Genomic DNA, 113,885 nt, shown 5'->3' with positions numbered 1-113,885 from the left:
GGCTGGATGTGGCCCAAGGCTATTTAAAACGTTGCTGGTTGTTTTTTCATTGGAATTAAGAGCTAAATAATAAAATAAAAAAATACTGTACATTAACAAAATATGCAAAGTTTCAAAAGTTTTACAAAAAGGCAGCGTCCTTAAAATATAATTATATTAATTCCAGGAATTAGGAGTGACTTTTATTTTTCAACATTATAATGGTAAAAGAGTACTTAAAATGTTTTTTTTCAGTAGCGTGCAAATGAAACCCTGGCTTTTCGAGGGTTTAGGGGGAGCGGGTAGCACTATTCCCATTTGTCGAGATATGTTCATTTTGGGTCTCATTAATTCATTCATAGTAATTTTTGTTTGTTTTATATTTGAATTGTGTTCGCACTAATTTAGAATTTAATAAGTTTTTTACTTTTCTTTGAAAATGTAATTTTTGAAAAAAATTGTTGGTACTTGTTAAATATCGCGACCCCACTTCAGAATTTTGACGTGATCTGAGAAAAACCGTTTTGTCTGTCTGCACTAGGTTATAATTAGCTTAGTATCATTGAAAAAAACTGCGATGTAGGTATATTTTTATTAAAAATTTAATATATAGAGTTATCGTTAGGGGTTAGGTATTTAACATAATGTGTTCGGCGGCCTGCTTTCCATAATTTTCTGTTGTAGTTTCCATAATTTTGTTGATAAAGTATTATATTTTCATCAAATTTTATTTTATTTCATTAGGATTAACCTAACTTCACTTCTTGGGTGGGGTCAGGATATCTAACAAGTACCAAGTTGCTTTGTTAAAAGTTAATTTTAGGAACAGTTATGACGTTTTCTAAGGTTTTTCTGCTTAAGAAATAAAATATTTGATTGCAATTGAGTTTTGGCAAAATTTGAGTATTCAATCAAAATGTTCGATAAACCGTAGATTTGTGTAATAGTTTTTGTAATTATTTTCACTATAAATTTTTGGGCTGATTGAGAGAGAGCATTTCATCATGTGGATTGAATTTCTGCTTAATATTTGCTTTTCTGCAATAGATGACTTTGAATACGCACTTTATCTTTTCACCATTTATTGAAAGAATGCTTATATACCCTTTTGAAAACGTGCCTGCATACAATTTTCTTGTTTAATTGAAACTCCTCCTAAGCCCTCCCTAAAAGTTTAAGCTCAATGCCCCTCGCATTATTATTTATAGTAACTGTAGCGGTAGTATTAATAGTATGAACATAATCGCTTTTGATTAGTTCAAAATCACCTCTAACTTATCCTTAAAGTTATAACTTATTAATATAATTTATTCTTCAGATAGTGCTTTGTTACCTTTTTGAAAGTCCACATGCTAATTTTTTTTATTGATTTATTTCAACATCCACCTAAATATTCCTTAAAAGCTTCACCTTAATGCCCATAGCTTGCGCAGTCGCAATATTTGTAGCAGCATTAGTAGAAGTATGTGCATAACACCTTTGCTTTCTTCAACATCCCCTTCAACACACATTGAAAGTTTCAGCTTCATACAGTCAACCATTCCTGAAGCATTTCTGATACATTTGCTTGACAACCTGTGTGGGCATAGTGTGTTTCGACATAGTTCCATAAAGTTTCTATACATAGCCAAAATTTTTCGCCTTAATATCTTTAGTTTTAATAGCAGTAGTAGTAGTGGCAACAGTAGAATTAATTTTAGGAGCCTTAGCTTTAGTGGCAGTAGTAGTAATAGAAGTAGTAATAATAGTGGTAGTAGTAGTAGTATGAGTAGAAGCAGCAGCATTAGGATGCAAATATTTTCTTTTGGTCCGTTCAACATCCCTTAGAACAAGCCCTGTTATTTTCAACTTCAAATACCAAACTGTTCCTAAGATATTGCTGTTACACCCTTTTGACAACTTTCATACAGGCGGCGTATTGCGATTCACATCACCTTCCCTCTCAAAATTCCTTGAAAATTTCAACTTCATAGCCTTAGGCGTAGTTGTAATAGTAGTCACAGTAGTAGGATTGATATTACTAGTAATAGTATTGAATAGCGGTAGCACTACTAGCATTAGTAGTATTAGCATATTGCCTTTTGGTCAGTAGGACATCCTTTTAATCGAGTCCTGGAAGTTTCAACTTAATAAAATTAACCATTGCTATGACATTTCTTATATGCTCTTTTCATGATCTGTATATTCATATACTTCTTGAAATATTCATCTCACTGCTTTAAACCTTACAAGTAGTTGCAATAGAAGCAGTAGTAGTAGTAGTAAATGTAGCAGCAACAGTAGTATTACCAGTTATGCGCACATATTGCCTTTTGGTGAGACGAGCTTCCTCTTTAAGCATTCTCTGAAAGTTAAAACATAATTCCCAAATGAGTTCTAGAGACATTTTTTTTACAGTGTCTTTGAAACTGTCTTTTGGCACATAACGTCTTTTGGTTTAGTTTGAATTTCCATTCAATATTGCAAATGGAGTATTGTGGTAGTAGTAGCGGTGGTAGTTGTAGTAGTATTGGTAACATGCATAGACTGCCTTTTAGATCATATTCCTTATTATTTCCTGAATTTTCTAAGTTAATATCACAGTTTATATAATTATCCAGTATGATCATTCCCTATCTCACCCATTATAAAAACCCGGACCGGCGTGCGAGTGCTCCAGAGAACGTAGAAACATAAGCGGCATCAGATCTTTTCACGGGTAGACAAGTCAGACGCGAAACAATCGGAAACAAGTGGAAACCCGCTATTACGAATAATGCACTTTGTAACCAAGTCAGACGCGAAACAATCGGAAACAAGTGGAAACCCACTAACACACTGATCCATAACTGCACGAAGAAGTGGGAGGAGCTTTTTGTTCGCACCGAGAACGAAGACCAGAAATGATCTGCGATAAGCTTACTGGATAATTATATAAACTGTGGTTAATATGCTCAGTTATTCCTGTGTTTCAGCCTTATGACAATCTGTATGCACATAACATGTTTTGATTTAGTTCAAAACTCTCCTCAACATTCTCTGAAAGGCTCACCTGAATGCCCTCCGTCTTATTATACAGCAAAGTTCAAACATGCATACCGTTCTCAATAATATATATTATGCGTGAACAATGAACGAATTGCCTAACTTATAGCCCTTGTCCTGAGGACTGCGGGAAGATAGACAACCCCAAAGATTATTACTGGACCTTTTAACAAGGCTGAACAAAATATATCTTTTAAAATTTCGACCTGATATGTTTTGGAGAATGATAGGCTGCGGGGGGGCTGATTGCCCTCCATTCAGTTTTGACTCTTAAAAAGGGCACTAAAACTTCCGACTTCCAATCAAATGAGCTCCATCCGATCCAAAGTTTATACGACCACCTGTTCCATAAAAATCCTTAAATACCCAGGGCATAACTTACAACCCTTGCCCATGGGCTCTGGGGGATTGTTTCCACTCTAAAGACATTGTTATATTTTTTAGACTAATGGTAACAAAAGGACTATCTCACAATTTCAATTGAATGCGTCTCGGGAAAAGAGGATTTCAGAGAGGGGGGGTGGCTTTTTGCTCTCCATCATATTAGGACCTTAAAAGGGAACTAGAACTACCCCAAAGGCCTTCTGTCAACCCCAAAGGGCTTGTTGTAAGATAATTGGACTGTTTTTGAACAAATGGCTATCTCAAAATTTCTATCGGATGCATTTGTGGAAATTACGATGTGGGGGGACGGTTGGCCCCCGATCACTTTGACTCATAAAAAGGACACTAGAAGTTATAATTTCCAATCAAATGAGCCCCCTCTGAATTTTCTACGACCACGCTTCCAATATAAACCTTATATAACTTCGAGGCATAACTTATATCCCTTGCGCCGAGGGCTGTGGGGGGAGGGACTTGTCATCCTCTAATGTACTATTTCCAGACCTTTCAATAGCGCTGAACAAAATGGACGAAATCTCAAAATTTTGATTAGATGTGTTTTGGGAATTGATGGGCGTGGAGAGGCGTGTTGCCCTCCACTCGCAAACTAAGACTAGAATATAAGAAGCTACTGTGATGACAGCCGCGGTCAAAAATGCCTCTGAAGCATGGGCGCTACGAAAAGCGGGTAAAGATTTGCTAGATGTTTTTCAGAGAAATTACCTACGGATTGTTCTGAGTACCCGGCTGACTGACTGTATCATAGGCAGCGCGCTAGCGCTGCCTAAGTCAAGAACGATGTGGGAACAATGTGTTTTTTTTCTTCTACCAGGCACTTCTTATCGAAGGATTCTTTTTAGAAACTTTGAGCAGGACTCATTCAATGACACATTGGAATGGCTAGTACATATTTTAATAGTCGAAAGTGATTGGACGGCAAATAGCCCCCCCCCCCGCACACCCGTCATTTCCCACAATACGTCTAATCAAAAATTTCAGATAGCCATTTTGTTCAGCGTAGTTGATTTCCAGATAGAAAATATGTTTTTGAGAAGGACACCCCCACAATCCTCGGGGCAAGGGTTTTAATTTATGCCATGAGGACATATAAGAACACTGTTGGCACAATGTACTATGTATTATTTTTTTCCTTTAGAGCAGGGCACTTCATATGTAGGGGATCGTCGTAGAAATTTCAAAAGGGGCTCATTCGATTGGAAATTGAGAGTTCGAGTGCCCTATTTAATAGTCGAAAGTTGTTGGAGGGCAACTAGCCACCCCCCCCCCACGCCCCTCATTCCCCCAAACACATCCAATCAAAATTTTGAGATAGCCATTTTGTTCAGCTTAGTTGATTTCCAGATAGAAAATGTTCTGAGGAGGGCACTCCCCCACAACCCTCAGGGCAAGGGTTTTAAGTTATGCTCTGGGGGCATTTAAGGTTTTTATAGAAGGCGTTGTCGTAAACTTCAAAACAGGCTCATTTGATTGGAAAATCGAAGGGCTAGTACCCTTTTTAATAGTCGTAAGTGATTGGAGAGCAACTAGCCCCCCCCCCCCCCACGACCATCATTCCCTTAAACATATCCAATCAAAATTTTGAAATAGCCATTATGTTCAGCGTAGTTGAATTCCAGGTAGAGTATATGTTTTGAGGAGGTCACTCCCCCACAACCCTCAGGGCAAGGGTTTTAAGTTATGCTCTGGGGCCATATAAGGTTTTTATAGAAGGCGATGTCGTTGAAACTTCAAAACAGGCTCATTTGATTGGAAACTCAAAGGGCTAGTGCTCTGGGGGCATATAAGGTTTTTATAGAAGAAGTTGCCGTAAAAACTTCAAAAAAGGCTCATTCAATTGGAAATTCAAAGGGCTAGTGCCCTTTTTAATAGTCGAAAGTGATTGGAGGGCAACTAGCCCCCCCCACACCCATCATTCCCCCAAACACATCCAATCAAAATTTTGAGATAGCCATTCTCTTCAGCGTAGTTGATTTCCAAATAGAAAATACGTTTTGAGGAGGGCACTCCCCCACAACACTCAGGGCAAGGGTTTTAAGTTATGCTCTGGGGGCATATAAGGTTTTTATAAAAAGGCGATGTCGTTGAAACTTCAAAACAGGCTCATTTGATTGGAAATTCAAAGGGCTAGTACCCTCTTTAATAGTCAAAAGTGGTTGGAGGACAACTAGCCCCCCCAACGCCAACCATTCCCCCAAACATCCAATCAAAATTTTGAGATAGCCATTTTGTTTAGCGTAGTTGATTTCCAGATAGAAAATGTATTTTGAGGAGGACACTCCCCCAAAACACTCAGGGCAAGGGTTTTAAGTTATGCTCTGGGGAAATATAAGGTTTTTATAGAAGGTGTTGTCGTTGAAACTTCAAAACAGGCTCATTTGATTGGAAACTCAAAGGGCTAGTACCCTTTTAAATAGTCCTAAGTGATTGGAGGGCAACTGGCCCCCCCACGCCCATCATTCCCTTAAACATATCCAATCAAAATTTTGAGATAGCCATTATGTTCAGCGTAGTTGAATTCCAGATAGAAGATATGTTTTGAGGAGGACACTCCCCCACAAACCTCAGGGCAAGGGTTTTAATCGATGCCTTGGGGGCATGTAAGGTTTTTATAGAAGGCGTTGTCGTAAAAACATCAAAAAAGGCTCATTCGATTGGAAATTCAAAGGACTAGTGCCCTTTTTAATAGTCGAAAGTGATTGGAGGGCAACTAGCCCCCCCCCCCCCCCCCCGCCCATCATTCCCCCAAACACATCCAATCAAAATTTTGAGATAGCCATTTTGTTCAACGTAGTTGATTTCCAAATAGAAAATACTTTTTTGAGGAGGGCATCCCCCCACAACCCTCAGGGCAAGGGTTTTAAGTTATGCTCTAGGGGCATATAAGGTTTTTATAGAAGGCGTTGTCTTTGAAACTTCAAAACAGGCTCATTTGATTGGAAACTCAAAGGGCTAGTGCCCTTTTTAATAGTCGGAAGTGATTGGAGGGCAACTAGCCCCCCCCCACGCCCATCATTCCCCTAAACATATCCAATCAAAATTTTGAGATAGCTATTTTGTTCAGCGTAGTTGAATTCCAGATAGAAAATAAGTTTTGAGGAGGACACTCCTCCAAAACCCACAGGACAAGGGTTTTAATCGATGCCCTGGGGGCATATAAGGTTTTTATAGAAGACGTGGCCGTAACAAACTTCAAAAAAGGATCATTCGATTGAAAAGTCGAAGGGATAGTACCCTTTTTAATAGCTGAAAGTGGCTTGAGGGCAACTAGCCCCCTCCCCCAGGCCCCTCAGTTCCCACAATGCCACCAAAAAAAAGTGTGAGATAACCATTTTGTTCAGCGTAGTTGATTTCCAAATAGAAAATACGTTTTGAGGAGGGCACTCCCCCACAACCCTCAGGGCAAGGGTTTTAAGTTATGCTCTGGGGGCATATAAGGTTTTTATAGAAGGCGATGTCGTTGAAACTTCAAAACAGGCTCATTTGATTGGAAACTCAAAGGGCTAGTGCCCTTTTTAATAGTCAAAAGTGGTTGGAGGGCAACAAACCTCCCCCCACGCCCATCATTCCCCCAAACACATCCAATCAAAATTTTGAGATAGCCATTTTGTTCAGCGTAGTTGATTTCCAGATAGAAAATATATTTTGAGGAGGGCACTCCCCCACAATCCTCAGGGCAAGGGTTTTAAGTTATGCTCTGGGGGCATATAAGGTTTTTATAAAAGGCGTTGTCGTTGAAACTTCAAAACAGGCTCATTTGATTGGAAACTCGAAGGGCTAGTACCCTTTTAAATAGTCGTAAGTGATTGGAGGGCAACTGGCCCCCCCACGCCCATCATTCCCTTAAACATATCCAATCAAAATTTTGAGATAGCCATTATGTTCAGCGTAGTTGAATTTCACATAGAAGATATGTTTTGAGGAGGACACTCCCCCACAACCCTCAGGGCAAGGGTTTTAATCGATGCCCTGGGGGCATGTAAGGTTTTTATAGAAGGCGTTGTCGTAAAAACTTCAAAAAAGGCTCATTCGATTGGAAATTCAAATGGCTAGTGTCCTTTTTAATAGTCGAAAGTGATTGGAGGGCAACTAGCCCCCCCCCCACGCCCCTCATTTCCCCACACACATCCAATCAAAATTTTGAGATGGCCATTTTGTTCAATGTAGTTGATTTCCAAATAGACAATAGGTTTTTGAGGAGGGCACTCCCCCACAATCCACAGGGCAAGGATTTTAAGTTATGCTCTAGGGGCATATAAGGTTTTTATAGAAGGCGTTGTCGTTGAAACTTCAAAACAGGCTCATTTGATTGGAAATTCAAAGGGCTAGTGCCCTTTTTAATAGTTGAAAGTGATTGGAGGGCCACTAGCCACCCCCCCCCCCCCCCACGCCCATCATTCCCCCAAACATATCCAATCAAAATTTTGAGATAGCTATTTTGTTCAGCGTAGTTGAATTCCAGATAGAAAATAAGTTTTGAGGAGGACACTCCTCCAAAACCCACAGGACAGGGGTTTTAATCGATGCCCTGGGGGCAAATAAAGTTTTTATAGAAGGCTTTGCCGTACAAACTTCAAAAAAGGCTCATTCGATTGGAAATTCAAAGGGCTAGTGCACTTTTTAATAATCGAAAGTGATTGGAGGGCAACTAGGCCCCCCCACGCCCATCATTTCCCCAAACACATCCAATCAAAATTTTGAGATAGCCATTTTGTTCAGCGTAGTTGATTTCCAGATAGAAAATATGTTTTTGAGGAGGACACTCCCCCACAACCCACAGGGCAAGGATTTTAAGTTATGCTCTAGGGGCATATAAGGTTTTTATAGAAGGCGTTGTCGTTGAAACTTCAAAACAGGCTCATTTGATTGGAAACTCAAAGGGCTAGTGCCCTTTTTAATCGTCGGAAGTGATTGGAGGGCAACTAGCCACCCCCCCCCCCCCACGCCCATCATTCCCCTAAACATATCCAATCAAAATTTTGAGATAGCTATTTTGTTCAGCGTAGTTGAATTCCAGATAGAAAATAAGTTTTGAGGAGGACACTCCTCCAAAACCCACAGGACAGGGGTTTTAATCGATGCCCTGGGGGCAAATAAAGTTTTTATAGAAGGCTTTGCCGTACAAACTTCAAAAAAGGCTCATTCGATTGGAAATTCAAAGGGCTTGAGCCCTTTTTAATAATCGAAAGTGATTGGAGGGCAACTAGCCCCCCCCCCACGCCCATCATTCCTCCAAACACATCCAATCGAAATTTTGAGATGGCCATTTTGTTCAATGTAGTTGATTTCCAAATAGAAAATACGTTTTTGAGGAGGACACTCCCCCACAATCCACAGGGCAAGGATTTTAAGTTATGCTCTAGGGGCATATAAGGTTTTTATAGAAGGCGTTGTCGTTGAAACTTCAAAACAGGCTCATTTGATTGGAAACTCAAAGGGCTAGTGCCCTTTTTAATAGTCGGAAGTGATTGGAGGGCAACTAGCCACCCCCCCCCCCACGCCCATCATTCCCCTAAACATATCCAATCAAAATTTTGAGATAGCTATTTTGTTCAGCGTAGTTGAATTCCAGATAGAAAATAAGTTTTGAGGAGGACACTCCTCCAAAACCCACAGGACAGGGGTTTTAATCGATGCCCTGGGGGCAAATAAAGTTTTTATAGAAGGCTTTGCCGTACAAACTTCAAAAAAGGCTCATTCGATTGGAAATTCAAATGGATTGTGCCCTTTTTAATAATCGAAATTGATTGGTGGGCAACTAGCCCCCCCCCCCCCCACGGCCATCATTTCCCCAAACACATCCAATCAAAATTTTGAGATAGCTATTTTGTTCAGCGTAGTTGATTTCCAAGTAGAAAAAATGTTTTTGAGGAGTACACTCCCCCACAATCCTTTGGATAAGGGTTTTAAGTTATGCCTTGAGGGCATATAAGAACGATGTTGGCACAATGTACTATTTATTACTTTTTCCTTTAGAGCTGGGCACTTCATATGGAAAGGGTCATCGTAGAAACTTCAAAAGGGGCTCGTTCGATTCGAAATTGAGAGTTCTAGTGCCCTTTTAATAGTCGAAGGTGATTGGAGGGTGACTAGCCCCCCCCCCTAACGCCCATCATTCCTCCAATCATATCCAATCAAAATTTTGAGATAGCCATTTTGTTCAGCGTAGTTGATTTTCAGATAGAAAATATGTTTTTGAGGAGGACACTCCCCTCAACCCTCAGGGCAAGGGTTTTGAGTTATGCCCTGGGGGAAAATAAGGTTTTTATAGAAGGCGTTGTCGTAGAAACTTCAAAAAAGGCTCATTAGATTGGAAATTCAAAGGGCTAGGGCCCTTTTTAATAGTTGAAAGTGATTGGAGGGCAACTAGGCCCCCCCACGCCCATCATATCCCCAAACACATCCAATCAAAATTTTGAGATAGCCATTTTGTTAAGCGTGGTTGATTTCAAGATAGAAAATATGTTTTTGAGGAGGAAACTCCCCCTCAACCCTCAGGGCAAGGGTTTTGAGTTATGCCCTGGGGGCATATAAGGTTTTTATAGAAGGCGTTGTCGTAGAAACTTCAAAAAAGGCTCATTAGATTGGAAATTCAAAGGGATAGTGCCCTTTTTAATAGTTGAAAGTGATTGGAGGGCAAATAGCCACCCTTTCACGCCCACTTTTTCCCCAAACACATCCAATTAACATTTTTAGATAGCCATTTTGTTCAACGTAGTTGATAGTTTTGAAATTAGGTGTTTAACGATGACACCCCTATCCCCCCCGGCCCTCGGTGCAAGGGTTGTAAGTTATGCCTGGGGGCATATAAGGTTCTTATACAAAGCGTTGTCGTAAAAGCTTCAAAAAGGGCTCATTCGATTGGAAATTGAAAGGGCTATTGTCCTTTTTAATTGTCGAAAGTATTCGAAGGGAGAATCCCCCTCCCACGCCCATTATTTCCCCAAACACTTCCGATCGACATTTTGATATGGTTATTTTGTTCAGCGTAGTTGAAAGGTCTGGAAATTATTTCTTTGACGATGACAATACTCCCCCAATAGCCCTCAGGACAAGGGTCGTAATTTATACCCTTGGGGCATATAAGATTTTTATAGAAAGTTGTGTCGTAGAAGCTTCAAAAAGGGCTCATTTCATTAGAAATTAAGAAGACTAGTGCCTCTTTTATTAGTAGAAAGTGATCAAAGGGCAAATGTCCCCCCCCACGCCCACAGTTTCCCCAAATACTTCCAATCAAAATTTTGAGATAGCCGTTTTGTTCAGCGTATCAGAACGGTCTGGAAATTATGTTTTTGAGGATAACAAAACCCCCCACCCTCAGCGTAAGGGCTGTAAGTTATGTCCTGGGGACATCTAAGGATTTATAGAAAGCATGGTCATATAAAATTCGGAGGGGCTCATTGGATTTGTAATCAGACGCTCTAGTGTTCTTTTTAAGAGTCGGTGATTGGAGGGGAGCAACCCCCCCCCCCCCACACACACACCCGTCGTATTGTCCCGAAATGTATCTAATAGAAATTTTGAGATAGCTATTCTATTCAAAATGATCTAACTATCATATAACAAGGCCTTTGGGGTTGAAACAATCCCCCGAGATTAGGGGCAAGGGTTGTAAGTTATGTCCAGGGGGTATTTAAGGTTTTAATGAAAGGGATGGTTGTTTAACTTTTGAAGAGGCTCAGTCTCTCTCCCTGAAAAAGACTATGTCAATATAAAACAAACAGATATTAATTAAAAAAAAAAAAAAACTTAAAAATTGCACCGCAACTTTCAGTTTCCAAACGAATGGTCCCCGTCCCAAGTTTTTACAATCACCCCTCTCGTATATAACAGAAAAAAAACGAAAGGAAGGAATTAATAATACATTGATGACACATGGTTCGCTACAGCGTTGCCTGTGAAAACGTGTTTTCTATTATTCAACGATTTGGCTACGGAGTCCTGTTTCTGGCACCAATTTGGCCAGAAGGGTGTAAATACAAAATCGCTTTGCTGTCTTATCGGCTTGAAACTCACTGAATCACAGGATTCTAACAGATTAAACAATAAGGAAACGAGGCTAATAGGACTTGCTGGCTTGAAATTGTACAGAAGTTAATGAGCCACATTACAAATTATAAGGATCGCCTTAAATATTTTTAGAAAAACTATCTTTAAACTCTCATTGAAATGTTCCTATCCTTTAGCACTTGTGTGTCGTCCTATTAAGTTTTAGTTCAATTTGCTCATCAGATGAATTTTATTTAATACAAGTCAAAACGTATTAGAGTAACCTACATTTAAAATAATAATTATTTAAAGGCAGATTTTATTTTGATTTAAGTAAACACATAAGAATTACGTCAATTAATTTTGAATTAAGTAAACACATATTTTCGAGTAGCCTAGGAACATTATTCTTTTGCCACTTAAAAAGGGGAAATGGAAGAAAACATAATAAAATTAAAAAAATGCACAAACACTTGTGAAGAGCTAAAGTTGACATAATATGAAAACGTACCAAGTTAAGCAATTCTTTCCGCCGTCCACACCAAAAAAGTAAGGGCTACATTTAAGAGTGGAAGCTGGGGCTACTATCTAAAAGGAAAGATGCCCAATGCCATCTAGCGTTTAGCATGGGATTACTGACATGGAATTGTATTGGATTTAATGAACCAAATTATAAATTCAGAAAAAAAAGTATTTTTAAAAGCTTGTTGAAATCTTCACATACCAAAGCACTTGAATTTATCTTCTTATTAAGTTTTAGATAAATTAGCTCTTTAAATAAATTGTATTTAATACGAAACAAAACTTCCTAGAGAAAAATATATTTAAAACTGTAATTATTTAAGGCGCATTTTATTCCGAATTAAGTAAAATTATAAGCGCCTTTTGACACTTGAGCGTTTGGTGTTTTTTGGTATCTTTTCAAGATTCATAGCTGTGTTTTTTTGAAGAGACTGGAATTAGTGATTTAATTCCTTCCAAGTCCTGGGGGAAGGGAGGGCAAAGTTTGAGCCATTTTTCCCAAATCAAGGGGAAAAGATAGAGAAAGCTGAAATGTGAGCCATATAGTAAAAAAGAAGTGATGATGTACTAAAGAAAACTGACCCGTTTTTGTGGATGCTTGAATTATGCAGGCTTATCTTGGTTTGACAATATTTTTGGAGAAAATAAATTTCAGATGGAGGGGGGACGGGCAAGTTGGGGTCTGGGGGACGGAGGTCTGTGAGAGGCAGTTGTCCCCCCCCCCTGCTCATAGCAAATCATGCCCCTGACTGGGACCAAAAAATTACTACTACGTTATTTTTGCCTCATTTTTACCCTGAAAAACTAGCAACAAACACCAAGCGCTAGATGGCAATATTGATGTTTTTATCCATGCTAGCGTCAGTTTCCACTCTTGTAGATTATACTCTATGCTTAAAATAACAATGGCCTATCTTAGCCGTCCGCCCTAAGCAATTCATCCTGTGTTGCTGCACTATCAGTTTTTGGATATTGAACTTCAAATTCCTCCCACAATTACTCAATTTGTTAGAAAACTTTGCCAAAAATTTTACTAATACTTGTGCTTCAGGGAAGCAACAAAATATGGTTAGCGAATTTTTCTAACAAATCGTGTAATTGTTGGAAGTACCATATTCAAATATTGATAATGCAGCAACGCAATATGAAGTTTCCATGTTATAAATTTTGATATATTGTCCATGACTACAAACATCTTCAGACATAGGCTAGCATAAAGGCTGTACTGATTTTCATGCCTTTTTTCCCTTCCCAACTATCAAGTTTCTGGAATTTGGAAACTCTTGTTTCCTTGTGCTAACAGAAACTTAATAAATAAAATTGTTAGTTAACAACTGAACGGCAAAAAAAAATCTGAAATTACATAAACCACAATTTTGAGAACCGTGAAAAATAAACATAATCGAAAACAAGCAGAAAAAATAACTCAACTACAAGCCATTTAAATAATTTCTCATAACAGTTCGCATTCAGAAACAGGGAAAGAGAATTTAAGTGCTGGACAAACGCAACTGAATTCAGCGCATATTTTTCTACTTCCATGTCCAAATGGCACGATAAAAAACAGCGCCGATTTAGCGGGAATTTTCAAAAACAGAGATCATGGATACTGGTCAACTTAACCAAACCTAACTTTCCTTTTTTCTCTTCAAAGAAAGAAAAAAAAGGCAAATCTGGAACTCATTCCTGTGATTGGTTACATGGATGCCATTTTTCAAGAAAATAGTGATTATGCAGAAAATATCAGCGTGGTTTGTCTAAAAAACACCAAAAAATAAAAAAAATTTCTGCCGAATATTTCAACATTCTCTACATAATTCTGCGGGGATTTAGCAAATCGGCGCGGATTTTGGCTTTATATATCCAGTACTTAAGATGAACGGACTACACAAGTTTAAAAGAGGAGTCATTTATATCTATGGATATATTAAATATTTATATTGGTAGTCAATACTAGTAATTTCTCCTTAGCAGGCTTGGAGGCTCGATTTCGTCTTTATTTTTTACGTCAAGATTTTCAACAGCCTATAAAATTAATGAAACAAGTCTACCATGCTCATTGATTATCGAACATATTAGAAAAAAAAGAAGAAAAACGAAGCTGAAAACAAAATGCAGAAGAAGCAGAAAAAAAGAATTGGCACCTTGGGATTTAGCACGTGACGCCTGTGAGCGGTAAGGGTATTGCCAGCTTCTGGACTAAGAGTTTTACACACTTGTTCATTTTAAGGCCAGAACATGATATGAATCTTATGTTTTGGCAAATTTGAAATCGTCAGTCCCTGAACTTATGTTAAACGGAACTTGTGTTTTCGTTTATCATGACACTCGATCTTCTATAGATATTAATAATATATAGAGATTAATAACCTGCTGTTTCGACCCGGTCGATGTATTCTGTGATTCACAGGGGGATTATCAATTGTAAACATAGTGATCCAAATATAAAAAAATATTAGTGATATATCTCCATTTAAGAGTGTGTAATTAAAGAAATATTTTTTATTAAAAATGATTTTTTTTATGTTTTGAGAGGAGGGAGGGGTAAATAAATAAATTAGTGATTATGGTCTCTCGGAATTGAATAGAACAGCAACTCTGATGAAATCGTTTGTTATGCTGGTCTGAGATATTAGGAATTTTTTTTTTTGTCACCCCCTCGAGAAGTTTTTACTTCTTGGGATTGTTGTTAAACTATAGCGGTTGCTTGTTTGTCATAATAAATTTCTCTCTCTGAGAAATTTATAAAATTATAATTTAAATTTAATTTTCTCTTCATAATTTAAATTTCTCTCTCAGGAGATTATAAAATCATAAAGTGGAAGATCCAGAAACAATGCATTTCCTAACTACATAAATCAAAATCATTTGCTGATGTTATTATCAGTGATTGTCATGGCTGTAAAATTGTCATTGTCAAAATCAAAACCGTGTCAAGATCATATCTGATGTTATTATCCAAATCAGTCATGGCTGAGAAATTGTCATTGTCAAAATCAAAACCATGTCAAAATCGTTGCTGATCTTATTATCAAAATCATTGTAATGGCTGTGAAATTATCATTGCCAAAATCAAAATTGTGTCAAAATAATTGCTGATTTCAAATCAGTAACATCTATTAAATTTAAAGTTTCGAATAAAAAGTTACTAGTAAGAAAAAGTTTGTATAATTGAAAATTATAAATTATATTTATATTATAAATTATATATTATATAATATATAAATATATATTATTATATATATAATTATATATATAATTATATATATAATTCCCCTCAAATATATATATATATATATATAATTCCCCTCAAATATATAATATATATATAATTCCCCTCAAATATATATAATTATATATTATAAATTATATAATTTATAAATTATATGAAAAGTAAGAAAAAATTTGTAAAATTTGTACAAAAATAAGCAGCACCGTAAACCCACCACGAATGAAAGAATAAAATTTAAAGTGGTTAGAAATTAAAGTGGACAATGAAATCCAACTTAAAACGAACTTAATTTCTGCAAATCTGAGTTGCACTGCCACCTCTTGTACAAAATTGAGGGGAGGGTCCTTAAAAAAGAATGCGATGTTGATGAAAAAAGAGGGGAGGATCCATAGAAAAGAATTCAATCTTATTGAAAACTATCTCCTCAATTTCAGAAGAACCTTAAAAAGGGAGGTTTCAGCCCTCTTGTTTACAAAAATACAAAATGTTGGGCCTATTTTTATTGAGAAAGGTAGTCACAAATAACAGGTTCAACAAATCTTTTTCAAAAGTTGAAAATGGTGGGTCAAAAAAAAAGTTCGAAACTCTCTATGTTCCTACTTTCTATTTCTATTACTTTCTAACACTTTTTCTTTAATCTCAAATACTGTCTCATTTGAACTCTTTTTAATTCAAATACTTTCTTTATCTTTCTAATACTTCTCTTTAATTACAAAGAGAATCACGAAATCCGCTAGAAAGCTTCTAGAAATCCACTAGAAAGATTCTTTGACAGTTTATCTTACGAGTCCCTATAGTGGTCTTTATAACCCCTGACCTCGTATAACCCCTACAGTGATAATTTGTAACGAGGTATTAACCTACAAATTACTATTATTTTATTATTATCTAATTCGTAGTAATTGCTTCACGTAACGATTCAAGTCACAACGGTGTTTAAGTGTACCAATTCTTCTTTTCAATGGGCTTCTTCTTCTTCTTCTGTTAAATTTGGTGTGAAATGTTTTGCCGATTTTGATCTAATAAGCTACTCAATTTGCAATAAAATTAATTGAACGCCAAAACTATTTGATGTTATATAAGATGAAATCGAGTCCCGTAGCTCTTCGTTTGTTTGACTTAAATTCAACATATCGTTTATAATTCAAACAATGACGTAAGCATTAAAGAAAAAATGATTCAAAATAATATATGTATCAATTAAGAAAACTGAACAAAATCACACTAAATAAAAAGAAGAAAATGGTATTGAAACTTGACTTTTGGGCTAATTTCATCATCTGGTTTTAAAATTCGAATTTGGTGATCACAATTTTTCAAAATACGTAATGTCAATCGTCGACAAGTATGAAAATATGTTCTGACTAAGCGAATTTTGAAATGATTTGGCTGAAGGATAAATCGCACTAAATGAAATGGCACTAAATACAAATAAAAAATTGTACTGAAATACGACTATTGGGCAAATTTCATCATTTGGTTTCAATATTCGGATTTGGCGACCGAAAATTTTCAAAATCCGAAATGCTACGCCGAAGCAGAAATTTATCATAATTATAAATTGACGAAACTGAGCAAAATCAAACGAAAAAAAAGTAGACACTTGTAGACAAATATGATGCCATATGCTGACCGGGCGAATGTTTGAAAGAATTTGGCAGCAAGATTAGAATCTAACAAGCATATAACATATAAATCAGTCAAATTTGGCATCAAATTTTAGTAAAAATAGAGCTTGACCATATTTATCAATTGAAGAAACTGAGGAAAGCCACATTAAATAAAAAAAAAGGCGTAGGCCTACTGAAAATCAACTTTTGAGTTAATTGCATCACTTTTTTTTTTAACTCGAACTCGGCGATCAAAAATTTTCGAAATCCGTAAAGGCAGTTTTAGACAATATCAAACTATATTCTGACCGGACGAATTTTTAAAAGAAGAAGATTTGACAAGCAAATAGCATATAAATAAGCCCAATCTGGTACTAAGAGTATGCAATTTTGACCACATTTAACAATTGAACAAATTGAACAAAATCATATTTAACAAATAAAATAGTGCCAAAAGTCGGATTTTGGGTTAATTTCCCCTTTTTTTTCGAACTCCGATTTGGCGATCAAAATTTTTTAAATCCTTAATGGCAATTGTAAACAAATAGGAAACGGTGTTATAAGCAGGCGATTTTTTGAAAGAACTAGGTTGCAAGATTAAAATTAGACTCCAACGTATAAAATAGATCATCCGAATCTGGCGCTAACTGTATCAAATTTCAATAGAAATGACGCCAAAATAGAACTTGACCTACAAAAGAGATTACTCTTTGCTGCATAGGGTGCCACTAGGAAGAAGATTCTAATATTCCAATTCATCACAGATCACGATCCTCGCGTGAATACGTCGTATATACCATAAATTAACTTTTCATAAGAGTAACCGAATTTTAGCACGCTTGAATTGGTCAAAAATATAAAATAATAGATTAAAGAAGCAACTTTTTTTCATAAACACATTACTTTAAAGACGAGTAAAATCTTGAACCATACGGAAAAGCAGTTGGCCTTTACCCACTAAAAGATTTAGGGGGTAGATCCAAAGAATGTGGGTAACTTACAATATTAGAAACTGGTGCTAGTATCAACAGGAAAACTATCAACGCCATCTAACATGTAACAACATTTGGTATTTTTTCAAGCTATATAACCTTTTTTTTGTCAGGTACTGACATCAGATACTTTTTACTATCTTAACTTTACTAAGTACACTGTTTAAAATAACTATTCTTATTATTAAAATGACAAGAATAAAAATTATCGCCAAACCCTAGATGCCGTTAATAGTTTGTTTTGTTTTTTTTGGCTAGCGCGTGTTTCCACTCTTATAAGTTACCCCTACTCTTTGGGGTAAATCATTAGAATTTTCCAGCATCAAAATGGCATGTCGTGCCCTCTGTAGGTAGTTTCTGATATCAGTATCAGCTTCTGATACTCTACTTAGCCGATGAGACACAAATATCAGCTTTACCCCTCTTCAGTTTCATTCTTTGAAACTTCAAACCGGGTTATATTCCCAAATTAGTTTTCATCCAAAATATTTGATTTTTTTTTTTTTTTTTACAGGATAATTGTGAGGATTTGAATGTTTGAACAGTTAGACTATCAAAATCTTTTTGATGATGCTATAAAGAAGTCTTGTCACAAAAAATCGGGCATTTGCAAGATATGCCATTTCCATCGCAACTATTCTGGTAAAGCGTGTTTTTAACGTTCTTTTTAACCTACGCCATTTTTATGTCAGAATTCTATCTAATAAGCCCAATTTCAATCAAGATATTTTTTATATAGAGCTTCAAAAAACTGCGAAGAAGATTATTTCAGGTGAAGGATCTTTCAGGTTCAATCCTAAGTGAATAGTTATGTTTACAAAAGGCCAAAAAAAATTCCATTTTTTAGCTTCTTTTCAACATTTTCCATGAGAAAATGCACAAGCATTTCTTAGATTATAAGCAAAAATTGAATTTTTTTTTGATTTGTACCATTTGACCTAATTTAAAAATGACTTCCAATAAGCCCCTTAATTAAATTCCATGAAGTTGCTACACATGACATCTGGAAGTGATGACCATTATACGGTTTGACATTTTCTCAAAAAGTACAACAGTAGAGATCTAAATTTACAATTTAAAAAAAAAAAAAAAGATTCATTTGTATTGCAACTGGCGAAAGTAACTTTTATATTTCCCCTGTGAAAACCAGAAGTTAAAATTTTCCGCTACAGATACTATAGAGCCATCTATTTAATATTTAGAAAAAAAAATTAGCTCCTGATGAATTCGTTTTGACATGACTAATTTTAATTCATTGGCTATGAATTAAAATAAGAATAAATAATTATTATCTATACGAATTTTTATACAAATTTATTGTACTTTGTAAATCTAAAATCAGCTAAACTACCCCTAACTCTTGGGGTAAAGCTTAGATGGCAAATCCAGTCTTTGATGAACATTCATACAGTCAATTCCTTTCTTTGATAATTATAATCTCACCCAGGAAATATATGGCACTATAATATTTTTGAAATTGTCTAACTGTTCAACTTTAAATAGCTACAACCAACAATACAGCCTATTTAAATTTATTTTTACTACTGACACCCAATGAAAAACATTCTCTTGGAAATACAATGGTTTTCATTGGCTGTTATTGCAATAAGCCATATTGAACGCGGGATAAATCAATATAAGACAATTTTACCAACAAAATGATATAATAAAAATAATAGAGTAAACAATAATAATAATACCCGAAGAGTAAAACCAACAGAAGAGGCTGAAAATGAAAGTGACTGAGACGACCTCTCATAGAAGAGCTGTTGTTTAGATTTGGGGAATTATTAGGCCTCAAAGAGACTTTTTGCGCAAACCAGAGGCGTAATTTGCTATGGGACAGGGGAGCAACTACCACCTCCGGATCCAAGTTTCCTGTGGTGCTGCGTTTTAAAATTTCGACGTAAGATGAACATATTGCCATTATTCGACAACTGAGATTCAACATATCTATTGACTGAATTATATTTTATTTTTGTATTTTTTTTTTGCTTGATGAATGAATAGGTCTCAAACTAAAGAATCCAGTTATATAGGCATCTAGGCCGTTCGATGCAATTTAAAGTTATAGGCTTGTCGCAAAATTGGCTTGTTCTACAGACAACACAAGCCCTGAATTAATACTGAAGCCGAATATTTGACATTAAGTTTCCCAATCAATCCTATTTGGCAGTGTATCGGCTGGTTGCAATCCCGGATGGCTGGATCACACATATACCTAGGAATGTTTGGGAGAAAAGAAGGGGGGTGGCATTAATAATAAAAATTGGGGTGAGGGGTAAAAAGCCAATTTTATTCGTTAAATTAAATAAGAAATGCCCAGAAGTTCAAGAAAAGAAAGAATTTGGGGGGGGGGGGCTGGATACGTCTCGAGGCTGGATGCCAATAGAAGTTGGAATAGGATTTTCCAGGCACCTGGATTTTCGATTTTTATATGACAGTTTATTTTATTGCTAAGTCAACTGCAGTAATTCTAAAGGCAATATGTTACGCAATATTATTTTTTCAGAAGAGTATACTAAAAAATTCGTTAAGTTTTTTTTAGAATAATTAGTGATAACTAGTTAGAATATTCAATTTTTTTAAGATGCTCAAAATATAGCAGAGGTGATTTTGGTATTAAAACCCCCAGTTTAAATCTCATTGAGGTTAGGAGGAAAGGAGAAATATCACAGCTTAGAAGAAAACGGGCTCTTAGAAGAAAACGGGCTTAGAAGGTATTTAGAAGAAATACCTTGACGTAAATACGCTCTAAGATTATATGGCTATACATTACGTTTGACAAAATAAAATAAAATATATAATCAAAATAAAAAACAAACAAGAAAACGAGGGTTGTTTTCAGCCAGGAGACACAAAGGAGCGAAAAGACAAAAGCAGATATTTCGGTAAGAGCCTCTGCCACGCGATACTCAGTGCTAAAAAAAATAACCTTTTGAAGTGAACCGTAAGCACCATGAACCGTGAGCAGAAGAAGCATAGTGTTTCTTCTGCTCTGTTACAGTTCCCTTCAGAAATTTAGTTTTTTTTCTGCCAAGTCGAGGACGGTTTGGCGGAGATCCTTGCCGAAATGTCTACTTTTGCTTTTCGTTCCTTTGTGTCAACTAGCCGAAAATAACCCTCATTTTTTTGGTTGTTTTTTAATTATATATTCTCTTTTTTGTCAAACGTCTAAACATCTTGAGAATACACTAAGGCACGGCAAAATAGACTAAACCAATCTTTCAAGGTCTCTCAATTCAAGGTATTCAAGATAACCTAACAAGGAAAGGAGAAATAAAACATTTTTTAAAAAACTCAAAATATCTTGAGAATACAATGAGGCACGGCAAAACAGATTAGACCAATCGATCCAGGTTGTTCTGTTTAAGATGAATTATAAACCCCGATTAAACAGAAGAATGTCGCATCACCAAAGCTGGAATGTGAGTTACGCTACATTCGAGCTTTCATTTGAGCCATAACTGAATTTTCTATATTTTCTATAAACGTTCACTATTCCTTCCCGTCCAAGTCAGGGTTCATTTACATATAATTTCCCTATAAATCTGAGCGCAACATGAAATACAAATATTCCCCTATGCAACGTGTGATTTTGTTCAATTAGGAGTATCCATCTAATTATCATCCATGGGAGTTGCTAGTAAATGCTCAATTTCGACCACTGCTGTTCCCTTATTGAGACTTTTGATTATAAATTCTTCCCATGTATCCCCTTCAATTGGGACTTTCCTATAGGCCGTATATTGAAAGCAAGCCGTTTTTTCGGTGTACAAAACTGAGAAACCAAGGAGTCCAAAAGCTAGCTGCCAATTTTCAATCATTTTAGAGCTTTTTAAAGAAGGGTTAAAAGAACAGGGACAAACAACAAAAACAATTCCCTCGTTTTTGACTAGTTTTGAGACTTTTTCGACACATTCTTTCCGCAGAAGCTTACTAGGAACAAAATCAAGGAATAAAGAGCATACAATAACATCAAAAGACTCTTTTGGCAATTTTTTAACAGCATTGTCTTCAATTAGCAGTTCATCACCTATTTCAACTGTAATAAAATCACACTTCTTCACAGATACATCACCAGGGCCAATATCAATAGCCAGTACGTCGAAGAAAGGCACATTGGCAAGCGGGTTATAACACGACCCAACATCGAGGCAGTTGAGATTTCTCTCCATTTTGGGAAGAGGTTCGTACAAGAAAGCACTCTCGGCAACATTATTTATTATGGCTAACAAATCTTGGCGTTCAGACAGTCTCACTTGTTCGATTGTGTCGAAGTACATTTTTGTTTTCTGAATAATCCATACGTGGCGATCACTCGCTGGTTCAACCCCCTTCGGCCAGTGGATTATGGCAAGTTCTTTCATCGACTCGGCATATTCCTGGAATGAAGGAGAGTTGGAAAAAGCATTATCAGGGTTGAAGAAATTTATTTAACCGACAGAAAAATGAAAATAAAATAAACACGTTTCCTTTTGATGCACTGGTATGTTAAGTACGCTTCATATTTATTTTTTCTTGATTTTGTTTATTTTTTTAAGTTATTTTTGAAACAATTAAGAAAATTTCACATTCGAATAGACATTCCAATGTATATTCGTAGAGCGACTTGTTTTTGATTGACAAAAGAATGTAGAAACAAACTGTTTTTCATTTTGAAAGAATTTTGATTAAATAATAGTATGCATTCAATTTTTTTTCTAAAACTGAATTTGAATCTGGTTCCAGCCCCCTTAGGCCAGTAGATTATGGCAAGTTCGTTCATTGGCTCAACATATTCCTGGAATGTATGTAAGTTCAAAACTACGTTCAGGATAAAAAAAATTTGTATAACCATTCGGCTAATTCTTTTTTTAAAGTAAATATGCTTCCTATTAATGCAATCGTATGAAAAATACGCTTCGTATTTATTTTGCCTTAATTTTATTTATTTAAAAAAAAATTCAATTTGTTTTAAAAAAAATTGAAAATTTCACTTTCTAACAGATATCCCACAGAAATTCGTAGAGTGACTTGTTTTCGCCTGACAATAGAAATTCAGAAAAAATCTGTTTCTCCTTTCGAAAGAATTTTTATTAAACAATTGTAAGCATTCAAAAACTCTTGTTTTTCTAAAACCGGTTTAGAATCTGGTTTCAACCCATGTTCAGCCAATGGCTATGTTAAGTTCTTTGATTGACTCAGCGTATTCCTAGAACCAACGAAAGTTAAAAAAATACGGTACTTATTTAGAATCCGGTAGTCAAGCGAGAAGTGAAGTTTCGTTAATGCTAATAAAATAAAACAAAATAGGATGAAAATATAATTGTTCAGAAACAAATTTAGGCTATGTATTTGCACATTAGGGGTGGGATGGGGGTAAAGCATGGCATATATTAAATACGTAACCTAACCTAACATATGTACCTTTTTTTGTCCTTTCAACCCCAAAAAACTAAAGTTTAAACGTTTGTCACGGAGTGAGCAATAACTCACAAGGCAGCGAAAACCCGTTTTTATAAGGGATCTTTAAAATTTCAAAGCGCTCTTTCTCGCGTGACTACCGGATTATAAATAAGTACCAAAAATACTTGTAGGGTAAAAAAATTTGTCTGGCCATCCGGCAAATCTTATGCTTCCTTTTGATGCGCTGACATGTAGAATCCGCTTCCTAATTTATGTTGCCATAATTTGCATTTATTCTTCAAAAAAATCATTTTTTTTCAAGCTACCTTTAGAAGTAATTCGGAACATTTCCCTTTCAAGCAGGCATCCCCAGAGAAAATCATAGAGCGAGATCTTTTCGCTTGATAAAAACAGGTAGAAAACAATTGTTTAAAATTTCAAAAGAATTTCAATTTAAAAGTTGTAGGCTAAGCTTTCTGTTAAAGCTTTCCAGACATGCATTCAAAATTTTCTTTTTTTTTAAAAGCTGGTTTTAGAAAGAATTCCTAAAAGTCCGCTTTCGAAACAAACGCACCAGCAAAAATTCTTGGAGCGGCGTCACTTGCTCATTCTCTATTGACAAATAAACTTAGTTCAAGGTGTGAACTTAGTTTAACTGGCATGAGGCACGAACAGCTTCAACTCTAATCTGATGCAAATTAAGTTTTAGTCTGGAAAAAATTTCAAACCATCGAAAAATGAGTAAATAAAAATATATAGAATATTCATTTATACACAATAATTTGTATTGTTCCCCAATGTGAGAAGTATTTTCCTAAATGTCCAGTTAAAATAAAATCATTTGTACATATATATAGTGCACGCCTATCAAAATTGATCTGAATTTCTCACCTGAATTTTGCTATCTACGAATTTTAATACACATTTCTACTCTTAGATTTCTCACGCTCGAGTCTCGACATCCAATGCAACGAATGAGAATATTACCTTTAAGCTTCATATACTGAAGTGAACAAATGTTCGTACTGACAATGTGACTAGACCGGAAATTATTGATTTTTTTCACGGGGAAAGATAAATTGCTCTGAAAATGAGCCACTTGTAGATTTTTCAAAGACGTAAAGCAAACGTAATATTTTTAGGTCGCAAACCAAACAGGAACTTTTAGTATAAAACCTAAAAATTACGAACGTAATGTCCGGGGTAATCCTGTCCAACCTTATGTTCACACCAGGGCCGTATCCAGGACTTTTTTCGGGGGGGGGGGGAGGTGGGGGTACAAAAAAAATCAAAAAACACATAAAAGATTTGTTTGTATTTATTAGTGTTACGTTTTTATGAGTCGGACAAACCTTTCGGGGGGGGGGGGGGTTCAAACTTCCTCCCCTCCTGGATACGACCTTGGTGCATACAGAGCACAAATATGCAGAAAACCGCTGCGGATTGGGTTTTGTGGAGGAAAGTATGCGTCTTGCTGTTCATCCTTGCGGCTCTCTGCAAGACTTGCTCGTTGAAAAAATCCAACGCGTGCGGTTAAAACACTTGCGGGTTGCTGAAGAAAAGAACATGGAAGCAATTGAAAGGATCAATATAGCTGTTAAATTTAATCAAATAATATATGACAAAAGTCATCCTAAGCATAAAAGATCCAATTTAATTCAGAAGGCTTGGGAGGAGATCTCGAGAGAGACGAATTTCTAGTAAGGATGTGTTGAACAGTGCACTGAACTGTTTCAACAGCAAGCTATCCACCAAAGTCTGACCAAAGCTTACAATCCGCCGAAAGGAATGGGGGAGATATCTGTTTTACCATTCTATGTTTCGACCCTTTCTTTGACAAATACAACTCTTGATTTGATAATTTTGCTTTAATAGCCTAGGCTATGTAGGTATAGACAATGAATTGTAGCTGGGCAACAGTCAGGGGGAAGATGCAATCTCTTATGTCAGGGATCATGTAGACAAACTTGATTCAAAAAAGTGAATTTAGTGACTCAGATGCAGAAAGTGATCAACTGCAAAGATCCAGGTGAATTTTGAAAATTCTGGAATTTACAGATTCTGTAACTTGAAAAAATCTAATTTTGGTTTAGTTTTCGGCTCACACCGTATTCGGGGTCTCATTTCTTAAATTTTTTCCTGTTAAAAATCACTTCAAAAATTTACGGGCTGTGCCTCACTGACTTCATGGCAAATTTTGGACTGCTCTTTCCTTTTTTTTCCAGCTAATATACTTCGTTTGTTTCATAAATAGATCATATCTTGGTATAAAAAAAAAAAAATAATAATAATAATAAAAATAATAATATAAAAAAAAAACTCACAGCTCGAATACAACTGATTCAATGGAAACAAACTGTTTATTGTCTATTTTTTAGTTTGTCTTTTAACCTTGAGATATTTTTAGATCAGTTAAAAGCAAATATTTGAATTTTTTTTTAGCTTACTCTGTTTCTTCTTCTTCATAACATCAAAAGAATACCGAGTGTATGGTTGAATGGAATCGCCAGCATTTCTCAAATTTAAATTTTTTGCCTTTCTAATTTTTTTGATGTGAACAGATTCTGCGATTTCACCGCTGCGGTGATGCAGCGCGGAATACGCACCATGCCATGGGGAGGCAACTGCCCCCTCCAGACCCAGGTTTACCCCCCCCCCCAGACCTCATTTTGCCCCCCCGCTGGAATTTAGTTTCTGCAAAAAAATCTTGTCAAAACTAAAATAAGCCTTCATAATTCAAGCATCCAGAGAAACAGGTCAGTTTTCTTTAGTATCTGTTTGTCTCTATGGTAATATATGGCTCATTGTTCAGTTTTCACTATCAATTTCACTTGATTTGGGAAAATTGGATCCAGCTTTGCCCCCCCCCCCCTGAGGATTTTGACGAAATTATGCCACTCATGTAGATATGAGCAGTATATTTTATATTAGCTATTAAAAATCTGTTTAGATACATGCGATAACAATACGCTCACACCGATACGCGTGATATAAATACGCCCGATACCGATACAGTGTGCAGCCCTATCTCCAGGGACTATGTAGGGTCGTATATTTATATAAATATATAGTGTTCAAAGATATTTGAACTTTGAACTATGTTGAACAAAATGACTATATCATGAAAATGTAGGGAAGGAGAATACATTTCTATTCTTTGGGGGAGGGACAATGATAAAAATGTTGAGGTTGACCACATCTAAAGGGAACTTGCGGTAAAGGACCTAGAATAGGGCCTACTGAGAAGAAAACAGGTTAAGAAAAAATTCTTACTTGATTATATGGAGAATAATTGTAGCTAACATATTTTGACTGCATCTCCACTATACTTTACCCCTAACCCCGCTAACGTGCAAATATATAGCCCAAATTATGTATTTCCCCTGCATTCTGCCAATGCGTCTCTCCTGTTTTAACGAGTGTACCTGTAAATTGAATCGACTCTGACGAAAGAAGAACCGAAAAAACAAGAGTGTTAAGCATGTTTCCTTCAGAAGACCAATCACAAAATATTTGCCTTAAGTTTAGCGAAGAACATAAACTAGACTGGTATCCATTTTTCCCTTTTTTCCTCATTTATTTCTTAACTGTTGAGGTTCTTGAAAGTGCACCAACTACCAGAATAGGACTCAAGGAAGGTTGTTGAATGAGTGAAGACCAGTGTTTGCAAGGGACTTTCCACAAAGTAAGATGGTTGAGTTTTGGCTCCTAGCAGCCGACATAAAAACAACTACTGGTGCTTTTTGTTTTTCTCGTGTTTCAGGTGTTACGCATTACTTATTAATCTTGCCCTTTTCGAATGATTTGGTCCAGCGTGTTTTTAAAATTGTCAAAAATGTGAAGACGGACAAAATAAATAGTCTGGAAACTGTCACTCTCAGGTCAATAGTACGGGCTAAACTGGGCTTGAAATGAGCGAAGCTGGAAGCTTGGTCGTTGTTTCCTGACAAAAGTCTCCTTAAAAAAAAAAAAATTAAGAAACCAAAGCATAAGCTACAGCTGATGAATTTGAGGCCGATTTTTTATGATTTATGTCATTTTCCAGTGTTGAAGCACTAAGGACACCTTTAAAAAGGTTCTTCCTCGCAAGAGTAAGCCATTTTTATTTATTTTTTCGAATTTATTTTTCCAGTAACATTTACCCCTGTGCATTAAGGAGTCTTCTTTATAATATTGAGTGCACGTAAATATTGTTTTTATCTGATACATAACAAGTCTCCCTAGACTTTCCCTTCAGGTGGAGCAAACTAACGTCCCTGCCTCTGACCATACACTTCTACGTTTGAGAGGCTACTACAACTAAAAAAAGCAGAAAAAGATAATGTGCTGGTAAGCGATGAGGCATAGATAAACAATAAGAAACTCAAAGTCTCCTTTAACTAGCCCCTCTCTCCCCCCCCCCAAAAAAATCCCATGAGTTTCAACTCGATCCACGAGCCGTGAGACAAAACAGGGTAGACTTACAAGAAAAGTTTGGAACTCTGCCTAGGCCGTATGCAGGAGGGGGGGGGATACGAGATTTACCCCCTCCCCTCAAAAAAAATTTTTGTTCGAATCGTAGAAAAGTAACATAAATGCAGATTAACATAAAAACAGATTTTTGATGCGTTTTAGAAAGTTTTTCCCAACACCCGGAACAAAAATCCTGGATACGCCCTTGTTCTACTATCATATAGGAGACTTTCATAAATTACTATGGACATTATATAATCCATAAATAGCTAATGTAAAGAAAAAGAAGAAATAAATCGGTAATACTCAAGACCAGGGGACCATTTAAAGGGAACCCTAGAATTTCAAGAACTACTTTAAAACAACCACAAATACTTGCTTGTCTCATTTTTTAAGGCGCATTGTTTCACTTTACCTCCAACCCCTATTGAAGAAATATACAACCCACTTTATTACATTGTCATTATATGTTATGACATATATATGTAAATATAGTAGGCTGTATATTTATCCATGATTGAAGAGTGTCAGCTATCCGTTTTACATTTAAAAAGATCTTCCAGACTTAAACCTAATCCTCCATTGAACTCGTTGTGCTGCAACAATCGAATGTACTGTGAAAGCGCTGCAAGCGATACCTCCATGTGCACCAATAAGGGACAATGCAGAGGAAAGGATTGAAACCCTGACCTCAGCTTGTTGTACAACATAATTAGTATAGGTACATAAGAAGAAAAAGCTTGGCTCCTGACCAGAGAGCGAGGAGCATGCGTAGCTGTGTTGGCCTCAGGCGGCTTGGTGCTGCGGTGAGTTGTTAGTAGTAGTAGTAGTAGTACTTACCGATATCGTTGGTTTGTTTTTGACGTAGCTTAACCAGACCTCCCTGGAGCTCTTCGTCTTGGACTTGAATTTGAGCGTGCGATGCACTTTCTTGAGGACGTCTGTGCACTTCTGTTTCCCTTTGACTATCCCCAGCACGACTTTATCAGCTTTTTTTAAGTATTTCAATATCGTATCGGAAACAGAGCCTGAAACAGTAAATTAAGAATTAAAGCAACAGCAAATCATTTTCAAATGTGTGTTTCTTGATGTCCGCTAATATGGATGTCTACCTTTCCGTTTTCTACACGTTCGCTTTCTTCTGTCCGCGGGAGGGTCAGAAAAATTATTAAAGAGACGAATTTTTCTTAAGTCAAGCTTCTTCTAAATCCTTGGTCTGTTTATTTCGTATCTTGTGCATATTTTGCTTTTTTTTAGTCCACGGGCAACTGCTAGTTGTTTTCAAGAGTCCACTGTTTGTTTCTAAGTTTTCGTCAATTGCCCTTCGAAATGCTACTGATGTAAGAATTACCTCTACGCGATGCGTTCGTTCCGAGTTAAGTCCGGTATTTGCTACCAGCAGCGGCACGAGGTAGTCATTCGTTTGGGACTTTAAAAATTAAGTTTAATAGTGAATTGTAGACTTTTTTATTTATTATTATTATTGTTGATATATTTGTGGTGTATTTTAATTATTAAAATTATGTTTTGGACGGGATTGTTGGCTGAGGGTTAGCCTGTGATGGTCAGATTCATATCATTTTAAAGATGCGAGTGTTGCGGTTTGGTTTCTTGAATCGTCCTAAAGTTATTAGTGAAATATAGGCTACGGATTATTTTACGATTCATATGATTTTTTGGTTCTCCTTCTTCCCTGTTTTCTTGACCATGGTGCCTTTCGGAGGGCGGAGGTGTGGGGAGGGTGTATGTGCTTCTTTTGATAATTTATTGTTCAATAAAAGAACTCTGAACATCAAATATCAATCCTGAGTAGTCCTAAAGTTTAACAAGTTTTGGCACCCTCCTGATTGTCGCTTTTTGGCATTTTTCTATACTTTCATTGGGAAAAATGGGCGCTTGATAAAAAGACAATACTGCTCATTTATTGAGAGCTACAGAGAAAAGGCAACTGATCGACTGATCGACTTCAACGCGTGTCTGTTCTATCGCCATCTAACATGCCCCGTCATTTACCAATGCCACTGTAAAACCAAGTTTACTCACTGCATGAAGTAGCCGCAATGTCTGGAATGGAGTCGGGCCCGAAATACGATTATTTTCTATATAATAAGATTGAGAATCAGGATTTGACAAAAAAAAGGTTATAAAATTTCAATATTAGAAAAGGAAAACAAACAAGAAATGAAAAGTAACTGCTTTCTTTAGTGATACTGCAACAAACATAAGGGCATATCCTTACACGATTGTGGAGTATCAAGGGGAAACAGCCAAAAACCAACCAAATTAGAACCTTTAGCCTTTTTGGATACTCAGGATCAATAATCATTTCAAACAACAATCAGAATCAAACATGCCCCCCCCCCCACCAACACCTTACCAACAACAAAACTTATATAAAAATAGCGGACAACTTGCGCAACTTACAGACCTTACCCCAAGGGCTCCAGGGGGACATGTTATCCTAAGAGGCGTAGTTATTGGACCTTTCAACTATTTTGAAAAAAAGAGTTCTCAGAAATTTTGTTCTGAGGTCTTTGGGGGGATGGCATCTAAACGGCGTGGGAGGGGGCTAGCTGCCCTCCCATTATCGTTTACTTTTAAATAGGGCAGTAAATGTGTCAATCTCTAACCTATGGGGCTCCTTTCGAACTCCTTCCATATCAAGTGGCCTGATGAAAAAAAATCAATAGATAATTCATTGATAATAATTATTAATGCGTTGCAATAATGTAGTTCAACATTATCTTCAACATATCTTGAAAGTTTCACCTTAATACCCATTGTCCTGTTTAAAAAAAAAAAGGATTTTCTTTCTATTAACAAAACTTTTCCAATTGGATGAACCCCTTCCATAGTTTCTACATCAACTCCTTCCATACGAAGTGGCCTAGTGAAAATGATTAGTTATATGTTGAAGCAACAACATGAATGACATATCACTCTTTACTTAGTAATATTCAAGAAGCTAAAGTAAGAAAAGTCAGATTTAAATAAATGAAAAATTGTGTTAATAAGTGAAAAACGTGTTAATAAATGAAAATTTTTTTGTCAACTGTTATCAATATCTTGAGAACAGTTTGGGGTATTAAGTTGAAACTTTCAAGGAATATTGACGGGGAGGGTGAGCAATTGGATGTTGAGAATTATGACTTGAGGAAAAGGATAGAGCTAAATCAGAGCTAAATCAAAAGACACTATGCGTAGCTAATTTATTAGTCTTTATGGCTATTTTACACCCATTTTTAAAGACATCCCCAATTATTCTTTCTGTTGCTGCAAAAAAAATTGTTTTCCTATAAAACAAAAAAATTATTTTTCGCTTTTTCTGAACAAAAGCTAAAAACAATAAAACGAAACACTATTAAAAAAGAACGGCATTGAAATTTAAAGTCTGTTTTTCCTTCTTTAGTTCTTATATCAGAGTCGACACATATGCAGTTGACTAAGTAAAGAGTGTAGTGTCTCTCAAGCATTATTTGCTTTTCAGTCACTCTAAGAGGGCTGTAGACTATGTGTCCATTAGGAGAGGTTTGTCGTAGGAACTTGGGAAGGGGCTTATTTTATTGGAAATTAAAAGTTCTAGTAACATTTTCAAGGACTGAAAGTGAACGAGAGACATCCGTTACTTACTACTACTCCCCGGGTGTCCCCGTAACCCCAATGGCATAGGGTCACAATTTCAAAATAGTCATTTTTTCCGAATAGTTTAGACGTCCAACAAGTATGCCTCCATGGCTGGTTTTCACCCATGTAAGCCCAAGCCATAGATTCTCCAAATTGACCATTTTTCACAAATAGGTTTTGCAGTCGACAAGACATGCACGTCTGACATTCTCTCCCTAATTGGCGTAAAACTTTCAGAGATCGTTCTTTTGCCAACGGAAGCTCAAGTTCTTGCTGGGAAGCGGAGCATAAGAGGGCCCAAAACTAGCCCAAACCCCTTCTGTCTCTAATCAGTTTGAAACTTACACTCGTCCTGGATCCTGCAGACCTTAATGTAAAGAAAAACTATATATGGCCGTGAATTCCCCAATATTGAGCCCAGAAAAAAGGCCAAACTGTACTGTTTTCGAGCCGCTTCATTTTATATTGAATAAAAGAACAAGATTTTTCAACTGAAAATAAGAAGCAACATTAAAACTTAAAACGAACAGAAATTATTACGTATACGAGTGGGTTCACTCCCTCGTCAACACCTCGCTCTTTACGCTAAAGTTCAATCTTGTTCCAATTCTTTAAGAATGATCCCTGAATTACAAAGGCCGTTTAATTAGGATAAACAGCTCTTATGAAAAAACTAAAAAAAACTTTGGCATGAAGAGCGAAGTATTGACGAGGGGGCGAACCCTCTCATATACTAATAACTTCTGTTCGTTTTAATTTTTAATGTTGCTCCTTACTTTCAATTGAAAAAACTTGTTTTTTCTAATTTAATTTTTGATCGTTTTTTAAATAATGCCGGATATTCTTCATGGAAAATTTTCTTCCCCCATGAAAAATTCGTCCATGGAAAGGTGCTCCCACGTAACCCCCCCCCCCGACCCCCTCCCACCAGAAAAAATCCCCCTGAAAACATCTGTATACTTCCCAATAACCAATACTTGGCCTATATGTAAACAATGGGCAAAGGTTCACAACTTGCAGCCCTTCCTTCGGGGATTGTGGGGAATTAAGTCATCCTCAAAGACATAGTTATTAGATATTTCGACTATGCTAAACAAAATGGCTATCTCAAAATTTAGATCGGGTGACTTTGAGGAAAAAATGAGCGTGGGAGGGGCCCTAGTTACCCTCCAGCTTTTTGTCACTTAAAAAGCGTGCTAGAACTTTTAAATTCCGTTTGAATTAGCCCTCTCGCGATAAGCTAGGACCACTGGGTCAATACAATCACCCCTGAAAAAAAAAACGCATCCGTGATCTTTCTTCTGACCCAAATGAAGAATTGTGAAGAATTATAAGGCATGTAGAGAGGGACAAGAAAATATCAACGAAGACCAAAATTTTAAAAAAGAAATCAATTAATCACACATGAAATAGCTCCAATTTTTGTCTAATAGGCTTGCAACTTGCTTGGCTTCAAGGGTGGGCAAAACAGACATAGTAAAAGAAAAAACGGTAAAGAATGTGGCACTGTGTTTCACAGTTCCTAATTGCGCTGCTGGTCACTGTTTCTTCACCCTTCAGTCAGGAAGTGCAAAAGGACGTAAGAAGACCAAACCTTTTGAAAAAAAGGTTGTATCGACTAGTGACGCCATATGGGTTGTGCTAAATTTGGATTTCGTTTGAAAAACAACAACTATAGTTTATCATATAACACATTTAGAAGACAGCCAAGGACATATTTAGATTAGTTTAAAAACAATAATTACAGTATATCGCCATATAAACAAGGATGTTAATTCACGAAAACGTTGGAATGATAAAGATTTTTTTTCAACTTTTGTCTCAATGAAGATGCCAAAAAATATCTTTTCGAAAATCAAGGAGAGGAGGGCTAAAAAAACCCAGGGGGGGGGGCAATTGTCTTACTCCCTGGCGTCTCTCCATAAAAACTCGTATCAGAACCATTCAGAAGATACACACGGACAGCATAATACAGCAGTTTGCCTGTCTTCTGTATGTGTTTGATTGCTATATTTCGACTTGTTTTGAAAACAGCAATTACAGTTCATCAGATAGCCTCTTATCAAAAGATAGTCACGAACATAACACAATATAAAATTTTAGGAGGAGGGGGTCAAACCAGGTAGCCCTCCTCCCCTAGATACGGCCGTGTACTGAATCCCTGCTTTGCATGCAGCTTTTTAAGAACTATAGTTAAAAAAGAGACAAAATAAGAAATAGACAGCAGAATGGTAACTCACCCTTAGAAGTCGTTTGCAGTTTCTTCACCCGTTTTGAAACACCTCCTAATATGCTGCGCTTTAAACTCCGTCTCTTTGACCTAATATTTTCACTGATGGGGAGGTAAGGAGAATCATTTAAAAACACTCTACGTTCACAGCTTTCGTAACTTGGCGGGGATGATTTTGAGGTAAAAGAAGGAGAATGTGTTATTTCATCAAACTGATAGCTCCCATATCGAATTTCAGGATGACTGATAGCATCAGACTGTCTTTGATCAATGGTTTGTTCTCTAAAATTCGGGTGGAACCGAAAATCTTGATTTCTGACCTCTTCGTCGAAGTTGTTTGTCGAGGATAAATAATAAACTTGATCATAAAATGAATTGAAAATTTTCGTTTCTTGATGATTATTCTCCTTTACAAACGAATTTTGACTGTAAAACATGGATCTAGGTCCTGAGTCAAAGTTGTAGGTAGGTACTCGCTCATAAAAATATTGATTTAAATGAGGGCCGGACGTCGTAAAAATATTATTTGGCGAATGAAAGTTATCGGCCTGATAAAAATTTTGCTTTTCTTGACAATTGAACTCAGTCACAAAGGTACTTTGACTCTGAAACGTGAGTCTAGGGGTAAAGTTGAAATTTGAGTAAGTGGGATGTCGTTCGTAAGAACTTATATTGAAATTGGGGGTCGAATGGCTAAGCATTTCAGTCGGTGAATAAAAGTTTTCGGAACGAAACGGATTAAATTCCCAATTCTGGCCATTCCAGCTTTGTTGGCTGGGAAACTGGTTCAATGCGTAGGGCGTGTGTTGAGCGGGTGTGGAACGACTATGTGGGGTGTATTTAAAACATATCCCGTGGCGATAGTCATGCACGTCCCATAATGGACGTCTGTAATAGGGATCAAAGCTGTTTTGCCCACTTGAAGAGTAGAACATTCTAGATGTATCGGTGTGATGGTCAGAAGGTGATGCTGGCAGATGCTGAACGGGATACACGACATCTGGAGAGTTCAATACCTAGAAAGATATGAGAGACACTTAGTATTTGGTGTTCATGAAAAATCGGACTCTGTGTTCATTATGGCTTATTGTAATTACTTGACAACTAGCCGAGTCGTTGGCACAATAGACCTGAAATTCTGTGTCCGTAAGGGCAGGAGTTCAAGTCCTTGTGTTGCTGATTATTTGAGTTAGAATGGGGTTGTCGGTGTGACTCTGAAACATTAGCCAGAGTCGACCCAGCTCCAAATTGGTGCCTGAAGAAATTTAGGCGAAAACGCGGAAAGCTTCGGATGATTTGCACCCTACCGCGCACTGCACTCCTGGCCAAAAGCAGAGAATCAGTAGATCGGTACCTGCACTGCGCAGACAATTGGTCAGCATGTGAAAATGTTGTTGTTTGTTTTAATTAATTGAAACTAATTATTGCATAATCATATCTGTTATGCTATATTGAATGCCGTTTGGACAGAAAAATTAATTTTATGCGAATAATTTGAAAATTGGAAGAAATGGTAAAATCTATGCGACAAAGGCGTTCTAATTGTACCATAGTTATTAAATTTATTAACAAAGTTATTAACTTAAAAGCATTTAAGTTAAAGTGCAACTACATAGCACCTTTTAAAACAGGTTCTAGTAGGAAGATTTTTAACGTATTCTGATAACTAAATAAACCAAGATTTTTCTATCTGGAAGAACGAAATATAGCTTATTGAGTTCTGACACACAATAAGCAAATAATTGATTTAATAAATTTCAATAAGCACTAATGAACATAACTCAGAAATGGTAATTACCTACTGAACGTCAATAAAAATAATACTTGCAATGGACTTATTGAACATGGGGCTAGATGGCGTTTCTTACATTTTTCATAATCTTACAGGAGAGAGAAAATAAAGTTTTCTAGCTTGTGTGGTAAAGCTTTCTAATTTAGTTAATTATTAATTTAGTAAAAATATATAAGACGTAAATACGAATTTTAGAAATACCACTTTTTATTAAGATAAGGAACATATCCTGCCAAGTTCCTGTTTAACGGGAAATTGAGAAATTACCACTTCCTAGCTATTACGTGGGTTGGTTAAAGGAAGGTGTGGATGATAAAAATATATAAAAGATACATTTTATCGGAAGGGATAGACTGATACTAACTTTATGCCGGACTGACCTCTGGTCCGTTGTTTTTAGAAATACCTTGGAATCTTGTCGGATCATTGTAAGTGTCTGTATCTTATTATATATTATTGTAGTTTCTGAGACTTGTTGTCTGCTTGGGACAGCCAGTCCCAGTAGAATATCTATATCTGTAATTATTATATGTAAATTGAATAAAAGTATTGTATTTTAGACAACCTCTATACGATCTACCTTTAGCCCCTCGAACATACCCAGTCGGTACGCCTCATTAGTCCGGTCATAGCCTAAGGCACGCTACCAAAATTTAATTACCTTAGGGCCAGAGTTTATCTCCCCTATAAAGGGAGAATAAAGGCATCTACGACTACACCACTCAAATACCATAAAATACACTCTACAACACTTGTTTGAGAAGTTTCTTCGGTTAGCAGGACATTGTAGCGTTTTAACTGACTCAAATAAAAAACAAGTTTTTTTACAAATGAAAGTAAAGAGCAACATTACGACCAGACAAATAAATATAACCTTAAATATGAGGAGATTGCCTATCCTCAACCTCCCACTCCTTACAGCTTTAGCCTTAACTTGCACTTTGCTAAGAACTTATCAGAAAACAAAAAATAAAAGCAAGTTGAAAACAGTTTTTAGTGTTGTTGAAAAAAAATTATAACAAATAGACCTAATTGAACATTTAACTTTTCAAAACATGGTATTGCTTTTAGTGAGATTTAAGGGATAGCAGCCACCTGTAATTGAGTTACTTTTTGTTTGTTTTGAGTTTACTTTTTATTTTCATATAAGATAACGTGTTTTTCAAAGTTGGTGTCAACAATTAATCAACGGGCCAAGTTAAATCCAGGGAAGAGGTTCTCAAGCTTGTAATTCTCCCTTTTTAATTCTTTTATTTATTCCTTTTATTCTTTAATTTTTAATTCTTTATATATTCTTTATGTATTTAATATATATTCCCTAATTCTGACTTCACTTGACTGGGTCCTTTCTCTATATGAGTTGGGCTGTTTGGCTTTCCCAGTATACGGGGATATTGATTTTTTTTTTTTTTTTTTTTTTTTTTTTTTTTTTTTTTTTTTTTTAGTGGTTTAGTATTTCTCACAAAAGAACTAGTTTAGTATTTCTCACAAAAGGACTAGTTTAGTATTTCTCACAAAAGAACTAATCAAGTTTTTTTAAGCGATACTTTTCTCTCCAGAAATTGTAATTTCTTGTCAGTTCAAATTTGTCGCTCAGCCTTACTCATCCCGATTTTTAAAAGTTGAGGCTATTCTTTTTGCTAAAATGTGATTGGTTTGCAAAATTACATTGCACAACCTAACCAACTTTTTTTCTCACTGTAAAAAAAAAAATTGGTTTCCAACAAATGTTTTGCTCGAATTCAAACAAGTCAAAAAAATCCGATTTTTCTATTGGAATTCTGACTTGCTTATTGAATTCAAACAAGTAAAAAAAATCAATTTTTTTTTTGTTGAAATTGTAGTTTGCTGTTTGAATTCCAACAAATCATTGAAATTGTTAAGATTTATGTGCTTTTCAGTAGAAAAAAAAAATTTAATTTTCAACGTAAATAGGTTATTAATCCACATGGTTTGGACTTCAACAGTAGTTTGAAGTCTCTTGGATATCATTTTAAATTTGACTATAGAACCATTGAAAATAATATGGTCAGTATAAATTCAATTCAAATATTCGAATTATAGCAGAAAAAGGGGGATGCTAATTGAATTTTGATTTTTTGTTTTTTGTTTTTGTTTTTGTTTTTGCGATGAACGTCATTTTTGTAATGAGACCCAAAAAGCGTTTCAAAAAAAATCTTCCCTGGATTTGCCATAAATTTGCTGCTTACGCTGAATAACCAAGTAAGCAAATATATCAGAGGCAACTCTATAGCGACCTAAGGCAACGCTATAGCGACCTCACATTACACATACACCGGTGTCGACACAACCCCAAAGGGCCCGAGGGCAGGCGTTATAAGTTATGCCCTGGGGGTATATATGGTTCTTATGAAAGGAATGCTCGTATAAACTTTACAGAGAGTTCATTTGATTGGAAATTGAAAGTACTAGTCCATTTTTTAAGAGTAAAAAGATATCGGAGGGTAACCATTCGCCCAAGCCCTTTTTTCCCAAAAGCATCTGATAGAATTTTGAGATAGCCATGTTTTTTTTAATAGTTCAATGATCACATTACAAAAACTGCGGTGTCGAAACAACCCCAAAGGACCCGATGGCAGGCGTTGTAAGTTATGCTCTGGGGGTATATATGGTTCTTAAGAGAGAAATGTTCGTATAAACTTCAGAGAGGGTTCATTTGATTGAAAATTGAAAGTACTAGTTCACTATTTAAGAGTCAAAAGATATCGGAGGGTAACCAGCCCCCATGCCCTTTTTTCCCAAATGCATCCGATAGAATTTTGAGATAGCCATTTTGTTCAAATTAGTTCGAAGATCATATAACAAAAACTCCGGTGTCGAGTTTTATATAACAAAACTCCTGCTCGTATAAACGTCAAATAGGGCTCATTTTATTGGAAACTGAAAGTTATAGCTTACTTTTTAAAAGTCAAAAGAGATCGGAGGGCACCTAGCGCCCCCCTTCCCCTCTCACGCCAGTTTTTCCCTCAAACACATCTGATAAGAACGTTGAGATAGCCATTTTTTTTAAATAGTTCAAAGACCACATAACGAAAACTCCGAGGTCGACATAGCCCCCTCCAGTGCCCGAAGGCAGAAGTTGTAAGTTATGCCCTGGGGCAATATATGGTTCTTATGAAGGATACTCGTAAAAACTTCAGAGAGGGCTCATTTGATTTTAAATTGAAAGTTCTAGTTCAGTTTAAGAGAGTCAAAAGAGATTGGAGGGCAACTAGCCCCACCCCATGCCCCTTTTTCCCCAAATGCATGCAACAAAAATTTTGAGAGAGCCATTTTGTTAAAAAAAAATGTCACATAACAAAAACTCAGGTGCCGACAAAACCCCCCATTGTCCGGGGGCAGGTGTATACGGTTCTTATGGAAGGAATGCTCGTATGAACTCAGAGAGGGCTCATTTGATTGGAAATTGAAAGCTCTAGTTCACTTTTTAAGAGTCAACAGATATTGGAGGGTAACCAGCTCCCTCCCCCACACCCTTTTTTCCCAAACGCACCCGATAAAAATTTTGAGATAGCCATTTTGTTAAAAATAGTTCAATGATCACATAACAAAAATTCCGGTGTCGACACAACCCCCAAGGGCCCGGGGGAAGGCGTTGTAAGTTCCCTGGGGCATATTTGGTTCTTATGCAAGGAATGCTCGTATAAACTTCAGAGAGGGCTCATTTTATTGGAAATTAAAAGTTCTAGTTCACTTTTTAAGAGTCAAAAGATGCCGGAGGGTAAGCACCCCCACACCCTTTTTTCCCAAATGCATTCGATAAAAATTTTGAGATAGCCATTTTATTAAAAATAGTTCAAAGATGATCATATAACAAAAAGTCCGGTGTCGACACAACCCCCCAGGCCCAGGGGCAGGCGTTGTAAGTTATGCCCTCGGGCATATGAGGTTCTTATGGAAGGGATGCTCGTATAAACTTCAAAGAGGGCTCTTTTTACTGGAAATTGAAAGTTCTAGTTCATTTTTTAAGAGTCAAAAGTGATCGGAGGGCACCTAGCCCCCCCCCCCCGTCCACGCCCTTTTTCCTCAAACCCATCTGATAAGGATTTTTATATAGCCATTTTTTCAAAAATAGTTCAAAGAGCATATAACGAAAACTCCAAGGTCGACAGAGCCCCCGGGGCCCGAGGACAGGCGTTGTAAGTTATATCCTGAGGAATATATGGTGCTCATGAAAAGGATTCTCGTATAAACTTCAGAGAGGGCTCATTTGATGGGAAAATAAAAGTTCGATTTCACTTTTCAAGAGTCAAAAGAGATCGGAGGGCAACTAGCCCTCCCCCCACGCCTTCTTTTTCCAAACCCATCTGATGAAAATTTTTTAGATAAACATTTTTTTAAAAATAGTTCAAAGGTCAGATAAGAAAAACTCCGGTGTCAATATAACCCCCAGGGCCCGGGGGAAGGCGTTCTAAGTTATGCCCATAAGACATGTATGGTTCTCATGAGTAGTAACCGTCTAATGCATTCAGAACTTACATTCAAACTTACGCCTTAGGCATTTGCAGGTATATTTTCAACGAATTGGGGTTACTGACACAATTAACTGAATTTCTATTTCATGATATACAAGTTTTTTTTTAGGTTAAATCCGTCTCGGAAAAACCGGTGTATCTTTTTAGTTTTCTTTACAATTCATATTAGTAAGAGAATTGAATTCAAAGAGAATAGTTTTTATTTGCAAGGATATTAGTAGAGGTAAAAAATGAGTGGTGCATTTACATTATTGGAGATTATTGTTGGAGCTAACAACAGTGATGTAATTACTTCTTTAGTTTACGAGATTTGCGTATTTTTTGAGAAGAGGTATTAGCGTAAAGGTATTGCGATGGTTAAGAATGCCTCACGGGTAATTAAAGAATGAGGTGCTTACATCAGATACTTAATAGATTTGACGCTTACAAGAGAAATTGCTAGAGTAAAATATATTTGGTGTTGGTTATTTTTTGACCCACCGCTCCACCTGGTGAACCTGTTGCATAATTAATCTGGACCAGGATTATTATGTTTGGGCGTAGGGCTATCGCTGTCGTCTTTACATAGTCGGATGATATCTTATACTAGGTATTACTCATATCTCAGTTCCTCCTATAAATAAAAAAGGACTCGACTACAAACCGGCACTAAAAACGGCACTTTTGGTGCACTGTCTCAAGTGGAAAAGCTGGGGTTAGTGGACTACCAGCACTATTAGATTGACGTTTAATGGCTCATTCGAAAGATAATGCTCTTATATACGTTATTTTTATAATTTATACAATAAATTAAAAAAATACTTTTTATTTAAATTATTATTTATTTTAAAAAAAAAAAAAATGTTTTTTTAATTTAACTCAAGGAACGACGTCAAAACTTACACCCACAATAAATTAGACTTTATATGAAAGGGGGCTGCCCCCTCCACCCGGACTTGATATTGACGAAAACTTTTTTCATTGTTTAAAAAAAAGAGTCGTTTTTAAGGAAAAATTTTGCTTAAAAATAAAGGTGTGGTAGAGGGGAACACCCCTGGCATATACGGAATAATTACTGTTAGTTTTAAGTTTTAAAGTCGTTCCTCATTTTAATTTAAAAAAAAACTTGTTTTTCTTTATTTAATTTTTGAACGTTTTTGAATTAATGCGGATGGTATGGAAAAACGGTACTTGTTAAATATTCGGGTAAACATACGACTAAGAAACGCTTCACTATAAATAAGGCTATCGTGTTTTTCCGAACTTTCTAGGGCGGTGGAAACTATTTAGTTTAAATAATTCTAGGAGGAATTGAGTTTTGTGGCTCGTGTGGAAAAATGGTAGTTGTTAAATATTCGGGTAAACATACGACTAAGAAACGCTTCACTATAAATAAGGCTATCGTGTTTTTCCGAACTTTCTAGGGCGGTGGTAACTATTTAGTTTAAATAATTCTAGGAGGAATTGAGTTTTGTGGCTGGTGTGGAAAAATGGTACTTGTTAGATATTAGGGTAAACATACAACTAAGAAACACTTCACTATAAATAAGACTATCGTGTTTTTCCGAACTTTCTAGGGCGGTGGTAACTATTTAGTTTAAATATTTCTAGGAGGAATTGAGTTTTATGGATGGTATGGTAAAATGGTACTTGTTAAATATTCGGGTAAACATACGACTAAGAAACGCTTCGCTATAAATAAGGCTATCGTGTTTTTCCGAACTTTTTAGGGTGGTTGTAACTATTTAGTTTAAATAATACTAGTAGTAATAGATTTTTGTGGATGGTTTGGAAAAATGGTACTTGTTAAATATTCGGGTAAGCATACGACTAGGAAACTCTTCTCTATAATTAAGACTATCTTTTTTTTCCTGTCTTTCTAGGGCGGTGGTAACTATTTATTTTAAATAATTCTTGGATGACTGGAGTTTTATGGATCGTCTAGTAATAGGGTACTTGTTAAATATTCGTGTAATCATACGACGAAGAAACGCTTCACTATAAATAAGGTTATTTTGTATTTCCAAACTTTCTAGGGCGGTGGTAACTATTTAGTTTAAATAATTCTAGGAGGACTTGAGTTTTATGGATGGTATTGTAAAATGGTACTTGTTATATATTCGGGTAAACATATGACTAAGAAACGCTTCACTATAAATAAGGCTATCATATTTTTCCGATTTTTATAGGCAGGTGTATAAATTTATTTTAAATTATTATAGGAGGTAGGAAGTTTTATTTATGGTACAGAACAATGATACTTGTTAATTATTCGGGTCAACATACGACTAAGAAACTCTTCTCTATAAATAAGGCTATCATGTTTTTCAAAATTTTCTAGTGCGGGTATAACTATTTAGTTTAAATAATTCTAGGAAGAATTGAGTGTTATGGATTGTGTTTAAAAATGGTACGTGTTTAATATTAGGGTAAACATACGACTAATAAATGCTTCACTATAAATAAGGCTATCGTGTTTTTGTGAAGTTTATAGGGAAGTGTTAAGTATTTAGTTTAAATAATTCTAGGAGGAATTGATTTTTGTGGATGGTGTGGAAAAATGGTACTTGTTAAATATTCGGGTAAATATACGACTAAGAAACGCTTCACTATAAATAAGGCTATGGCGTTTTTCAGAACTTTCTAGGGTGATGGTAAGTATTTACTGTAAATAATTATAGGAGGAATGGATTTTTATGGATGATATTGAAAATTGGTAATTGTTAAATATTCGGGTAAACATATTACTAAAAAACTCTTCATTATAAATAAGGCTATCGTGTTTTTCGAATTTTTGTTTGCGTGTGTAACTTTTTATTTTAAATAATTCTAGGAGGACGGGAGTTTTGGGGATTAGGATGAATAATTTTACGTGAGATATAATCGTATAACCCTTCAACTATTAAAAGAATCAATATAAATAATGCTATTTGATGTTACCTTACTTTCTAGGGCGGGGGTATCCCGTTATTGTGAATTATTAGATGATGTCTTCAATTTTTTCGCTTTTGTGGAAAAATTTTACTTGTTAGATATTCGAAAAAAAATACGACTAAGACATGCATTACTAGAAATAAGACTTTTGTGTTTATCTTAACTTACTAGGGTGAGGGTAACTTTTTCGTGTAGTTAATTCTAGGAGGAATTGAGTTTTATGGATGCTATGGAAAAATGGTACTTTCTAAATATTCAGGTAAATATACGACTAAGAAACGCTTCATTATAAATAATGCAATCGTGTTTTTTCAGAACTGTCTAGGGCGTTGATAACTATTTAGTTTAAATAATTCTAAGAGGAATTCAGTTTTATGGTCGGTATAGAAAAATGTTATTTGTTAAATAGTCGGCTAAACATACGACTAAGAAACGCTTCATTATAAATAAGGCAATCGTGTTTTTCCGAACTTTCTAGGGTGAGGGTAAGTAATTAGTTAAAATAATTCGAGGGTTACCTGATTTTTGTGAATGTGACGGAAAAACAGTACTGACGAGGCTGGTTCTTGTAGGGGCTAGAAATGATTCTAGATGTACGTGAGGTGAGGGTCTGGTATTTAACTATTGTTCGTGTTGAATATGCTTGGTGTCATACGATGATGAAACTCTTCAATATAAATAAGGCAATTGTGTTTTTCTTTGCGTGCCAAATGAGGTGATTACGGACTATTTAATATTTTTTCTAATGTATGTGTTTTTCTTAAGAAATTCCCACTGGAGGTTTTATAACTCCCCCCTACACTGAATTCAGATGGTTTTATGACTAATTTCCCTAGCCATAGCTCCATTCAACCTTTGAGCGAAGGTTTAAAAGCTTGATAAAGTATTTCTCTACCTAACAAGCGCATTAATAGCATCCAAGATGATAGGACTGTATGACAAAGAATTTATCGGATTGAAAAAATCATCTTGTGGTGTTATATTTGAATGTGCTTTTTTATTATTGTCTATGGATCTCGAAGAAATTGACTGATATCATTGGATAGTGAACTATAATCTGTTTGAGTATAATAAAAGCTTGTGGAGTACTACATTACGTTATATAAACAGACTAGGATTCTATGATAGAGTGATTACACCACTTAATAATGCTGGTCAGGAACTGAGAAATGTTCAGGAGGAAGTCAGTGAAATTTGCAGTTTTTTCGGGGTTGAAGCACTCTGCGTAAAGGGCAATGTACCTACAAATAAAGTTTTAATTCAAAAGTGTGATCCAAGGATTCTACTTTTCAATCTAGAAGAGTTTAAGTGTCCTAAATTTGAAGGGGGTTATCACTATCCTGAAGACGAGGTTAGGTTCTTCGCAAAGTGGATACATAAGAACATACCTGATCATGATAAATCCATAAGACACGGTTAAAAAAAAACTATTCTAAATCATGGAATCATCGTTTCTGGATGTTGAAGTGTGAACTCCAAGTACTATTTTTTTGTAAATATGTTGTGTTGCATTTTTTTTTCTAAAAAAAAAATGTCAATAAGTTTAGACAATAAATATCTCTAAGCTTAACCCGTTTTTAATCTTTAGAATAATTTTATTCAGTTTATTGAATTATGAAGAAATTGTAAGTGAGTAACAATAGCTTTCTTGAATGCACTTTCTGGACACAATACATATATTTAATTCAATAGATAATAATAAAATCGCAATTAGTTAATAAAGTCTTTATTGCTTTGACCTATTGTATACACAATAGTGAAATCTAATTCAAGAAATTATGAAGGAATTGTAAATAGGTAACACACTCATTCTTAAGGTCACCTCTTGCATAAACAATGCGGAAATTTCATTTAAGAAATTATAAAAAGTTGTAAGTAAGTAGCAAAATCTTTCTTTAATTCACCTCCTATGAAAAAATTGTAAGTAACAAATTCTTTCTTGAAGTCACCTCTTGGATACCCAATACAGAAATTGCATTAATTAAATTATGAAAAAATTATAAGTAAGTAGCGTATTCTTTCTCTAAGTTACATGCTTGATAAACAAAAATGAGGAACTCAGAACTTTTTACGAGGAAGTAGTTGAAAATTGCAGCTTTTTTTGAGTTGATACACTACGTAAAGTGCACTGTCCCTACAGATCAAGCTTTAATTCAAAAGTGTGATTCTAGGATTCCACTTTTCAATCTAGAAGAGTTTAAGTGTCCTAAATTTGAAGGGGGTTATCACCGTTCTGAGGACGAGGTTAGGTTCTTTACAAAGTGCATACCTAAGAACATAGCTGATCGTGATAAATCCATAAGACATGGTTAAAAAAACTATTCCAAGGCCATCGGTTGTGGATGTTTAAGAGTGAACTCTAAGTAGTATTTTTATTTAAAAATTAGTTGTTTTGTATTTTTTCTCAAAAAAAAAATATGTTAATACGTTTAATCAATAAATATTTTTAAGCTTAACTCGTCTTCATTCCGTAGAATATTTCTATTATTTTCATTAAATTGTGAAGAAATTGTAAGTAACTATCGCTTTCTTGAATTTGCTTCCTGGACAAGATACAGATAGTTAATTCGAGAAATCATGATAAAATCGCAAGTAAGTAATAAACTCTTTATTGTTTTGATATTTAATTCGATAGACCCCATGAGTTGAATTCAAGAAAGAGTTTTCTACTTACGATACTTTGATTTTGTCAATGCTATCCCACGCACCTGTCAATAGATTTCGATAGAGAATTTATTCATTTTTATACCTAGATTTGCTCTATGTTAGCCTATATATCCAATATATGATGTATGTAAATCCTTTTCTTACATCTTCGATGCTTTAATAGACATTCTAAACGTTCGATATGCTAGCTTACTCTAAAAATAATTAACACATAACAGTGTAAGGTATAATATATTTTTAATTAAATAATGTCATATAGAATTGAACAACTTTGGACATTTTGAATCTGTTCCATAAAATGCTTCACCATGAACTCTCTTGATAGTATAGCTATTGTCTTCTCTTAGTTCGTAATCAGTAGAATAATCATTAGTCCATTTTGATTCATTAAAAAGTTTTATACGTGTGTCATCAACAGGGCCAATATGCTTTTCATCTTTTTTATTAGTTGATTCATTGTCTGTTTTATCAATTGAAGTAATGATTGCTGATCCTTTATGTTTCGTAGATTCACATCTAAAGTAATTAGTAATATTGTAGTAAAAGGAACTTCTTATTTTTATATAAATTTAACTTTCTATTATCACACTCTTTTTATACAGGTAACACTTCCGGCACGTAGACAGGATCTGGTTTATGATATTAGTAGAAGAATAGACCTTTATTTTCGTCTTTGCTTTCATTTGAATGCTAATACCCGAAAGCTGACGATATGCTTTAACACAGGGTAACATGTTACCACAAGCACTAGCAAGAAGATGCCCCTCGTTATCAACTATTATTTTTATGTTGGCACTCTCTTTGAGTGCAATCATCTCCGGAGATCTCAATCTCGCATATCCACCATCATAAGAGTTGAATTTTTTTGGTACTCCAAAGAAATTCCATTTCTTACTGCCTTGACAACGCACGCATACGTGTCAAATAATGAAGCCCGTGGCTATTGGATTGTGGTATAAGTGTTTCTCCCTGATGCTATTCAATACTAAAATTGCTCTATCATTTAAACGCACTTTCCTAACACAGTGCCTCCTCACTTTTTTTAGAGATCTCAGTTATTTGTCCATCGTTCCACTGTTTACGACACAGTTATTTATAATTAAGCGTTTCTTAGTATTATTTTTAACCGATTATTTAAAAAGCATAATTTTTCCAAACAATCACTAAAAATCAAGTCATCCTATAATAATCGACAAGAAAAAGATACATTTGACCAAAAAGTTAAGATATACCCAATAGCCTTATATCTAGTGTATCGTTTATTAGTCGTTTTATTAGCCGAATATCTACCAAGAAACATTTTTCCAAACTAGCCAAAAAAATGAAGTCCTACAATAATTATTCACACTAAATAGATAAACACGTCCTAGAAAGTTAAGAAAAACAACATAGCCTTATTTATAGTGAATTGTTTCTTAGTTGTATATTTAAACGAATATTTAACAAGTACCATTTTTCCACACAATAAACAAAAATAATGTCATCAAATATTTAATAAACATAATTATTAAACAACGCAGATAAAATTCTGAAAATCAATATAGACTTATTTATATTGAAGATTTTCTTAGTCATATGTTTACCCGAATACTTAAAAATTACCATTTTTACATACCATGCATAAAAATCCAGTCCTCCTAGAATTATTTAAACTAAATAGTTATCCCCCCCCTAGAAAGTTCGGAAAAACACGATTGCCTTATTTATAGTGAAGAGTTTCTTAGTCGTATGTTTACCCGAATATTTAACAAGTACCATTTTTCCATACCATCCATAAAACTCAATTCCTCCTAGAATTATTTAAACTAAATAGTTACCTCCGCCCTAGAAAGTTCAGAAAAACACAATAGCCTTATTTATAGTGAAGCGTTTCTTAGTCTTATATTTACCCGAATATTTAACAAGTACCATTTTTCCACGCCATCCTCAAAAATCAATTCCTCCTAAAATTATTTAAACTAAATACTTACCACCTCCCTAGAAAGTTCTCAAAAACACTATAGCCTTATTTATAGTTAAGCGTTTCTTAGTCGTATGTTTACCCAAATATTCAGCACGTACAATTTTTCAAAACCATCCATAACACTCACTTCCTCCTAGAATTATTTAAACTAAATAGTTACACCCGCCCTAGAAAGTTTTGAAAGACACTATCGCCTTATTTATAGAGAAGCTTTTCTTAGTCGTATGTTTACCCGAATATTTAACAAGTACATATTTAAACTAAATAGTTACACCCGCCTAGAAAAATCGGAAAATAACGATAGCCTTATTTATAGTGAAGCGTTTCTTAGTCGTATGTTTACCCGAATATTTAACAAGTACCATTTTTCCATACCATTCATAAAACTCAAGTCCTCGTAGAATTATTTAATCTAAATAGTAACCACCGCCCTAGTAAGTTTGGAAAAACACGATAGCCTTATTTATAGTGAAGCGTTTCTTAGTCGTATGTTTACCCGAATATTTAACAAGTACCATTTTTCCATACCATCAATAAAACTCAATTCCTCCTAGAATTATTTAAACTAAATAGTTACCACCGCCCTAGAAAGTTCGGAAAAACATGATAGCCTTATTTATAGTGAAGCGTTTCTTAGTCGTATGTTTACCCGAATATTTAACAAGTACCATTTTTCCACACCAGCCACAAAACTCAATTCCTCCTAGAAATAATTAAACTAAATAGCTAACACCACCCAAGACAGTTCGGAAAAACAAGATAGCCTTATTTATAGTGAAGCGTTTCTTAGTCGTATTTTTACCCGAATATTTAACAAGGACCATTTTACCAGACCATCCATAAAACACAAGTCATCCTCTAATTATTTAAACTAAATAGTTACCACCGCCCTAGAAAGTTCGGAAAAACACGATACCCTTGTTTATAGTGAAGTGTTTCTTAGTTGTATGTTTACCCGACTATTTAACAAGTAGCATTTTTTAATACCTTTCATAAAACACAATTCCTCCTAGAATTATTTAAACTAAATAGTTACCATCCCCCTAGAGCGTTCTGAAAAACAAGATAGCCTTATTTATAGTGAAGTATTTCTTAGTCTTATGTTTACCTGAATATTTAAAAAGTAACATTTTAAAAAACCATCCACAAAAATAAATACCTACTAGAATTATTTAAACTAAATAGTTACCAACACCCTAGAAAGTTCGAAAAAACACGATAGCCTTATTTATAGTGAACCATTTCTTAGTTGTATTTTTACCCGAATATTTAACAATTACCATTTTTCAATACCATCGGCATTAATTTAGAAACGTTCAAAAATTAAATAAAGAAACAAAAGTTTTTTTTAAATTTAAGTGAGGAACGACGTAAAAACTTAAAACGAACAGAAATTATTCTGTATATGAAAGGGGCTGTCCCCTCCTCAACATCTCGCTTTTTAAGCAAAACTTTGACTTTCTCACGACTCTTTTTTTTTAAAAAATAAAAAACTTTAGTTTAACGAGCGAGGCGTTGCGGCGGGGATAGCCCCTTTCATATACAGAGTAATTTCTGTTCGGATTAAGTTTTACCGTCGTTCCTTTCTTTAAATTAAAAAAACTTGTTTTTTTTTATTTAAAAAAAATAATTATTTTAATCAATATTATTTTTGTTATTTTTTGTATAAAATATAAACAAAACGTATATAAGAGCAATATCTTTAGAATGTTCCATTAAACGTCAATCTAAAAGTGCTGGTTGTCTACTAGCCCCAGCTTTTCCACTTGAGACATTGCACCAAAAGTGCCGTTTTTAGTGCCGTTTTGAAGTTGCTGATGGTTGAATTTATAGGAAGAACGTAGATTTGAGTAATATCTTTTATACGAGCTACTAAAAATCTGTATAGATACCTGCGATACCAATCAGCCCAAAAATAATACGTCCGATACCGATACACTGTGCAACCCTTTCCCCAGGGGACTTGGAGGGTCATAATATCACCAACACCAAATATATTTTACTCTAGCAATGTCTCTTGTAAGTGTCAAATCTACTAAGTATCTGATGTAAGCACCCCATTCTTTAATTACCCGTGAGGCATTCTTAACCATCGCAATACCTTTACGCTAATACCTCTTCGCAAAAAATTCGCAAATCTCGTAAACTAAAGAAGTAATTACATCACTGTTGTTAGCTCCAACATTAATCTCCAATAATGTAAATGCACCACTCATTTTTTCCTCTACTAATATCCTTTCAAATAAAAACTATTCTCTTTGAATTCAATTCTCTTACTAATATTAATTGTAAAGAAAACTAAAAAGATACACCGGTTTTTCCTATACGGATTTAACCTTAAAAAAAAAAATTTGTATATCATGAAATAGACATTCAGTTAATTGTGTCAGAAACCCCAATTCGTTGAAAATATACCCGCAAATGCCTAAGGCGTAAGTTTGAATGTAAGTTCTGAATGCATTAGACGGTTACCGTCTAAAACCCTTTCACCGTTACTAGGAAAGGGTCGTCCAATTTTAGTTTGGTGTTTTTATTTTAAGGTTTGGTTTTTAAATTTTTATCAGTTTTATTCTGCACTGAGGACGGTCAAGCGGAGGTCTTGACCGAAATATTTGCATAATTTTTCAATTTTTTCACTGGCTGTTAATTGTCCTCGTTTCCTTTCTTCGCGATTTTTTGTTTACTACTCTTATGAAAGGGATGCTCGTATGAACTTCATAGAGGGCTCATTTGATTGGAAATTAAAAGTTCTAGCTCACTTTTTAAGAGTCAAGAGATTGAAGGGTGACTAGCCCCCCCCCCATGCCCTTTTTTCCGAACCCATCCGCTACAAATTTTGAGATAGTCATTTGTTTAATTGTTCAAAAGTTAGATAACAAAAACTCCGGTGTCAACACAACCCCCCAGGGCCCGGAGAGTAGGCTTTGTAAGTGTTGTCCTGGGGGTGTATATGGTTCTTATGAAAAGAATGCTCGTATAAACTTCAGAGAGGGCTCATTTAATCAGAAATTGAAAGTTCTAGTTCACTTTTTAAGAGTCAAAAGATATCCATAGGCAACTAGCCCGCCCCCCCACACACACACCCTTTTTTCTCCAAACCCATCCGATGAACAATTTTTAGATAGCCATTTCGTTAAAAATAGTTCAAAGGTCAGATAAGCAAAACTCATGTGTCGACGCAACCCCCCAGGGCCCGGGGGCAGGCGTTGTAAGTAATGCTCTGGGGACTTATATGGATCTTATGGAACAGATGCTCATATAAACTTCGGAGAGGGCTCATTTGATTGGAAATTGAAAGTTCTCTTTCACTGTTTAAGAGTCAAATGAGATCGGAGAGTAACTAGCCCCCCCCCCACGCCCTAAATTAAAATCGACAAATTTTATACGGCGTAAATTCCTGGCAAAGGGATTAATCCGTATAATCTATAATATATTTAATTATTTTGCTTTGAATGGCTATGTATATCAAATGACAATATCTCTCGAAGTACTAAGTTTATCAAGCTAAAACTCTCATTGAAGGCTGAGGGGGATAACGAATTACATCACAATGCACTATATGGATCCATTTTGTAAAAACAGTGTGTGCAACATCTCGGGGATAGTTAAGGGCATTAATTTGAAACTTCTCAGGAACGGCTAAGGGTTCTAAGTTGAAACTTTCAAGGAATGTTTAAGAGATATTTAACTAGGTCAAAAAAGACTTAATGTATTAGTTTGTCCAAATTGTGTATGTGCAGCAGCGGTTCTGGGCTCTCTTGCGCCCAGGGCTCAATGTGTTTTAAATATATTTTATAAATATATTGGTAATTTATTAATTATTTTCATTTATTAACTGCACCCTCTACTTTATTTTCATAAAGATAAAATTGTGAAAGCTACAAAAATATTATAACCGTTAGACTGTTTGTATGAAATTTGGCGCCCCAAAAATCTCTCCGCCCTGGATAAGTACCCCCTCTGTCCCTCTTAAAATCGCCTCTGTGCATGCGAAACATCTCAAACGTGGTTAAGGGTTTTAAGTTGAAGCTGTCAGGGAATGTTGAGGGAGGATAATCAACTGGCGGATTTCCAATTTGTAGAAATGACATTTTTTCCACACCACGCCATAAATATGCACGCGTCAGTCATAAATATTAGATTTTAACAAGTTACAAATAAAGAAAGGTGATTGGTCAGGTATTTATCCTTTTATGCCATTTTGATTCATGCATAGTTTTTGCAAAATTCTCCCAGGAGGGTTCTTATGAGTACGTTATCTAAAAATTTGTTTTTTAATTAGAAGCATAGCTCAGAAACCGTTATGAACATTGATTTCAAATTGAGCCAACTTTATACAAATTTATTTAATACAATCAATGTTCAGAACACCTTTTGCAACGTAAGAATTGAAAAAAGAATCAAATAAATTAATTCTTAAGCAAAAATGTGAAAGCTAAAAACACCCATAAACCTTCGAAAGAGTATTTGCGTCTTATGCACTTTGCTGAAACCAAATATGTTCAAAACATTTGTTTTCTCATTCTTATAATATTGAAATAAAGTCCTGCGGTGGCGCAGTGGGATTGGTCTCAGCTCGATAATGCGGGACCCAGAGACAAAACCAACTGTAGCAAAACATTACAGGACTGACACAAATACCTTCGTAGTCAAGAAGCATCAATCAGTTAAAATAAAATATTGAAATACAAAAAAAAATCTGCTACATTAGATTCTGAGTTACTGAGATTTCCAGGAATTAATCTAATCGTATATTAAACCCTCAGTTTTCATTATTTTTTCCAATCATCTCGATTTTTATAGAGATTTTATTTCATTTTACTGGCAGCCTTAACTCTTGTGCGTAGTGATTTCCAGTTCGTTTTAAGTTTGACTCGAATCTTGGTTTTAATAAGATCTGATGAGCAAGTCAAAGGTATTCAGAAAAAAAAACAGGATTCGTGGCATTATTGATGCAAACGTTCAGCTCTAAAGGTAGAAAAAAATAGGGTAAGTATTCCTTTTATTTGTGCCTTGATTTGATTTTACCTTCATTTCAGGTAGGCTACGTGTGTCACTGTTTTCCTGATGGGAAGACATTTCTTACTCAAGTTTCTTCTGTCGGCTTGCTACTACGCCGTTACACTACTGATTTCCACCATGAAAAAGTGCAGTCGTTAAAAGGTGTCAAGTTATCTGGGAGAAAGTTTTTATTGTAATTTTCTGTTCTTTTAAATAAATGTTTTTTTTGTATTTTTTGATACTTCAGAAAGAAGAAAGGGAAACTGAATAATGAGAACTAGACATTAGACTGTAGACCTAGGAAATTCAACAACGCTAGTGATAGAAATCCAAAAAATAGCGGGAAATCTAGCAAACAGGATGGAAATCCAATAAGGATCTTAAAATCCAATATGTTATTCTGTCAACAATTGAAAATTCAATAGTATGTGAGAACATCCAACTAGTTTATTGTTCAACAAGTTGAAAATTCAATTCGGGTATGGAAATCCAACATTTTTGTTTCTCAACAAATATGCTATTCAATAATGATCATGGAATTCCACAATGGTCTCTAATATTCAAATTCAGCAGTTGAAATTCCAATTTTGTTGTTGGTAAACATTTCAAATAATTTTTCATGAATCTCAAACAATTTTTTGTACAGTGTACCTTCGTTTTCCTATCTCTACGGGCCAACTTTAATCTTAAAGCTAGCTAACATACTAGTACAATCTATATCAGGGTGTCATTCCCCCCATCCCTCCGCCATAATTTCAAAAATGCCCTTTTGGCATTCTCATTGGAAAAGCTTTTTTAAATTTTCATTGAAAAACGGAAATAAACTACAAAATACCCCCCCCCCAGATTTTGAAATATACACTTTGCCCCCCACCCCCTACATTTTCCTGAATTGACACCATTAATCTCTATATCAAAACTACTACTACTACTACTACTACTGCTACTAAAAACTCACCGCAGCACCAAGCCGCCTGAGGCCAACATAGCTACGCACGCTCCTCCTCCATCCCAATCTATTCAAAGCCTCCCATTTTACACCCACCCACGAAGTTCCCACTTCCTTTAAATATTTCTTTATGACGTCCTCCCACCCCAGACGAGGCCGACCTGTAATCCGTTTAGCCCTAGACGGTTGGCCAAAAAGAACAATCTTCAGCAATCTGTCATCCTTCATCCGAACAACGTGCCATAGCCACCTCAACCTTTCTTTCATTATAGCCCTAGGGAGCAGTATTGAACGACATTTGTCGTATAGCCTATTGTTTGAAATACGGTCAGTCAGCCGGGTACCCAGAACGATCCTTAAGCAATTTCTCTGGAAAACATCTAGCAAATCTTCATCCGCTTTTCGGAGCGCCCATGCTTCAGAGCCATATTTGACCACTGTCATCACTGTAGCTTCTAATATTCTAATCTTGGTTTGCATAGTTATCTTCCTATCCTTCCAACCTTTTTTTTTTAACTGTGAAAAAACGCCCTGAGCCTTGGCTATTTCACTTTTAACATCTTCACTGCTCCCACCATCTTTACTAATAATACTACCAAGGTAAGTGAAGCTGCCCACCTGATCAATGTTTTCATCACCCAGTGTTACCTCTTCACCTCCACTTATTTCTAGCCTTAGTGACTTAGTCTTCTTAGCATTTATTTTTAAACCTATTCTAGCACCCTGAAGTCGCAAAACCTCTAAAACTTCATTCATTTTGCTCACGCTTTCATCTAGGATGCTTAAATCCTCAGCATAATCTAAGTCCAGGAGACTTTTCCCTCTCCATTTGATTCCGTGGTCTCCCATTGCCTTTCTTATGCTCCTTAATAGAAAATCCATCAAAATAATCCATATAAAGGGGGATAGAACACAAACCTGCTTAACTCCTGATTTAATACAAAACCAGCTGCTAACCTCAATTCCTACCTTAACCGCAGCAGTGTTATTCTCATACATAGCACTAATCAATTTAATGCATTTGTCTGGTATACCATACAAGGATAAAACCTTTACTAAAGCTCTTCTATCAACAGAACCGAACGCTTGCTCATAATCTATAAAACTGAGGACCAAAGGTGTTTGAAATTCAGGCACTTCTCAATTATTAGCCTCAGAGTGAAAGTTTGGTCGACACATCCTCTATCTTTTCTAAAACCGCACTGTTCTTCTCTTAAAACTTTGTCTACGGCACCTCTCAGTCTAAAAAGTATTATATTACCAAGTAATTTGCTACCTACAGAGACCAGACTAATGCCTCGATAATTACCACACTCACTTGTATCACATTTCTTATAAAGTGACTTAATTAAGGTTTTCCTAAAATCGTTAGGTACTTCCCCTTTTTCAAAAATCATGTTCATAATCTTCAGTAACTTATTTCTAACCTCAGAGCCACCATATTTAAGAAACTCATTTACCACCCTATCAGCAACTTGAGAGTTATTATTTTATAATCCTTTAAGTACTGTCACTAATTCTTCCTCATAAAACAAATGTTTCTTCATATCCATGGTATCACAAACTTTTTCATTTTCATCTATATCTTTCCTTGCAACTCTATCTCAGATAAGCAAAGTGTCAAAATGTTCGGCCCCATTTCCATTTAGTTTTTTCCTTATCGCTAATTGTGGTCCCATTCCTATCTTTAACTGGATCAGGTCCGGATTGACTACCCCCTCTCAATTTGTTAACATGCTAGTACAATATTTTACTATTATGCCGTCTAGCTTCATCTTCCAGATCCCCGGCAATTTTATCCATGGCCTCGACTTCACACCTCGTTAGTTCATATTTTAATGCTTTCTCCACTTTCTTTACATTCCTTTTGTTTTCATATGATCTATCATTCAGATAATTCTTGTACAAGTCCTTTCTCCTTTCTATTAAACATAAAGCTTTTTCACTAATATTCTAAGCAGCAGTTCTAGCTTTCTTCCCTAAGACCTTTTCGGCAACTTCACCAATTATGTTTCTAAAATTATTCCAACCATCTTCCACATTATCAAATTTTAAACTCTGAAGTTTAGTATTCAACTGTTCCTGGAAAGTTTCTCTCAAATTCTCATCCTGGACGGCCCTCCAAAGGTAAAAGCACGTATATACACGAAAAGTCACTTTCCGAGTTAAATATACCACTGGATTCAGCTCGACGAGCTGAATCGAATGGTGTATGCAAGAATGCCCTAACATGATCTCCTGCAAAGTTTTACCTGCCAAAAACGCGTATCTGCAACATTCTATCCCGTCTGCCTAAGGTAAAAACACGTATCTGCCATATACGCTTTTTTACCGGTGGACTCTAGCGCGCGGCGTCACGGCTCCGCATATACGTGATTTTACCTTTGACAGCCAGACACATTTTTGTATATACGCGTTATTAAACCACGATTTTTCATAACTTTCAGCAAGTTTAGGTAACTTAGCAGCAACATATATGTAAATAAAAGATGTCTTGGCCAGAGTCTAGGGGTCTGAAATGTCTAAAATTGGCCTTGGAGGTAAGGAAAAAGCAACAGTGAGTACAACTTTGAAGTATCTATTACTGTATGTATAGGATCTTTGTGTGTTATATGTACTAACAGCTAGAAATTTAGTGTTCACTGAGTTTCATTTGATCAGGTAGGCTACACTGGAAGCTGGAGTAGCCTATATCATAGGAGGTACTTGTGTGTGTCCTACTATGTCTAAGCCTGCATTAACTACACTTATCCTACGGTACACTACCTAAAATAGATGTTGGTTTTTTGATATAATTAGTAAAAACAACTTAGTACAAAAAGTAAAATTACTGGTATTAAAGCAACATTTCTGAACAGCAGCCTAGTGTGGGTGTAACTTTCCAGGAACACCGAAGTGCTAGGCACTGATTTAGTTACTCTAGCAAAAGATAAGCTTACTTCTAAAAAGGTTAAGTTTGTTGCAGATATTGCATAAACAGACAGCAAACATTTAAGTTTCTCTCAACGGGAAACATCGCTGAAACCATTTAACCTAATAAGAGCTGCTGGTCTGGTGGAGTAACTAGTAAGAATAACTGGTATAGGCTATTAGGTAAAACCACTGTAAAAATCGAACCTTCTTAAGACTAAACCTAATGGTTTCAACTTTCCAGGACTGACGAAGTATCAGCTGCTGATTTGGCTGCTCAGTCTCCCTAGCGTACCCCGAGGGATAATAAATACTCAACTATGAAGATCAGTCAGGATGTCTACTATGCTGACTAAGGCAATGACAGCAGTAGCACTAGTGAGAGTGAGGATATGGCTAGTCCAAAGATATATAGTAAGTTTAAACCAATTTTTGTTGCAAGCCAAGTCGAATATGCCTCCAATGATACAGATTTTCCATCATGTTTTAGTGTTGTGTCTAATTTAATCTCAAAGCCACTGGAGACAGACAAAATATTGCGTGATAACATCGATCCTTCCCTTGGCGATATGAACATTTCCTTGTGCCCAGATGAAATTGAAGCTGAATTGATTGCTACAAGTGTTGCCGTCTTTCAGGAGCACCAAATAGTTCTCGATCAGATGACATATGGTAGCTGCATCGAAGGCGTTGAACCAATTGTGCAGCTGTCCCTCGCAGAACATGAAAGTCAGGAAAGAACAAGGTGTTGAACCATCAGTGGAGCTCCCCCCGGCAGAACATGAAAGTCAAGACAGACAAGGTGTTGAACCATTAGTGGAGCTCCCCCTCCCCCGCAGAACATGAAAGTCAAGAAAGACAAACGAGTGAGACTGTTGCAGCAGGTTCGAGTAATTTGGTTATCCGGAAGAGAGTGAGAAGTAAGAGAGGGAAAAGTGAAAGAGAAATGACAAAGCATCCTTTGGCATTAAACACAGATTGCGATTCAAAGAAATGCACTAATAATTGCAAATTGTTTGATCACGAAGACATAAAAGAGTTATATAACAGGTTTTGGACAATGAGCTATGAAGAAAGGGGTAATTGGATCGTTACGCTGTTATGCTTTCTTCCAGTCGCTCGAAGAGTTGCAGAATGTATAGAAAAGTTCCGAAAGAGCTCTACTGTGGTTTATTTTCTTCCTAAAAACACAGCAGAAGATGTAAGTGTCACCCCTAAAATTGACAGAATTAGGGTTTGTAACCCCAAGTTCCTTGCCACCTTTGGATTAGGAAAAACATATTCTGTCGTTTTCTCCATAAAAAAAAATACCTTGCACGCGATGAACTAGGTACAATTGTGAAAGAAAATCGTGGCAATAAGGACAGGGAACCTGGAAACAAAATTGACAGACAAGTGATACTACACCACATAGAAAGTTTCCATCCAGCTATACCGCACTACCGTCGCTCGCATGCACCTAACGTGAGGTACCTTCCAAGGGACCTTAGTGTTTTGATCATGACGGAGGATTTCCGGAGGAGACGTACAGAAAAATAATGAAGGAGGAAAATGTATCCCTCTGTTTACCTCAGAGTGATAGCTGTGATATTTGTGTTCTTTAAAGGACAAGGTGGAGCAAGATCTTGCATCTGATACAGAAAAGGAAGAGTACACGAAACACAAGAGCTCTAGTTGAGACTGTGAGGCGGGAAATTGAAAAAGACAGAACTGAAACGGAGACGAAGGTCTATATTGTGGATTTGCAGAAGGTGGTTTTGTTGCCAATTATGCATAGCAGAAAAGAAGCCATTTTCTTGTTGCGCCTTGTCTGTTTCAATGAAACTTTCGCCCCATTTGAAGCTACAAGGCAGAATCCCGATTTGTGTGTCTTGTGGAATGAGGCTTTGCAAGAACGTGACACACCCGATATTGGTAGCTCGTATCACAAGGTTGTCAGGATGAACCGTGAAACGAAGAGATTTTTATTCTATGCCGGTAATTGTTGTGCACAGAATAAAAATTGGATCCTTTACAGTGAGTTTCTGATACTTGTGAATTCGGAAGGTGGAACTGATAGCATCGTCATCAAATATCTAGTGAAGGGTCACACGCATATGGCTGCAGATTCTGTGCATGGATCCATAGTCCAAACTTCAAAATAGAGACGTTCTAGACTTCGATGACCTGTGTGACCTGCTTGAAAAAAGCAGGAGGTACGTAAAAGCTGTGAGGATGTGCTTAGACAATTTTCGACTATGGAGTTCCATCAGATCTCCGTCCCTGCTGATGAAAAAGGTTGGAGTCAAGATCGAACAGTTTTCTCAAGTAAGATTTGAGCGTGGTGAATCATGTCTGTTCTACAAGACCTCGCAAGATAGCGAAGAAAAGTCGATAGATTTTGTGCTGAAAAAGCATGTCAAAGTGAATGAAGATGGTAAGCATCCTCTTGCTGAAAAGGTAAACGGAGTGAGAGGGGTGAAACCTGGGAAAAAAGATGCGATTTTGGCAAAGCTTGTGCCTTTCATGCCAGAGAACCGCAGAATTTTTTGGAAAGACATGCCATCTGGCATCAATTTTGTTGACCTACTGAAGAGTGTTGGTTACTGACTGATTTTTGTATTCTGAAGATGATTTTCCTCTTACTTTCTGAATAAATAACTGAATCTTTAAATTTTGTTCCAAGGGTAAAAACGCGTATCCACGGATATACGTGTTTTTACCTGAGACGGGTTCATACGAGAACAAGAAAAATACCAATGGTAAAAACCCGTACATGACATACAGCAGGGTTAGCAAAGTCTGGCATTTATTTTAGTTATGTAATCGGAAAGAACACTATCTAAAACCCGTCCTAACAACTTTTCTCTTAAATCCTGTGTCAAGTTGTGCGCAACAGGTGGGGAAAGTATTGCAAAACTTGAGAAACTTTGAAGACGTTTTTCTCGGAATAATGAAAAGTGTATATACGCGCTTTTAACTTTGGAGGGCCGTGGAGTCTACCAACATCATAACTTCCCGGGAGGTACTTACCCTTCCGATATTTCAGCTTTAAATTAACCCTTGACACTACTAGATGGTGATCTTTACTTTTAACATCAATAACGGCACTCCTATATACCCTAGTATCTTGTATTGATCCTGCCAGTCTTCGGTTTACTATAACATAACCAATAACGTTTGCGGTCTTACCATCACGTGAATACCATGTTAACTTATGAGCCATTTTATGACCAAACAAACACCGTATTGGTTATAACTAGATTATTATACCTACAAAATTGCAAAAGTCTGTATCCATTACTTTTTTCTTTTCCTACACAAAATTTTCCTAGGCTAGGATACCATCTTTCCCTTTCTACCAACCTGGGCATTAAAATCTTCTAGTAAAAACATCACATTTCTACCTGGGACCCTGTCTATTTACTCCTGTAACTGTAAGTAAAATTCATCCGAGGCACTGATATCTCCGATGGTTAGTTATACAGGGGCATATACAACTATAACTGATTTAAACTTTTTAGTCATAAAATGAGCAATTAGTATTCTATTATTAATACCTTCCCAGCCTAAACAAGACTTATCAGCTTCCTTATTCATCATGAGCCCTACTCCCTGTCTATGTACCCCATCCTTCCAGCCTGAGTAAAAAAATTCTATATCACCTAATTTCATTCTTCCTACCCCTGGGATATGAGTTTCTGAAACTCCTAATAAATCCAGTTCAAATCGTCTGAATTCATCTGTCAAAATGTCGATACGATAGTCATTGGAATGTTAACGTCGTAACATTCCAAGTTCTAATTTTCATGTCCTTTATATCATTGAGATTATTTTCGCCTCAGGAAAAGCAATGATCCCGGATACCAGTGCAGGATGGGGATCACACATCTTCTCAAGTCTACACCGAAGTGCTTAAGCCGGCTTAGAACCAGACAGCAAGAAATCCTTGGGACCTCCAGTTGAATGGAGGCTTTGTGCAATCCTGGGCCCATCTTGGTCAGAGCATGGTTTTCAGCTCTTGGCGATGCTCTTGTATCAACAAGAGTCGAAATCCTGCACAGACAATCTTAAGTCTATTAACTCCAGCTCATTATATATTCATGCCTACAAATATTATGCTACTGCGGGGAGGCAGCCCATAATAGATAAATTAGCTAGGAAGAGGTTTTTCAGCCCGAAGACGCCCGTCAAAAGCCCAGAAGAATTGTCCATTAGTCAGAATCCTGTGCGAATGCTGTGTCGTTTACTAGGCTACAATTTCCTCGAGGGGCGCCACTCCTCAAGTGAGAATAGAGTTGACCGCAAGGTCCTCATTCTTTCAGGTACCCCGAAAGGGTCGAGGCAGCCCTTTGCACAGGCCGTTGTCCTTAGATCTGGATCTTACACCCTGCCGCAGTTGTCCTCCTATAGAGGATCCTCCCGTGATGATGTTCTGCATCACCTTGCAATTTAACCCATTACTGGGAGAAGGTTTGTGACTCGTGGGACTTGTGGAGAAACCAGTGGGCCCCTTTGAGTGTACATTTGAGGGGCCTTCTTCCTCTTCCGCCTGTATTTATGACCCAGGGTGAGGGTGCCCCAGTTTCTATTATGAACCACCAGGGACAGGGTCCCCCTTGGTCCGTGCCTCCTGTGGAGGTACCCTAATTAACTCTGGGGAGGGCCAGGAATATAAGAATGAAGTTAATTAAAAATCTTGTGTTTCCTTTAAACATGGAGAATGATATGGTCTTCTCTATGACTTTTTAAACATCAAATTATTATAGAGAAGTATGAATAAAGTTAAACAGAAGACTTTTTGGCAATTCCAAAAACTAAACATTCGTTAGAATTTAAAGGTATCCAACCAAAGTTACGAACCTGAAAACATTCACTCCTTTTGCAAAGAAAGTGAGAAACACTTTCGCAACTATGTTTTCCTATTAGCTAATTTAAATCAATTTCAAATTCATCCAAGCTATTTTTTTTTTTTTTTTTTTTTTTTTTTTTTTTCACGCATTCCATTACTTTAGTCATCTGTTAAAAGAAATATTACATATAAGAACACGAATATAAATACACAAAAGAAACATGAACAAATACATAAAAGGAATATATCTATGTGTATATAAACACATAGATACAAAAAGAAATATAAATACCTAAAAGAAATTAAGTGCCAGAGATATGGAAATATGTGCCAGAATATGGAAATATTATATACGAGCGCCAGAAATATGGAAACATGTAGAAACATTTATAATACAGAAAATAAACATGTATAAATACATAAAAGAAATATATCTATGTGTATATATACATAGATGCAAACATAAAAGAAATAAAGCACCAGAGAAATTTTTAAGGCAAATTTTTACACCAATCTATCAACGCTGTCAATCAATTTACAAGTAGCCTAAACAGCAAGCACTGGGGGATGCGACGGTCCCCGTAATATGTTGGATCCTTGATACGATTTCAAAAATGATCAGAAATTAAAAATATAAAACAGTCTTTTCAAATGCAAGTAAGGAGAGATTTCAAAACTTAAAACGGAATATCAAAAAGAAAACCCGTTATTCATTTAAATGCTAACCTAATGAGTATTTTATCAAGTAAATCATCTAGCCGAAAAAATCTTTTATGCCTGTGCCACATTATAGTCACACTTGTCGATAAAATCCAAATTCAGCACGACTACAGCGCCAATTATGTTTGCCGTTCGTAATTTCTCGAGTTGAACATTGCTCAACTTTCAAGCATAAATTTCTTGACTGACCAATCAGAGTCAAGGTCTAAGGCATACTTTTTAAAACTTAAAAGATGGAACCTTATAACAGCGAGTTTTCTATCTGGGAGAGGAATCTGACAAAAATTAAAAAGACTTAGTATTAGTAGAGAACAGTTGGACACAAATTACTGTTGGAGCAAACTCTTTGAACTAATTTCTTACAGTTTTAATTTTTTGCTTTTTAAATACAAGTGTGACGCTAAAATCAAGAAAACTGCCATGTCATTCATGATATTTGGCTTTCTTTATCGATAGATGTGACTATGATGTGGCACGGGCATTAGCAAAAAGCTTAAAAAACCGAAATTGCCCTCTAATAGGAAATCTGGGAAAGAAATATAAACCCTTCGCCTTCAGGATATCGCAATGTCATTTTGGTGTAATTAGGGTGAATTTGCATGTGAGTTCATTTGTCTTATATGACAAAAAACGAAATTATCACGTAAAACCAAAGGTAGCGGCTAGCGCCCAAGCTCCGCTGTAGAAGGTATGAAGGCATGTTTGGGGATAATTCAAAAGTGCTAATTGGTTTGTATTTGGTTCAGATTAAAAATGCGCATCTTAAAAAGTTTCCGTTGACTATTAGAAACATTAAGCACTACATTGCTAACCATTTATTGCTTCTTGATGTGGGATTATATGTCCCTTGTTGCATATACTGAGCAGCAGCGGGTCCAGAATTTTAACGGAAATATGGCGGCTTCAAATTTAATGTTTTATATTTTTGCTCGACAAATCCGCATAAATGTAAGTGGAAACTGGATAAAGTAAACTGCAGCCAATTCAAGAGGGGAGCAATCACCGTCCCTCTCTAAATCTGTCTCTTACAGTGATTAAATAAAAAAAAAAAAGTTTCTTTTAACTGAAAGTAAGGAGTGACATTAAAACCGAACAGAAATTATTCCGTATATGAAAGGGGCTGTCCCCTCCTTAACGCCTCGCTCTGTACGCTAAAGTTTTTTATTGTTTTAAAAAATAAAGCTGTGAGACAGAGTCAAACTTTAGCGTAAAGAGCGAGGCGTTGAGGAGGGGCCAGCCCTTTTCATATACGGAATAATTTCTGTTCGGTTTTAATGTCGCTCCTTACTTTCAGTTAAAGGAAACTTGTTTTTTTTTTAATTTAATTTCTGAACGTTACTGAATTAATGGAGCTTTGATTTTGGCTCACCGTACATGAATAATTAAAACGAAATTTGCATATTAATTTTTTTTGGCTAACTTGAACCTTTTTTGGCTAAACGGCTTTCTCGAAATTTTGATCTGACGTAACTTACGAATTAACTTACGTAACGAACTTCTATATTCGTATATTTTTATTATGTATATTAGGGAGTTCGCCCCTTAGTCAATACCTAGCTCTTTACACAAAGTTCGAATTTTGTTTGAAACATTAACCCCTGAATCACAAAGGCCGGTTATTTAAAATAGATAGCTCTTTTGAAAGTACTAAAAATACTTGAGCGTAAAGGGCGAGGTATTGACTAGGGGGCTAACCCCCTCATATACGTAATAATTTCTTTTCATTTTAAGTTTTAATATTGCTCCTTACTTTCAGTTGAAATAACTTATTTTTTCATTTAATTTGTTATTTTTTTTTTTTAAATAGTGCTGAGAAATTCGGCACCCCCTTCATAGAAACGACCCTTCTCCTAAGGAAAACTCCTCCATGAAAAGATCCTCCCCCGTAACCCCTCCTCCTCCGACCCCCTTACCAGAAAAATCCCTCCTGAAAACGTCTGTATACTTCCGATTAACCAATACTATATGTAAACAATGGGCAAAGTTAATAACTTACAGCCCTTCCCCCGAAAACTATGGGGGATTAAGTCATCCTCAAATACATATTTATTATATTTTCGACTATGCTGAACAAAATAGCTATCTCAAAATTTTGATTGGGTGACTTCGAGAAAAAACTAAGCGTGGGAAGGGGCCAAGTTGCCCTCCAATTTTTTTGGTCACTTAAATAGGGCACTAGAGCTTTTAATTTCCGTTCGAATGAGCCCTCTCAAGATATTCTAGGACTACTGAATCGATACGATCACCCCTGGGAAATACAAAAAAAAAAAATAACACGCATCCGTGATCTTTCTTCCGGCAAAAAAAACAAATTTCCACATATTTGCAAATAGGAGCTTGCAAACTTCTATAATATGGTTCTCTGATAAGCTGAATCTGATGGTGTGATTTTCATTAAAGTTCTATGACTTTTAGTGGTTGTTTCCCCCTTTTTTAGAAAATAAGGCAAATTTTCTCAGGTGCGTTACTTTTGATGGGTAAGACTAAACTTAATGAAACATATATTTGAAATCAGCATAAAAATATGATTCTATTGATGTATCTATGCGTATCAAAATTCCATTTGTTAGAGTTTCGGTTACTATTGACCCGGGTCGCTCCTTACTTATAGTTCGTTACCACAAACTGTTTGATAACATATTCATACGTTAATCCATTTTTCCCACGAAAGAAAGCGTTTGTATAAAACTTGAGCTGCTTTGGCTTACAAAAATCTGTTGTGGATTGCTGTTCTCCGTCTTTTTGAGAAAGCTAAACAGAAAACTGATAAATGTTGTTCCGTCTATATCATGGCTCTTGTTACCTGTTTCAGTTTTGTTTTTGTTTGTTTTTTCAAAAGCAAAATTGAACAGAATACGGAGACAGTTTTTCTGCTTTTAAAGCTGTTTTAATCTGTTCTTGTTATATATATATATATATATATATATATATATATATATATATATATATATATATATATATATATATATATATATATATATATATATATATATATATATATATATATATATATATATATATATATATATATATATATATATATATATATATAACGAAAAAAAAAAACAACAGCGCCGATGGTTAAAGAGGGTTTATACGAATGACAATTATTTTTCCTTAACTTGAATTTTTATCGTCACAATAATTACTACAAAGGCAAAAATAAAAATGGCAGAATGTAGTTTAGAAAAGCTTGTATCGACACAAACTTGTTCCCTCCCAACTATAACTTCCATAGCATCATTTCGGTTGGATTTTACCTCTAGGTTTCAAAAACAGCTTTTTACGTTGGAATATACCCTTATTTGTTATTTCCATTAAAAAAAAAAAAAAAAAAAAAAAATTACACCCCCCTCGCCTAGTTTTTGAATAATAAATTTTGCCTCTCTCTTAACATTTTCGAGAATTGGAACCACTAATTGCCTACTAATAATATGTCGTTGTTTAGTTTAGAAGAGGGGATAAACTGCAATCCAACCCAACTCATCCCATTGTTCTATGGCTTAGAAGATGAAAGCAGACTTTTTTTTAACTTCGCATAGGTAAAAAAAAAACTTTTCTTCACTTTTTGCTCGAATCACTTTTCGCTTTTCTTTGACTCTGGGATTTGAAAATATAATTTTAGCGTCTGAATAGAATTCTAAGTCATCTTGCAGTAGACTAGCCTAGCTTATTCTTTTCAAATTTAAGATAGTCTAACCCTCTAGCCTATATTTTTACAGAATCCTTCATATCTGATGAATCAAAATTTAGGCTGGCAAAAGTATGAAATTCGGAGTACTGTCCTTGGGCGTCACATACTGAGTGGTGCCAAATGAGGGGGGGGGGGGGGTACAGCGGGTGTTTATCCCCCACCCACCTCCCGCCATAGATTTCGTAAAACAGCCGTTTTGTATTTTCATTGAAAGGAAAGCAAAATTACCCCCTAGACTTAGAAAAATATATTTAGCCCCACCCCCTCTCCCGCATTTTGGGAATTACCGCCATTATTTGTATTTTAGGCTAGCCTATAGCCTATCTTTTCTGAAAGTTTCACTTTAAGAGCAAAAAGTTATTTCAAGTTTATCAAAGATTAGTCATCAGTGCCCTTTAAAGTGAAAGGGGGAGGTCTGGAACCAACCCCACATTGAAGCTTCCGTAAAATAATTAAAGCTTCCAATAAAATTAATTAAAGCCTCCATAGTCTGCTGATCTAATGTAAACGTGCTAGATCACCTAGATCTACATAGCTGTATTTGGAATAATAAAATTCTAGTTTATGGCCTTCTTGCTATCTTGAAAACTAGTTAAATTAAGTGAAAGAAACTTTCAAAAATGAATCCAGGGTCTAAAATATACTTGGGGAAGTGGCCTATCGCCAATTTATTATGTTTATCCTTTTCTTATTTCTTTTCTTATTTTCTAGACTAGTCTCTCTAAATCATAACAAAACATTATACCTTAATTTTCAGTTTTCAATATCTTTTTCATTGGTTTTAGTTCTTGAAAATACGATTCCTGCTATTTCAGTAGACTTTTAAGCCTTATCAAAGTTTTTTTTGCAAAATTTAAGTAGCCTAATAGATTTACGGTACTGGTGCATAATGCGGACACTTTTAACAAGTCAAATTTGGTTAATGTAATGAAATAAAATAAAATTGGATAAATATATAATAGTTTGAAACAAAATTTGAGTTACATATTTGCACATTAGGGGGAATGGGGGGCGGAAAAGCATAGCATATATCAAATACGTAACTTAACCTAACCTAGGTACCTCCCCCTCCCCTAAACCCCAAAAAACAACCGTTTAAATATTGTAATTCATTGAGAAACCACGGCTTTGCAGTCATTTAGGCATAGTGATCTCTTGAGAATAGCTTGTTTGACGGGTTTTTCGTGACTGGTTTCCTTGTACAATATATAAAAGTATCCGTATTACGCACCAGTACCAGATTTACAGATCTTTAGAACCTTATAGGCCTAAAATGGGATCAAGCAAAGGTATAAGGCTCAAAAAACTTTTCTTGTGCCATATTTGAGAAGGAGATCTTTGGTAAATTTCTAGGTGGCCCTATAATTTAGCTAGAATGAAAGTGAAAACAACAGTTGATGCCTTTTCTATGCTCTTTCATAATAGGCTACAATAATCGCTTCTGGTGCAAATTGCATCTTGAGCCTTTAGAGAGACCCCAAAGGTATTTCATTTTTGTAACCACACAAAGAAGTTATAACCTAACATAACCTAACCTGCAAAATACTTGATTTTCAATTCAAACCGTTTTCCAACCGTTTCATGTTTTTCAAATGCCGTTGACGAAAATAGCGCTGAATTTTGCGATTCAAAACGTTGCCGTCGACAATTCAGGGTATATATTTGCACATTATGGAGGTGGGAGGTTCATGGTAAATTTGCAGTTGGCCATACAATTTAGCTAGGATAAAAGTGAAAACATCATTTGATGCTTTTTTATGCTCTTTCATAATTCATATAAAATACCTTCGGGGCCCATCTAAGGGCTCAAAATACAATTTACACCAGAAGCGATCATTGAAATATGAAAGAGCATAAAAAAAGGCATCAAATGATGTTTTCACTTTCATCCTAGCTTAATTATAGGACCACCTAGAAATTTACCGACAGGTATAGGCCTATACCTATTGAATTGTTGACAAAACAATATTTTACCCTAATTTACAGTTATCAGTTTCTTTTTTTCTGGTTTTAGTTGTGAAAATACAATTCCTGTTATTTGAGTAGAATTTTAAGTCATGTCAATGGTTTTTTTTCTTCCAAATTTAGGAAATGTATTTACAGATCTTTGAAACCTCGTAAAATGGGGGTTGAGCAAAGCTGTGAAGCTGAAAACAGTTTTCTCGTAGCCTATTCCATTTAAGCAGATGATCTGTTGTGCAAAGGTTTCACTTTCATAACACATAGTTTTCTAAAGGTCATCAAAGGTCGCCGCCCTCTATAGGGAGAAGACGTGGAGGTAGGTACTTCAAAAAACCATCCCAGTACATACTTTGGTAAAATTCTACTTTAGTTAGCCTACTTTTGGATATCTTGGAAAGAGGTTAGGTAAGGAAATTGAAACTTTCAGGGATGGGTCTACAGGCTAAAGTATGGGTAAAGTTCGACGAAATCATATTATTGAGTTAGGAATAAAGTGAATACACCATTCGATGCTTTTTTTTATGTTGATTATGAATATAATTAGCATTTCTATCGGAAATGAATTTCAGCCCCCCCCCCCGATATAGGCAATACCTAACCGAACCCTGAATTGACATATAGAGGGGGGGGGGGTGAAATTAATTTCCGATAGAAATGATTATTAGGTAAAATTCTACTTTAGCCACTTTTGGCTATCTTAGAAAGGGGTTAGGTTAGGAAAATTAAACTTTCAGGGATGGGTCTACAGGTTAAAGTATGTCCCGGGAATTTATTTTGAAGTACCTACATCAACTCCTTCTCCCTCTAGAGGATCCCCACCTTTGAGGACCTTTAGAAATCTGTATGTTATAAAAGTGAAACCTTGCAAAATAGATCCTCTGCTTAAATGAAGTACAACAAAATCGTTTTCAGCCTCACAACTCAATCCCAATTTACAAGGTTTTAAAGATGTTAAAATTCTACTCAAATAACAGGAATTGCATTTTCAGAACTAAAGCCAGAAAAAAAGAAACCGATAACTGAAAATTAAGGTAAAATGTTGTTTTGTCAAATTTTCAATAGGTATAGCCTAGGCCTAGACTGTCATGTAGGGAAATTTCAGGACCCTCTAGAGGGAGGAAGGAGTGGAGGTAGGTAGGCCTACTTCAAAATATTTTCCCAGGACATACTTTGGTAAAGTTCTACGAAATCATATTATTGAGTTAGGACAAAAGTGAATACACCATTCAATGCCTTTCTTATGCTGATTACGAATATAATAATCGGTAAAATTCTACTTTAGCTACTTTTGGCTATCTTAGAAAGGGGTTAGGAAAATGAAACTTTCCAGGTAGCAAAAAGTAGCTAAACTGGAATTTCACCAAAATATCTTCCCATGAAAAAGCCAATAGACTATAATCTTACCAAAACTTTCTCGAGAAATTAATCTGAAACCCTAGATAAAATCAACCCCTTGAAAAATATTTTACAAAACTCACAAAATTTAAAGTCATGGCTAGCTAATCTTGTTTCCTGTTTGGTAGGTAAAACGACATGTCACGGCATCAACTAAACATAAACTAAATGAAAATCAGTTTGTCACTGGTTATGATGCTGTGACAAGTACTCCCGTGAAATATCAACACTCGCGACAGGGTGACTCACCGCGTCGCGGAAATTATTTATCACAGTTAACTTGGTACTTATTTCTTATACCCACCACACTCAAGAAGTGAAGTTAGGGTAATCTTAATTAAATATACCTAAGTATATTGGAAATAAAATACTTTAGTAACAAAAAAATGGAAATTACAACAGAGAATTGTGGAAAGCAGGCCCCCCAGAACGCTTTATGGCATAACCACATGCCATATCATGCTAAAGAAACATGTTCTGTTTGACCAAGACCTTGAGTATGGGGGGGGGGATAAGAGATAAGTACCGTTAATTTTTATGGTACTTTATGTTAAACGCACTCTTTCATATAGTGCTAGTTTGATTAATGCTAATGAAATAAAATAAAATAGGATGAATATATAATAGTTTAGAAACAAGTTTGGGCTATATATTTGCACATTAGGGGGGGGGGGAGCGATAAAGCATAGCATATATTAAATACGTAACCTAACCTAGGTACCTTTTCCTCCCCCTAAACCCCAAAAAACGACAGTTCAAATATCGTCAACGCATTGAAAACCACGCTAAGCATTCATTACTGTATAGCAGTGTCTTGAATTGACCCATACAAAACGGGTCTTTTGTCGCGTCTCCAGTTTGACATATATAAAAGAGTGCGTTTAACATAGAAGTACCATTTTTATTACCATTTAAGATGAGGGGGGGATTATATTCGCCAGTACATGCTATGGATTTACAGGCACGAGCGTAATAAGCCCTGGGACAACCCTTATGCGCATTTTTTTTGGGGGGGGGGACTTTTTGCTTCCAAAGAAATTCCTGTGTACTTTGGCTACCAGGGTAACAATATCCCATTGTTTGGGAAATAGGGGGATCAGGGGAATTGCAATGGAAGAACCTGTTCTTTCAAAAAAATTAATTAAAAAAAACTTTTTCTATAAAATAAGTTTTCCAAAGAAAAGTAAAGAACTCCATTAAACAAAAAAAGATCAAAAATAAAATCAAATAATCTACCAAGCGTGAAACTACCACAAATCAGCATCGATAAATAAATGAAACCCAAAACGAACAGAAATTACAATAAATAACCGAGTCAAACTCAAAACGAGCAGAAATTAACGTAAGTTGGGCGCAAAACCCCTATATCTTCCCAAGGCCAGAACAAAATTTGCACTTTACTTAAAAAATATAAATGTTCTTACTTTTATAACTTTAATAAATCAAATTATATTAACATTTTGATTACTAAATATCAGTATATGTATATTAAACTGACAATGCACATTCATTTGCATTTTTTCAGTAAAGCCCTTTTCGCAGTTCCCACGACAACTCCTTCGATTCGAAGTGCCCTGGTCTAAACAACAGCAACAACTAAAAATAATACATTATACCCACATCGATCTTTACTATAAAAATGTCAAGCCTTGCAATCACTTCCGGCTATTAAAAAGGGTACTAGGCCTTTTGATTTCCAATCGAATGAGCCCTTTTTGAAACGACAACGCTTTCTATAAACACCTTATATGCCCCCAGGGCATAAATTACAACCCTTACCCTAAGGTCATTCTCAAAGACCTAATTTCTAGAACGTTCTACTACGTTGAACAAAATGACCATCTGAAAATTTTGATTGGATGTGTTTGGAGGAATGGTGGGCGTGAGAGGGAGGTTAGTTACGCTTCAATCACTTTCGACTATTACAAAGGGCACTAGCCCTCTCAATTTCGAATTGAATGAGCCCCTTTTGAAGTTTTACGACAACTCTATCTATAAAATCTTATATGCCCCTAGGGCATAAAAAACAACCTTTGCCGTTGGGGCTCTCGGGGGTTTTACATCCTTAAATTCATAATTTCCAGAACTTTCAACTATGTTGAACAAAATGGCTATCTCTAAAATCCAGTTGAATGTTTTTGGGAAAATGGTGGGCGTAAGAGGAGGTCTTATCACTCTAATCACTTTTAACTATTAAAAATAGCAATTTCAATTTCCAATCATATGAGTCCCTTCTTAAATTTCTTTAACAACTTTCGATAAAAACTTTAATGCCCCCCGGGCATAACCTACAACTCTTGCACTGAGGGCTCTGAGGGGGTTATAATCCTAAAAGACCTAATTTCCAGAACTTTCAACTACGTTGAAAAACATGGATATCTTAAAATTTTGATTGGATGTGTTTGGGGAAATGGTGGGCGGGAGAGGGGCGTTAGTCGCTATCCAATCACTTTCAACTATTTAAAAAGGCACTAGCCCTTTCAATTTCCAATTGAATGAGCCCTTTTGAAGCTTCAACGACAACGCTTTCAATAAGAACTTCATATGCCCCCAGGGAATAACTTACGACCTTTTCCTTTGAGGGCTGTGGGGGAGGGGCTGTCATCCTTAGAGACCTAATTTCCAAAACTTTCAACTACGTTGAATAAAATGGTTATCTAAAAATTTTGATTGGATGTGTTTGGGAAAAAGGGGGGGTAGTTGCCCTCAAATCACTTTCGACTATTAAAAGGGTGCTAGTCCTTTGAATTTCAAATCGAATGAGCCCTTTTTCAAGTTTCTACGACAAAGATTTCAATAAAAACCTTATATGCCCCAAGGGCATAACTTATAATCCTTACACGGAGGGTTGTGGGAGAGTGTCTGGAGAAAAGTTGGGAGTGAGAGGGGGGTTAGTTGTCCTCAAATCACTTTCGACTATTAAAAAGGGTACTAGCTCTTTGAATTTCAAATCGAATGAGCCCTTTTTCAAGTTTCTACGACAAAGATTTCAGTAAAAACCTTATCTCTATGTGTATTATCTCTATGTGTATCGTCTCTATGTGTGTGTGGTCTCTCTGTGTGTGTCGTCTCTGTGTGTGTGTCGTCTCTGCGTGTCTGTCGTCTCTGTGTGTGCGTCTTCTGTGTGTGTCGTCTCTGTGTGTGTGTCGTCTCTGTGTGTGTGTCGTCTTTGTGTGTGTGTCGTATCTGTGTTTTTGTCGTCTGTGTCTGGGTGTCTTCTCTCTCTGTCTACCTTCTCTATCTGTGTGCCTTCTCTGTGTGTGTCGTCTCTGTGTGCGTGTGTCGTCTCTGGTTTATGCTAGATTAGGCTAGGGGGGTTAGTTGCCCTCAAATCACTTTCGACTATTAAAAAGGGTACTAGCCTTTTGAATTTCAAATCGAATGAGCCCTTTTTCAAGTTTCTAGGACAAAGATTTCAATAAAATCCTTATATGCCCCCAGGGCATAGCTTATAATCCTTACCCTGAGGGTTGCGGGGAGTGTCCTCCTCAAAAATAGGTTTTCTATCTGGAAATCAACTACGCTGAACAAAATGGTTATCTTAAAATTTTGATTGGATGTGTTTGGGGGAAAGATGGGTGTGGGGGGGCTATCTGCCCTCCAATCACTTTCAGCTATTAAAAAGGGCACTATCCTTTTGAGTATCCAATCGAATGAGCTTTTTTAAGGTTTCTACGACAACGCCTTCTTTAAAAACCTTATATGCTCCCACAGCATAACTTAAAACCCTTACCCTGAGGGCTGTGGGGGAGTGTCCTCCTCAAAAACATATTTTCTATCTGAAAATCAACCACGCTGAACAAAATGGCTATCTCAAAATTTTGATTGGATGTGTTTGGGGAAATGATGGGCGTGGGGGGCTACTTGCCCTCCAATCACTTCGACTATTTAACAGGGCACTAGCTCTTTGAATTTCCAATCGAATGAGCATTTTTTGAACTTTCTACGACAACGCCTTCTATAAAAACCTTATATGCCCCCATTTGCTGGGGGGAAAAATAAAATATGTTAATGTAATAAGATAGAAACTCCCTGTCCATCAATCCAGGAGGGTAACCACACTTCCTCGAGTCAACTCATTGTCAAATTCCTTTAAAGTTGTATGGAAATCAAGTTCCCTTAGAGAGCGTTTACCAATGGAGTACAGTTGAACTAGTTACCTACTTTGTAGCGAGATACAGACATACAAGGCCGTATCCAGGGGGGGTTACCCGGTTTGAACCCCCCCCCCCGAAATTTTTGACCGACTCGAAAATAAGTCGAAAATTAGTAAAACCTAGGTAAAAATCAGTAAAATTAGTCGAAAACTGAGTAAAAAATTAGTAACTCCCCCCCCAAAAAAAGTCAAAAATTAGTAAACCCCCCCCCCCCCTGAACAAAAATCCTGGATACGGCCCTGCAGACATATACCAAAAGAAAACACAAATAAGAAAGTAATATTTTTATTGGGACTTACACCTGAGTATACAGCAATGTACGTATATAAGTAACGCTTCAATTCAATCGTACATGCAGAATAATCTTTCCTCGGTCACTTCTGTATTCTTAATCCTAATAATTTGCCAAAAAAACACTTTTTCACTACTATATAACACAGGTCCTGCTTCTGAGCATTAATCACTATTTCAAGATCCTGTTGGAGGATTCCCCACCTTATTTTTATGCAGACAAAATGTGATTATTATGCTGACTGACGGTCCAATTGTTTAATCGCAATATTTTGATCATTAAACGTTCACATTCCTAAAATAACTTCAAACTTTGTATAAAACAATGTCGTATGATTTTTGTCAAGTATTTTTGCGAAATTTTGATTAGATACGTTTGGGGGAATAAGTGGCGTGGGGGGCTAGTTGCCCTCCAATCACTTTTGACTATTAAAAAGGGTACTAGCCATTTGAATTTACAATCGAATGAGCCTTTATTGAAGTTTCTACGACAACGCCTTCTATAAAAACCTTATATGCCCCCAGGGCATAACTTAAAGCCCTGACCCTGAGGGCTGTGGGGGAGTGTCCTCCTCAAAAACAAATTTTCTGTGTGAAAAACCACTACCTTGAATAAAATGGATATATCAACATTTTGACGGATTGTGTATTCGGGACTTTGGGGCGTAGGGGGGGGGGGCTAGTGGTTCTCCAAAAACTTATGCATATTAAAATCGACACTAGCCACACCAATTTGTAGTTGAATGAGCCCATTTTGAAGTTTCTACGACAACTCCTTCGATACGAAGTGCTCGGGTATGGAGAAAAAACCAAAAAAAAACGCATTGTGCCTACATCGTTCTTTACTTAGGCAGCGCTAGCGCGCTGCCTATGATATACTTTTGCCTCGAATCTTAGACTGTATATTAGGCTCAGTTTTCCCGAATCTTAAGTGTATTCTTCACACAAGTTTGCATTTTTCTTCAGTTTTCCAGAAATAATACCGAAAACGTTATTTTTAAATAAAAATACGAAACAAAGATATTTTCCGCAGTCTAAGGAAGGGTGAATGACCCCCTCTCCTAATTGACACCACTGGATGGGACAAAACCTCTGTCACATCCTATACATTGAAATCTTTCGTTTCATGAATCACTTTTTCTCCTTTTTTTATAGAACAAGATTCTACGTGATATTATTATAGGGAATCTGTTAATGTGTTGTTTGTTCTATGGATAGTATTAATTTAAAAAATAAAGTTATTCCGAGGGAAGTAAAGAGCGAAGTTGAAACTTAATACAGATAAAAATTATTACTTCACAGCCTATTTAATATATATTAATATAACTAGTACAAATAAAAACCCTAATTATGTTTCTCTATGCTTTTATGATTATACAAAACTACACTGAAAACACAAAAGTCAAGTATAAAAAACAGGATTATTGATTTAAGAGTCAAAAGTGAGTGTGTAGCCTGACAACACTAAACGAATCTATAAAACTTTTCAGTGTTACACCATTTGTGACATTAGTAACTTTCAGTATACAATTAAAATTATCTTACAAACATAAGCGTAAAACTAAATATTTTTTAATAACCGCGAAGTAATTGAACAGCATACAGAAATTTTGGACTGATTTATCAAGCAGCATTTTGCTCTCACCGGCTATAATACCAATAGTGGGTAATATACAGTCTTAAATTGTAAGAAATATGCTTTAGTATCACTTGAAATGAAGATCAAATAAGACATAATATGAACTCTGGAAATCCGATTATTTCTCCCTATACAAGAGTGAATTTCAAGCTATGATAAAAATTCCAAAGTTAGTCTATAGTCCTGATACTATTAAGATGGCCTGACTTCGAACTTGTGTACTAACTAATCATGACGTGTCCTTTTAAGAACCAAAACGAGAGCCAGTCATTGAAATGAACCATTGTGCAGATGTGATACCAAATTAAACGTAAAAAAATAAAGACAATCCTAAAATGGATTGTTGCTTTATCTTAAAAGGGATTGATAATGTTTTGATTCTATGAAAAGTGCCCTTAATTGGTTTGCTTTTACTGTACCAAAACTCCTATATTATTTTGTGTTTTCAGTAAAGCGCTAGTTTTGTTCAATCATAAAAGCATAGGGAAACATAATTAGTGCGTTTATTTCTACTAGTTATATTAATATATATTAAATAGGCTGTGAAGTAATAATTTCTGTCCGTTTTAAGTTTCAACTTCTCTCTTTACTTCCCTCGGAAAAACTTTGTTTTCTTAAAATAATCTTTGTTCGTTTTTGATTAAAATTCAATGGAAAAACAACACTGCCGTTATCCTTTTTATTTATACGGAAAAATGTATGTTCGTTTTAAGCTTTAATGTCTCTTCTTAGTTTCAGTTGAAAACTTATTTTTAATATAATTTCTAATTATCACACATCTAGGGGAGATAAGACAGCTCTAGAAAATACTGCAAACTACCTTGACAGCTAAGAAAAACTTTCAGTCTATAACATAAAGTTCTTTATCCATACTTCACAAAACAATACATGTTTTTCATGAACGTTTGTTAATCGATTAGCAAAAAGCTGTTTTCACTCGACCGACTTAGCCTGAAAAAGCCATAATGAAGACAGGGCTTTATAAATCACCTACTGACGAGCAGAAACTAGAAGGCTTCTGTAACAAAAGAAAGCTTTTGAAGGGCTCATTTAAAAGCTTAAATTTATACTTAATCTTTTTTTAAAAATTCGACTTGATAGTACATTCCCACAAAGTGCACTTTCGGTTGTTTCACCAACTTTTTTAAATAAAACAAGTGCCTTTTCCGATCAAATGACCGACAAAAGGTGACTTCAAAACCCAGGCAAGAGCAAAAACTAAGGGGGCAAGGAAGTCCCTTCCCCTCAATTATCACCGTTAGAACTAGCACACAGGCTTCATCACAGAGTGAAGTTTGAAGGTTCAATTCAAAACTGTTGATCAATCAATCTTAATTTTTAGTAGATGTTTAGTTGAAAAGTTTTTAGTTTTAGTTAATTTGTTTTCACAAGAATCTTTTACTTTTAATATGACTAGTTGATTTATGAAACTTACTAAGAGGGTCTAGAGGGGGAGCATAAGCGAGAGGATCTTATAAACCTCCAGTTAAGGTCTTTTGACCATAATTATTGCAACGGTACCGTTTTATGTTTCCAAATTCTTCCACTTAAGAAGTGGCACCAAAAGTGCCGTTTTTAGTGCTATATGGCACTTTTGAATGGTAAAATTGATAAATAGCACTTAGATATGAGTAATAGGTTTAAAATCTGCCTTCCCGGGATATACCTTATAAAATGAGTACATCACGCTTACAAAAATAGTGGATTATCTGAAAAGTAATCATAACAAGGGACAAACCATGATTGAAAAAAAAATCCATGTTGGAATCGAACGCATGATAATCTAATTTGAAGTCTAACGCTGTACTGACAGAACCACGCCTCTAATAATATAATTTAATATATTGGTGTTTGTAGGACTTTAATTGTGTAGCTCATTAAGTGCGACTAATGGAGGAAGTTGTAGGAGGTGTTCTTGCAAACCTCCATTTAATGGTTTTGGACCATATTTATTACAATGATACCGTTTTATTCTTCCAAGATTTTCTACTTAAGAAGTGGCACCAAAAATGTTGTTTTCAGTGCTATATCTCACTTACGAATGGTAGAATTGATAAAAAGCACGCAGATATGAGCAAAAGTATTCAAATGAGCCATTAAACATCACTCTAAGAAATTCTAGTAGCCCACTCGCCCTAGCTTTTTCATTTGAGATATGGCACCAAAAGGGCCATTTTTAGTGCTATTTGAAACTTGCAGATAGTGGAATTTATAGGAAGAACGTAAATATGAGCAAAATTTTTTATATGAGCTATCAAAAATCTATCTAAGATGTTCTAGTAGCCCGCTAGCCCCACCCCACGAGAAACGGAATAAAAAGTGCCCTTTTTCGTGCCATATGGCACTTGCACATGGCGAAATTTATATAAACCACGTACAAATGAGAAATAGCTTTTGAATGAGCTCTTAAGCATCTCTCTATGATGTTCTAGTAACCCACTAGGCCTGGAATAAAGACGAAAAAACGACTGTTTTAACATTTTTAACTTTTAGCTACAATGCGCGGTGGTTCGCTCTTTACTTTGTTGCAGGTAATGCTTCAACCATGACTAAGAGTTCATTGCATGTTCTCCTCAAAAACAAGGTAACATTAAAATCTGTGAAATCTAATAAATGGTAGAATTTTTAAAAACCTAGTAGGTATATGCAATAGTTTATTATTGAGACATTAAACATCAATCTACGACGATGTGGCAGCCTGCTAATGTTTCAGTAGCTTACTGATGAGCAGGCAGTTTATGAAACGTGCTAAGGGGGCTGGGAGGGGAGTATATGGGAGGGGTTCTTGTGAAACTCCAGTTAAGGGTTCTGGAACATAACTATTACAATGATACCTGTTTCGTACTTCAGAGCTTAAAACTTACGGTGCCACAGAAGTGGCACCATAAGTTTTTTTTTAGCTCTATATCACTTTTACGAATGTAAAATTGAAAAAAACACGTATATAAGAGCAATAGCTTTCAAATGAGTCATTAAACATCACTTTTATAGGTTCTGCTTGTCCAATAGCCTCGCACTGTAAAAAAAATTGCTTGAGATTCAACAAAAATTGTTTGTAATGTTCATCAGCAGCAAAATTTGAATTTCGACAGCTGAAATTGAATATTGGAGACCATTTTGAAATTCCATGGTCATTATGGAATTTCCAATTTGTTGAGAAACAAAAATGTTGAATTCCCATACCCGAATTGAATTTTGAATTTGTTGACAAAAAAAACATATTGTATTTTAAGATCCTTATTGGAGTTCCAGCTTGTTTGTTGGATTTCCCGTTCCTTTAATGGATCTCCATCCCTTGTGTTGTTATATTTTCTAAATCTACAGTCTATTATCTGGTTCTCCGGATTCAGTTTCCCTCTCTTCTTGCTGAATCATCAATAAATATAAAAAAATAATCTCATTTATTTTACAAGTACAGAAAATTACAACAAAAAATTTCTCCCAGATAACATGACACCTCTTAACGGCTGCATTTTTTCATGGTGGAAATCAGTAAATCAATGACGTAGTAGCAGGCCGACAGAAGACACTTGAGTAAGAAATATCTTCCAATCAGAAAAACATTGACACACGGACCTGAAATGAAGATGAAAGCAAATCAAGGCACAAATAAATGAAAGACTTCCCCCCTTTTTTCTACCTCCAGAGCAGAACAGTTTCAATAATAATGCCACGAATCCTGTCTTTTCTGAATACCTTTGACTTACTCATCAGATCTCATCAAATCTTTTGTTCGCCATCTCATCCAATCTGTGTGTTATAAAATTGAAACCTTGCAAAATAGATCTTCTGCTTAGATGCAATACAACAATATTGTTTTCAGCTTCACAACTTTGCTCAATCCCAATTTATAAGGTTTTAAAGATATGCAAATAAATTTCCTAAATTTTGAAGAAATAAAAACATTGATATGGCTTAAAATTCTACTCAAATAACAGGAATTGCATTTTCGGAACTAAGCCTTGAGAAAAAGAAACTGATAACTGAAAATTAACGTAAAATGTTGTTTTGTCCAAATTTCAATAAGTATAGACCTGTCATGTAGACAAATTTAAGGACCATCTAGAGGGAGAAGGAGTGGAGGTAGGTACTTCAAAATACCTTCCCGGGACATACTTTGGTACTAATGTACCATCTGGAACACACACGCTATATTATACAGGGAAGATGCGGGTTTCTTTCGAAACGGGGTTCTTTCAATAAAGAAATTGATTGCAAAGCGTGGTTTGTTATTGAGTTTACGATATTTAAACTAATATTTTATGGGGTATAGAGGGAAAAAATGTACCTCTGTTTGGTTAGATATTTAATGTATGCTATGCTTTACCCCCTCCCCCCGCCTAATGTGCAAATATATAGCTGAAATTTGTTTATAAACTATTATATTTTTATCCTATTTTCTTTTACTTCATTAGCATCAACCAAACTCCACTTTTCGCGTGTGTTCCAGATAGTACATAAGTACCCATACTTTAACCTGTAGACTCATCCCTGAAAGTTTCATTTTCCTAGCCTAACCCCTTTCCAAGATAGCCAAAAGTAGCCAAAGTAGAATTGGTACTGTTCTATTAGCTGTAAGCCATGCAATATGTATGATGAAAGAAACTGGTCTAACAGGTTTTTTCAACAGAGAATTGGTTTGCAAACAGTGACTTCTAACTGCGTTTACAATATTTAAACTTCAGTTTTTCGGGGTTTAGGGGGAAAAAAGGTACCTAGGTTAGGTTTCGTATTTAATATATGCTATGCTTTACCCCGCCCCCCTAATGTACTAATATATAACCAAATTCTGTTTCTAAACTATTGTGTTTTTATCCTATTTTGTTTTATTTCATTAGCTTTAACCAAACTTCACTTCTTGCATGGCTTACAGGTAATAAAACAGCACCGTAGAATTTTACCGAACTTTTTTTATTTATAAAAATAAACTATCTTAAAAATTTTGGGAAACATAAGACACAAGTTATCAATATTAATATACTAAACTGAATGCTTAACATCACAATCAGAGCGTCTTCTTCCTCTGCAGTGTGGCCAGATCGTGAACAAAAAAATAAGCCGCAGCCTTTGAAAAACACGCCAAAAATAAGCCAGACAATTTTTTGTCCAAAATTTAACTTTACTTTTAATGGTGTCCAAGTTTTGACGGCCGTTTTATAGAAATATTGAAAAAAACTACGTTTTCTAAAGAGTTAAAGAGGCTGAGTTACAAGGTCGAACCTTAAAACGTACAGGGATTACGAGGACAAGTTGGGGGGCTGCCGCCCCCCAAACCCCCGCTTTCGCAGCCTTTAAATATAAAAAAATTCTTTAAACTGAAAGTAAGGAGCGACATTAAAACCTAAAACGAACATAAATTATTCCGTATATGAAAGGGGCTGTGCCCTCCTCAAGCCTCGCTCTTTACGCTAAAGTTTTTATTGTTTAAAAAAAAGAGTTGTGAGAAAGTCAAACTTTAGCGTAAAGAGCGAGGCGTTGAGGAGGGCACAGCCCCTTTCATATACGGAATAATTTCTGTTCTTTTTAAGTTCGATTAACTCTTTAGAAAACGTAGTTTTTTTCAAATAATTTCTGCACGTTTTTGTACAGTTTATTACTTATCAAGATAAAGTCGGAAGAGGATGAAATTTTGCAAGTTTCTTAGTTTGAGCTTGGGCTACAAAATGCGATTACCGCCGTCTCTCTGCGGCCTCTAGGACCTGAAATCGCTTAACATTGTGGTGGGTCGCCTCTTTATAGAGGCACAAGTGTGCCTCCTTGACTCACCACTATTCAGGTCCTTTGATCCTACTGGCATTATCCACCTTTCAATTCGGTCCCTGGTTTGCGGAAATTCAGTTCCAGTGTAGAGATTATTTTGAGGCTGCATTTAGTAGAATTGCGATAAACCGCTACCCCATGTGGAACTCTAGAGACTTAACAGAAATTCCCCCGCGCTATGTTCAGAAAATGCTCGACCGTGCTTACTTTCCTGTCCAACAGTTCGGGGAAAATTATTGACGAGGACGCCCACCGGCTTGATTTCTCCTGTGTTAGTTCGAGCACTGTCCGTGTGTGCGCCGCAATTTCTGTATCCCATAATTTCACTGAGTCGGACCTCCGATTACTATAATGATACTCTGTGACCCAATGCGTTTTAATGTCAACATTTCGATTCAGTCAGAGGTTCTTTTTGGCGCAATAGAGTTATTGCCAGAACAAATTCTTAAAATTGTGTACCAGCCCTTATGTATTGGTTGGATATATTGATGCAATACTTAATAACGACCTTAGCCCGCAGACAAAAACAAAAAAGATCATTAATTCATTGGTTTATTATCACATAGATACACAAACGAAAATCAGATCATTGGATATTATAACATATAGATTCATAAAATTATGGAAATCACTTGTTGTAAAGTCAAAGCTTTGGATTAAATTCCTTTTCCCAATGCTAAATGCGATGCTAAAACGCCCTTAAAGGGCTACGAAATGTACACAATGAACACAATCGTACTTTTGCCTTTATCACAAGTCCATTCCAGGGTCATAATTGGCTATCACAAATCACAATACGTCCCTGGGACCAAGAACAAATAAGACTGAGTAGAATCTCCGTCTTTGGTCCATGAACTGACTATTGGATAACCCGCACAATCTAAGCGGAGGTGGAGCCAACTTGAGAACTGGCTGAGCACTGAGTTGACGGCCGTCTACTTTCCTTCATCACCGCCACGCATTTGCGGGGAAAAGACCGTAGTAGGCCTCCAGGCGTCAATTATAAGTGTAATCAAACACTTTCACTTGTTCTCACTTAATTGTTCTTCTCTGGGGCTGTACCGTGAAGAGATAGTGGTTGACATAACGAATTATAATGGTTCACGCCAGCTCCACCTCCGCTTAAAGTTACCAGATATCAGCCGTTTTTCATTTGACTCCGCATGGTTGCAGTAACAAGAGATGGAGACGAAGGTTCTTAGACTTTATTTGTTCTTGCTAGGACGGATCTCCAGTTTCCTGTTTGATGAGCCACATTTTAAAGAAGTCAGAACATTCCACCACTTTAAACATGGATGGGAAGTATCGTGGGCCAGATTGGGAATGCCATGCGTTATAAATGTCGATACTTTTACGTAAGACAAACTAAGAATTGAATTTTGTTGCTGTGCTGCGAGAGCCAACTCACTCATCGATTTCAGAAGTTTACAACTTATTAAAATTATATTGACTCTTAGCGCAAGATAGCTGTCCGAACTCTGGCTGCCAGTCATTGAGTGAGGGCGTACCTTTTAAGGCGCTTTATGACGGGAAAACTAAAAAAAAAGTGGTAGATTGGAAAAAAAAATGCTCCAGGGTGGAATTTTCGGTGATTAAGAATATCCGTCTTTCATAGCCCTTTAAGATTAACCAAATGCCTCTAAGATGTCACTGAGTTAATCTTCTTCCCTGTCAGCGTCAGGCGCATCAGCTCTGCCACATCGTCCACTGTCAGACGCATTTTCAGCTCCATTTTTCGAATATATGGAACTGTTGAACGAACTCATTTTGGCCGATGGTACGAATGACGAAAAGCAGTGGCCACTGACAGACATCCACAGTCGAAAAATCAAAATTGTGTTTAGGATTGGTAAAAGCATTCTATTCCAAAGCTTTGACTTTACACAGTACATCATAGAAAACGCTTTCTCAACAACTGCGTTGCTGATAGGCAAACTCAGCAACGACAATGCCCACTTTGCCAAATCCTGAAAGACTGGCTCTCCAATAGGGTCGCGAAACTGAAGCACGTGGACCCAGAACTCAGAGGAGTCTTTTGGAAGTTCTCCGCCACAAAGTTCATTCCAGTCAACCTCGAGCAGGCGTCACCACTGGTTTTCCATGTCTCCAAATTCTGTCACTGGAATCACACTAAGAGGTAGGTCAGCGAATCTGGGTCTAGTCTGAGAAAAACCTATTGTCGGAGAGAGAATTCTCAATTTCAGAAGGGAATCAATGGCAAGATGTAAACGTTTCAGAACTGAACTCACAGCGATCTTGAGAAACCCATGACAGTGAATTTTTATTTCTTTTTTCATCTAGCGTGGAAGATTAGCTTCGGTGAGTTCAGAAGGAAACAAATGCCACAAGTCTAAGTGGTCGACAGGAAGGTAGTAAATTAGAAACTCAAGGTTGACGTGAAGGGACACTGCAGAGGGTTGAAGGATCCTGTGTAGGATGCACATGACCAAATCTTTCAGCTCTTGAAACAGACGAAATTGGTCTGCATTCAAATGTTGAAATAGTATGTTCACCCTCTGAAAGTCGGCCAATAGCGGTTTCAGAAAGACAATGTATAGACGGTTGCGCTTATCACTGTACATTTCGTGTAAAGTTCTTGCAGTATAGCACCGCTCTTTTTCCTTGGCGATGCGGAAATGTGTTGTCAGTTCGAGGTATTGCTCATCAACTCTACACACTGCGGTGTATCAAGACAACCAGCGTGAACTTGAAGGGGCCACAATTTTAAGGGGCGAATTTCCAGGATTTATCAGTCTATATATCTGGCCGTACGCTTCCCTTCGCAACGGGCTTACGCTAAACCACTTGTACGTTTCCGAGAGAATAAATTCTAGGTTGCTTGGCAACTCTTCCACCGCCTCGGAAGCGCACAAGTGCAGAGAGTGGCAAACACATTTGAAAAGCTGAAGGTGAGGTAACCCATCTACTTTCCGCTATGTAAATAGAGAGTGGTTTGCGCCACACATGTTATTTGCCCCATCAGTACCAATACCAATCAGGTTTTTGAGAGGTACTTTGCACTCTGCAAGAAATTTTGTGAGTTCTGCGTGGAGTATAATAGCTGTAGTTGATGGAACTTCAACCATTACTAACGCAGTACACACTATCTTTTTCAACTTCGGGCTGTAATATTGAATGCAAATACATATGAACTTCATTGTAGAGACATCAGTGGACTCATCCAGCATTAGAGAGTACTTACTATCTCCAATGTCAGCCACTATCTCCTTCAGGGTTTCAGATCCAAACACATTCTTAATGAGAGCGGAACATTTAGTTTTTTTAGCCTCACCGATTCACCAATAAGCCCAGGACATAAGTCTTCGATGATAGTAGAAAGATGGTCGATTGTTCTCACCGATGAGTGACAGGCTACATGAGCAGCCAAGACCAGCTCCGCTTTCCGCGAAGCCAAGTTCGTCGACGTGACTCCTAGAAAATTAGCATGAATTATTCGTGATTATTTCGGCTATGTTTCATAACCGATTCTTTTGGCTATGTTTCATAACGTTACCCTGAAAGGGGATGTGGTTGGGGGGGGGGGAGCAAAACTTCCGTCCGGATTTTCCCCATGAAGGAAAAGTCACAGGGGGATGAAATGTTGCATGTTGTTAGGACATGACCTACAAAACGCAGCCCTCCCCACCACTCTGGGACCAAAGATCGATTAACACTGTTGTGGTTTGCCTCTTTACAGAAGCACAAGTGTGCTTCCTTGGTTGATTTTAATGACTGGTCCCCGAACTCCAATTGGGTCCCCCATACGCAAAATAACGGGCCACTGGCTATTAATCGTTATCAAATTCTGTTGAACCTAATGGTAGATACTCTTGGTTGAATGACGTATTTGAAGGCCTCTCTAAAATTACACAAAGAACTCAAGATGGGGTTAAGACTTCTCAACGAAACACACACTGGACATTGGGCCTTATTGCTATTATTTGAAAAAACTACGTTTTCTAAAGAGTTAAAGAGGCTGAGTCAAAAGTTTGAACCTTAAAACATACAGGGATTAGGAGATACAGTTGGGGGGCTGCCGCCTCCCAAACCCCCGCTTTCGCAGCCTTTAAACAAAAAAAGTTTTTTAAACTGAAAGTAAGGAGCGACATTAAAACTTAAACCGAGCAGAAATTAGTCCGTATATGACAGGGGCTGGACCCTCCTCAACGCCTCGTGCGTTACGCTAAAGGTTGAATTTCTCACACCTCATTTTTTAAACAATAAAAACTTTAGTGTTAAGTGCGAGGCGGTGTGGAGGGCCCCGCCACGGTCATATAAGGGCTAATTTCTGTTCGGTTTAAGTTTTATTGTCGCTCCTTACTTTCAGTTAAAAAACTTTTTTTTTTATTTAAAGGCTGCGAAAGCGGGGGGTTTGGGAGGCGGCAGCCCCCCAACTCCATCTCCTAATCCCTGTACGTTTTAAGGTTCGAACTTTTGACTCAGCCTCTTTAGCTCTTTAGAAAACGTAGTTTTTTTCAAATAATTTCTGCATATTTTTGTACAGTTTATTACTTATTTTGGCTTGACTAACTGTTAGCTGATCGTGTCAGGATTTAAAGTTGGGGGGCTGCTGCCCCCCAAACCCCCTGCTCTTTAAGATTAAGGAGGCACACCTGTGCCTCTTTAAAGAGTTCTTCTGGATACGCCTGTTGAGCCGAATGATTTAATAGATTGGATTTAAAATAGAAACTGAGTTTCTTTTTTAAACTTTAAATTCAATATGTAAAAAAATTTCTCTGACGGAGAAAAGAACCCGGGTCTTCCGCCTGACAGTCAGGAGTAGTGACCACTGTACCAAAGAAACGTTACATTATTTTTATTCTGTGCGATGTATTTTTGACGCAAGGAAATACCCACAAAACTTGAGATTTGGTTTTTGGAAAACAGGGAAGGAGTGATCAAATTGAGCCGAAATTTCTAGAAAAAGCTTCCAGGCCCCAGGAAAGCTTATCCTCTAAATTTCAGCCGGATTAGACATCGTTAAAGGGGGGCTGTGGTGGGAAAATTTAACGTGGGCTCTTATAGGAAAACGAGGTTTTTCGTAAATGTAAATTCGGGGGATAATTTTTTCGGTCTGAAAATATCAAAAGGCCCTAACAGGTCAAAGTCCGCTTCGAAACAGTCCTCAGTCACCCGAATTTGTTCCCAACTGTGGCCTGTAGGTGTGGCTAATAAAAAAAAAGAGAACTTAACTTTAAGTGGCTATATTTGGTTTTTGGAAAACAGGGAAGGAGTGATCGGATTGATCTGAAATTTCGAGGATAAGCTCCTGGGCCCTAGGAAAGCTTAACTTATAAATTTTAACCTATATTTTTAACGGTGCCCAATCGGACAACGTTAAAGGGGGGCTGTGGTCGGAGGGTCGAAACTTCCGGCCCACTTTTACCCATGAAGATAAAGTCGGAGGGGGGTAAAATTTTGCACGTTTCTTAGTTGGAGCTTGGGCTACAAAATGCAATCACCGCTGTCTCTCTCCGACCGCTAAGACCGGAAATCGCTTTACATTGTGGTGGGTCGCCTCTTTATAGAGGCACAAATGTGCCTCCTTGACGAAGTTTCGGAGGAGTGCTACAAAGACCACTCTTTCTGGTAGGTGTCTTGATGACAAGAACGTAGGGACCCCCCTATTGTTAAGCCATGCTCAAAAGAAAAGTACTCACCACATTCAGTGACTGGTTTCTGTATTTTCAGACTTGCTGCCTTCTTCTCATGCTTTTTCGATTTCATGTGCTGCTCAATATCATGTTTGTGAGCCCTAAGCTCTGTACCATTGCAGATTTTACACGATGCTTTTGTGTCATCACCTTGAACACGCTGAAGCCAGCCTTGGAATTTTGTATCTTTCTCCCACACAGACTGATATAGTCTTTCATAGCTCTTTTTCACAACTTTTATCATACTGGCTCTTGGTGTAACATTTCTTCCTTCTTCAGGTTCCTTACTTCGTCCTTCATTTTGGCTTCTGGACACCATTTCTCCTGTTTCACTTTCAACATAATTTTGATTGTTTGTTTCAGTCTTTTTGTTAGGGTTCTGCATATTACTAGTAATTTCGACGGGGCAGGCTTAACTACGTTAGTAGACCCTGAGGTAGCAATCTGGTTGGCTGAGGTAACAATCTGCTTGGCAGTAGATGCTTGAGGTATACGAAGTTTAGAAAGGGAGGTTTGAACCACCCTTTCTGGGCCTAGGACAGGCTTAAGTACTTTAGTAGAGACTGAGGTAACAATCTGCTTGGCAGTGGATGCTTGAGGTACACCAAGTTTAAAAAGAAAGGCTTTAACTACCCTTTCTGGGACTAGTTTTGGTGTCGGACTGCCAGCATCTGAGTGACTGTTCACCACTTCGGAGGTAGAGCCCGCTACGTCTGGATCCACCAGTTCGTGGACTAATTTTGATTCTTTTAACAGCTCTGCCACTGTCTTAGACTTTGGTAGAACAGCTCGTTTTTGCCAGTAGTGGCTGGTGGGACTGCTATCACTCTCCATGCTGTCAGTCTCAGAGTCACTGTCATCTGACTCATCAGGTGCCACTGAATCTTGAGCTGATGAATCATTACACAAATTTGCCACTATTTTAACTTTTGATGGAACAACTCGTCTGTATTTGGTAATGGCACTGCTATCTCTCGTCCCTATACTAATTTCAGGTGCTGATTGGTCTATTAAAGTTCGTTTTGGCTTGGATCCACCACCATCAGCACCATCTGTTCCAGCACTGTCCAGTTCAGTTGAGTTGGAAGGCCTAGTAACAGTGAAAAAATATGAAATTTTTTTCTGCCCGTTTCCATCATATCCAGTTCAACGTTTCATTTTTATTTTCGCGAGGTGTGAATGACATTCAATCTGAAAAGAGTATAGAAAAATAAACTGAATCTGTAAGTTCATCTTGGAGTAAAAATTGACAATAAGGTCCAAGCTAAGATTGTGCTTGTAACAATATTTGAATAATATATCCCGACTATTATGACGACTTCTAATTACTAAAAGATGATTTTTTAAACATCTTGAAACACAGCTGGGTTATAGATTTACATTGCAATACTGACTTAAAGAAGTTTAATTTTTGATTTCAGAAGTTTAATTTCAGAAAAAACTCAGCTCTGGGTCAAATTTCACATTCAGGTCATCTTGCATGGAGGCTCTTGACTCGCGAAATGTCATACCTTAAATACCTTTCTCCAGGGGTTTTGTGGGGTCAAGTTACACTTGTAGTTATGTTTTTCCGTCTGATTAAATCTTTTAAAAATTAATATTTTCCTGATTAATTTTTATTATAAGCCCACCCAGCATGAGCAGTCTGGAGGAGAGTATGGAGGAGTTGAATTCGAATTTAATTAGAAATCAATCACCCCAGGGTTAAACTAGAATTCTTCCCCTCGAAATAGGAACAAATTGAATCCCAAACTGCAATCCATGATTTCAAACAGCTCTTAAAAAAGGAATTTAATGGATATGCCCCAGTATATGTTGATCGATCTTTAAGTGAAGAGGGATGCGGAAGTGGATGCTTTTTAAAAGAGCTCAGACTATGCATAGTGAAAAAACACAAGGCAGGGACCAGCACATTAACAGCTGAAGTAGCTGCAATCAATGTATGTTTAGAGACCCTAATTAAACTGAAACAGAGCAATAAACATATAGTAGTATTCTCTGACTCCAAATCTGCTCTGTATATCCTATGAAACACTACTTGTGAAACACTGGGCATAGGCCTACATCAAACCAAAGAAAACCTAAGCAGCCTTGGAAGATTAGGCTTTGTTACTAAATTTCAATATATACGTAGTTATCTAGGTAAAGAAGGAAATGAAAAAGCAGACAAGATAGCAAAGCAAGTAGCAAAAAGCCAAATGGAACCAGTGAAATCTCTAACTATAAAGGATACGACTAGATTATGACTAAAAACATTGCTTGAATTAAAGCTACCAAATTTATCCCCCTTTCCAACCAGTATACAATCAGTCTGGTTCAACTGCCTGTGTTCAAATATAGCTAACTTCAACCACCACTCTCCTTCATACAAAATAAAGCAGCCAAATGGATAAGTTGCCAATAGCCCATTTTGCAGGTACTTTAAAAACACAGAAAAAACCCCTAAGCATATATGATTGTATTGTAAAATACTTGAAAGAAAACTGTCAATGGATCTAAATCTACAACACCATATATAGTAGGTCAAAATACGCTGACTATATTGAATTAGATAAACCCTACTATGATGTTACCTCATATTATTATCTAATAGCTGATTTAAATCTTTCCATATTCATCCACATTTTGAATATTAATAAGCAGTGTTTACAACTAGTCAGTTTACTGTAACAGTAACATAATTTTTAGAACAAGAGAAACTATGTAGTAAGGGATTATCTCATTCAGTAAAAATTAAATTCTCTCAAGAAGAAGTGCATGAGCTTATCATGAGAAAAGAAGAAAAAATTAAAGATTTGGATATATTTTCAACCCAGACAAGAAAGAAGGGGGGTCAATCTTCTGATTTTCAGGACACTTGCCATGATTGTCTACAGTTGATTGATTAAATTTAATATAACAATGAACCTTGTTTATTTCGAAATCTGAGAGGTTTTTTTCAAAATAACAAAACAATAGGATGACTTCCATAGTTGCTGTCTGTTAAAGGTAATGTATCATGTTTAATTATCAATGTTGTGGTCAAGGTTTGTAGACTATTGGCCAAGATTGATAATTCTGAAAATTAGTAGTGGTCAAGATTAAAGTCTCAGCTGCATGGTAAAGGAAATACTGCATTCTAATCAGAGATACAGCTCAGATTAGGCACTGGCTAATCACTAGGAGTCTTACCCTCTAGGCCTAGGCTACAGCAACAGTAACAAAGAAATCAGACATCAAAGCAAGGGTAAATCATCTACTTATCCTGCTCCTGTATTTATATATCTCTTTCTGCTATTTTCATTAGTATTATATGGTACTTTATTACATATTAGCTATTAGCCTATATTATATATAACAAATTCCTCTAGTATTTAACTATAGGCTTATACATTGGGAAAAATGAATAAAAGTGAGTCTGAAACAAGATTGATTGCTTCAGGTTTGCTTATGTCACAAGCTGATGCTCATCACTGCTAAAAATCGGGGTGCAAACCCGTCATGTACACCAACTATTTTTATGTGGCATTTACCCAATTAGTTGTGCTCCAATGCATTTATGTAAAACCCAACAGTAATTTGGTACCCCCCCCCCAGACCCGGTAGGGAGTATTTGTTGTTTGTACCTTCATCAACATATTATGTACTCCTTCACCACTGTCGTAGTGTACCACAGGATCTGTACATCAGAATTTGATACCTACATCTAACCAAGTGTATCCATATAGAGCATAGCAGGACCTACTCCATAGAGAGCGTAGTAGGACCTATGCCATGTTTAATGTAGTACTGATTGTGGGGTGTAGCACTCAAATTCTTAGGTACAGATCCTGTGGTGTACTACTGCAGGGGTGAAGTAGTACATTATGTTGATGGTAGTACATAAAACAATTAATATCCCCTACTGCCCCATAACAATTTTCACTTTTGCATGTATTCTGAGAAAACCAATGGCCAATTTGCTTCTTCCTTTGAGCATATTTAAACTGAAGTGATGCAAAGAAAACCTCAAATATAAATAGGCTAAATGTATTTTCTCAGAATAGACCAAGACAAAAAGTGAAAACGTGTATGGGGGTATCTAATAGATTGAGGGCAGTACACTCGTTATTCTGGTATTTACCCAGTCAGCTAGAATGTGTAGACAATCTTTGTTTACATTAATAAAAACAACATACACTATATGGAGTGTCAATTACTAAAGCGTGACGACTCCTGGACACCTCACATTAACTAAACAGTTAAACAGGATCTGTATATGTTACAGACATGCCTGTTATGAGCTTTATTCCTGGCCTTATTCTATACTAATAAGTAACAGCTAATATACTGTACCTTCAGCTGCAGTTCAACCCCATGACTTAATGGCTAATGCTTTTTATGCTGTTGTTACGAAGCCACGTGTCTCTTAGGATTTGAAAACTTCACCGCAGTGCCGCGGTTAGATTCGCATTTTGACCATAAAGTTAAAACGTGATTTTGACCTTTCGTGAGCATTCGTTCGTTCGTCCGTTCGAAAATCGGATGAATTGCCAAAAAATATAAATTCTTCCCGAAAAAGTAAATCACGCCAAGAAATAAGCCAGTTCAAAATAAAAATAGCCAAGTTTTAAGCCACAAGCCAGTTCCAAAAATTTTCACGCCAGTCGCCGTCAAAATAAGCCAGTTTGGCGTAAAATAAGCCAATCTGGCCACACTGTTCCTCTGATATCTCTGAATCAGAATGTCTTCTCTCTCTGAACTGAATGCCCCCTACGCAAAATCGTCGCTTCGTCGTTTTAAAGGTCTTAACATTAAATCTACTTCTGTATTATACGTTTGTAGGTAGTTGAGGGGAATTGATTTTCTGTCAATTTGATCTAAAATCATAACTCTCGAAAACAAAATAAAAAACACATTAGGTCTTGGAAGGAGTTTCAGTTGCCCTCCAATCTTTACGGTCTCTTAAAAAGGACACTAGAAAAAAAAAAAAAACAACAAATAGAAACGCATCCGTGATCAGTGTTCTGGCAAAAACATACAATTCCACAGTTATGCAGATAGGAGATCATAACCCCCCCCCAATAACATTTTCTGATACGCTGAATCTGAAGGTCTGATTAAATTAAGATTTATTGACTTTTTGGGGTGTGTTTCTCCCTTTTTTGACAATCTGGCTTCCTGTTATCAAAATCTCTTAATACATCCAAATTCCTTTCTCTCCTGAGGCCTAGAGCCTTTGGTGAGTAAATATTAAACGCAGTGAAATTTAATCCAATGTAATGAAATGTAAACGCAATTGTTATCAAAATTCCATTTTTGTGTTTCGGTTACAATTTAGCTGAGTCGCTCCTTAATGACAATTTAACACTATGTTTATAACTGTTAATAACTGTTTGGTAAGACTTTTTGGGCTAACGTCCTATTTTTTTTTAAATAATCCTGTAGCAAACCAGAGTTTTTGAAGCACGATTCATGCTATTAAAATGTAGTATTTCTGAGTCCAGTTGAAATTTGCACTATTTTAGAAAATTCTCTTTTTCTGGGAAGCTTTTGGTTCCTTTACGTGTACGTAAAGGACTGAAATACCATTACAGGCGTCTTCTTGTCTTCGATATATTTGCTTACTTGGTTATTCAGCGTAAGCAGCAAATTTATGGCATATCCAGGGAAGAAATTTTTTTTGAAACGCTTTTCCGGTCTCATTACAAAAATGACGTTCATCGTAAAAACATAAGTTGTTCCCACAAAAGGATTTTCGTTATTACTTAGAAAAAATTGAATTCAGACAGCAATGTATTTTCACTATTAGTACGGTTAAGATAAGGGTAGCACCTTAAGAACTATTATACCTACAGAAACTCACAAGAAATATATTTAAAAAAAGCGATTGTAAAATTTAGAGGATAATTTTTGTACATAAATTTCTGCGTGTTCATTTTGCAGACAAGAAAGCTCAACTTATTTCAAAACAAAAACATATTTCCTTATTTTTATAATTACCTTTTCATACTGAACATTCAATTAGCATTCCCCCTTTTCTGCTATAATTCGAATATTTGAATTGAACTTATTCTGAACATAAGTAGAAAGGCCTTATTGACTCGTGACAGTACAAAATTCGGTTATCAAAAGAATGTATCTCGTGACAGTATACCATATATGGGCATAGTGTCCCTAGGGAGAACACCTGTGCTGTCAGTCCCGTACGAACACCAAATATGGTCAGACAGTCACTAGTGAGAACATCTGTGATGTCAGTCCCTATCTCACACCATATAGGGCATGGAATTCCCAGGAAAAATCCGTTTCTGAGAAATGTCTCTGGGCACAGTTTATTAATTTCTTTGATGTATTTCCAAGGAGACTTGTCTCCGGGTGAAGTTTATAAATGTCTTTGGAGTTCTTCCAGGAGAATTGTTTCCGGGCGAATGTTTTGATCTTAGAGATGAAGAGATTAACGCGGGAAAGGGTTTCTTAGTAATTTGAAATGAGACAGCGCAGGGATACCAAAAACAAAAGAAACACATTTAAGTTACGTTTAGGGATTATTTGGGCGAAACCGTTTTAGATATTTTAGGGAATTATTTTGGCGAAACAGTTAGAGACATTTTAAAAGATGATTTTAGAAGAGGTTTTATAAGAGGATTTAAGGGTGAAACTCTGTGGTCGTTATAATGCACAAGTTCCATTTGAACAGTGTCGTGAGGTCCCCTACCCCAACCCCAAAGGGCTCCGATCCCCCTAACCCAACCCCGAAGGAAGCCCCCCGCCCCCAAAGGTCCCCCCGGCGCCCAAAAGGCCCCCTGGGCCCCCCAAAGGGCCCCCGGCGCCCCAAAGGGCTCCCGGCGCCCCAAAGGGCTCCCGGCGCCCCAAAGGGCCCCCGGCGCCCCAAAGGGCCCCCGGCGCCCCAAAGGCCCCTGAGCCCCCATTTTTTTATATTTTTTAATTTTTGCATTTTGGGGCACAAAAGGGCCCCACCCCCAACTTTTGACTCCCCCTCACAACCGTAGTGGTTTGTCATGGTTTACCTGGTTGGTGTTACATTCTCTTGATTTTTCTGTGTTCTTTTTGAATTTCTTTCGTTGAAATGAAGGAGTTGGATTAAATTTAGTAGTGTTCTGTTCTGGTTTATCGTGTCATAGTTGCATTTTCTTGTTTTTCAAAGTTAATTGTTGATTTATTTAATCGAAATGCAAGAGTTGAAATATTTCAGTAGTGTTTTGTCAGGGTTTACCTTGTCAAAGTTACATTCTCTTAATTTTTCAAAGTTCATTGTGGATTTCTTTCATTGAAATGCAAGAGATGGATTATTTCAGTAGTGTTTTGTTATAGTTTACCTTGTTGCAGTTACATTTCTTGATTTTTCAAAGTTCATATTGAATTTCATTCCTTGAAATGCAAGAGTTGGAATATTTCAGTAGTGTTTTGTTGTGGTTTACCTTCTCAAAGTTACATTCTCTTAATTTTTCAAAGTTCATTGTGGATTTCTTTCATTGAAATGCAAGAGATGGATTATTTCAGTAGTTTTTCGTTGTAGTTTACCTTGTTGCAGTTACATTTTCTTGATTTTTCAAAGTTCATATTGAATTTCATTCCTTGAAATGCAAGAGTTGGAATATTTCAGTAGTGTTTTGTTGTGGTTTACCTTGTCACAGTTACATTCTCTTGATTTTTCAAAGTTCATTTTGAATTTCTTTCATTGAAATGCAAGAGTTGGACTATTTCAGTAGTGTTTTGTCGTGGTTTAATTTGTCACAGTTACATTCTCTTTATTTTTCAAAGTTCATTTTGAATTTGTTTAATTCAAATGCAAGAATTGAAATATTTCAGTAGTGCTTTGTCGTCGTTTACCATGTCACAGTTACATTCTCTTAATTTTTCAAAGTTCATTTTGAATTTCTTTCGTTGAAATGCAAGAGTTGGAATAATTCAGTAGTGTTTTGTCGTGGTTTACCCTGTCACACTTTCATTCTCTAGATTTTTCAAAGTTCATTTGAATTTATTTCATTGAAATGCAAGAGTTGGATTATTTCAGTAGTGTATTGTTGTGGTTTACCATGTCACACTTTCATTCTCTTGATTTTTCAAAGTTCATTTTCTATTTCTTTCGTTGAAATGCAAGAGTTGGAATATTTCAGTAGTGTTTTGTCATGATTTACCATGTCGCAGTTACATTCTGTTAATTTTTCAAAGTTCATTTTGAATTTCTTTCATTGAAATGCAAGAGTTGGAATATTTCAGTAGTGTTTTGTTGTAGTTTACCTTGTCGCAGTTACATTTTCTTGATTTTTTATAGTTCATTTTGAATTTATTTCATTTAAATGCAAGAGTTGGATTATTTCAATAGTGTTTTGTTTTATTTTACCTTGTCTCAGTTACATTCTCTTGATTTTAAACGTTCATTGAAGATTTCTTTAATTGAAATGCAGGAGTTGGAATATTTCAGTAGTGTTTTGTTGTGGTTTACATTGTCACAGTTACATTCTCTTGATTTTTTTAAGTTTATTTTAAATTTCTCTCATTGAAGTACATGAGTTGGAAAATTTTAGTAGTGTTTTGTTTTTGTTTAACTTGTCACAGTTACATTTTCTTGATTTTCAAAGTTCATTTGAATTTCTTTCATTGAAATGCATGAGTTGGATTAATTCAGTAGTGTTTGTTGTGGTTTATCGTGTCACAGTTACATTCTCGTGATTTTTCAGAGTTCATTTTGAATTTCTTTCGTTGAAATGCAAGAGTTGGAATATTTCAGTAGTGTTTTGTTGTGGTTTATCGTGTCACAGTTACATTCTCTTGATTTTCCAAAGTTCATGTTGGATTTCTTTCCTTGAAATGCAAGAGATGGATTATTTCAGTAGTGTTTTATTGTGGTTTACCTTGTCACCGCTACATTCTCTTGATTTTTCGCAGTTCATTTTGGATTTCTTTCGTTGAAATGCAAGAGTTGGATTATTTCAGTAGCGTTTCGTCATGATTTACCATTTCACAGCTCCATTCTCTTAATTTTTCAAAGTTCATTTTGAATTTCTTTCGTTGAATTTTGAGAATTTTGAATTTCTCTGTCACAGTAGTGTTTTGGTTCGTGGTTTACCATGATACAGTTACATTCTCTCGATTTTTCAAAGTTCTTTTGAATTTCTTTCATTGAAAGGCAAGAGGTGGATTATTTCAGTAGTGTTTTGTAATGATTTACCATGATACAGTTGCATTCTCTTGATTTTTCAAAGTTCATTTTCAATTTCTTCGTTGAAATGTAAGAGTTGGATTATTTCAGTAGTGTTTCGTCGTGGTTTACCTTGTCACAGTTACATTCTTTTGATTTTTCAAATTTCATTTTGAATTTATTTCGTTGAAATGCAAGAATTGGAATATTTCAGTAGTGTTTGTCATGGTTTACCTCGTCTCAGTTACATTCTATTAATTTTTAAAAGTTCATTTTGAATTTCTTTCATTGAAATGCAAGAGTTGAATTATTTCAGTAGTGTTTTGTTGTGGTTTATCTTGTCACAGTTACATTTTCTTGATTTTCAAAGTTCATTGTGGATTTCTTTCATAGAAATGCAAGAGTTGGAATATTTCAGTAGTGTTTTGTCATGGTTTACCTTGTCAAAGTTACATTCTCTTAATTTTTCAAAGTTCATTGTGGATTTCTTTCATTCGAATGCAAGAAATGGATTATTTCAGTAGTGTTTTGTTGTATTTTACCTTGTTGCACTTAAATTTTCTTGATTTTTCAAAGTTCATATTGAATTTCTTTCATTGAAAAGCAAGAGTTGGATTATTTCAGTAGTGTTTTGTTGTGGTTTACCTTGTCACAGTTACATTTTCTTGATTTTCAAAGTTCATTGCGGATTTCTTTCATTGAAATGCAAGAGTTGGATTATTTCAGTAGTGTTTTGTCATGGTTTACCTTGTCCCATTTACATTCTCTTGATTTTCAAAGTTCGTTGTGGATTTCTGTCGTTGAAATGCAAGAGATGGATTATTTCAGTAGTGTTTTTTTGTAGTTTACCTTGTCACAGTTACATTCTCTTGATTTTTCAAAGTTAATATTGAATTTCAGTTCATTGAAATGCATGAGTTGGAATATTTCACTTGTGTTTTGTTGTAGTTTACCTTTTCATAGTTAAATCCTCTTGATTTTTCAAAGTTTATTTTGGATTTCTTTCCTTGAAATGCAAGAATTGGAATATTTCAGTAGTGTTTTGTCGTGGTTTACCTTGTCACACTTTCATTCTCTTGATTTTTCAAAGTTCATTTTGAGTTTATTTAATTGAAATGCAAGAGTTGGATTATTTCAGTAGTGTTTTGTCGTTGTTTACCTTGTCACAGTTACATTCTCTTGATTTTTCAAAGTTCATTTTGGATTTCTTTCGTGAAATGCAAGAGTTGGATTATTTCAGTAGTGTTTTGTCATGATTTACCATGTCACAGTTGCATTCTCTTGTTTTTTCAAAGTTCATTTTGAATTTCTTTCATTGAAATGCAAGAGTTGGAATATTTCACTAGTGTTTTGTCGTGGTTTACCCTGTCACAGTTACATTCTCTTGATTTTTCAAAGTTCATTTTGAATTTCTTTCGTTGAAATGCAAGAGTTGGAATATTTCAGTAGTGTTTTGTCGTGGTTTACCTTGTCACAGTTACATTCACATACAGTTACAGTTACATACAGTTACATGTAGTGTACATTCTCTTAATTTTTCAAAGTTCATTTTGTATTTCTTTCCTTGAAATGCGAGAGTTGGATTATTTCACTATTGTTTTGTCGTGATTTATCTAGTCACAGTTACATTTTCTTGATTTTTCAAAGTTCATTTTGAATTTCTTTCCTTGAAATGCAAGAGTTGGAATATTTCAGTAGTGTTTTGTTCGATGAGTTTACCATTGTTCATCAGCTGTATACATTTCTCTTGATTTTTCAAAGTTCATTGTTGGATTTCTTTCAGTTGAAATGCAAGAGTTGGATTATTTCAGTAGTGTTTTGTTGTAGTTTACCTTGTGACAGTTACATTCTCTTGATTTTTCAACGTTCATTGTGGATTTCTTTCATTGAAATGCAAGAGTTGGATTATTTCAGTAGTGTTTTGTTGTGGTTTACCTTCTGAAACTTATATTCGACTGAATTTTCAGAGATCATTTTGGATTTCTTTCGTTGAAATGCAAGATTTGGATTATTTCAGTAGTGTTTGTCGTGGTTTACTATGTGAAAGTTATATTCTCTTGATTTTTAAAGTTAATTTTGAAATTATTTCATTGAAATGAAAGAGTTGGAACATTTTAGTAGTGTTTTGTTGTGGTTAACCTTGTCACTCTTATATTCTCTTGATATTTCAAAGTTAATTTTGAATTTCTTTAATTGAAATGCAAGAGTTGGATTATTTCAGTAGTGTTTTGTTGTGCTGTATCTTGTTACAGTTACATTCTTTTGTTTTTACAAAGTTCATTGTGGATTTCTTTCAATGAAATACAAGAGTTGGATTATTTCAGTAGTGTTTTGTTGTGGTTTACCGTGTCACAGTTACATTTTCTTGATTTTTCAAAGTTCATTTTGAATTTCCTTCATTGAAATGCATGAGTTGGAATATTTCAGTAGTGTTTTGTTGTGGTTTACCTTGTCGCAGTTACATTCTCTTGATTTTTCAAAGTTCAATTTGAATTTCTTTTATTGAAATGCAAGAGTTGGATTATTTCAGTAATGTTTTGTCGTGCTTTACCTTTTCACATTTACATTCTCTTAATTTTCAACGGTCATTGCCGATTTCTTTCATTGAAATGCAAGAGTTGGATTATGTCACTAGTGTTTTGTCGTAGTTTATCGTGTCGCACTTACATTTTCTGAATTTTTCGAAGTTCATTTTGTATTTTTTTCATTGAAATGCATGAGTTGGAATATTTCAGTAGTGTTTTGTTGATGTTTATCGTGTCACTGTTACATTTTCTTAATTTTTCTAGGCTCATTTTGGATTTCTTTCATTGAAATGCAAGAGTTGGATTATTTCAGTAGTGTTTTATCATGGTTTACCTTATCACCGCTAGATTCTCATTATTTGTCGAAGTTCATTTTGGATTTCTTTCGTTGAAATGCAAGAGTTGGATTATTTCAGTAGCGTTTCGTCATGATTTACCATTTCACAGCTACATTCTCTTAATTTTTCAAAGTTTATTTTGAATTTCTTTCGTTGAAATGTAAGAGTTGGATTATTTCAGTAGTGTTTTGGTTCGTGGTTTACCATGATACAGTTACATTCTCTCGATTTTTCAAAGTTCATTTTGAATTTCTTTCATTGAAATGCAAGAGGTGGATTATTTCAGTAGTGTTTTGTAATGATTTACCATGATACAGTTATATTCTCTTAATTTTTCAAAATCAATTTTAGATTTCTTTCGTTAAAATGCAAAAGTTAAATTATTTCATTTGTGTTACGTCGTGATTTACCTTGTCACAGTTATACTCTGTTGTTTTTTAAAAGTTAATTTTGAATTTTTATAATTAAAATGCAAAAGTTGGATTATTTCATTAGTGTTTTGTAATGGTTTACCTTGTCAAAGTTACACTCTCTTGATTTTTCAAAGTTCATTTTGAATTTCTATCATTGAAATGAAAGAGCTGGATTATTTCAGTAGTGTTTTGTCATGGTTTACCTTGTCATATTTACATTCTCTTGATTTTCAAAGGTCATTGTGGATTTCTTTCATTGAAATGCAAGAGTTGGAATATTTCAGTAGTGTTTTGTTGGGGTTTAACTTGTCACAGTTACATTTTCTTGATTTTTCAAATTTCTTTTTGAATGTAATTCATGGAAATGCATAATATGGAATATTTCAGTTGTGTATTGTCGTTATGTATAATTTCGCACTTTCTATTTCTAGATTTTCGAAATTCATTGAGATTTATTTCATTGATATGCATGAGATGGATTATTTCAATAGGATTTTTGTGTGGTTTACCACGTCGAAGCTACATTTTCTTAATTTTCAAAGATCATTCCGGATTTCTTTCATTGAAATGCCAGAGTTAAAATATTTCAGTAGTCTTTTGTTATGGTTTACCTTGTTGTAGTTACATTCTCTTGCTATTTCAACGTTCATTTTTGAATTTCTGTCGTTGAAATGCAAGAGTTGGATTATTTTAATTGTGTTTTGTCGTGGTTTACCCTGCCACAGATACATTCTCTTGATTTTTCAAAGTTCATTGAGATTTCTTTCATTGAAATGTAAGAGTTGGATTATTTCAATAGTGTTTTCTCGTGGTTTACATTGTCACAGTTACATTATCTTGATTTTTCAAAGTTCATTTTTGGATTTCTTTTATTGAAATGCAAGAGTTTGAATATTTCAGTATTGTTTTGTTGTGTTTTACTTTGTCACAGTTACATTATCTTGATTTTTTCAAAGTTCATTTTGGATTTCTTTCATTGAAATGCAAGAGTTCGAATATTTCAGTAGTGGTTTGTCGTGGTTTACCTTGTCACAGTTACATTCTCTTGATTTTTCAAAGTTCATTTTGAATTTAATTCATTGAAATGCGAGAGTTGGATTATTTCAGTAGTGTTTTGTAGTGGGTTACCGTGTCACAGTTAAATTCTCTAGATTTTTCAATGTTAAATTTGAATTTCTTTCATTGAAATACAAGAGTTGAAATATTTCGCTATTGTTTTGTCGTGGTTTACCATGTTGCCGTTAAATTCTATTAATTTTTTAAAGTTTAATTTGAATTTCTTTCGTTTCAATGTGTTATTTGGATTATTTAAGTAGTGTTTTTTTGTGGTTTACAAAGCCGCACTTGCATTCTAATAATTTTTCACACTTTAGTCCCAATTTAATTAGTTGAAAAAAAAGAGTTGGAATATTTCAGTAGTGGATTGTCGTGGTTTACCTTGTCACAGCTACATTCTCTTGATTTTTCAAGGTTCATTTTCGAATTTTTTCGTTGAAACGTAAGAGCTGGATTATTTCAGTAGTGTTTTGTCGTGTTTTACCATGATATAGTTACATTCTCTCGATTTTTCAAAGTTCATTTTGAATTTCATTCGGTGAAGTTCAAGATTTTGAATATTTCAGTTATGTTTTGACGTGGTTTACCATGATACAGTTACAATCTCTTGATTTTTCAAAGTTCATTATCAAATTTTTTCGTTGAAATGTAAGAGTTGGATTATCTCAGTAGTGCTTCGTCGTGGGTTACCTTGTCACAGTTACATTCTCTTGATTTTTCAAAGTTCATTTGAATTTCTATCGTTGAAAAGAAAGAGTTGGAGTATTTCAGTAGTGATTTGTCATGGTTTACCTTGCCGCAGTTAGACTCTCTTTCTTTTTCAAAGTTCATTTTGAATTTTTTTCATTTAAATGAAAGAGCTGTATTATTTCAGTAGTGTTTTGTCGTGGTTTACCATTGTCACTGTGACATTCATTTGTTTTCTAAAACCAAATTTTTGATTTATTCCGTTGACATGCATTTGTTAAATTATCTCTAAAATGTCTTGTCATTGTTTACATAGTTACTGTTAAATACTCATAAGTTTTCATTGCTCAAAACGGGTATCTTACATTGAATTACTTTAATCGTATTATTTCGTAATGGATTTGTTTTGGCTCAAATTGTCACTGTTACATTCTCTTTATTTTTCAAAGTTCATTTTGAATTTCTTTCGTTGAAATGCAAGACTTGAAATATTTCAGTAGTTTTTTGAAGTACTTTACCTTGTCACGGTTACATTCTATTTATTTTTCAGAGTCCATTTTTTGGATTTCTTTCTTTGAAATGCAAGGGTTGGATTATTTCAGTAGTGTTTTGTCGTGGTTTACCTTGCCACAGTTACATTCTCTTGATTTTTCAAAGTTCATTGTGGATTTCTTTCGTTGAAATCAAGTGATTTTAGTTGTGTCGTTTACCTTGACACAGTTACATTTTCTTGATTTTTGTTAGGTTATGTTAGGCTAGATCAAGTTAGGTTAGGTTAGGTTAAGTTAGGTTAGGTTAGCCTACGTACACGCGCGTACTTAGGCTAACCTAACTTAACCTAACCTAACTTGATCTAGCCTAACCTAACAAAAATCAAGAAAATGTAACTGCGTCAAGGTAAAGCACAACAAAACATATTTCAACGATAAGAAATCCACAATGAACTTTGAAAAATCAAGAGAATGTAACTGTGACAAAGTAAATCACGACAAAACACTACTGAAATATTCCAACTCTTGCATTTCAACGAAATAAATACAAAATAAACTTTGAAAAATTAAGAGAAGGAATCTTTGACAAGGTAAACCACGACAAAACAATACTGATATATTCTAACTGTTGTATTTCACAGAAGTCAAACCAAAATTAACTTTTAAAAATTAAAAAAATTAAAGTCTGAAACGTTTAACTGAGACTACATACTAAAGAAATGATCCATCTCTTGCGTTTAACCGAAATAAAGCCAAAATAAACTTTGAAAAATCAAGCGAACACAACTCTGACACGGTAAACCATGAGAAAATACTTATGAAATATTCCTATTCTTTCATTTCAACTGAAATAAAACAAAAATGAACTTTGAAAAATCAATAGAATGTAACTGTGACTAGGTAAACCACATCAAAACACTGCTGAAATATTCCAACTCTTGCATTTCACCGAAATAAAACCAAAATGAACTTTGAAAAACTAAGAGAATGTAAGTGCGACAAAATAAACCACGACAAAACCCTACTGAAATATTCCAACTCTTGCATTTCAACGAAATAAATTCAAAATGAACTTTGAAAAATCAAGAGAATGTAACTGTGAAAGGTAAACCACGACAAAACACTACTGAAATAATCCAACTCTTGCATTTCAATGAAAGAAATTCAAAATGAACTTTGAAAAATTTACAGAATGTACCTGCAACATGGTAAACCATGACAAAACACTACTGAAATATTCCAACCCTTGCATTTAACCGAAATAAATTCAAAATGAACTTTGAAAAATTAAGAGAATGTAACTGTGACAAAGTAAACCACGACGAAACACTACTGACATAATCCAACTCTTACATTTCAACGACAGAAATCAAAAATGAACTTTGAAAAATCAAGAGAATGTAACTGTATCATGGTAAACCACGAAAAAACACTACTGAAATAATCCACCTCTTGCATTTCAATGAAAAAAATTGAAAAGAACTTTGAAAAATCGAGAGAATATAAATGTATCATGGTTAACCACGACAAAATACTGCTGAAATATTCCAGCACTTTCATTTTAACGAAAGAAACTCAAAATGAGCTCTGAAAAATGAAGGGAATGTAACTGTGAAATTGTGAATCATGACTAAACACTACCGAAATAATCCAACTCCTTCATTTCAATGAAATAAATCCAAAATGAACTTTGAAAATCAAGAAAATGCAACTGTGATAAGGTAAACGACGACAAAACACTACTGAAATATTCCAACTCTTGCATTTCAATGAAAGAAATTCAAAATGAACTTTGAAAAATCAATAAAATGAATGTGCAAAAAGATAAATAATGACAAACACTACTGAATTAATTCAACTTTTGAATTTTAACGGATGAAATTCAAATGAACTTTGAAAAATCAATAGAATGTAAGATTGACATGATAAAATACGACCAAACACTACAGAAATATTCTAACTCTTGAATTTCAACGAAAGAAATCCAAATGAACTTTGAAAAATAAAGAGAATTTAGCGGTGATACGGTAAATCCAAATAAAACACTACTGAAAAAATCTGTCTCTTGCACTTCAATAAAAGAAATCCACAATGAACTTTGGAAAATCAAGAGAATGTAACTCTTACATGCTAAAGCACGACAAAACAATACTGAAATATTACAACTCAGCCGTTTCAACGAAAGAAATCCAAAATTAACTTTGAAAAATCAAGAGAATGTAACTATGAAAAGATAGATTACGACAAAACACAACTGAACTATTCAAGCTCTTGAATTTCAATGAAATAACTCTAAAATGAACGTTGAAAATCAAGAGAATGTATCTGCGACATTTTAAGCTACAAAAAAACACTATTTAAATAATCCAATTTTTATAATTCAACTATACAATTAAAAAATGAAAATCGAAAAAAAAAGAAAATTTACCTGCGACAAGTTAAACTACAATAAGATACAACTGAATTAATAGATCTCTTGAATTTCAATTAAAGATATACGAAATGCAAGTTTAAAATCAAGAGAATGTAACTTAGACATGGTAAACTACAACAAATCATTACTGAAATGTTCCAGCTCACTAATATAATTGACAAAGATCCACAATGAACTTTGAAAGTCAAGAGAATTTATCTGCTAAGAAGTAAACCATAACAAAACACTACTGAAATAATCAAATTCTCTCATTTCAATTAAATAAATCCAAAATGAAAATTTAAAAATTAAGATAATGCAGCTGTAACAAGGTAAACCACAACAAAATACTAGTGAAAAATTCCAACTCTTTCATTTAAGCGAAAAAAATTAAATAAGTACTTTGAAACATAAAGAGAATGTAAATATGACATGTTAAATCATGACAAAACGCCACATATATTCCAGATCTTTCATATCTCTCAATAAATCAAAAACGAAATTTTAAAAATAAAAATAATTACACTATGACAAGGTGAACAACAACAAAACACTACTGAAGCATTCCAACTCTTGAATTTCAATGAAATAAACTCAAAATGAACTTTGAAAAATCAAGAGAATGAAAGTGTGACAAGGTAAACCACGACAAAACACTACTGAAATATTCCAAATCTTGCATTTCAATGAAATAAATTCAAAATGAACTTTGAAAAATCAAGAGAATGTAACTGTGACAAGGTAAACCACAACAAGACGCTACTGAAATATTCCAACTCTTGCATTTCAAGGACTGAAATTCAATATTAAATTTGAAAAATAAAAAGATATTAACTGCGACAAGGTAAACTACAACAAAACACTACTGAAATAATCCATCTCTTGCATTTCAATGAAAGAAATCCACAATGACCTTTGAAAATCAAGAGAATGTAACTACGCCAAGGTAAACCATGACAAAACACTACATAGATAATCCATCTCTTGCATTTGAATGAAAGAAATCCACAATGAACATTGAAAATCAAGTGAACGTAACATTGAAAAGGTAAGCAACAACCAAACACTACCGAAATAATCCGCCTCTTGCATTTCAATGAAAGAAATCCACAATGAACTTTGAAAAATCAAGAAAATGTAACTGTGAAAAGGTAAACCACGACAAAACACTACTGAAATAATCTAACTCTTGCATTTCAATGAAAGAAATTGAAAATGAACTTTGAAAAATCTAGAGAATGTAACTGTGAAATGGTAAAGTACGACAAAACACTACTGAAATATTTCAACTCTTGCATTTCAATGAAAGAAATTCAAATGAACTTTGAAAAAATAAGAGAATGTAACTGTGACAAGGTAAACAAAGACAAAACACTATTGAAATATTCCAATTCTTGCATTTCCATTAAATAATTTCAATAGGAACATTTAAAAATCAATAAAATGTAAGTGCGACACGGTTAACCGCAACAAAACACTACTGAAATAATCCATCCCTTCCATTTGAATGAAATAAATAAACAACTAACTTTGGAAAATTAAGGAAATGTAAGTTTGACAAGTTAAACGCTGACAAAGCACTACTGAAATAAACTAAATCTTGTTTTTCAATTAAAGGAATCAACAATTAACTTTGAAAATCAAGAAAATGTAACTATGACACGATAAACCAGAACAAAAAACGACTAAATTTAATTCAACTCCTTCATTTGCATGAGAGAAATTCAAAAAGAACTTTGAAAAATCAAGAGAATGTAACTGCGACAAGGTAAACCATGACCAAACACTACTGAAATATTCCAACTCTTGCATTTCAACGAAATAAATTCAAAATGAACTTTGAAAAATTAAGAGAATGTAACTGTGTCAAGGTAAATCATGACAAAACACTACTGAAATATTCCAACTCGTGCATTTCAATGAAAGAAATCCAAAATGAACTTTGAAAAATCAAGAGAATGTAAATTTATCATGGTAAATCATGACAAAACACTACTGAAATAATCCACCTCTTGCATTTCAACGAAAGAAATTCAAAATGAATACTCTTGCATTTCAATGAAAGAAATTCAAAATAACTTTGAAAAATCGAGATAATGTAAATTTATTATGGTAAACCATGAACCAAAACGCTACTGAAATAATCCAACTCTTACATTTCAACGAAAGAAATTCGAAATAAACTTTAAAAAATCAAGACAATAGATCTCTGACAAGGTAAACCACGACGAAACGCTACTGAAATATTCCAAATCTTTCATTTTAGCGAAATAAATCCGCAATTAACTTCGAAAAATCAAGAGATTGTAACTGTGACACGATAAATCACGACAAAACACTAATGAAATATTCCAACTCTTGCATTTCAATGAAAGAAATCCATAATGAACCTTGAAAGATCAAGAGAATGTAAGTGTGACAAGATAAACCACAACAAAACACTACTGAAATATTCCAACTCTTGCATTTCAATGAAAGAAATTCAAAATAAACTTTGAAAAATCAAGAGAATGTAACTGTGAGATGGTGAACCACAAAAAAACACTACTGAAATATTCCAACTCATTCATTTTAATGAAATAAATTCAAAATGAACTTAGAAAAATCAAGAGAATGTAACTATGACAAGTTAAATCACAACAAGATACTACTTAAATATTCCAGCTCCGGCATTTCAATGAAAAATATCCACAATGAATCTTGAAAATCAACAGATTGTATCTGTGACAATTTAAACCACATCAAAACACAATTGAAATAATCCAACTCTTGCATTTCAATGAAATAAATTCAAAATGAACTTTAAAAAATCAAGAAAATGTAACTGCGACAAGGTAAACTACAACAAAACACTACTGAAATATTCCAACTCTTGCATTTCAATGAAAAAAATCCGCAATGAAATTTGAAAATCAAGAGAATGTAACTGCGACAAGGTAAACTACAACAAAACACTACTGAAATAATCCAACTCTCGCATTTCATTGAAAGAAATCCACAATTAACTTTGAAAATCAAGAGAATGTAACTGTGAAAATGTAAACCACAACAAACCACTTCTGAAATAATCAAATTCTTGCATTTCAATGAAATAAATTCAAAATGAACATTTAAAAATTAAGAGAATGCAGCTTTAACAAGGTAAACCACAAAAAAATACTATTGAAAAATTCTAACTCTTGCATTTAAGTGAAAAAAATCAAATAAGAACTTTTAAACCATAAGCGATTGTAGCTGCGCCATAGTAAATCATGACAAAACAGTACTGAAATATTTCAACTCTTGCATTTCAACGAAAGAAATCCAAAATGAACTTTGAAAAATCAAGAGAATGAAAATGTGACAAGGTAAACCACGACAATACACTACTGAAATAACCCGACTCTTGCATTTCAATGAAATAAATTCAAATGAGCTTTGAAAAATCAAGAGAATGAAAGTGTGACAAGGTAATCCACGACAAAACACTACTGAATTATTCCAACTTTTGCGTTTCAACGAAAGCAATACAAAATGAACTTTGAAAAATCAAGAGAATGTAGCTGTGACAAGGTAAACCATGATAAAACACTACTGAAATAATACAACTCTTGCATTTCACTAAACAAATCCAAAACGAATTTTTAAAAATCAAGAGAATGTAACTTTGACATGGTAAACGACGACAAAGCACTACAAAAGTAATCCAACTCTTACATTTCAATGAAAAAAATCCAAAATGAACTTTGAAAAATAAAGAGAGTGTAACGGTGACAACGTCAACCACGACAAAACACTACTGAAATATTCCAACTCTTGAATTTCAATGAAATAAGTTCAAAATAAACTTTTAAAAATCAAGAGAGTGTAACTCTGACAAGTTAAACCAAAACAAAACACTACTGAAATATTCCAGCTCTTCCATTTGAATGAATGAATTTCAATATGAACTTCCAAAAATCAAGAAAATGTAACTGAAACAAGGTAAACTACACCAAAACACTACTGAAATAATCAATCTCTTGCATATCAATTAAAGAAATCAACAATGAACTTTGAAAAATTAAAAAAATGTAACTTTGACAAGGTAAACCATGACAAAGCACTACTGAAATATTCTAACTCTTGCATTTCAAAGAAAGAAATCCACAATGAACTTTGAAAATCTAGAAAAAGTAACAGTTATAATGTAAACTAGAACAAAAAACGTCTGAAATATTTGAACTCCTGTATTTGAATGAGAAAAATTCAAAAATAAATTTTAGATATCAAAAGAACGTAAATGCGACAGGATAAATGACAAGCTCATACTACGATTGTGAGGGGGAATCTAAAGTTGGGGGGTGGGGGCTCTTTTGTGCCCCAAAATGCAAAAATTAAAAAATATAAAAAAATGGGGGCTCAGGAGCCTTTGGGGGACCCAGGGGGCCGTTTGGGAGCCCGGGGGACCTTTGGGGGCCGGGGCTTCCTTCGGGGTTGGGGTAGGGGGATCGGAGCCCTTTGGGGTTGGGGTAGGGGACCTAACAACACTGTTCAAATGGAACTTGTGTATTATAACGACCACAGAGTTTCACCCTTAAATCCTCTTCTAAAACATCTTCTAAAATCATCTTTTAAAATGTCTCTAACTGTTTCGCCGAAATAATTCCCTAAAATGTCTAAAACGGTTTCGCCCAAATAACCCCTAAACGTAATTTCTGCGTGCTGAAATATTCCAACTCTTGCATTTCAAAGAAAGAAATCCAAAATGAACTTTGAAAAAATAAGAGAATGTAACTGTGACAATGTAAACCACAACAAAACACTACTGAAATATTCCAACTGTCCTAGTCGATTACGTCATTCTATGCCCATATATGGACTCCCGTCATGACCTACTGATAGGGTTCTACCGATTATGTAATCAATTTCTCAGAAATCCAACTGTCCTAGTCGATTACGTCATTCTATGCCCATATATGGACTCCCATCATGACCTCCTGATAGGGTTCTACCGATTATGTAATCAATTTCTCAGAAATCCATTTGTCCTAGTCGATTACGTCATTCTATGCCCATATATGGACTCCCGTCATGACCTTCTGATAGGGTTCTACCGATTATGTAATCATTTTCTCATAAATCCATTTGTCCTAGTCGATTACGTCATTCTGACCATATATGGACCCCGTCACGACCTCCTATAGGGTTCTACCGATTATGTAATCAATTTCTCAGAAATCCATTTGTTCTAGTCGATTACGTCATTCTATGCCCATAAATGGATTCCCGTCACGAACTCCTCGTGAATCAATAATTCCCCTTAGAAACAACAAATTAATTCCCCTTTCGTGAATCAATAATTCCCCTTAGAAACAAAAAATTAATTCCCTTTTCGTGAATCAATAATTCCCCTTAGAAACAACAAATTAATTCCCCTTTCGTAGATCAATAATTCCCCTTAGAAACAATAAATTAATTCCCATTTCGTGAAAGATCAATCAACTTTGACATCGTCCGTCAGACAATAATAAACTTCGCCCGGAAACAATTGTCCTGGATGAACTCCAAAGACATTAATAAACTTCGCCCGGAGACAGTTCTCCTGGACGTAGACCAAAGACATTAATAAACTTCGCCGGAGACAATTCTCCTTGAAAATACATCAAAGTGAGGAAAATCCTGTTTTTTCTTTCTCAGTGACAAAAACCATAAAACAGACATAAAATGCTGTTGACATCCAAGAAAACAACAAATAAATCGACCTTGAAACATCCATCAATGGAAAAAATCCTGTTTTTCCATTCTCACTGACAAAAACCATAAAACATCCATAAATTGCTGTACTCGTCGCTGTTTTTTTTTTCATTCTCACTGACAAAAACCATAAAACAGACATAAATTGAAGTTGACATCCATGAAAAACAACAAATAAATTGACTAACACTCATAACCGTCCAAAAAACATCCATAAAAGTGAGAAAAATCCTGTTTTTTCAAGTGAGAAAAATCCTGTTTTTTCATTCTCAGTGAGAAAACCATCTCCCTAGGGACTCTATGCCCATATATGGTGTGGGCGTGGGACCTCCTGACCCCTTTCTACTTTTTATATTGACATAGTCTTTTCAGGGAAAAAGAAAATAGTATTTTAAATCTTTTCTTTTTTAAGACTTTATAGTTTGGCCTGCTATTTGTATGCTGGAGAGAAATTTTCAGCAATTTTTAACAACATACACTCTTTCAAAAATCTGGACACAAATAGTAGTGTTTAATTTAGTTTCATACCTCCTCTAATTGACCTGAAATGGAAAACTTAATACCATTCGCAAAAATCTGTTTACTTTCTTTGATAGCTTGGATACACTTACACTATTTTGATTTGGTTAAATTTTAAGAGCAGAAATAGCACCTAAAGTTTGAAAATAATACCCTCAGTCGTTCTTGTGATACTGCTGAGATGCCTTATTGGGAATTAGCATTAACACAGTGAATTTTGATTTAATCTTAAGGCAACATTTAGTTTTTAAACATATTGGGCAAATAGGAGGGTGGGTGTGGGAGGGGGATTAATTGCCCTCCAGTCACTTTCGACTATTAAAAAGGACATAAGCCCTTTCTATTTCCAATCGAATGAGCCCTTTTCAAAGTTACCACGACAACTCCTTCGATACGAATTGCCCTGGTCTAAACAACAACAACAACAAAAAATAATACATTATACCCACATGGATCTTTACTATAAAAATGTCAAACCTTCAAATCACTTTTGACTATTAAAAAGGGCACTAGGCCTTTCGATTTCCAATCGAATGAGCACTTTTTGAAACGACAACGCTTTCTACAAACACCTTATATGTCCCAGGGCATAAATTACAACCCTTACCCTAAGGGCTGTTAGGGTAGTTGTCATCCTCTAAGACTTAATTTCCAGAACTTTCATCTATGTTAACAAAATGGCTATCTTAAAATTTTGATTGGATGTGTTTGGGGAAATGGTGGGCGTGAGAGGGGTGTTAGTCACTCTCCAATCACTTTCAACTATTAAAAAAGGCACTAGCCCTTTTAATTTCCAATCAAATGAGCCCTTTTGAAGTTTCTACAACAACGCTTTCAATGAAAACCTTATATGTCCCAGGGCATAACTTACAACCCTTGCCCTGAAGGCTGGTGGGGGGGGGGGGAATTTTCATTCTAAAATACCTAATTTCCAACACTTTTTACTACGTTGAACAAAATGGCTATCTGAAAATGTTGATTGGATGTGTTTGGAAGAATGGTGGAAGTGAGAGGGGGGTGAGTTACCCTCCAATCACTTTCAACTATTAAAAAAGGCACTAGCCCTCTCAATTTTCAATTGAATGAGCCCCTTTTGAAGTTTTACGACATCTCTATCTATAAAAAAACTTATATGCCCCCAGGGCATAACTTACAACCTTTGCCCTGGGGGCTCTGGGGGTTATTACATCATTAAATACATAATTTCCAGAACTTTCAAGTACGTGGAACAAAATGGCTATCTCTAAACTTTGATTGAATGTTTTTGGGGAAATGGTGGGCGTGAGAGGGGGGTTAATTATTCTCCACTCACTTTTGACGATTAAAAAGGGCAATTTCAATTTCCAATCAGATGAGCCCTGTTTGAAATTTCTAAAACAAATTTCTATATAAACTTTATATTCCCCCAGGGCATAACTTACAACCCTTGCACTGAGGGTTCTGAGGCGGTTATCATCCTAAAAGACCTAATTTCCAGAAATTTAAACTACGTTGAACAAAATGGATATCTCAAAATTTTGATTGGATGTGTTTGGGGAAAAGGTGGGCATGAGAGGGGGGTTAGTTGCCTTCAAATCACTTTTCACTGTTAAAAAGGGCACTAGCCCTTTGATTGGATGTGTTTAGGGAAATGGTGGGCGTGAAAGGGGCGTTAGTCGCTCTCCAATCACTTTCAACTACTAAAAAAGCCACTAGCCCTTTCAATTTCCAATCGAATGAGCCCTTTTGAATTTTCTACGACAACGCTTTCAATAAAAACCTTATATGCCCCCAGGGCATAACTTACAACCCTTGCCCTGAGGGCTGTGGGGGGGAGGGTTGTCATCCTCAAAGACCTAATTTCCAAAATTTTCAACTACGTTGAATAAAATGGCTATCTAAAAATCTTGATTGGATGTGTTTGGGGGAAAGGTGGGCCTGATAGGGGGGTTTGTTGCCCTCAAATCACTTTCGACTATTAAAAGGGGCAGTAGCCCTTTGGATTTCGAATCAAATGAGCCCTTTTTCAAGTTTCTACGACAAAGATTTCAATAAAAACCTTACATACCCCCAGGGCATAACTTATAACCCTTGCCCTGAAGACTGTGGGGGGAGTATCCTGCTCAAAGGTATAATTTCCTGAACTTTAAACTCTGTGGAACGAAATGGCTATCTCAAAATTTTGCTTGGATTTGTTTGGGGAGATCGTGGGCGTGGAAGGGGGGTTAGTTTCCTTCCAATTACTTTCTATTATTAAAAAGGGAACTAGCCATTTAAATTTCCATTCGAATCAGCTCTTTTTGAAGTTTCTACGACAATGCTTTCTATACAAACCTCATATGCCCCCAGGGCATAACTTACAACCCTTTCCCTGAGGTGTGTGTGGGGAGGGGGGGGGTTATCATCCTTAAAGACCAAATTTCCAGCGGTTATCCCAAAATTTTGATTGAATGTGTTTGGGGAAAAGGTGGGCGTGAGAGGTGAGCGTTAGTTGTCCTCCAATCACTTGAATATTATTAAGGGCACTAGTTTTTTTGAAGTTTCTACGAGAACGCCTCCTATAAAACCTTATATGCCCCCAGGGCATAACTTACAGCCCTTGCCATGAGGGCTGTGGGGAAGTGTCCTCCTCAAAAACATAATTTCTATCTGAAAATCAACTATACTGAACAAAATGGCTATCTCAAATTTTGATTGGATGTGTGTCGGGTAATGGTGGGCGTGGAAGATGTGTTAGTTGCCTTCCAATCACTTTCGACTATTAAAAAGGGCACAAGCCACTCCAATTTCCAATTGAATGAGCCCTTTTCGAAGTTTCTACGACAACTTCTTCGATACGAAGTGCCCTGGTCTGAAGGAAAAAAATAATAAATAATATATTGTGCCAACATCGTTCTTATATGCCCCACGGGCATAACTTAAAACCCTTACCCTGAGGGTTGTGGGGGAGTATCCTCCTCAAAAACTTATTCTCTATCTGGAAATCAACTACGCTGAATAAAATGGCTATCTCAAAATTTTTATTGGATGTGTTTGGGGGAATGATGGGCGTAGGAGGGGGGGGGGGCTAGTTGCTCTCCAAACACTTTCGACTATTAAAAGGGCACTAGCCACTCCAATTTCTAGTCGAATGAGCCCTTTTCGAAGTTTCTACGACAACTCCTTCGATACGAAGTGCCCTGGTATGAAAAAAAAAATCATAGGCAGCGCGCTAGCGCTGCCTAAGTAAAGAACGATGTGGGCACAATGTGTTGTTTTTGTTTGTTTTTTTCTCGATACCCGGGCACTTCGTATCGAAGGAGTCGTTGTAGAAACTTCGAATAGGGCTCATTCGATTGGACATTGGAGTGGCTAGTGCTCTTTTTAATAGTCGAAAGTGATTGGAGGGCAACTAGCCCCCCCCCCCCCCACGGCCATCAGTCCCCCAAATACGTCCAATCAAAATTTTGAGATAGCCATTTTGTTCAGCGGAGTTGATACCCAGATAGAAAATAGCTTTTTCAGGAGGACACTCCCCCACGACCCACGGGGCAAGGGTTTTAAGTTATGCCCTGAGGGCATGTAAGGTTTTTATAGAAGGCGTTGTCGTAGAAACTTCAAAAAGGGCTCATTCGATTGTAAATTCAAAGGGCTAGTGCCCTTTTTAATAATTGAAAGAGATTGGAGGGCAACTAGCCCCCCCCACGCCCATCATTCCCCCAAATACGTCCAATCAAAATTTTGAGGTAGCCATTTTGCTTAGCGTAGTTGATTTCCAGATAGAAATTATCTTTTTGTGGAGGACACTCCCTCACACCCTCGGGGCAAGGGTTTTAAGCTATACCCTGGGGGCATATAACGTTTTTATAGAAGGCGTTGTCGTAGAAACTTCAAAAAAGGCTCATTCGATTGGAAATTCAAAGGGCTAGTGCACTTTTTAAAAGTCGAAAGTGATTAAAGGGCACCTAGCCCCCCCCCCCCCGACACCCATCATTCCCCCAAACACATCCAATCAAAATTTTGATATAACCATTTTGTTCAGCGTAGTTGATTTCCAGATAGTAAATATCTTTTGAGGAGGACACTCCCCACAACCCTCGGGGCAAGGGTTTTAAGTTATGCCCTGGGGGCATATAAGGTTTTTAAAGAAGGCGTTGTCGTAGAAACTTCAAAAAAGGCTCATTCGATTGGAAATTCAAAGGGTTAGTGCCCGTTTTAATAGTCGAAAGTGATTGGAGGGCAACTAGCCCCCCCCCCCGCCCATCATTACCCCAACACATCCAATCAAAATTTTTAGATAGCCATTTTGTCCAGCGTAGTTGATTTCCAGATAGAAAATATATTTTTGAGGAGGACACTTCCCTACAACCCTCAGGGCAAGGGTTTTAAGTTATGCCATGGGTATGAG

The 113,885-nt window shown here is 35.8% G+C and overlaps 1 protein-coding gene across 1 annotated transcript; it reads right to left on the bottom strand.

The window, feature by feature from the left end:
- Positions 1-20,868: 20,868 nt before the first annotated feature.
- On the bottom strand, positions 20,869-68,885 carry LOC148951810 (uncharacterized). Its single transcript, XM_089089343.1, has 4 exons — positions 68,821-68,885; positions 33,455-34,460; positions 28,431-28,618; positions 20,869-22,135 (listed from the first exon to the last, which is right to left on the bottom strand). The coding sequence occupies exons 1-4, from the start codon at positions 68,833-68,835 to the stop codon at positions 21,371-21,373; spliced, it is 1,974 nt and encodes a 657-aa protein (XP_088945469.1). The 5' UTR covers positions 68,836-68,885; the 3' UTR covers positions 20,869-21,370.
- Between the last annotated feature and the right edge of the window lie 45,000 nt (positions 68,886-113,885).

Source organism: Artemia sp. Qi Xiang Cuo, chromosome 5 (genome assembly GCF_049724085.1).
Source record: "Artemia sp. Qi Xiang Cuo chromosome 5, ASM4972408v1, whole genome shotgun sequence".
Lineage (NCBI taxonomy): Eukaryota > Metazoa > Arthropoda > Branchiopoda > Anostraca > Artemiidae > Artemia > Artemia sp. Qi Xiang Cuo.
Note: the sequence above shows the minus strand (reverse complement) of the source record. Positions and strands in the feature narration are given on the sequence as shown.

Coding starts and splice junctions, on each gene's coding strand:
- LOC148951810 (XM_089089343.1), bottom strand. Junction 28,619..33,454: donor ACTGCAAACGACTTCTAAGG/GTGAGTTACCAT, acceptor TTACTGTTTCAG/GCTCTGTTTCCGATACGATA. Junction 22,136..28,430: donor AAAACAAACCAACGATATCG/GTAAGTACTACT, acceptor CCTTCATTCCAG/GAATATGCCGAGTCGATGAA.